Source organism: Eleutherodactylus coqui, chromosome 3 (assembly GCF_035609145.1).
Source record: "Eleutherodactylus coqui strain aEleCoq1 chromosome 3, aEleCoq1.hap1, whole genome shotgun sequence".
In the NCBI taxonomy this organism is placed as follows: domain Eukaryota; kingdom Metazoa; phylum Chordata; class Amphibia; order Anura; family Eleutherodactylidae; genus Eleutherodactylus; species Eleutherodactylus coqui.
Window position 1 is genome coordinate 31,523,824 of NC_089839.1, and position 123,277 is coordinate 31,647,100.

The window sequence follows — 123,277 nt, forward strand, 5'->3', positions numbered from 1 at the left end:
CCCCACACCGCCCTCCTCTCCTCACACAGGTTTTCCCCCACACCCCCCTCCTCTCCTCACACAGGTTTTCCCCCACACCGCCCTCCTCTCCTCACACAGGTTTTCCCCCACACCGCCCTCCTCTCCTCACACAGGTTTTTCCCCACACCGCCCTCCTCTCCTCACACAGGTTTTCCCCCAAACCGCCCTCCTCTCCTCACACAGGTTTTCCCCCACACCGCCCTCCTCTCCTCACACAGGTTATCCCCCACACCGCCCTCCTCTCCTCACACAGGTTTTCCCCCACACCGCCCTCCTCTCCTCACACAGGTTTTCCCCCACAACGCCCTCCTCTCCTCACACAGGTTTTCCCCCACACCCCCCTCCTCTCCTCACACAGGTTTTCCCCCACACCGCCCTCCTCTCCTCACACAAGTTTTCCCCCACACCCCCTCCTCTCCTCACACAGGTTTTCCCCCACATCCCCCTCCTCTCCCCACACAGGTTTTCCCCCACACCCCCCTCCTCTCCCCACACAGGTTTTCCCCCACACCCCCCTCCTCTCCCCACACAGGTTTTCCCCCACACCCCCCTCCTCTCCCCACACAGGTTTTCCCCCACACCCCCCTCCTCTCCCCACACAGGTTTTCCCCCACACCCCCCTCCTCTCCCCACACAGGTTTTCCCCCACACCCCCCTCCTCTCCCCACACAGGTTTTCCCCCACACCCCCCTCCTCTCCCCACACAGGTTTTCCCCCACACGCCCCTCCTCTCCCCACACAGGTTTTCCCCCACACGCCCCTCCTCTCCCCACACAGGCTTCCCCCCACAACCCCTTCCTCTCCTCACACAGGCTTCCTCCCACAACCCCCTCCTCTCCTCACACAGGCTTCCTCCCACATCCCCCTCCTCTCCTCACACAAGCTTCCTCCCACAACCCCCTCCTCTCCTCACACAGGCTTCCTCCCCACAACCCCCTCCTCTCCTCACACAGGCTTCCTCCCACAACCCCCTCCTCTCCTCACACAGGCTTCCTCCCACAACCCCCTCCTCTCCTCACACAGGCTTCTTCCCCCCACCCGTCTCCTCACCTCACACATGCTTACCCCCCTCCTCTCCTCACACAGGTTTTCCCCCACATCCCCCTCCTCTCCTCACACAGGCCTCCTCCCACAACCCCCTCCTCTCCTCACACAGGCTTCCTCCCACAACCCCCTCCTCTCCTCACACAGGCTTCCTCCCACAACCCCCTCCTCTCCTCACACAGGCTTCCTCCCACAACCCCCTCCTCTCCTCACACAGGCTTCTTCCCCCCACCCTTCTCCTTTCCTCACCTCACGCCACGCATGCTTACCCCCCTCCTCTCCTCACACAGGTTTTCCCCCACACCCCCCTCCTCTCCTCACAGGTTTTCCCCCACACCCCCCTCCTCTCCCCACACAGGCTTCCCCCCACACCCCCCCTCCTCTCCCCACACAGGCTTCCCCCCACACCCCCCTCCTCTCCCCACACAGGCTTCCCCCCTCCTCTCCCCACACAGGCTTCCCCCCACAACCCCCTCCTCTCCTCACACGGGCTTCCCCCCACAACCCCCTCCTCTCCGCACACGGGCTTCCCCCCACAACCCCCTCCTCTCTTCACACGGGCTTCCCCCACAACCCCCTCCTCTCCTCACACGGGCTTCCCCCCCACAACCCCCTCCTCTCCTCACACGGGCTTCCCCCCCACAACCCCCTCCTCTCCGCACACGGGCTTCCCCCCACAACCCCCTCCTCGCCTCACACGGGCTTCCCCCCACAACCCCCTCCTCGCCTCACACGGGCTTCCCCCCACAACCCCCTCCTCGCCTCACACGGGCTTCCCCCCACAACCCCCTCCTCGCCTCACACGGGCTTCCCCCCACAACCCCCTCCTCGCCTCACACGGGCTTCCCCCCACAACCCCCTCCTCGCCTCACAGGGGCTTCCCCCCACAACCCCCTCCTCTCCTCACACGGGCTTCCCCCCACAACCCCCTCCTCTATTCACACGGGCTTTCCCCCACAACCCCTTCCTTTCCTCACACAGGTTTCCCCCACACACACCCTTACACAGGCTTACCCTCCTCTCCTCACACAGGACCCCCCCTTCTCTTCTCCTCACACAGGCTTATCCCCCCTCCTTACACAGGCTTATCCCCCCAAACACCTCCCTCCTCTCCTCACAAAAGGCTTACCCCCCACACACCCATGGTGCCCCCACCAAGCGCAGGCTACACCCCGCGGGTCCCCTGTGTCCAGACTACATCCCCTTCTGAATCTCACTTTACCCCCAGAAACACCCTTTCTATCCCGCAGCCGCTACAGGCATCGTCGCCGGAGAGTCACGTGACATGACGATGTCACCTGACCCACTGACGTCAGGGTTCTCCCCAGCCTGTACGGCACTCTGATCCCGGAAGAGTCCGCTATGGCAGATTGCGGGTGTCCGGGGGCCCCTTGGCTGTTTGTCCGTTCTAGGGGCCCCCTGACCCCGCGGCGTCTCCTGCTCAGCTCTCCCCCGACCCTGGAGTGGGTGCTTTTGGGGGTGCCGAGCCGTAAGACGCCTACTCCCGGGGGACCCCTTCTTGTCCGCCGGGGTGAAGTGCTGCCGGAGACTGGGACTGTTGTATTAGACACTCGGCCCACCCTGCAGGGCATCCTGGGGCCAAACACCTGCATCAGCCGCATAGAAGTAAAGGGGGACTGCATGGGGCGCAGAGGGGGCCCCCAGCATAGTGAGGAGAAAGAAGGGGGCACTCAGGGGGGACCCCAACATAGTGAGAAAGAAGGGGGCACCCAGTGGGATCAGGGGGGACCCCAACAAAATGAGGAGGGGGACAACCGGAGGGATCAGGGGGGACCCCAACATAGTGAAAAGGAAGAGGGCACTCAGAGGGATCAGCGGGGACCCCAACATAGTGAGAAGGAAGGGGGCACCCAGAGGGATCAGGGGGGACCCCAACACAGTGAAAAGGAAGGGGGCACTCAGGAAGGGCAGAGAGAGGAAGAGGGGGAACCCCAGCAAGAGCAGGGAAACCAAAGGGATCAGCAGCGATCTCAGGAAGAGCAGAGAGATGAAGGGGCTATACAGGAAAGTGGGAGAGGGGGACCTCTGCAGGAGGAAGGTCTCTCCTGGGGAGGTCAGCTGGAGGGGGCACCCTCCTCAGACAGTCTGTTTGTGGGGAGTTTTCTAGATATCTCTGTGTTCCCCCCTGATTTTCATTCCCCATTGGTCTCCAGTTTTGCTCGGCCCGCACTTCCTTTGCGGCTCCGTGTAGCCCCCATTGACGCAGAGTCGTTGGTTCGGTCAGGGAGGCTGCAGGAAGTTGGGGGTCCCGTGGACCGGAGCTCTGCTTTGTGGGTGAGCAGGAAGCAGCTACGAGTGCTGGGCTTTTACCACCGCGAATGGGTGTGGGTGTCTCTACCGTTGGACAGGGGCAGCACGAGGAAGGCATCAGCGGCGTATGGTCATGGGGGGCGCCACTTGGCGATGATTTTGGCTGCGGAGCTTTGGTTGGGGCATCCACACAAATACAACCACCTGCTGAGCAGCCCATGCCTGGCGACGAGAGATGAGCCCACATATCCTGGAAGTGTGCCAGCTGGCACCGCCGTCATCTCGGCCACCCTCGCCTTCAATCTGACCTCTGGAGTCGGCTGTGTCAGTGAGGTCCTGATACAGGTGAGAGCAGGACCGCACCCAACACGTATGTGTATATCACGCGTCCCCAAAACTGTCTGTGCTGCCTTTAAAAATGGCGCCTCCAGCATCTGTATGCGAATCTGCTTTTTCACGAAGACAATGTGACATCCATAATGGCAGCAACCTCCCGCTTTGTCGCGTCTTCAAGGGCATCAATTATTCTTGGCTTAAGGGGCTTTTACATGGAGCAATTATTATTCGATAATTGGGACGGAAATCTCGCGGGACCTCATGGAAATTCTGCGAGATTTCAGCAGCGGCATGGCAGCTTTAAAACCCGTGTCAGGTTTGAAGTACTTGTCCAGCTGAATTCTGCTGCGGGAATCTCTCCCCATAGAGAGAAGTGAAGCCCGCCGCGGAAACAACGATACAATTGACATGTCGCGGATTTTAATTCCGCGCCGCATGTCCGCAGTGTGTGGATTTGCAAATCTCGTCCACTTTGCTGCTTAGGTTCGGGCTTTAGAATGCATGCGGAATTTTCGTGCGGAGAGTCCGCACGGAAATTCCGACCTGTGTGAACCCGGCCTTATTGCTGTACACACGACCCTTCAGTAAACCCCGCTAGACGACATCCGGTGGCGTCACGGCCGGCGATCTTGGCAGCCACAGATTTTTTCTAAGTTAGGGCTCGTTCACACGTCCGTGATTTCACGGTGTATCACCAGAATATGCGGTGAATGGCGTCGGAGAAAGTACATTTATTTTCATAGCTCCGCTCACATTAGCGCATGTTCATTGTGTGTAGATACGCGTACACGAACAGCCCTATTGTTCTCTATGGGTAGCGTATGCAACGCTGTTCATACACAATAAATTTCCGTGTAGGTGACGGATACGTGACGCTGCTATCAGACAGCGTGGGGAATTTTTAAAAAACGAAACAAGTCGCACTGCGCATGACCGCGTCCGTGCGTGAGATACGCTGTCACACGCAGTGCACTATTGCTGCCATACACAGCGATAGCTGTCTGCCAGTGCGGTAAAACACACATACCACCGTGCGAATGAGCTCCTATCGGTCATCGAAATAGCTTTCAGTTTCCATCCTGCCGGCATTCGCTGTGCGGCACATCCGCCATCTTGTTGAAGGGAAGCTTCTGTTCACTCGTCTCACCCATTTGCGACCTCAGGATTTTGTCGCTTCCTTCAGACTTTTCCCGAAATGTTTAAATAAACCCGTGCGCCAGAATTCACGACTAAACACCCGCTGTTCATCCGACTACATTTGTAGCGCATCGACTCAAAACGTCTGTTTGGCGGTCGCGTCTCAACGTCTGGGAATAGTCCGCTTCATGGAGAGGTGTGACGGTCCGATAGACACTCGTAACGCTGAGGTAAAGTGAAAGCTGCGCTGTGATTGGTTGCTAGGGGCAACAGATAGTTTGGGTGGTTTCAGAAATCTCCCCCAGACTGTCTGTTGCCCCTAGCAACCAATGACAGCGCAGCTTTCATTCCTCATAGCGCTGAGGTAAAGTGAACGCTGCGCTGTGATTGGTTGCTAGGGGCAACAGAGAGGTTTTCCTTTAGACAGTTTTCATATATCTGCTCCATAATCCTTTGCTCAGTCAGTCATCACAAGGAACCAGATAGAAATGACTAAATTATTGAATATTTGGGTTTCCTAGCAAGAGATTCGCTCGATGTAAAACGCCTGTTTGGTGGTCGTGTCTCGCCGCCCTCTTCGTGGAGACGCGCGACGGTTCTATAGACACACGAGGCGATTTATGAAACGGTTTACAACAAAACCCGCCTTTGTTGCCCCTAGCAACACATCACAGCGCAGCTTTCATTCCTCATAGCGCTGAGGTAAAGTGAAAGCTGATTTCTGATGGGTTGCTATGGGCAACAGATGTTTTTTTCTTTTAGACTGTTTTTATAAATATGCTCCATAATTTTTAGGTCAATTTTCATAGGAAACCAGACAGAAATAACAAAGTTAGGCTACATTCGCACAGACATATTTGCGCACGCAATACGCAGTGAATAGAACCCATTGATTTGCCAAAATACGGAAGTGTGAGTGAACCCTTTGACGTCAATGGGCTCTATTCTCTGCGTATTGCGCCCGCAAGTACGACCGTGTGCAGCCGCCTCACTCCACAGTGTGTGTTCATACACCTTACTGATTTCCCCTGTTATTTCCTTCACGGCAGCGTTTCAGCGCGGAGCCCACGCAGGAAGGTCGATCCGCCTTGCTGGAGCCTCCGGTCGCCACGTTGCTTCATATTGATGTGGTGAAGTCTCCGGCTTACAGCAGTGATGCCACCTTCCAGCAAGCGTTATATCAGCACTTCCAAACCCCGAGGTAAGCCCCTCACATGGCGGTGCACCCCCAGAATATCAGACCTGTACAGGCGGCTCGGTCACACTGCGTACATTCAGCGCATGTGGCTGTATCCGTGGAGCCACGTTGACATAACATTTACGCCAGTTTATGAGGGCTCATTCACACAGCGTATTTGTGTTCCATATTATGTGCATATTTTTTATGCATGTAATAAGGACAGCTTAAACGCCATTGGTTTATATGGGGGTGTTCACGCGTGAGTTTTTCACGTGCGGATGTTACGCAGGTGAAAAAAAAACATAGCCGTATTACAGACTGAAATTGCCCCTTAAAGTCAATGGGATCGCTTAAATACGCAACGAATGCGCATAATATATTTGTATTCACGCATGAAGGCAGGAAAAATTCACGGGACGTATTCAAATTTTTTTTTTAACACATGAAATTCACAGTATATATTTGCGCAAAAAAAAAAATGCAAGAAGGTTCAAATACGCAGTAAATGCGCACAGCTTCAGTCCATGAAACGCGGCATATTTCCCAAGCTAAAACTGCGTCCGCCCGTGTGATTAAGCCCTAAATGTAACTACTTTTTAACATGGCTATGGCGCTCCATGCACTATGATGGGTTTCTTCCCTACCACCTCTTTAGCATAGGGCTTTCTACCTTGGAGGGTGGCTAGGGTTTCCAGGTAGGGGGTCGGAGCTGCGCCGCCACCTGTGATTCGCTGAACAGAGTGGTGTGCTGGTGCGCGTTGGAGCTTAGAATCGAAGATTGCTTCCGCTCCCTGTGCTGGCGCTGTTCCCTCTGCCAAGGGCTGGCTGTATCCGCCAGAGAAGGTGGTAAGCTGGTCTTTCTGTATCCAGGACCATATAAAATGACGTCGTGGGCATCCCTGTAAAATGTTTATTTCCTCTTCTAATGGGTGTCCAGCAGTGAGGTACGGATATACAGGGACAATGCTGTAAACCGTGGAAGGACTTCCACATGGCTTACCTCCAATGTATTCTGCACACGCTACTTCACATGACTTTTTTTTTTTTTTTTTTACCTCCAGCGCCGGTTCCGTCTCAGGTTTTCGTCTTCTGTGCAGAAAATTGCATAGGGATGGAAGCCATGATGGAATCGTAGTGTTAAATGCGTGAAATGGAGACTACTTCGATCTCCGTCTCATACGGTTTCCGTCCCTCTCAGTCTTTTTAGCTGGATAGAAGAGTATCGTCCACTTCACTTATCTGTCCAGCTATAAGGACTGACGGATGGAAACCTTATGAGACATCGAATACTCTCCGTGGCATACTTTCTACTAACGTGTGATACACTTCAGCTGGTATTTCCCTCCATTCATCCTGCAAGTGTCTGGCAAGTTCTCTCAAAGAAGATGTATTGGCTCATATACAATGGTACAAGGAGTGTCAGCGATGGACGAATGTTCTGTGGAGTGATGAATCACGCTACCCCATCTTCAAATCAGATGGATATACCTAAGCGTGGAAGAGCCTGGGGAACACATTTTGCCTGAGTGTGTTGTGCCAACAGCTAAGTACGACAGCAGTTCCGTTATCGTCTCGGGATGTTTTACATGACAACGCGTCTTGTCACAAATGCAGCGCTGGTTTGAGGATATGGATGTTCCAGGATTGGACTGGCTGCACAGAGTCCCGGCCTGAACCTACTGAAAATCTTTGGGACGAACTGGAAGGTCGGGTCAGGAAATAAGAATAATGTTCATCGTATTTGAGAGAACTCGTTAGGTATTTGTAGGATGAATAGAGGGAAATACCAGCTGAAGTTAGTAGAACGTATGCCACGGAGAGTATCCGATGTCATTAGGGCCAGAAGAGGCTCCACTAAATGTTCTTGCTCAGGTGAGTGTATTTCTAGTCCAGGTCCCCTCCACTATCATGTATTGCATGCGTCATGTACTGATCTCTCTCTCTAGGGCCGTTCAGCTGGGGGACGTCCTGTGTGTCTCATCTCTCTCACATTCAGAATTTCAGCTCAACAAATCGCAGGTGCCAGTAAGGTTTGTAAATGTATGATGAGGGTATTTGATTCACACGTATGTGTTCAGATCTATGTAAGCCTGGGTCTCTGTGTATGTGCATCTGTTCATGTGTGTGTAAGTCTGTGTCTGTACGTGCACCACTTCACATGTAAATAAGTCTAGTTCTCTCATCACTAGTGCACATGTATGTAAATCTGATTCTTTCTTTCTGTGCGCTTGTTCACATGTATGTGAGCCTGGATCTCACTGTGTGTGCATCTGTTCACATGAATGTGAGCCTGGATCCCACTGTATGTACACCTGGCCACATGTATGCGAGCCTGGATCCCACTGTATGTACACCTGGCCACATGTATGCGAGCCTGGCTCTCACTGTATGTACACCTGGCTACATGTATGTGAGCCTGGATCTCACTGTGTGTGCATCTGTCCACATGTATGTGAGCCTGGATCACACTGTGTGTGCATCTGTCCACATCTTTGCAAGCCTGGATCATACTGTGTGTACACCTGTCCACATGTATGCAAGCCTGGATCACACTGTATGTACACCTGTCCACATGTATGCAAGCCTGGATCACACTGTGTGTACACCTGTCCACATGTATGCGAGCCTTGATCTCACTGTTTGTACACCTGTTCACATGTATACGAGCCTGGATCTCACTGTGTCTGAACCTGTCGACATGTATGCGAGCCTGGATCTCACTGTGTCTGAACCTGTCGACATGTATGCGAGCCTGGATCTCACTGTGTCTGAACCTGTCGACATGTATGCGAGCCTGGATCTCACTGTTTGTACACCTGTTCACATGTATGCGAGCCTGGATCTCACTTCATGTGCACCTGTTCACATGTATGTAAGCCTGGATCTCATAGCAATTATCATGTACTTCCCATGTTGTCCTCCAGGTGTCCAGACCTCTACTTTAAGGTGCGTAAAATCGAGGGAGAACAGGACAGTGAAGGCTACCTGGCCAACACAACCCATACCACACTCTATCAGGTTAGCATACACAGAACACGTTTGTAGTCTGTATGTATGATGAGCTATACCCTCACCATTACCTCTTTGTCCTATGACAGGTGGGCAGTGTCTGTAGCTTTGTCCCTTCCTTTCCATCCCGTGATGGTCACGTGTTTTGGAGCAGTTTGTTCCCAGCAGGCCTGTCATACGCAGTGGATGACATTTGTCGGATACTTCTGCCGCATCTGCAGAACACGTAAGTCCTCATCATGTGTGACGTCTTCCTTTGCTCTGGCGCCAGATTACCAGATGCTGTTTTCCCCTCACAGTAGTGATATTCTTGAGGCTGGAGGTCGCATTCTTCTCACTGGTCCTAAAGGCTGCGGTAAAATAACGGTGGTGCAAGCTGCTTGCAGCCGAATGAATCTACATCTGTATCAGGTGGGTGCCCCACACCTTTCTCCGGGACGGTCTGGAACGTACTCCGATCCTGCTCCTTGTGGGACTCGCCTTGCATTTTTTTTTCTTTTTAGGTTGAGTGTGCAAGACTATGTCGGGACAGCAGCGCCAGCACCATCTCACGTCTGCGCTCTGTCTTCTCTCGTGCCCAAGACTGTCAACCCTGCATCCTGCTGCTTTGTCACCTGGATCTCCTTGGGAAGGACAAAGACGGATCTGGAGAAGACGCAAGAGTCCTCTCTGCTCTGTGTAGTCTCCTGCTTGGGACCAGTCCTACAAACCGGTATCTATCTTCCCTGTCCTGCTACTAGTGGAGACCTCGTCCCAGTCTCTTGTCTTTCTCCCATTGATAGACTATGTGTTTACAGGGACCTACCTTTCCTCGTTGTGGCTACTACCTCCCGAGTACAGGAGGTCCCAGTGGATCTTCAGTCGTGCTTCCTACATGAGGTGTCCCTGAGTGCCCCCACGGAGGAGCAGCGTCTTTCTCTTCTCACTGCACTGACTTCTCCGCTCCCGCTCAGCAGAGATGTCGACCTCGCTCATCTGGCGCGCAGGACTGCGGTGAGGATATCCAAAATCACTTATATAGTCATTAGCGTATTTTACATGTTGGGGTGAACAGTGTGGAGTAGGTAGCTCGCCCGCCACACTGGGACTGTTGTGGATGGTGTCATACACACATGTAGAAGAGCCGAGTATGTCCTTTTTACCTTTTTATTAACCGCTATTTGGTTGTGGTAACGTGTACGGCTGAAAAAAAGTCATATGTCCATCTAGTTCAGCCTATTACCCCCAACCCCTACCCAGTGTTGATCGAGAAGAAGGCAAAAAAAAAACATGAGGTAGAAGTCAATTTTTACTCATTGCGCGGGGAAAAATTCCTTCCCCATTCCAATCAGAATAATCCCCGGATCACCGATCCTTCCGAAGTAATCAGTAACTATAGCATATAATATTGTATCGCTCAAGAAAGGCGTCCAGGACCCTCTTGTACTCTTTTAGCGAGTTGACGGTAGGAAGTTGGCTCTTCTGCATCTGTATGTATGTGCCGCTAGCTATAGGTGTTCTCCGTGACATTAGGAGAAGTTGCAATGTGACTGGCCCTTATGTTCTCTTCAGGGTTTTGTGGTTGGGGATCTCTGTGCTTTGCTGTCAAGGGCCGGACGCATCTCCTGCACCAGAATCCGCAATTCCTGGTTAGTTCCCTTCCCCGTATCCCTCATTTCTATTGCGTTTCATCAGCTTTTGTTTTTACTGCTGCTTTGTGCTCTTCTAGCTCCCTGTCCCCCCCCCCCCCCCCCCCCCCCAGCTTTTTGACTCCTGACTCCCCTCTTTTTTTCTTGGCTTCCCCGGCTCCCCCCTTTTTTTAGTTCCTCTGTTTTTTTTACTAGCCCCCCCCCCCCCCTCTCCCCCTTTTTTTTTTCAGCTCTTCCCCTTTTAGTTTGCTCCTCTGGTCCCCCCCCAATACACATTTTTGTTGACCCCTCCCTTGTTTTTTCTTTGGCCCCTTGTTTCTCTTGGTCTGGCTCGTCCCGATCCCCCCTCTTTTTGTTACTTTTCCTACTTTCCCTCTTTCTTCCCTTTTGTTGCGGTCTTGCTCCCATGTTATCACTCTGCTTGTCTTTGTAGTGCTCCTTCAGCGGAGGATGAAGAAGGCCTCTTGGCTGCGGGTTTCCCTGTCACATCTCAAGATTTAGATTGTGCACTTGCTGACCTGCAGGCGGCTCATTCTGAAGCCATTGGTGCCCCCAAGGTGAGTCAATCCCTCCAGGCATAGTCACACATAGGTGACCCTGAGGGAGTCTGGAGTGGTCTCGATGCCCCCCACTCTTCACCACGTGATAGATTGTCTTGCAGAATAGGATCAGGAGCAAATGTCTAGTACTGGGATTGAGGGGTCAGCTTCCTTATACATGATTAGTACAGAGAATGGGTAATGGAGGTATTGATAACCTACTAATATACCTTCTTCACAAGTTCTGCACTTTACACTTTGTTTTTATAGCTGTGCCGCTCTCATCTTGCAAATGACTGCTGATGGAGGTCTTTGTGATGTGACCCCGACCATCAGCACCTCCCGTAGAAATGCATTGTATATGGACCCGTTTACTTCCTGGACAAGAAGGAAAAGGGTGCAGAGCATTTCAATGGGAAGTGCTGATGGGGTTGCATCACATACCCCTCCATCAGTGGCCGTTTGAAGGATGGGAATGGTGAGGCTATCAAAGCCAAGTAAAAATGCAATGTAGCGAGGTCATAGTGCGATCTTTGGCTGCATGATGTGTGTAGCCCCAACATAAACTTGCCGTCCGAGTTTACAGGCTGTTTCTGATACTCGGAGTATATCGCACTCCAACGCTTTACAAAAAATGGGTGTAATATCAGATACAAACTGTCCCGAGAATTCAGAATAGCGCCTGGATATAGAGATACCTGTTTGATAAAAGGTTTTGAGGAACGGCGTCTCACCTCTCCCCATAGTATTTCAGACTTCTTTGTCTGGGACTTCTTGATGTATTGGGATATATAGACGTTTGGAGTTTAATAAGCTTATAGCAGCTAAGTGGTTAAATGCTAAACCTCCAGTCTATAGAGACCTGATCCATCGACTGGTCGTCCCCCTGCAAAGTACCAATGTACTACTAGGGTGTGATCTGCATGTTTCCACTGTATGCACATGTCCTCCTCTGTTCTCGCAGGTTCCCTGTGTGCGTTGGTCAGATGTGGGAGGACTAGAAGATGCTAAGCGTCAGCTCTTGGACACAGTCCAGTTTCCCCTAGAGCACCCTGAAATGCTAGCCTTAGGGCTCAGTAGGTCGGGGATTTTGCTTTATGGGCCTCCAGGAACGGGAAAAACCTTGCTGGCCAAAGCTGTTGCAACCGAATGTGCCATGACGTTCCTCAGGTAGGTGCGCTCTGTGAGCTTGTGGTGAACTCCAACATCTTCCTCTCTCCTCTCCTGGTTGTGGCTGTGGCTTATTACTGACACCTCGGCTTTCTTCATGGACAAGCCTTAGGGCTCATGCTCGCGAGTGACGCGAGATACGCCTGCGGATTTACGCTGTGGGGTACCGCGATTAAAAACAAAAAAGTGCCTGCGAGTGAGCGTGGATTTCTGCGGATTATTGCTATAATAATGGAGACCTCCCGTGGCGTAAATCCGCGGAAAATAGAACATGCCACGAGTTTTTTTCCCGCTGCGGAAATCCGCGGTACAATTCCTCATTCATATTTGTATTGGCAGGCAGAAAGCTATTAGATCCAATAAAACCTAATAGCTGCGAAATTCACACGCATTGTTCCGCAGCAAGAAACGCGTAGCGATTCCGTCCGTGGGCATTCACCCTTAAACAGAATTCGTCATCAGAAAATGAACTATTGATGTTGTTGGGTATAAATATGGTTTATGTTGCACGTATGTTTTTGCTTTTTTACATTTTTCATGTTGCTATGTATATTTAAAAAATATAAGTGTCATTTTCTAATTACAAAGTCCTTGTCCAATAGAATGTGGGCGCTCAGTTGGGGGGGGGGGAGGTTACAGGATTATCGTAAACCAGCAGGATCTTTTTTTTTCTCTTCGCAGCGTGAAGGGACCAGAATTAATTAATATGTATGTGGGGCAGAGTGAGGAGAATGTAAGAGAAGGTGAGTCAAACATCCAACTCCTCTGCTCTGCTGTTTCTCTTCTCATTCTCCCAGTGTGCTCTTCCCTGTGTCCTACACGATTGTCCGCTGTGTCTACGCTGTCCCTCCCCCTCCTTTGCCCCCATTGTCTACGCTCTCCCTCCCTGTCCCCTGCCCCCATTGTCTGTGCTGTCCCCGGGCCCCCATTGTCTGTGCTGTCCCCGGGCCCCCATTGTCTGTGCTGTCCCCGGGCCCCCATTGTCTGTGCTGTCCCCGGGCCCCCATTGTCTGTGCTGCCCCCTGGCCCCCATTGTCTGTGCTGCCCCCTGGCCCCATTGTCTGTGCTGTCCCCTGGCCCCCATTGTCTGTGCTGTCCCCGGGCCCCCATTGTCTTGTGCTGTCCCCGGGCCCCCATTGTCTTGTGCTGTCTCCGGGCCCCCATTGTCTTGTGCTGTCCCCAGGCCCCCATTGTCTTGTGCTGTCCCCAGGCCCCCATTGTCTTGTGCTGTCCCCGGGCCCCCATTGTCTTGTGCTGTCCCCGGGCCCCTATTGTCTTGTGCTGTCCCCAGGCCCCCATTGTCTTGTGCTGTCCCCAGGCCCCCATTGTCTTGTGCTGTCCCCGGGCCCCCATTGTCTGTGCTGGCCCCCATTGTCTGTGCTGTCACCTGGCCCCCATTGTCTGTGCTGGCCCCCATTGTCTGTGCTGTCACCTGGCTCCCATTGTCTACGCAGTCCCTCCCTGTCCCCTGCCCCCATAGTCTGTGCCGCCCCCCTGGCCCCCATTGTCTGTGCTGCCCCCTGGCCCCCATTGTCTGTGCTGCCCCCTTGCCCCCATTGTCTGTGCTGCCCCCTGGCCCCCATTGTCTGTGCTGGCCCCCATTGTCTGTGCTGGCCCCTATTGTCTGTGCTGGCCCCTGGCTCCCATTGTCTGTGCTGCCCCCTGGCCCCCATTGTCTGTGCTGGCCCCGGGCCCCCATTGTCTGTGCTGGCCCCGGGCCCCCATTGTCTGTGCTGTCACCTGGCCCCCATTGTCTACGCAGTCCCTCCCTGTCCCCTGCCCCCATTGTCTGTGCTGGCCCCTGGCCCCCATTGTCTGTGCTGGCCCCTGGCCCCCATTGTCTGTGCTGGCCCCTGGCCCCCATTGTCTGTGCTGGCCCCTGGCCCCCATTGTCTGTGCTGGCCCCCATTGTCTACGCAGTCCCTCCCTGTCCCCTGCCCCCTACGCTCTCCCTGCCTGCCCACTGTCCCTGTCATGTCCCTGCCCGCTGTCCCCTTTGCCTGCACTCGCCCATACTGATGTCTCTCCTCGTTTTCCTCTTTCTGCAGTCTTTTCCCGGGCTCAGGCAGCTTCCCCCTGCATTATATTTTTTGATGAGTTGGACTCGTTGGCCCCGAACCGTGGGAGGAGCGGGGACTCGGGAGGCGTCATGGACCGGTAAGAAGATATATATATCTGTGCATAATACATATAGACATTCACAGCCGCTGTTAATTGCTGCCTCACTTCTTATTTATTGATATCTCCATTGAAGCAATGTTTCATTTCATGACTCTCTACATAATATAAACCCAATGCGGAAGCACACTGCAGCGGGGACTGAGGTTCAGGGCCCGGGAGGGGCAATTGGCACAATATGGGCTACCGATGGACACTGTCTAGGGTTAACGTGTACCGCTACATAAATAATATCCTAAATGCTATTCTCCACATGGCTTAAAGTCACCACCTGGTACCTCTGGGCGTCATGCTGTGTGAATGACTATGTGCCCACCGGAGATCCCTGCTGTATGTGACCGTGACTCTGTCCTTAGGGTGGTGTCCCAGCTGCTGGCAGAGATGGACGGGCTGCACTCCTCTAGTGACGTGTTCGTGATTGGAGCCACTAATCGCCCTGATCTGCTGGATCCTGCTCTGCTGCGGCCTGGAAGGTAAGCCCATTGTATCTGTCTTCCATCAGGGACTATCCTCATCCTAGGGTTCTTCATGGAACTTGTGACCCAACATAAAAGGATATGACTGAGACTGCAGACTGCTGCTCCCTTCTGGTACTTGTCTCCTTTACAGTGTAGTAAAGGCATCCTATATGTAGGTGGCGCCTTCTCCTGAGCGCATCATTGCTGCAGCCGTGTCGTGCTTGCTCTGGGGTTGCCATGATAGTGTCAGCAGAATCAACGATTCTGCTGATTCCACCATGGCAACCCCAGAGCGAAGTCAGGATGTGATATGGGGAAGACTTCTGAGGATTGATGGCGGTTGGGTGGAAAGGCCTCATCTCACGCTACTACAGAGTATAAGACCCCCGCCCTTCAGAGCCTCCCCCCTGGGGCGAGGCATTGTCTGGAGTTACAATGGTATTATATCAGCATGAACTCCTCATCGGAAATAATGGACTCTGACCCCCAAATAGTGAGATAGGGGGAGGCGTCCTCGGAGTCCCTTTAATGGTTTATTAACCCGATGGGATGTTCCACCTCCTGTAGGTATGAGCTCGGACCGCTGACTGACGCCCCTCGTCTCCCGCCTATCCTGAATATCCATCACTTTCTTGTTTATGTGACTTTTGGCCGTAGCATATATTCTTTATGGACTAGCGAGATGCGAGGCCCGACGGCCCGACGGCTAGTACTGGAGTGTGGGGAGAATTATGTGATTCCCCGGCTGATATCCGTCATCCGTTTCTGCTTTCCATCCAGGTTTGACAGGTTGGTGTATGTTGGGTTAAACGAAGATCGCGAATCTCAACAGAAAGTCCTGGAAGCCATAACACGCAAGTAAGTAGTCCAGATCCTGTACTGGTAACATACACCAGGGGGCAGCAGTGCTCTGCTCGGAGCTATAGTGCTGGAAGAGAGGGACCCCTTACTTCACCAGCCGGGGGTTTGGGATCTGCTTTCTCACAAGTCTCTTTCTCTGGCAGATTCTCTCTACATCCGGCTGTGGATCTGTCCCATGTCTTACAATACTGCCCTGCAGCCCTGACTGGGGCTGACCTCTACGCTCTGTGCGCCAATGCAATGATGAGCTCCATTAAAGAGAAGGTTCAGCGCCTGCAAGAAGGTGAGAATGTGGTGGCCACATGGGGCCGGGGGTTGCAGGGACGGGGTCTGAGGTGTTCTGTGCAGGGACTCGGAGACATCTGTGGGACCACCACCTATGATATGACACATGTATGGCACCCCCAGCTTTGGCCCTCTTCCCCTTCTGTTTGTGAATGATCAATGAACCCTCCAGCTAATTTGGACGTCCCTGACTGGAAAACCCCCTTTAACCCCTTCCTGCTGCAGCCTCAACTTTCAAAATATCATACCCCTTTTTTTTCGGTTTCATAGCCCATGAGGGCTTGTTTTCTGCAGGACGACGTGTATTTTTCAATGGTCCCATTTGCTGGCAAACTTTAAAACAACTTTTTAAGTGTGTAGAAATGGGAAAAAAATGCAAATTTGTTTGTGGAAGTTTGCTTTTCCGACATTGTGCAGTAAAAATGACGTGTTATCTTTATTTTGAGGGTCGGTATGATTTAGACAATATCAAATTTATATAGTTTTTTTTTTTTTAATGTAGTAACCCCCATAATTTTTTTTTTGTCGATCCGGTTGTAGTTTTTATAAGATTTGGGGGACATAGAACTTTTTCATTGCTCATATTTTTGTCTGACGGGATTAATAATCTGATATTTTAATAATCTGGATTTTTGCGGACGCAGTGATACCAGAATTTATTTTAAATTTTTTTATGCGTTGGTTGGGAAAAGGATGTTTTTCTTACTTTCAATTGTTTGATTAACCATGAAGTATAGTGCAGTACAATAGTATTGCATTATATTGCGTTCTGACAGGCAGTCCATCAAGACGTGCCACAAGCGCGTCTTGATAGTCAATCATTCATGGCAGCCCTGTGGGGCATCAGAAGGCCACAGGCCGCCATAACTACTGAAATATCCTTTATTTATGCATCACATCAAGATCATAAAATATCCCAAAGACCGTGAGAAAATCGCTTATGTGTTTTAAACGCATTCCTCCTACTAAATCGTAACCATATCTCAATTCGAAGCTCTATTTATTTGACAATCCTCCAATAGAAAACCATAAAAGAGATCACATGACCATCTGTAAATGTCAGTTTGCATATCTCAAAATCTCCAGCATGAGTGATCACATGACCATCTATGGGATGGACCCGCCGCCACGTATGGCCGAAAATCTCCAGGTGAGACGATCAATCACGCTGCTAGAGATAACATTTTTTCTCATCGACATAGCCGTCTGAGGGCTTTTTTTTTTTGCGGAACGAGTTGTATTTTCTTTTAATGGTACGATGTAAATCGCCAAATAAAGTATTAGAAAAACTTTTTTTTCTTTTTATTCTTAACCCCTTAATGACACGGCCTATTTTGGCGTTGAGGACCAAACAATTTTTGGTATATTTTCATCTCCATTTTTCAACAGCCATAAGTTTTTTTATTTTTCCGTCGGCGCGGCCGTATAAGGGCTTGTTTTTTGCGTGGCGAACTGTAGTTTTTATTGGTACCATTTTTGGGTACATAAGACTACCGTATATTGTAAAAATGTTAGTATTTTTTTTATGATCGCAGGGAGAGAAAACGCATCAATTCTGCCATAGATTTTTTTGGAGGTTTTTTTTTACAGCGTTAATCATGCAGCATAAATGACACAACACGTTTTTTCTGCGAGCCGGTACGGTTATAACGATACCAAAATTCCTATATTTCTTTTAGGTATTTCCACTTTTCTACAATAAAAGCCCTTTTTTTGGAATTTATTATTTTTTTCTAAACTCACTGCATTTAAAGTCCTGTAACTTTTTTTATTTTTCCATGGGCGGAGCTCTGTGAGGGCTTATTTTTTGCGAGACGAGCTGTAGTTTTTATTGGTACCATTTTGGGGTACATACGTTTTTTGTATCACTTTATTGCGTTTTTTTTGGGAGGCAAAATGCTTTTTGCCGTGCAGGATAAAAGACATGTTCAATTTATTGTACGCGTCATTATGGACGCGTCGATACCAAATATGTGGGTTTTTTCTTTTATGCTAATATAAGAAAAAGCATTAAAAAAAGGGGTTTTTAACTTTTTTTTTTTTTACATTTTTATTTTTTGTACTGTATTTTTCTCTTCTTTTTACACCATCTGTGTCCCTCTGAGGGACTTACACTGCAGCACTAATGATCACTACGATAAGGCATGGCAGGACTTCTCTCCTGCCATGCCTTATCGCTTACTACAGCGATCTTAGGCAATGGCAATACAGGACGCCGGTATCTGGCGTCATGTTGCCATAGCAACCAGCCGGGCTCTCGCGATGTTATCTACTTAGATTGCGGCAGGGAAGGGGTTAACAGCTAGTGGGCGCCGATGCCCCCGCTGTCGCAGCGGGGGGGCCGACTATCACTGACAGCCAGCTCCCGCTGCGGGATAGCGCGAGATCTGCTTTGATCTCACGCTATCCCTATGACGTAAGGGTACGTCATTTTGCGGGAAGTACCCCGCTCCCATGACGTACCCTTACGTCATGCGGAGTGAAGGGGTTAATGGGGGTGCAATGGAAAAAATGCAAATGCGCCATTTTTCCAGAGGATTTGCTTTTGTGGCATTCATAATGCAGCAAAAATGACACATTCATTCTGTGGGTCAGCACCGCCATGATTGTACCACGTTTATAGATTTTTTTACATTTGTTTTACTGCTTTCCAAAATTTAAAAACCCCTTTGTCGTCATATTCAGAGTGCCAAATGTTTTTATTTTTCCATTGATGAGAATGCGTAAGAACGAAAAAATCGTTTTTTAGGGGGAAAACTGTAGTTTTTATTTCCATCATATTTGCATACACACGAGTTTTTGATCACATTTTAATTCAATTTTTATTAGGAGACGGGTGACAAAAAAATGCAATTCTGACATTGTTGTTTTTTTTTACCATGTTCACTATGTGAGATAAATAATGCAATACTTGAATAGTTTCGGCTTTTTTGTGCACAGCAATGGCAGTTATGTTTGTTTTATCGTTTTGATCATTTTGTGGGAAAAGGGTCTTTTTTTGAAATTTTGAGCTTGTGATCATTTGATCGCTTCAGTAATATACACTGCAATACATCAGTACTGCAGTATGTTGTATTTTTCACATTCACATCTTAAAGGGAAGCTGTTATGACTTATGGGGTACCGTGTTTGATAACAGGCGCCCCATTACTGTGCAGTGTCCCCACAAACTTCGTGCGTGCACACAGCACGACTCTTCTCAGCCCGCTCCACGCGCATGCTCTTCCATTCATCTCTACTGCAGAACGTATGCACATAGTGAGTTGAGAAGAGTCGCTGTGTGTGTGTATGCAGTTCAGGAATGGGGGGCTTGGTGACTATGAAACACGTAGTCAGTGGGGCTCAAAGGTCATGGACAGGTTCCTGTTAAGCCCCGTCATAGGTAGGACTTAATATGGTTAAATACACGGCAGCCCTTCAGAGCTACCCAGGCAGCCATCAGCACCCCCTAATCACATCACTGGGGAGTTTTTATATGAATATTTATATAAGATAAGGCTTACTCTAATAGTATGTGGTGTCATTCATAGGCTGTAAGCCTGCGTGGTGCACTACACGTATCTGTGTGTCTGGCATATTCCACAAATGTATGGTAGGCTTATGAGTGGTTGTTCATCAGCATTTTGCATCTGTACCCCTCCTTCATATAGTATTTTGGCTATTCTGCATGCTGCTGAGAAGTGGTTTGTACCTGCCCTTGTATCTGTATATCAGTATACCAGTAAGTGTGCCTTTAGAGTGCAAGGTGATCGCTCAGACGTTGAGTGATCACCTTGCGCTCCGGGGCCGCTTGTCTTCTGCATCCAGCTGTTCTCTGCTCGGAGCACTCAGCTGCTATACAGCCGAGCACTCTGAGCAGGGTGTGCAGAACACAGCTGGAGTGCTGTGTTCTTCATACCCCAGCTGTTCACAGAGCACTCAGCTGGCATACAGGTGTGCGCTCTGTGTGGAGTATGAAGAACAGAGCTGGACCGCTGTGTTCTTCATACCCTGCCTGTGTTCAGGGAGCGGGATACAGCTGATACAGTGGTTTGTTTGTAATGTTAGTGTAGGGACGGCGAGGACCCTTGACGTGGGTGGCGAGCTTGTATATTTTGGCCAAAATATTAAAGCAACCCTCCTGTTATTTAATAAAGTTCTGTCCTGGGGCGGGGGTATATCACCTGCGGTCATTGTTCTCCACCCCTTTTGAATAGCTGGCTTTGGGCCCCGTTTTTGGCCTTCCAAGATGGCTGCAGCAGTTTTCTGACTACCTAATGCACGCTGCGCACTGCTCTCTGATTGGCCAGTGCTGATCACATGAGCAGCTCTAGCCAAAAGGAGAGCAGGTATAGCGCACTGTAGGGATTAGGTTGAGGATTGCGTCGGACATCTTGGATGGCTGAACAGATGACCCGAAACTGGTGGGTCGAAGGGACAGCCGAGAAGAACAAGTGGTCCATTTATAAGGTTCCGGACCATCCACCAGATCTAATAGCATGGTTGTCGCGAATAGGCTGACTGGCACCCTTTGTATGCCATAACTACGTGCAAGTATAATGGTAAGCAGCCCGTTTATGGTTGGCATGTGGTGCGGGCTTCGCCATGTATAGCATCTTGCCTGTTCTGCATCTTGACATGATTCTTATATATAAGGGATATTTCTGATGTTCCTGTAAGCTGGGTACGTACCTTCTGATATTTTCAAAAAGTGGCAGCGCCCAGCGTAAACCTTCAAAATGTCACAATTTTCGAACTCGTGCCAAAATTGTAAGTTTTGCCACCAGATATCTGGAGCAAGAGGGTTAAAACTTATGCCGTATTGTGCTTCAACTCATCACCAATGGTTTTGTCACAATGTGTCAACAATCTTTTATCTGCTCTGTGGAACCTCAGCTGCTAGCTTCTCTCTGCACTGATACATAGTAACAAAGCCTCAGCTGTGCGAGCAGGACTAGGTCTAGATGAATGTTCAGCTTCCGGGGGCCTGCAGCGGGAAACCGACCCTGTCTGCGGCCGAGGACTCTGCTTACCCATCCGGGTCGTCTTTTTTCTCTACTGCGGATCTGTGTGGAAGCGCCGGGCCAGCGCACATGCGCAGTAGAGGGTTTTTTTCAATCTTCTGTTTTCCTGTGGAATCCGTGGCCCGTAGCATGCGGACGGGCCGCGGATCAGACGGCTTCCATTGACTTCAATGGAAGCCATCTGTGCGGGAACCGCACTGAAATGGAGCATGCTGCGATTTGATTTCCATACCCAAAGGTGCGCAAATCTAATCCGCATGCTGTAATTCAGTTGTGGATGCCCATGTTTTCCTATGGGCGGCTTGAACTGCAGATCATCACCCGCACGGATTCTGCAATTCAAATCCGCCCGTGGACATTAAAGCCTTAGGCTGAGGTGACGCTGCATGTACACATGGGGCCTCACATCTCGCTCTGTTGTCCCTCTAGGTGCGGATGAACCGGTAACTGAGCTCGTCCTTCGTCTGGAGCATTTGGTGCAAGCAGCCCAGCATCTTCAGCCGTCTGTGTCACCGCAAGAGCTGCAGCGATACGAGAGGATCCATAGGCAGTTCTCAATGACAAGTGATGATGTATAATATACAGTATGTATCCCCTCCCCCCACCTCCCCTCCCACCCCGTCACCATGTGAAATATTCTTGGTGCTGTGTACCAGGAGAGAAATAAAGATGGCGGCGCAGTGTGCTCATTACTTCTCCATCTTTGTGTGGGCCGCAATCAGAAATCTTGCATACACTTTTCTTATCTTGTCCTGAACCATAAGTGAAAATCATGTCTTCCACTCCAGTCACATCCAAAGCAGCAGTCACAATTCTGTTGAATCATATTTTATGGATATACACAGCTGGATTCATAACTCTGCAGTGACGTTGTGTGCATTACCCTAGTTACATCAAGAGCTGCAGTCAAAATTCTGTTGCTTCATATTTTATGCTCCAGTCACATACACAGCTGTAGTCACAGTTCCAGTCATTTTGTCTGCAATACCCTAGTCACATCCTGAGTTGCAGTCACAATTCCGTTGCGTCATATTTTATGCTCGTCACATCCCCCATCTCGTGCTACATAATGTCTAATACTCCAGTCTCAGCCAGAGCTGCAATCCGAATTCTGTTGCATCATGTTTTATATGCCAGTGACAACCAGAGCTGCAGTCACATATTTTACCCATCTGGATTCACTATTACTCTAGTCACATCCAGAGCTGCAATTATATCCACAGCTGGCTTCACTATTTTGCAGTCATGTTGTGTCGTAAGACAATAGTGGCTGCAGCTCTAGATGTGACTAGTGTATGTTTGCTTAGAGTGGTATTATGCAGACTCTTTCTTTGAGTAAGGCCACCTGCACACGAAACGGATTTGCATTGCGGGATCCGCAGTCAGCGTCCGCATTGAGGATCCGCTGCAAATGTTAATGTTCCTTACATTCTATGGAAAAGCGCTTCTTCCTGCACACTCACAGAATCGAATTGCGAGTTCCGCCAGCGGAGGAAAAATCGCAGCATGTTCCATTTTAGTGCGGATTCCGCATGGACTGCTTCCGTTGAGGTCAATGTAAGCCATCCTAACCGCGGTCCGTTCCGCAATTGACATTGGGGAAAGGTCCCAGATTCCGCATCATCGCCTAGCGACGGCGTGGGAAATAAAAAAAAAAATCTGTACTACGCATGTCTGACGGCGGAACGCCATAGCCAACCGCAGTACAGATAAAAGAAGAGAAATGACAGGTACGAGAGGACACTGGCAGCGGTCAGGGTCAGATTCCGCTGCGGGCTCCTGCATGCGGAATCTGACCCGTTCGTGTGCATGTGGCCTAAAGCAATCACTTTTTGATTCCCCCTCCCACCAGGGCATCTTTCCCCTGAGGCCCCTCCCAGCAGGGCATCCTCCCCTGAAGCCCCCCCCCCCCACCATGGCATTCTCCCCCTGAGGCCCCTCCCACCAGATCATGCCGTTCATGGGCTCAGTAATGACTCAGGCTGAGTATACATACAATAAGACTGTATTATAGGTGTAGACATAGGCTGGTCACTTATAATAGTCCAGACTGCAGGTTGCCTCGTCCAGATTCCCTTAGTCTTCTCGTCTTCGTGACTGGTGCCAGCTCCAGACATCTCCCCTTTGCCTGGTCAGCACTTCCTCTGGAAAATGGGGGGATCGGGCACTTACTCTGCAAAGACATAAGGCACTCTGAGAGCGTACACAAGGTAACGTCACATCCCACCACTCATAAGTCATAGTCGCTCTCTATAAAGCCCCGTTCACACTACGGAATCCGCAAGCCAAAACCAGGAGCCGATCCTACAGGTGGGGGTAGAAAGAGAAGATTTGCGCATTTTCTGTATTTTGGACCCACTCCTGGTTTTGGCTTTCAAATACTGATTGGGGCCTCAGTAGGTTTTCAAATAAAATTGCCATGCCCCAACTGGTGTGGTTTTGGGGCATGGCTTAGTCCGCCATGTGCTTTTACCGCATGGAAATGTACACTATGTTGACAAAAGTATTGGGACGCACGGAGAAGGTTTCATCCACCTTTTTCAATACAGTGTTGGGCCACCTTTGGCCTCAATGGATGCAGTAACCCTCCTTGGCCGCTTTCCACCAAATTCCAATTGATGTGTGCAGGGATTTGTCTCCATTGCTCAAGGAGAGCTCCAGATAGTGATGCGGGGGATGATGGGCGCACACGGATACAACGTTCTCGTTCCAACCAAAGATGCTCAATAGGACTGAGATCCAGACTTTGGGTTGGCTAATGAAGTTGGCAGATGTTCTCCTCAAACCAAGCCTCAACACTGTGTGCCGTATGGCATGGGGCTCGGTCATGTTGGTAGAGACACGGAGCTGTACTAAAGTATTGCCACAGGGTAGGCGATGCCATATGGTCCGGAATGGCTCTGTCCCCAGTGGTGTGGAAGGTAGATTTCACTACGACCAATGGCCCTACCGTGTTTCCCTGAAAGTAACACCTACCCCTAAAATAGTCCCTACCCTGATTTTCAGGGGGGAAGGGGGGCTTGGAATATAAGCTCTACCTTGAAAATAAGCCTTAGATTACACTACGTTAAAAAGAAAAAAAAAGAAATACTTACCTAGCAGGCGCCGTCTAGGTCCCTCCCGTTGCTTTCCGTCAAGTTTGCTTGCAGTTCTCAGTGCTCACAGAACATCGCTTGCTGCTAATGAATGACTGTGATTGGCTGAGCCGTGGTGCTCAACAACCAATCAGACCAATCGCTTGCTGGAGGCGGGGTTTACAAACCCTGTTACCAGCAAGCAATGTTCTGTCGGCGCTGAGAACTGCAAGTAAACCTCCTGGAACGCCGGAGAGTAGCAGGAGGGACCTGGACGCTTATTTTCAGGGAAACACAGTAGTTATTCTCAGCAGAACCCCCCACGCCATAACAGAACCTTCTCCAAACTTCACTCCTGAGACTATGCAGTCGCTTAGAAACGCTCCCCAGCCAACCACGCCATCTATGTGCGGCCACCCGATCGGAAGATGAAGTATTGTGATTCAGCTGTCCACAACACTTGTTTCCATTCATTGACAGTCCAAGAACAACTTTCGAAGCCCCATCGCAGGCGCCGCTGTACATTTACTGCTGTGATGATGTGTGCAGTTCATGGTGACCCTTCACATGCAGTTCCCTACTGATGGTTCTGGTGTTGATGGATGTTCCAATGACCTGTGAGACCTCTTGAGCGAGGGCATACGATGTGTGTGATGCCTTCACAGCTCGTACAAGGTTGCGTTGTCCACGTTCTGTTTATCAGGTCTCCCTAAAGGTGGCTGCACCACACACACCGGATGATCTCCATCTCCGAATAACATGGCCAACAATGGACTGGAAGATCCAAAAGCTCTGCTATGTCCCGTACTGATTATGTGCTTTGTGCTATCCCACAACCATACCCCATTCTCTGTCAACTCTACATCAGGTGGTTTCTGTACTGGGATATGCCTGTGTGATTCTCTCATTTATACCTAATGCTCACACATCTGATTTGCTTACCCCCTTCACCTGACAGCAGAGAATTGGTGGGAGTCAAATACTTTTGTCAACATAATGCATGGCCCCGCTAGCAAAAGCAGTCTCCCATATTTTAGCGCCAGCCATTAACCCCTTCATAAAAATGCATGGGTTGTTCAAGGGCTACTTATGATCTACTATGGTCAGGGGCATACATAGCACTTATGGGAGTCCACAGCAACACTCAGCATTGGCCTTCCTCCCCTACAAAAAAAACTATTTTTAACAGTGGCCCCCCTGTGGCACCATTTAATGATAGTGCCCCTCTATAGCTCCATTTCGCAATAATGCACCCATCTGTGGCCCCACTTAGTAATAATGCTCCTATTTGACCCTGGCTTTGTAATACTATTTGCCCTCCTCCGGCCGTACTGAACAGCCCCGTCCCACCACCACCTAGCCAGGTCTCGCTCTTGTTTGTCTGGCTGGGTAGAGTTAACAAGCAGATATCAGTCACACAAATACACGCTCTAGGAGCTCTATATAGTGGATCATCTGACTCTTCCCCTGTATACTGCAGGTTAGACCAGGAGACTGTTAGAGCGTTCGACTGGGATCTGTTGTTCTACATGGTTTGCCAGCAGCTCAGCTTTACCCAGCCAATCCCCCAGGTCTGCTGCTCATATATACCAGCTCCTCTGCTGTGGCTGATGGTCTTTCCTCTGTTTGTTCAGTGTGAACAGTGTTATGTTCCTTCATGTCTGTGCGTGTGTCAGGACATAAGGTGTGAGCGGACATGTTCAGTGTATGTTTTGATTATGATCAGTGTCATGTTCTTGCATGTCTGTGCAGTTTGCCTTTTGTGTAGTGTGAACTGTGACCTGCTGTGGATTATTCATCATCTAAGACAAGGTAGGTCCTTAGGTTCCAGCACAGGGGAATCCCTGTCTGGACGATCGCCCAGCATGCAGACAGGTTTCCTGGTGTTAATTGTTTTGTTGGAGTAGGGACCTGTGAGACAATGAGTACCCTTGAAGTGGGCTCACGGGCTTAAGTATCTTGGCCAAAATACGAACGAATACCTTGTACATGCTCTAGTTATTCCATCTGGCTAGGTATGCAGGTGAGTGTTTTTTTGTGCTTGGCAGTCTTTGGTTTATGTCCATGAGTATGTAGTCCTCTCTGTCCTGCAGTTCTGTCTGAGTTCGCCTGTACGTGAGTATTAAAGTCTGTCTGTCAAGGCATCAATGGATTGAATGTACAGAAGAGATGCAAATCTTTCCATGATACTTTCTCGTTGTAGCGTCCATTCTTGGTTTCGGCTCATGCTACCGAGAACACGGCCATATGAAAAGGGAAGGGTTACTCTAAAATTACTCAGCTCTAAAATTTGATGATGATAAAAGATTCCCATCATCGTTCAGGCCGAATAAAAATGACTTACAATCTAATAACAAGCTAGCAGGCTCTGAACAGACACGCATGATACTTAGGGTAGGTAGCTCTCTATATCGATCTACATCACCTCTAAAAACATCGGGTCTCTGCTGCATCACTTTGTGTGTCTGGCATTCTGGGGACATTTTTACCTGTCTTCATAGTTGTCTGGGTTGACTTTTTTGCCCCTTCGCCTATGACAACTCTCCTGGAGAGGATGTCCCACCACTGAACAGGAAACCTGAGAAGGAGTAGTACACAACTCTCCACAATTTTGTCAATGGGATCTGGCTGGAGGGCTCCTAAGAAGATTAAAAGATACACCTGTCTTGGACTGTCGTTCCCCTTATTTACTGTAAATTCCTTCTCAGAGGCTTAATTCTCTTTAATCTGATGTCGGGTCTCTGGTAATAGTGTAGTATGCCTCCACCAAAAGACATGGGTTGGCCGAGCTGAGCTACAGGTAACGCCCAGGTCACGCCCACAGCTGCTGACTGGCTCCCGCGCACACACCTTCACAGATTACCATGTAGTGCATCTCGTACGTCTCCCCATTCACACGTACCAGTTATCCCGCTGACAGCTCGTACATCTCCGCTTCCCCGCCGGCCCCGCAATCACCTTCCATGCCGCACACCCCCACCCTCTCCATGCTGTAGTCTTCTTTCTCCCCGTGTACCGGGCCATCCCGCTGACAGCTTACACATCTACGCTCCCCTGCTGGCCCCGCTCTTGCCATCCAAGCCGCCCCCCCCCCCCCTCGCCCCTTTCCAGGCTGTAGTCTCCTATCCCTCTCACACAGATGTCCTGTCCACGGGGAATGCTCTGCAGATCACACTGGTCCTAGGGGGAGATGCTCAGCTCACTCGGACATGGGTGGGAGTGGGAATCTGTGAATGTGTGTAGGAGCCAATCGGCAGCTGTGAGCATGACCTGGGCATTACCTGTAGCTCAGCCTGACCAACCCATGTCTTCTGGTGGAGACATACTACACTAGTACCGGGGTGTCCTCCTTAGCCATGGCTTCACTTTCCCTCTTTGAGTTGGAACTGAACTGGAGTGCCCTTGGGGAAGAGAGATCTTCATGCCTTGTGTCTTTTCCACAAAGATGAACATTGTTGCAGCCCTGGGAAAGTGTGTAGAACACACCTGGTCCCATAATATGGTCAATGTATGATGTGGATATCTCAGGAAGCAATGGCCGATGTGCCACATGGCTTCAGAGCATCGATCAGCCCTAGAGCCTCCACCAGTCAGGCCACAGTCTATTTAGACTGGAAGTATCAGCTTCTCTCTCCCTGGCTTTCCATCTATTTGAACATTATGTCAGAAACAGAAGTGGGACATATGAATAAAGGTGACTCTTGATCTTCCAGTCCTGGCACTTCTTGGGGGTGATGATTATTTGTCAGGTAGGACATATTATATATTATCCTATTGCATTGCAGAGAGGTTTTAAAAGAAGGCCACCTCTTAAGTCCAAAGGCTGTGCAATCTGTAAAGCGATCACCTTCTCACCCCAAGTCCTTATGTCCTACAAACATGATGACAACAGAAGTCACCTATTGAGTAGAAAGTATTAAATAGTCATAGAAGAAGTTAAAAGCCTTGAAAAAAAATAAGGGTCCAAGCAACCTTCTCTAGGTAAACAGGGTTAGCGGGTTCCTCTAGTAAAGCTGAGGCCTCTGAAGAAGTGGGTGAACTCTATTTCCTGGATGATGCGTCCTCTGATGAAGATGATGTGGGGGGAAATCGTTTTTTCTAGCTGAAAATGCTGACCCTTTGGTTGAGTCTGTAGGAGCAATATGAACTTTGAGGAACCTAAAGAACTTTGGTGGCTCAGAGCTGGCCTTAAATCTGACCAAGGACAACACCTGGATGAAGTTTGTATGCTTTTATCGTGGTTTTCCAGTTTTCTACCACACTCCAAAAACATAAGTAATTTGGAATTTAGATTGTAATCCTAACAATCTCTGTACAGCATTGTGGAATATTTATGTGCTACAAATAAGCAAAATACATAAACCTATATCTATACAGTATTCTGTGCTTGAGGGTTTAGGTCGTAGGAGTCTTAAGAACATTTCCTATTCATAAGAACGTTAGGAGCCTTCGTGGAGGAATCCACATAGGAAAGTATTGCTTTGAAGAGTAAAGTCTAAAACCTGGGATATGGCTCCTCAGGCAGATGTTCCCGTAGCTGAAATGTTAAGAAGTAATGCCCTGCCCTTTGAAGATTTGGGTTTTCTTCCAGATCCCATGGATTGTAGAACTCATCTTCTGAGAGGGACATGGGAGACATCCACAGCTGTTTTCAAGCTGGGTTTTGCTGCTACACGTGTAGCCATTTCTCTTAGGGTGGCTTTATACGTGGCAACTAGAGATGAGCGAGTATACTCTCTAAGGCACATTACTCGAGCGAGTAGTGCCTTAGCCGAGTATCTCCCCGCTCATCTCTAAAGATTTGGGGGCCGCCGCGGGTGACAGGTAAGTTGCGGCAGGAAGCAGGAGAGAGGGAGAGGGAGATCTCCCCTCCGTTCCTCCCAGTTCTCCCCTGCCGGCCCCCGAATCTTTAGAGACGAGCGGGGAGATACTCGACTAAGGCACTACCTGATCGAGTAATGTGCCTTAGCGAGTATACTCACTTATGTCTAGTGGCAACTATCATCCAAATAGTCGCTCAATAGAGTGAATGCAAGTGACGATTGTTCTATGTATACATGGTGACCAGTTGGGTGATGAGCAAGAATCCGTTCACTAGTCACTTTGTCTCAGCTCACCTAAAAACAGTTACTGGTTGATTATCGTTTAGTGTAAACTGGCAAGTGTCTCTCAACGACTAGCCAACAACTTTGCAGAGAGGTGTGCTGCTGTTCAGCATACGACTCCCACGGAATGCTGATTGCACCCGCCTTTTTTGAACATTTTTTTCTTCTGCTTGACACTCGTTGGTTTCCAAAAACACAAATAGGTGTGAGTGATCCTCAACTGAATAGTCCCTGCTGGTCTTCAAAAGAACACTGGCTGTTAGGTCTCTGGCTGGTTTTGGTTTACGAAGATACACGTACTGTTGCAGTCTCAATGGTTTGGCCTTCGATGGAATACTCCATGCTGGTGCCTCTTGTTGCAGGGAGTGTTCACTTGATTACTGCTCATGTGTTAATGTGCATTCAGTGGATTGGACAACCACTGAGGAGAGAGGTCAGAATTTCAAATACATGCTCGCCAAGGGGACTTGATGTCTTTCTGGAGAGGAAGGATATTATAGGTTATAAATCTAAGGTTAATTAATAATCCGGGTATACAGGCAGGTAGGAACTATTAGGGGTTGATCCAGGGAACAGTCTGATTGCCATTAGGGAGTCGGGAAGGAATTTTTTCCCCCAAAAGGGCTAATTGGCTTCTGCTCTTGGGGTTTTTTGCCTTCCTCTGGATCAACAATACAGGAGGATAAACAGGCTGGACTAGATGAAAATTGTCTTCATTCGGCCTTACGAACTATGTTACTATGTTACATCCCTTAACTAGTTGACGAATCATATTGCAGTCCATGTACATGCTCCTAACAATTAGTTTAGTAATTGCAAAATTGAACAAGAGAACAATAATTGTACGCTTTTTCAACTATTTCGAGTGACTATTTAGACGATAGTTGTCCCATGTAAAGCCACCCTTCGAGTCTGATTTACTAAGTTAAGAGAATCACATTAAAGATAAGACTCTCAGAGAGTAGATATTATCCTACTTTCCCACCGGCTGTGAAGATCCTGATTTTGAAGCGGATGTTTCAGTTAATTCAGTTAGGCTTTCTGCTAGAACTACTGATCTCTTCAACAATGCCTGAAGGATGCTGCGGTCAAAAACATGGAATGTGGGGATGTTGCATCTAAAAGCAGACTATGTGCTGTTCCCTGCTTGGGGGATTGTCCGTTTGATCTGGAGGAGCCCCCTGAAAAAGTTTCTGACAAAAAGAAGGCCTTTTCCCCCCACAAGGGTAGGCAATCAAGTGAAGTCCTTTCATCTACTTAGACTTAACAGGAATAGGAAAAAAGGAATTCACATTTCAGAAAATGTAAATTCACCAAAAAATGTTTTCTGCTTTAGCCTTCAGAAATAAGTGGTCTCAGCAATGATGCCAAAGTTTTAGTAGGAGCCAATTGTCTCTATATTTTCAGGCCTGAGAAAACATCTCATCAAACGCTTGGATCCTAAACACCATAAGAGATGGTTAAGGCCGGTTTCACATGGCCAAGAATCTCGCATGAATATGAACCCCATTATTTTGAATGGGGTCATACACATGAGCGATTTCTTTTTTTCCCTGCATCGCAAAAAAATGTGGCATGCCCTATCATTGGGCGTGCCCTCGCATTGCATCACCTATTGTGTTCAATGGGGCCGCAAAGTATCGCACTGTGTGCTATTAGCTGCACCGGAGGATCTCTTATTTCCCCGAAGTGATGCGACACATTTTTGATACAAAACGTCTGGAACCTGCAGGGAAATCGCATGTTGGCGAGTGCGATATTGGCTCGCCCGTGTGGAATTAGCTTTATAACTAGAATGTTTCTCTCTACCAGATTCTTAAAAGAGTCTACCAAACAAGAGGCCATGGAATCAGAAGTCTTGTACCTCATCCAGAAATCTTTACTGGTTCAGGTACCACTAAAGGAAAGTGAGAGAGAATTTTATTCTCCTTTCTTTCTCGTAAAGTAAACCAAATGATATTTTCACGGATAGTACAAAACGTAAAAAAAGTTGAACCACTTTTTGAAGTTCCAGATGGAGAGAATCTCCTCCATAGTCAGTCAGCTCTTTTCCAATTGTTTGATGGTGTCCGTAATTTTGGAGGAAGCCCATTACCAATACACCCTTCTCATCAAAAAGTTAAGAGTCACTCTAACTATTCACAATTCCCGAGTCCATCTTCAGTACAGAGTTCTGTCCTTTGGAATATCCCAAAGAAGGCGCAAAGAATCTTGTGACGGAAATGTCTTCGTTCATCAGAACAAGGAATATTCTTTCAAGACCATGTTTAGATGACTTTCTGATCATCTTGGAATCAGCGGATCTACTAGTTCTTCATTAACAAATGGTCTGTTTAGTTGTATCCTCCCTGAGGTAGAACATAAGCCACAAAATATCCAATTTGATACCTTCCAGTGTCTTTTTTTTCTGAGCACTCTTCTGGATTCTCCCATCCAGATGTCCTCTCTACCTTGGGTGAAGCAAGATCAAATAAGGCAGCAAGCGATGGATCTTTTCTTTTCCACACCATCTCCTTTAGGAAGGCAATGTCAGTCCTAGCAGTCTTAACTATGTGCCTCCCATCAGTAAAATGGTCTCAACTTATATCTCAACCCCTTCAGTGGGACATTCTTCAAAGATGGAACAGACACAAATCCGCTATCGATCACTCATTTGTCTTCTCCCCCAATGCCAGGTTCTCCATTCTGTGGTGGTACAACACGGTCAATCTCAAAAAGGTCACTTCTCCGTCAGAAAACATTAACATTGATGCAAGTCTGTGGTGATCACTTATGTTAATATGATCGCCAATGTGCCAACTAACAAAAGTGTAAATCACTTTTTTTTTACCTGAAATATCATTTTATTGAAAAAAAACTTTCATTTGCTGCCCACTGGCTGTGGTCAAGTAAAGTCCGTCTCAAAAGACAGAGATACCACAGTATGCAGAAATTGAAGGAGTGTGGTGATGACTTATGCTGCCTATAGAAGTCCATGGAGAAGAGAGGCTACAGAGAGATTGACACAGACATAGCTGCTACAACTAACTTGTAAGTCATTTGCAGTTATTGAAATCCCATTTATAAGGCTCAGTACTTCTTTGGTGTACTCTATGCTGATGTTATTCCTCTGTATATGAGTAAAGTGTTAGGAAGCAGAATCTGCCGTTTTCTCAATGTACAATGTATAGAAGACATCATAGCAGCAGTCTACACCCACCGCCTCAGAGTTACAGAAACAAACATCCTGTTCCTCTATGTGCTGAGTGTATAGAGACATCAAAGCAGCAGTCTACACCCACCAGCTCAGAGACAGAGAAGAAATCCTAATCTCCTATGTGTACAGTGTATGGAGACCTCATAGCAGCAGTCTACACCTACCAGCTGAGAGAGAAGTAGAGATCCTGCTCTCCTATGTGTGGAGACCTCATACACTCACCAGCAGAGGATGTAAAATATATATAAAAAACTAACTTTTAGTAGAGATTTTTTAACATGTTCCAGAATGTAGCCATGGTAACCACAATTAAAAAGCACCATTCTTTACACTGCGGGCTGCAGCAAATGGAAATAGTGTGATTTCATTTAAACTATTAGAACCACCAAGAAAACCAAGACCGCAAAGACCCACTGGATGATTAGGATGCATATGTATAGGACCACAAGGGACCTACTGGACTACCAGGAAGGATATGTACAACGACCCACTGGACTACCACAAATTTATTAGAAAACCCAAAGGACCCAGTGGACCACTAGGAAGTGTATTACAAGATCCCCAAGGACCCAGTGGACCACCAGGAAGCATATGTACAAGACCCTGAGGACCTACTGGATCACCAGAAACCTTTTGTACAAGACCCCAAGAATCATATAGGGCCCCCCATTATTGACTGCCCTGGTTATTGATATAACACAAATACTAGGGTGGTGTACTGGATATATACTACTCCTTGGCGAGTGTGGGCAGTTATGTGGTTGATAACAAAGAATAATTACTAAGTTGGTGGCATTGTGGGAACAGAGTCGTAGCTTCACGTGTCTGTTCATCCTTGATCACCAATTTTTATGGTCTAAACAAATCCAACATTTTGGATCCCATAACAGATTACTACAGGGGTGTGGGGTCTCATCTTTCTGAAAAGAATCCAGATCTACTGCTGGGGGATAAGAGGACTGTTATAGCATGAAGGTCAGCGTATGATCTGGATTCTGTCTGCCCCCCATCCCAAACTGATGTGGTATTCATCAGTGCTGAACGATGGAGCTGATGTGAACCACACGATATTCTGCGTTAGTTCTGGTCCTGTAAGAACCTGATAAAAATTGGTGGAGATGCTTTGATGTGTCCGCTGTTTCTCCCCCAGACTCTCATCCCCCCCTTTACTCTATTTACCGCTTACGTGGCCTTTGCAACTTTGGTGCGTTTCATCCTCTTCCTCCTCATAAGGGTGACATGAGGTCTTTTTAAGCCAGCAATGAAGAGAAGAAGCCGGGGACGGGATTTGGTGAGCCAGCTCCTTAGGAGAGTCCCTTTAGGTAACCTAAGAAATGGAAATGACAATGAAACACTGGAGATAATTATGACTATATAAGGACCCTTAAAGTGGCAGAGACAAAGCCCCCTTGCTGACCATGGCCATGGCTGGTATTGCAGCCCAGCTTCTTTTGGATGAACATCAGCCACATGGACAGGAGAGGCTCACTTTTAATCCTCCCCCCCCTCATCTTCCCTCCTCTAGTCCTCTTCCCATTTGATCCCCATCCTTCCCACATCTCCTTTGCCCCCCCCCCCCACACCTCCTCAAGTTCACTCGCATCATCCTGATTTCCTAGTCACCAAGCAGTTTTGATCCCTTACACCTCTTCTAGTCTCTCTCTCCCCTTGTGTCACTAGTTACCTCACTGCAATATTTAACCCCTTTCTTTCTCCTGGTATCTTTATCTTTTTGTTAAAGGGGCGTCCAACACTAAACTAATGGTGACCTATCTCCAGGACCAGATTCTTAATATTGTTTATTGGCCACTGAAATGTGGCAACCATTTGAGTGCTCTGAGCGTCTTGAGACATTTAAGACTTTAGATTTTAAATACTTAATTTTAAAGTTATAAGTCTAAAAAATCTGTAGGATAAAAAGCCTGTAGCAGGAATTATAGAAGGTCAAGAACAGTTATATTGTCACTGTCTGAAACTATATTACCAGAGTGGATCTTGATTACATAGATGAATGATAGGTCTTGGCTCTTTCTGAGGAGAGCGGACATAACCTTGGAGCTCATATCACTGTGAGTGTAAGCTTAAAGGGGTTGTCTGTTTTTAAACTATTGATGGCCTATCCTCAGGATATGTTGTCAGTAGCAGATTGACAGAGGTGTGTTGCATGAGTTCCTTGCTGATCAGCTGTTTGCTGGGCTGCTGCACTCAGGTTCTGAACTGAATTCTGAAGGAAGCAGACAGCTCCATTCTTTTTTTTTAATTCTTTATTTTATCATTTTCAATTTCCATACAACAACATTTTACTGCATTTCTGCAGCAACAACGTACATACTGTAATATTTCCAGTATCTGTTCCACAAGTAAAGCAATTCCATAAATAACTAAAGAACCCTGAAAAGTTAAAACATTTCTGACCAGAAGACATCAAATTTTTCGTTATCTCCCATGTCTATACTCTCTACATCTTAACGCTTAAACATATTCTTTCCTGCATCAGATCACTGGACTGGAACTCAGCGCACAGACATTCGGACTTTTTCACATAAACACATGACACAAGGGAAAAAACACATATGGAAGACTACGTATAGCAGGGGAAGAAACAATACAAAGCTCAGGAACTATATAGTATCTTGTACTCTTCAGAGTTCTAAAATTCTATCCAGTAGTACCAGGTTTTTAGAAATTTTAGATAGCTCCATTCTTACTGTAGTAAGTCAAGTAGTGTAGCCAAGTTCCTGTTGAAATGAATGAACTTTGCCTGCAGCATCAAGTTTAGCCACTACAGTAGGAATGGAGCTGTCTGCTTCCTACATAAATCAGTTCAGTAGCAAACAGCTGATCAGCAGAGGGTCCCAGGCAATAGACCTCTGCCAATCTACTAATTTTCCGGGGGATAGGCCATTAACGGTTTACAACCAGACAACCCCTTTAAAGGGGCTAATTTGGTAGAGTTTTACAGATTTGATGTTGAAGAAAGTGTCATTTCTACTCACCTTAAATTCTCTTCCCTTTAGTCCAAGCAGCACCAATGGAGATTTCATCCTCCTGGAAAGCAGGACAGATAGTGTCAATTAACTAATTAGGCCCCATGTCAGCCAGTCACATTGTGTACTATCAAGTAATAGACAAGACTCGGGGTCTGCTGAACTAAAAACACATTTGGGAGGAAAAGCTGTGCTGCTGCTTGGACTAAAGGAAAGAAAATTTATGATGAGCAGAAATTAAACTTTCCTTGACGTCCATAGCAACAGCACCAATGGGGATTTGGCAATTAACCTTGGCAAGGTGAGTTACTAGTAACCGCAGATTCTAATAAGGCTTGACCAAACATGGCCTCTCGAGCTCTTCTGATGTCTAGTCTGTAATGGTTAACAAATAAAGGAGGTGTAATCTATGGAAGGGTCCTGCAGATTTTGTCAAGTGGAACGTGTTTTTTTTCAGCTCGAGATGTGGCAAGTGGAATGGACTTCAGTAGGCTGCGGGGTCTGAAGACTTGCTTGGGTATCACAGGTGGTAATCTCTTCACTTAGATATTTGGACAGAGTTGCCTTAGAGTCCTTCTGACCTCTACTTCTCCCATGATGAGAAAGAAAAAATGCTTCAATCTCCTAAATTCCTTAGTGTGTTCCACATGGACCTCCAAAGCTCTACCACCATCCAAGGCATGAAGTCTTATTTCGACTAATGCAGAGGAATCTGGGTAGAAAACAGGCAGCTGAATGTGCTGGTTTATGTTTTGTAGTGAAGACACTTTATGGATAAAACCTGAAAGAAAACGATCCTGAAGGCTCAAAAGGCCCCCAATGCTTGGATCTCACCAATACACCTTAGTGAAGTTACAGCTGCTAGGAAGCAGACCTTGAGTGATGGCTGCGTAAGGTCAACCTCCTACAAGAAAGGACGGGGGGGGGGGGGGGGGGGGGGGTAACATGGCCAGTCTAGAACACCACAAAGATCCAATTTTGGGATTGGGTCAGAGATAGTAAACCTTTGTATCAAAAGTTCTTCACCAGAAAGTAAGAGAAAAAACTCTTCCCAGCACAATGTGACTGACTGATATGCTATACAGGGGGTCTAATAACTTAGTTAATTGATACTGTCCAGGAGGATGAAATCCCTATTGGTGTTGCTGCTGTGGACGTCCAGGAGATACAAATACAGAAAGCAGTTAAAGAGCATAAATTAATATTTATTAACAATGGTGAGGGTTCTGACAAGGCTCTGGGGCCAACCACAGTATACAGGCCCCTATTGTTGCCAGCCAGCTGCCCCTGACCACCCCTCCTAGAGCTGCTGATGGCTGGAATTCCGGAGCTACATAGATGCTTGTGAACCTTCAAGTGTCAGCCAATCACAGAGGTGCTCAGAAGGCAGAGTCTGTCTGTGATTGGCTGACAGAAGACGGTACACAGACGTCCCCTTCCCTGTTCAGCTGAGTTTGGTGAGTGATGTTACATAACGAAGGCAGGAGGGATTACTTGCGGCAAGATGAGCAATTCATCAGTGGCCGGTGAAGGCCCCTGTGTAGTTGCTGTAACTAAATGGCACAGAAGCAAACTAATTGAGCTTCTTTTAACAGTCTCTGGTGCAGGCCCCTCACTCCCCCAGTGTATTTGCTACCCTCTGACTCCTCCCCTATCTCCTGCACACACTATACTCAGCGCAGGAGACAGAAAGGAGTTGGGATAAGCTGTGCACAGAGCATCTGGTGACCAGAACCTCTCCATGAGTAAAAGTAAATGCTTGTAACAGTGCTGCCCATTTGGTCCTGTGCCCTACTGCAGTTCAAATGATTTTTTTTATCACCAGTCAACTAAGTTGGTCTTCCTCCTCCTCTAGACCACTGTGAAGTTTGTATGTCCACCCCTGTGTGAACCACCATATTAATAGACCCCAGTAATTACTTCTTGGTGCTGGCTGTATAATATAGTCGACATCCTGATCTAACATCTGGGATTGGAGATAACTACAAGCCTGGCTGTTTAACCTCTCAAGTGCTGTGGTCAATTGCAACCACAGCACCTAAGGAGTTTGACAGAGCAGGGGGCTAATAGATTTCCTCTCAATGTAACTATTGGGCAATAATGCTTTGGATTACTAAGTATTCCAAATCCTTATATAAGCTATCAAATCACTATGTAGCAGATTTAGAAGTGGATTTCAACCACAGATTTCACTCATTGCATTGCAATAAATGAACTATGCAGTGAAAATATGCTGCTTTCAGCAACACCGAGAACATTCAATAGCATTGGAAATCTACAACATTACTTGGTTCTGCTGCGGATTCCACTGTAAGTGAATACAGTTTGTTAAAGGGGTTCTGTCATTAAAAAAGAAAAATGCTATACTTATCTATTCCTCCCCCATCATTCTACTTACCAGATCTTCACCTCCCTTATATTCTCCTGTCTCCTGCAGTCCAAGGGGTCACATCACCTCCAGCTGCCTGATTCTTCTCCTTCCTGTGAGGTTACATACATTTGGTTGGCAGTCTTCCAATGTACATTATGTGACAGCTCACAGGTCGGCAGGAGGACTGCCTATCTTCTTCAGAGATTGCTCATGTGAGCTGTCTCTGAAATAGATTACAATTCCTTCCTAGGCAGTGAAGCTACAGCACCGGGATGTGACCTTCACTGACCCAGTAGGAAGGAGTTTGTGATGAGCAGCCTTCATAACAAGCTGGGCCCAGCCTGCAGTGAGCTGACCTGGGGCAGTGGAGAAGCTCGACCAGAAGAAGATGTGATAAAGAGACAGGCAGGGAAGGAATAGGTAAGTTTAGATAATTTTGTTTTTTAATGACCAAACCCCTTTAAGCCTTCGCTTACATTGCACTTTTGATTAAAGAAAACATACTTTTTTACGCTCTTTGTCAAAAAACTTCCGCCCCTGGAAAAAAGGTGTTGTTTTGCTGCAAAACTTCGCATACAGTTACATCCAAGGGCTCTTCCACACTTGCGGTTTTCTCGCGCATTGTTTTTCATGCGAATGTCAATGGGACTTTCTAATGTTAAAAAACGCATCGCCCAAAAATCGCAAAGCACAAACTTGGGGTTTTTGTGCGATGCAGTTTTAACATTAGAAAATCCCATTGACATTTGCGTTAAAAAACACGCAAAGATATCACATAAAAAAAACGCGCAAGAAAAACACAAGTGTGCAAGAGCCCTAAGGCAGATATGTAAATGATTAGAGTTGTGGTGATTAGATGAACGGTCTTGTCATCTGAGGCCCTAATAGTGGTTCCCCCCTTGGCCTAAAAAAGGCTCTCGGAGGCTCCTTGTGTGTAGTGACCTCTTCTTCCTCTAGTGTAGAGCTTGTTGACCACTGGATGCCTCTACGACACAGAGAAAAGATTTCGCCCCGTTACCAGAGTCTGAGAGAAGGCTGTAGAGTGGAGCCGGGTCGTCTTCAGTAATGAATCCAGGTTTAGTTTGGTCGTTGACGACTGCTGTGTTCGTGTCTGGAGACCTCGGGGAGAGCGCCTCACTCCTGCCTTTGCTGTGGGGCGGCACACTGCCCCCTGCTGGTAGGATAATCTGGGGGCCATCACATACAACAGTCGGTCATCCCTACTAGTGGTACGAGGGACAATGACAGCTCAGTGATATGGTCAGGACATCCTGCAGCCACATGTGTTGGCTTCCAGCAGGATAATGCCCGGCCGCACACACAAGACCCCACAACATTGTCACACTTCCATGGCCTGCCTGGTGGCCAGATGTATCACCAATAGAGCATGTATGGGACAATCTAGGACACTAACTTCCACTGCCTATGAATTTGCATGATCCAGAGGCTCAGTTACAGCAAATGTGGAGCGATATGCCGCAGGATGTCATACAGAAGCTGCATGCCTCCATGCCTGCCCCTATCACATCTTGTATCAAAGGTAGAGGTGGCCCAACAGAATATTAGAGCCTCCATGCCCGCCAGTATCACATCTTATATCCAAGCTAGAAATGGTACAACAGTGTAATAGAGTCTCCATGCCCGCCCGTATCAAATCTTGTATCCAAGCTAGAGGCGGTACAACACGGTACTAGAGCTTCCATGCCCACCTGTATCACATCTTGTATCCAAAGTAGAGGTGGCGCAACAGGGTTCTAGAGGCTCCATGCCCACCAGTATCACATCCTGTATCCAAGCTAGAGGGGGCCCAACAGGGTACTAGAGCTTCCATGCCCACCCGTATCACATCTTGTGTCCAAGTTAGAGGTGGCCCAACAGGGTACTAGAGCTTCCATGTCCGCCTGTATCACATCTTGTATCCAAGCTAGAGGCGGTCCAACAGGGTACTAGAGCCTCCATGCCCACCCATATCACATCTTGTATCCAAGCTAGAGGTGGTACAACACGGTACTAGAGCTTCCATGTCCGCCTGTATCACATCTTGTATCCAAAGTAGAGGTGGCGCAAGAGGGTTCTAGAGCTTCCATGCCCACCGGTATCACATCCTGTATCCAAGCTAGAGGGGGCCCAACAGGGTACTAGAGCTTCCATGCCCACCCGTATCACCTCTTGTATCCAAAGTAGAGGTGGCGCAACAGGGTTCTAGAGGCTCCATGCCCACCAGTATCACATCCTGTATCCAAGCTAGAGGGGGCCCAACAGGGTACTAGAGCATCCATGATTGCCCATATCACGTCTTGTATCCAAGCTAGAGGTGGTAATTCAGGGTACTAGAGCCTCCATGCCCATCCGTATCACATCTTGTATCCAAGCTAGGTAGTACAACATGGTACTAAAGCCTCCATGCCCACCCGTATCACATGTTGTATCCAAGATAGAGGCAATACAACAGGCTACTAGAGCATCCATGATTACCTGTATCACATCTTGTATCCAAGCTAGAGGTGGTAAAACAGGGTACTAGAGCCTCCATACCCGATTATATCACATCTTGTATCCAAGCTAGGTGGTACAACAGGCTACTAGAGCATCCATGATTACCTGTATCACATCTTCTATTCAAGCTAGAGGTGGTACAACAGGGTAAAAGAGCCTCCATGCCTGCCTGTATCACATCTTGTATCCAAGTTAGAGGTGGTACAACAGGGTACTAAAGTCTCCATGCCCTCCCGTATTACATCTTGTATCCAAGCTAGAGGTGGTACAACAGGGTACTAGAGCCTCCATGCCCACCTTATCACATCTTGTATCCAAGCTAGAGGCGGCCCAGCAGGGTACTAGAGCATCCATGATTGCCCATATCAGATCTTGTATCCAAGCTAGAGGTGGTACAACAAGGTACTAGAGCCTCCATGCCTGCCTGTATCACATCTTGTATCCAAGCTAGAGGTGGGACAACAGGGTACTGGAGCTTCCATACCCGATTATATCACATCTTGTATTCAAGCTAGAGGCGGTACAACAGGGTACTAGAGCCTCCATGCCCATCCTCATCACATATTATATGCAAGCTAGAGGCGGTAAAACAGAGTACTAGAGCCTCCATGCTCGCCTGTATCACATCTTGTATCCAAGCTAGAGGCGGTACAATAGGGTACTAAAGCCTCCATGCCTGCCTGTATCACATCTTGTATCCAAGCTAGAGGTGGCTCAACAGGGTTCTAGAGCCTCCATGCCCACTCGTATCACATCTTGTATCTAAGCTAAAGGCGGTACAACAGGGTACTAGAGCCTTCATGCCCTCCCGTATCATATCTTGTATCCAAGCTAGAGGCGGTACAACAGGGTATTAGAGGCTTCATGCGCGCCTGTATCACATCTTGTATCCAAGCTAGAGGTGGTACAACAGGGTACTAGAGCCTCCATGCCCACCCGTATCACATCTTGTATCTAAGCTAAAGGCGGTACAACAGGGTACTAGAGCCTTCATGCCCTCCCGTATCACATCTTGTATCCAAGCTAGAGGCGGTACAACAGGGTACTAGAGGCTTCATGCATGCCTGTATCACATCTTGTATCCAAGCTAGAGGCGGTACAACAGGGTACTAGAGCCTCCATGCCCGCCTGTATTACACCTTGTACACAAGCTAGAGGTGGTACAAAAAGGTACTAGAGCCTCCATGCCCACCCGTATTACATCTTGTATCCAAGCTAGATGTGGTACAACAGGCCACTAGAGCATCCATGATTACCTGTATCACATCTTGTATCCAAGCTAGAAGTTGTACAACAGTCAACTAGAGCCTCCATGCCTGCCTGTATCCTATCTTGTATCCAAGCTAGAGGCAGTACAACAGGGTACTAGAGCGTCAATGCCACCCATATCACATCTTGTATCCAAGCTAGAGGTGGTACAACAAGGTACTAGAGCCTCCATGCCCACCCGTATTACATCTTGTACCCAAGCTAGAGGCAATACAACAGGCCACCAGAGTATCCATGATTACCTTATCACAACTGTTGTACAACAGGGTACTAGAGCTTCCTTACCCGATTCTATCACATCTTGAATGCAAGCTAGAGGCAGCCCAACAGGGTACTAGAGCCTCCATGCCTGCCAGTATCACATCTTGTATCCAAGCTAGAGGTGGTACAACAAGGTACTAGAGCCTCAATGCCCACCCATATCACATCTTGTATCCAAGCTAGGGTTGGTACAACAAGGTACTAGAGCCTCCGTGCCCTCCCATATCACATCTTGTATCCAAGCTAGGGTTGGTACAACAAGGTACTAGAGCCTCCGTGCCCTCCCATATCACATCTTGTATCCAAGCTAGAGGCGGTACAACAGGTTGCTAGAGCCTCCATGCCCTCCCGTATCACATCTTGTATCCAAGCTAGAGGTGGCCCAACAGGGTACTAGAGCCTCCCTACAAGGGGTCAGTTCTCCACAATAAGGCTGGGGTCACACTAGGCGGATTCCCGCCGTAAATCCCGTGGTTTGGCCGCAGCAAAAACCGCAAGATTTCCGCCGGGAGAACTCGCTCTTCCGCTGCGGCTGGCGCTCCCATAGAGAAGAGCGCGGCCGCAGCGGAAAGAAAAAAAAAATAGACATGCTGCATATTCTGGAGCTGCGGCTGCGGCGACCGCAGCCGCGGTTCCAGCCTGACTTACCGCAGCGGATTGGCTGTCCACATGGCTGGCTAATCGTGAGATTAGCGGCCGCAGGCGGATTTGCCGCGGCGAAGTTCCGCGCGGAATTTCTGCGGCAAATCCGCCCTGTGTGAACCCAGCCTAAATTTCGCTTTTGCTCTGATATTATAACCACTTATATCAGCCTTACAATCACACGGAGAAGGTTTTGTTCTGTTCTAACAAACTTCTACTAGGGGAGGGATTGCTTTGACATATTTGTTACCCATAGAACAAAAGTAATTTAGTACTTACATTGTATAGCATTTTCCTACTATAAAACTAGTGCGTATTGCGCAAAAGCTGAAAAAATAAGCACCAAACCACGCACCTGAAGCTATTGAAATGACCTGTAGTATGGAGCTATAACGATATTTATACCATACGCTCATGCCATATATAAAAGCGTCAGAAAGCTATAACAGATTGCTATTTCCTGCATATTGTGCGCGCAAATTTTGTGGGCGTAAATACACCCCCGTGAAGGAGCCCTAAGACCGCCTTCACAAGGCAGTAAATGGTGCGGCATGTCCGCTAGAGGAGTCACTGTGGGAATTCCGAGCATTTATAGTACGAGCCACGTGGAGGGGGATTTAGAAATCCTTTTCATATGGAACAAAAATGTGCTGCGATGTATCCATAATGTTTTTTAAAAACCGCTGCGGATTCTAAATCTGCAGAATGCCAAAATGATGCTGCAGAATTCAACCTTTGAAATACAACTGTTGAATTCTGCAGCTATTCCACAATTAAAAATGTGGCCAAATCTGCACTATTTCGGCCACCGCGGATTTACTGCGGAATTGCTGTGGGTCTCCCGTTGCAGAATGCCCACAGCAATTCTGCCCTGTGAGAAAGTACTGAAAAGATTACTTTACATAGAGCAATTATCGGGCAAATAGTCACTGGGAACAGCAAATTTGGGTGAGTATACCTATATAGATGCGGACGGGGACAGGACACTGTAGTGAATGGAGTCGGGTGGCTAGAAGAGATTTCTAGCCACCCCTGCTGCGCTTCAAATTACAGAACAACCATCGCCCCTGTGTGAAAGCACAGCAGCGGTAGTTTGTGGGGCGGCTTTTGGGCGCTTCTGCTCCTGACATTCATCCCACAAAAAGGTACCTTTATACCTGCTGTGCTGCGCATCTACATCCCGCCTGACAGTCAGGGTGCCGGAGACACTCTATGCCATGCCCTGATTTATTAATACAGGCAGGGGCGTAACTAAAGACTCAGGGACCCTGATGCAAAACGTGAGCTGGGCCCCACTTTATCTGTTTCTGTACCCGTACCCATACCTAAACCATGCTGCACAGATATATAACTTGAAGCTTCTGGGCCCCAATGCAAAACCTGTAACAGGGCCCCCAACTGTAATGCTTTATTCATAGTTCTGGGCTCCTTATATGGAGAAGAGAGGCCTTATGGGCCCCCTGAGGCTCCTGGGCCCGGGTGCAACCGCATCCCCTTCACCCTCTATAGTTATGCCCCTGACTACAGGTAGAGACCATACAAGTTGTCTCCCCACTAGAGACCTCAATACAGACCTTATTATAGAGGGAAGCTGCACATCCAAGGGACACTGAGGCTCGGTTCACACGGGGCAGATTCCCGGTGGAAATCTTGCGGTTTGGCCGCAGCAAAAAAACGTGAGATTTGCGCCGGGAGGAGGGCTGCTTCAAATCCCGCGGCACTTAGCCGCACGTTTTGAAGTGGCCTGGCCACTCGCTCTTCTGCTGCGGCCGGCGCTCCCATAGAGGAGAGCGCGGCTGCAGCGGAAGAAGAAAAAAAATGAACATGCTGCGGTCGGCGAATCCGCGCCACAGCGTCGGCTTCCGCTGGCTTTGCCGCGGCGGATTTGCCGTCCCGTGTGGACGAGATTTCTGAGAAATCTTGTCCACATGGCTGACTAATACCAAGATTAGCGTCCGCAGGCGCATTTGCCGCGGCGAAATTCCAGACGGAATTTCCGCGGCAAATCCGCACCATGTGAACCCAGCCTGACAATCCAGAGCTTTATCGCCCTTGGGGTCATTAACATAGTAAGATAGTCTGGCAAAATGAAAAATAGACATATGTCCATCCAGTTCAGCTATTAACCCCCAATGTAGATCAAGAGGAAGGGAAAAAAAACAAACAAGCCAATTATTCTCATCTCAGGGAAAAGAAATTCCTTTCCGACTCCAATCTGGCAATCTGAATAATCCCCGGATCGCCGACCCTTCTGAAGTAATTATTGACTATAACATGTAATATTGAAACGCTCAAGAAAGGCGTCCAGGCTGTTCTTGTACTCTTGTAGTGAGTTCGCTATCACCACATCCTCAGGCAGAGTTCCATAGCCTCACTGCTCTTACAGTAAAGAACCCTTCCTATGTCGGTGTAGAAACCTTCTTTCCTCTAGACGTAGAGGGCACCCCCTTGTTACAGTCACAGTCCTGGGTATAAATAGATGATGGGAGAGATCTGCCCATTGCAGTTATTACTGTACTTGCTTCTTTTGGACCCACTAAAACTCCCACATTTGCGCACACTCCATAGGCTCCTATGGGGACCTTTGGTGCGCAAGTGCACGCAAAAATAGAGCAGTTCCTGTTTCTTGCGTGCACCAAAAAAGGAAATGTGAATGAATCCATTGAAATCAATGGGTTCTATTCTATGTGTGTTGTGCACGAATATTACGCAATTATGCCCATTTGAAGGAGCCCTAAAATCCGCATAGTTTCATGCAGATTTTGATGTGGAATGAGAATGGCTTAAATCAGCCCGCAATTCTGCATCAAAATCAGAAGTTATCCCTGCGGATTTTGATGCGAAATTCCTGGTGGAGATATTCCGCCCATGTGAAAGGTGCTTTAAAGAGCCCCTCCAGGGAAACATACAGTTCATATTAGATCAGTTAATATGCTTATCTACTACAACATTGTTTAAACACCAATCCGGTCGGCTCCCGTTACCCCGTGTGGCCTTCGCTGCAGCAGACCAGAAATCACTATCTCTATTCATTCCTATAAGGCCGGGAACACACCACCGTATTTCGGCTCAGTGTTTGCGTCCGTAATACGGATGTGCCCCCCGTCTGACCGCGGTCTCCTGACCCCAACTACGAGCATCATAGTGCTGCTATAAGGCTTGGAGTTTGAGTCAGGAGACTCACGAAAGACTCACATTGAAGAGAGACAGTAACTCGAGGTCCACACAGCAGATGTTGTAGGCTTTGGCTCGTCGCAGAAGGTGTCACTTGGGGCATCGGACTAGAATAGGTCTCTCATTGATAAAGCAGTGGCTACATAGATTAGCGGCCCTAATATGCGCCGTATGGCAACTGCACCTCCGGGAAACGATAAAACGTCTCCCTGGAATGGATCTTTAGGCATCATTCACACGAGCGTTTGCACGCGGGCTGAAAATCGCGACCATCTGAGGTATTGGATTCTAATGCATTTTTGCGCCACGAACAATTGCCCGGCGGGGAAAAATAGCCGATTTTGGTGGGCGTTTTTATGCAGGGCTGGAAAAGATAGTTCTGGTTCTATCTTGTGGACGTAATACGCCAGCGGCTCCTATATACTCCTATGGCAGCTGGAAAAACAGGGAGGGGGAGTCAGTTTAGCAACATCCAACACAGGGAAAAACGCATACGTTCACGTAAAGAAGCCCTTAAGGTGTAATAATGCGTGTTGGTGATGTTTCCTCATCAGTCACTCTGCTAATTGTATAATAAGCCAACAAACCAATCACATGAATTATCACTGATTATTACACCCTGATGTATAACATGGATTGTTATCACATTATTACACCCTGATGTATAACTGATTATTAAACTTTCTATACACACTATGGATTGTCACTTATTATAACATTCTGATATATAACAGAATATTATTACTGATTATTGCAACCCAATATATAATGGTTGATTATTACAATCTCTGTATATAATGTGAATCATGACTAATTAACCCCTTAGTGACGAAGCCTGTTTGCGCCTTAGTGACGGAGCCAAATTTTGGAAATCTCACTTTAACATAGAATAACTCTGTAAAGGTTTTGCATATCCAAGTGATTCTGACATTTTTTTTCGCCACATGTTGATCTTCATTTATTTACCAATAGAATTTGTGTATATTTATTAAAAGCGCCAAAATTGGGAACATTTTGGAAAAAATGTAATTTTGTTTTCCACATTTTCAACTGTAATATCTCAAATATGTGCAAACATGCTGTAAAAGTTTTTGCTAAGATTTATATTTCCATCTGTTTACTTTATTCTGGACGCACATTTGAAAAGCTTTGTGTTTTTTTTAACCATTTAGGAGACTGACAAATTTAACATTAATTATCAACATTTTGAGGAACACTTTGTTTTCCTGCACCAAGCCAAGTTTGTAAAGGCTCATAGGTGTCAGAATGATAGATACCCCCACAAATGACCCCATTTTAAAAAATACACCCCTTAGTGTATTCACTGAGGGGGGTCAGGAGTATTTTGACCCCACAGTTTCCTTTAAGGAATTAATGCAATTTAGAGGAGAAAAAAAATAAAATGTCATATTTTTGCAAATATGTCATTTTAAAGACATATTTTTTTTCTATAGTGCATGTAAAAATGAGGATTAACACCCCAAAATCGATACCCTTGTTTGTCCTGTGTTCAGAAACATACCTATTGAGGCCCTAATCTTATGTCTGTATGCACAATGGGGCCCAAACCGAAAGGAGCAACTGGTGGCTTTCAGAACAGACATTTTGCATGAAGGTGTTTAAGGCCCCATTGCCCACTTGTAGAGCCCTTGAGCGGCCAAAACGATGAAGAACCCCCACAAATGACCCCAATCTTGAAACTAGACCCCTTAATGAATCCATCTAGGGGTGTACTGCGTGTTTTGACCCCACAGTTTTTGAATTTATCTAAGCAAAACAGAAGGAAAAAATTACGATTTTCAATTTTTTGGCAATTATGTCCTTTTAAAAACAGGTGTTTTTTGTACAGCACACATATGAATGAGGACTTACACCCCAAAATGGATCCCCCGGTTTGTCCCATATTAAGAAATTGTGGCCATAATATTATGTCCATCTGCACAACGGGGCCCAAACCAGAAAGAGCATTGAAGTTCAACTGTTTTTAACTTTTACGTGATTGCCATTATCCATTGGATAGCAGCGATCACGTGACCGGGGCTCACCGCGGCCCTCGGTCACTGCTCCAGGCTCTCGGCTACCTTTAGTAGCCAGGAGCAAGGAGATTTTTAAATTTCACAGACCCTCCTCTCTGTGCTTGTATCCACCATTTTTGCACCGAAGTTGGGAAAATGTCAGCGGATAAAGATCCCGTCGGGGGGCATCACCGGAGGCCTTAGGTAAGTAATTTTACCTCCCTTCATGGATCGGATCCGTGACGGGAGGTGAAATTTTAACTTCTTTCTACTTTTACATGATCGCCATTATCCATTGGATAGCAGTGATCATGTGACCAGGGACCGCGTACCATGGCCCCCCGTGAAATCTCCAGGCTCTCAACTATGTTTGGTAGCCAAGAGCAGGGAAATATTAAAGTACCTGGCCAATCTGCAGTTTGTGCGCATGCATCTACCACTTTAGCGACGGGCAAATGCGCATTAGCCGGGGTAAGGTTCGCTGGTTCCCCACGGCTCCCCATGACTGCTCCATGTTCTCGGCTACCTCCGGGAACCAACAGCATGGAGCTGTCATGTCCACAGCCCACGGGTCTTTAATCTTCAGGGGATGCATGTTTTTATGTTCCTGAGGATTAAAGCCCACTTAGCTAGGACGTAAAAACAGTATGGAGCCGTCACTAAGAAATTATTACACCCCAAAATATATCATGGATTATCACAGATTATTGCACCCCAATACACAGTGTTTCACAAAAGTTTTAGGCGGGCGTGTAAAAAATGTTGCAATATAAGAATGCTTTCAAAAATAGACGTGTTAATAGTTAATTTTTTTCAATTAACAAGATACAAAGTGAACAAAAGAGAAATATAAATCCCACTAATATTTGCTGTGCCCGCCCTCTGCCTTCACAACAGCAGCAGTTCTTCCAGGTACACTTATACTCAATTTTTGAAGTAACTCGACACGGAGGTTGTTTCAACTATCTTAGAGAACTAAGCACAGATCTTCTGTGGATGTGGCTCGCTCAAATCCTTCCGTCTCTTCATGTAATCCCAGACAGACTGGATGATGATGAGATCAGAGCTCTGTGAGGCCAGATCATCACTTCCCAGACTCCTTGTTCTTCTATACACTAAGATAGTTCTTAATGACATTGGCTGGATGTTTGGGGTTAATGTCCTGCTAAAGAATAATTTGGAGCCAATCAGACGCCTCCCTGATAATACTCTATGATGGATAAGTTTCTGCCTGTATCTTTCAGCATTGAAGACACCATTAATCCAAATCAAATCCCCAACTCCATTTGCTAAAATGTAGCCCCAAAGTAGCAAGGAGCCTCCACCATGCTTCACTGCTGTCTGCAGACACTCATTATTGTTCCGCTCTCCACCATGCTTCACTGCTGCCTGCAGACACTCATTATTGTACCACTCTCCACTATGCTCTCCACCATGCTTCACTGCTGCCTGCAGACACTCATTATTGTACTGCCCTTCCCCATGCTTCACTGCTGCCTGCAGACACTCATTATTGTACCACTCTCCACCATGCTCTCCACCATGCTTCACTGCTGCCTGCAGACACTCATTATTGTACTGCTCTTCCCCATGCTTCACTGCTGCCTGCAGACACTCATTATTGTACCGCTTTCGACCATGCTTCACTGCTGCCTGAAGACACTGGTTATTGTACTGCTCTCCATTATGCTTCACTGCTGGCCGCAGACACTCATTGTACTACTCTCCACCATGCTTCATTGCTGCCTGCAGACACTCATTATTGTACCGCTCTCCTCCATGCTTCACTGCTGCCTGCAGACACTCATTATTGTATCGCTCTCCAGCCCTTTGAACAACAAACTGCCTTATGTTACAACCAAATATTTCACATTTTGACTTCTAGGTCCATAGCACCTGCTGCCATTTTTCTGCACCCCAGTTCCTATGTTTTCGTACATACTAGAGTCACTTGGCTTTGTTTCTACATCAAAGCTATGCCTTTTTGCTCATAATTCTCCCATGGCCAGACTTCTCCAAACAGTAGAAGGGTGTACCTGGGTCCCACTGGCTTCTGTCAGTTCTGAGCTGATGGCATTGCTGGACATCTTCTGATTTTGAAGGGCAAGTAAGCAAGCATGCGTCTACGGTCTTAAATATTGCCCATTTCTTTGTGCTTCTTCAAAAGAGCTTGAACAACACAACTTGAAACCCCAGTCTGCTTTAAAGTCTTTGTCTGGAAGAGACCTTGCTGATGAAGTATATAACTACCTTGTGTCTTGTTGCTGTGCTAACTGTCTTCCACACCCTCACCTTTTTAGCATAGTTTGGCAGCTCCTCTCCCAGTTTTAGGCCTCGTGTCCACTAGCTAAATGGAATTGCGGAATCGCAGCGGATTTTGCCCATAGGGAATCATTGGCCATCCGCGGTCCATTAAATTGATTTATGCACCCGCAGATGGCATTTTAAAAGAATTGCGGGAGAAAAAATGCGGCATGCTCCATTCTGCCGTGGATTCCGCGCGGATCGGCAACATTGCTATCACATTGATAGCAATGTGTGCGGATATCTGCATGCAAAAAAAATACCATTTAAAGCAAATCCGCGCGGAATCCGCCGATTCTGCGCGGATTATATTTTTCTAGTGGACATGAGGCCTTAAGCCTCTGACACAGCTGTTTTAGTTAATGACTATATTTCAGCCTGAACATGATGACCATTATCCCCCTTATGGTATAACTGGTTAATCATACACTTGACTATAATCCTATAAAATCCCTTGATTTTGCGCAACTGTACCTAGAAGAACTGATGCTGTTTTGCAGGTAAAGGTCGCACCAAATATTCATCTGATTTAGATTTCTCCTTTGTTCATTCACTTCACATTTTGTAAATTGACAAAAATAAACTAATAACGCTTCTATTTTTGAAAGCATTCTTACATTGCAGCATTTTTTCCGCACCTGCCTAAGACATTTGCACAGTACTGTATAATGAATTATTATCAATGATTAATACACTCTGTATATAACATAGATTATCACTATTTATTACACCCCAGTATATAATATGGATTATTATCACGGATTATTAAATGGATTAATATCACTAATATCCCTGATATATTACAATGAATTATAACAACTGAGTATTACACCCTGAAATACTGATAGATAATGTGGATTATTAGCACTGTTTATTAAGCCCAGGCATACAGGGATTATTATCACTGATTGTTACACCACAATATATAATGGTTTATTAGAACTGATTATTACTTTCTCTGTATATAACACTGATTATTACACTCTGATATACTGATATATAACATGAATTACTATCACTGACATTTATACTCTGATATATACCATGGATTATCATCGTTGACCAATACACCCTGATAAATAACCTATTTTAATATAACATGGGATATTATCACACCCTGTAATATAACATGTAGCATTGTCTTATCAGGCCTGATTAGTATGTGCCCCCCTGGGCCTTGTAGTGCCACTCACCAGTTGGATCCACACATTGGGTTCCTGTTGCTGCTCCCGGCTGTCTCTGAGCCTCATCTCTCAGTTCTGTCACTAGAAGCTTCAGCCGGACAATGACAACCAGGTCAGGACCTCAACCGGCCTGTCCACTCAGCACAAGCTCACACCCATCCCTGGGCCAAGCTCTCCTCCATGTGTACAGTGTATACTGCCCCATGTCCTGTATATTGTGTATCCGGGGAGGTATATAGAGATCTCCTCCATGTGTACAGTATATACAGCTTCATGTACTGTAAATTATGTATCCAGGGAGGTATATAGAGATCTCCTTCATGTATATAGCCCATGTCCTGTATATTGTGTATCCGGGGAGGTATATAGAGATCTTCTTCATGTGTACAGTATATACAGCTTCATATCCTGTATATTATGTATCCGGGGAGGTATATAGAGATCTCCATGTGTACAGTATATACAGCTTCATGTACTGTAAATTATGTATCCGGGGAGGTATATAGAGTCCATGTCCTGTATATCGTGTATGTGGGAAGTATATAGAGATCTCCATGTATACAGTATATACAGGCCCATGTCCTGTATATTGTGTATACGGGGAGGTATATAGAGATCTCTTCCTTCTATACAGTATATACAGCTTCATGTCCTGTATATTGTGTATACGGGGAGGTATATAGAGATCTCCTCCATGTATATAGCCCATGTCCTGTATATCGTGTATGTGGGAAGTATATAGAGATCTCCATGTATACAGTATATACAGCCCCATGTCCTGTATATTGTGTATACGGGGAGATATATAGATTTCTCCTCTATGTATACAGCCCATGTCCTGTATATTGCGTATCTGGGAGGTATATAGAGATCTCCTCTGTGTATAAAGTATATACAGCCACCATGTCCTGTAGATTGTGTATCTGGGGAGGTATATAGAGATCACTCCATGTATACAGTGTATATAGCCCATGTCCTATATATTGTGTAACTGGGAGGTATATAGAGATCTCCTCCATGTATACAGTGTATACAGCCCTCATCTCCTGTATATTGCATATCTGGGGAGGTATATAGAGATCTCCTCCGTGTATACAGCGTATACAGCCCCCATCTCCAGTATATTGTGTATCCGGGATGGTATATAGAGATTTCTGTGTATACAGTCGCCATGTCCTGTATATTGTGTATCTGGAAGGTATATAGAGATCTCCTCCATGTATACAGCATATACAAGCCGCCATCTCCTGTATATTGTGTATCTGGGAGGTATATAGAGACCTCCTCCATGTATACAGCAACCATCTCCTGTATATTGTGTATCCGGGATGGTATATAGAGATTTCCGTGTATACAGTCGCCATTTCCTGTATATTGTGTATCTGGAAGGTATATAGAGATCTCCTCCATGTATACAGTCAATACAGCCCCCATCTCCTGTACATTGTGTATCTGGGGTGGTATATAGAGATCTCCCCCATGGATGCAGTCCCCATGTCTTGTATATTCTGTGTCCGAGAATATTGTTAGGTTCTACGGCCATTGTGCCGACCCTACGGCCATAGTGCCGGTCTTATGGCGATTGTGCCTGCTTAGCAGCGATCGTGCGCTCTTCACTCTGACTCTCATTCCCTACCTCTCAACACTTTTAAAATTATCTAGTGCGACACAGATCTGGGGAGAGGAACAAAAACTCCACTTTACTTCATTCAGGGCTCTTGTTTCAGTGTAGATTACCCTCATGTCCTGTATATTGTATATCTAGGGATGTATATAGAGATCTCCTCCACGTATACAGTGCATACGGTTTCCATGTCCTGTATATTATGTATCTGGGGAGGTATTTAGAGATTCCATCCGTGTATACAGTGTCTACTGCCCTGGGGTCCTGTATATTGTGTATCTGGGGAGGTATATAGAGATTTCCTCCATGTATACAGTGTATACTGCCCTCATGTCCGATATATTATGTAACTGGGGAGGTATATAGAGATTTCCTCCATATATACAGTGTATACAGCTATTTCCAAGATATTGTGTATCTGGGGAGGTATATAGAGATCTCCTCCATGTATACAGTGTATACAACCCTTATGTCCTGTATATTGTGTATCTGTGTAGGTATTTAGAGATCTTATCCATGTATACTGCCACCATGTCCTGTATAGTGTGTATCTGGTGAGGTATATAGAGATTTCCTCCATGTATACAGTGTATACAGCCCTTATGTCCTGTATATTGTGTATCTGGGGTGGTATATAGAGATCTCCTCCTTGTATACAGTGTATACTGTCCTCATATCCTGTATATTGTGTATCTTGGAGGTATATAGAGATCTCCTTCTTGTATCCAGTATATACAGCCCTTATGTCCTGTATATTGTGTATGTGGGGTGGTATATAGAGATCTCCTCCTTGTATACAGTGTATACTGTCCTCATGTCCTGTATATTGTGTATCTTGGAGGTATATAGAGATTTCCTCCATGTATACAGTGTATACTGCCCTCATGTCCGATATATTATGTAACTGGGGAGGTATATAGAGATTTCCTCCATATATACAGTATATACAGCTATTTCCAAGATATTGTGTATCTGGGGAGGTATATAGAGATCTCCTCCATGTATACAGTGTATACAACCCTTATGTCCTGTATATTGTGTATCTGTGTAGGTATTTAGAGATCTCATCCATGTATACAGCCACCATGTCCTGTATAGTGTGTATCTGGTGAGGTATATAGAGATTTCCTCCATGTATACAGTGTATACAGCCCTTATGTCCTGTATATTGTGTATCTGGGGTGGTATATAGAGATCTCCTCCTTGTATACAGTGTATACTGTCCTCATATCCTGTATATTGTGTATCTTGGAGGTATATAGAGATCTCCTTCTTGTATCCAGTGTATACAGCCCTTATGTCCTGTATATTGTGTATGTGGGGTGGTATATAGAGATCTCCTCCTTGTATACAGTGTATACTGTCCTCATGTCCTGTATATTGTGTATCTTGGAGGAATATAGAGATTTCCTCCATGTATACAGTTTATATAGCCCCCATGTCCTGTATATTGTGTATCTGTGGTGGTGTACATCAGCCTCCTCCATGAATATATAGCCATACTGTCCTATATACTGTGTGTCTGTGGTAGCCACAGCACAGGTTATATAGAGGACTGGCTTATGCCATCTGTAAGTGGACATCTGACAATACAAATACCCTGGTGATTCGCACCTGTGCTCCAGTTACATGTGATGGTGCAACATGCGACAAGCAGTTAGAGGCCTTCACTCTCTGTTTCTAACAAGTGGCTGAGGAGCCGTGTCATGGTGGCCGTGAGTGCAGCACACTCTTTGTAACCCTGCACACAATTGAAGGTATACAACAGGATCTGGACGACTAATGGAATTAGGTGACCGTGACGCCAGTGCCTGGATTAAAAGCGCTTGGCAGCAAAATACGACTAACTCACATATGTAAGTAAACAACAGGCACATGGCTGTCTGCATATTAGGCACCAGAAATTGCATATACAACTTGTATATACACAGCTTAGCACTTTATACACGGATAAACAAACGTTGAGCTAAGGGAGAGTTATAGAGAGAGAACTGACGAGAAAATACCCTTTTCTTCTGACTAAATTGCGCACCATGAAACACTGTGGTCAAGTTTTCTTTAGTACTCACAAGATTCCTATGAAGATTCTCTACTGCTTGTCTGAAGCTTTGTGTCTGTCTTGCTGTCAGGTAGAACGCAGAGCTGGCTTGAACGGACTTCAGGTTTGGGAAAACAGTTTCTTGTCTGGGTCATTTATTAGCTACTGCACACAACAGCAGGATAGAGGAGAAGGAAGCCTAGCTGTGGCCATTTCTTCCCCCTGCTTTTCGCTGTCCATCTCTATCCACCCCGACTGACCTCTTCACTGACTCACCCTTATTTTTCCCCTTGACTTCTGTCTCCCCAGACTTATAATTCCTCACTGTGCACCACGAAATGAGCTGGAAACCCCCACCTTTATTTCCTCACTCCAGGGCTTGTCACAGCTCAGCTACAACTAACTGATTGATGACGGTGCCTAAAAAACATTAACTCTTTAATTTCATGACTCCCTCTTCTTATTAAATGAAGTCTATCACAACTACCCTTTGTTAAATGAACTGGTAGTTAGAAGAGTTGCTCTTAACTTGCAGATAAAGTACTTCTATTCTGTAATGCCAGGCAAGGTAATTACAATGGCAACATCAGTATATGTTGTGTGCTACAATCGCTGGGTAGTCAGAACAGGGGTAAATAGTTATGTGTAAAACATCCCATCATATGGAATTTTCCTGTGATTCAGTTCTGAGCATTGGCGGGCTGGGTAGGAAGACAGATGCCCCATTGGCCAGGCTCCTAGCAGATGTTTGGGGCCGCTCGTCGTACTCAATTCTGCTGCAACCACTTTCCTCAGAGTTGCATGAGGAATTGTGCTGCAGCCACTCAGACGAAAGCAGCCACTACTACAGATTAGTCACATGGGGACACAATTACTAAGTGGAGGCCACTATTACCACACAGGGGACATAATTAATATTAAGAGGGCACTTGGAGGTACTAGTACTACTAAGGTGACATATAGAGACATAATAACTATTAAGGGGCACTTTTACTTCTAAGAAGACACTCAAGAGCATTATTATTATTCAGGGGCACTATTACTATTTAGGAGGCACTTAGAGGTACTATTACTATTTTGAGGGCACTATTACAATTAAGGAGGCACTTGACACTATTACTATTTAGAATCTCAAGCAAAATATTAACGACTACCTGTCCGTGAGTGAGTTACATGCTACATAAAACATGCAGAGCCTGACAGCAGCCATGTGCTTACAGAACCTGTGATCATCAGTCACCTGGACTCTGACCTCCGCCCCTGATCACATGATGGTGACGTCATCACAGATCTTCCGCTTTATTAAAAACCTGCAGAGCTGGACAGCAACCGTGTGCTTACAGGATTTGTGATGATGTCACCGTTGTGTGATCAGGCACCCGTGTGGGAGGAGTCCAGGGTCACATGACCGGGGTGTGATCAGTGTGTGCAGGACTCTGCTGTGCCAGTTGTGAACCCTGTTGTATGGGATGAAGAATGCATGTAGCAGAGCTGTATGTGATGTACATGTACAAGAGCTGCGTGCATGTGACGTACATGTAGTAGAGCTGTGTGCATGTGACGTACATGTAGTAGAGCTGTGTGTGTGACATGCATGTATCCAAACTGTGTGTGATGTGCATGTAGCCGAGCTGTGTGTGTATGTGATATGCATGTAGAAAAGCTGTGTGTGTGTGTGATATTCATGTAGCAGAGCTGTGTGTGTGTCGTGCATGTAGCAGAACTGTGTGTGTGACACAGTGTGTACTTCACTGAATAAACTAGTATTTATTTATGTAATCTTTTGACCAGTTTTCCACTGTGTCTACAGTCCTTAAATACGCACAGTCCTTCTGCCCTACATTTGACTGTTTTCTGGTGCTACTATTTTTATTGGGACACTCTGAGCACATGGGGCTTCTTTCTTTCTTTTTTCCTCTACATTTATGGTATGAGCTAGGTTTGGTGCAAAATATATATACACTGATATTAATTCTGGCTGGCTGTACACTGCCAACCTATGCCCACCTGCGGTGGCCCCTGGCTTCACAACTTTGGCAGGAATTTGTGCTGCCATTGGCCGCAGCAGCTGAGTATGGTTGGGCTGGCTGCGTGTAGTCGTCCACAACACGTGTTTTCACTTTTAGGGTGGACCTCTACTCATAGGCCAGTGCTGCGTGCTCGCCCCCCATACTAAAATTTACCAGCTAGACCCACTGAGGGGGGTGGAGTATTTTGCTGTGCATCAGCATGTGTCCACTCCAAAGTGGTAATTACTTATCTATCTGATTAATGCTAGAACTAATGCCGTGGTATGAATGGTACGAGGTGAACTGGTGACTACTTATACACGGCAGACAATGGCGTACGTCGTCTCCCACAGGTGAAAGAAAAAAATGATGGAAGGATATATAGATAATGTAGCAGCTGATTTAATCTTTTAACAGTGTCTCCGATCCCAACACAAGATACAATTGACATCATGTAGCCGGCGGTCCAGTTCAGATGAGGCCACTTCTGCTCATGTGGTCCTCCTTGTCACATGTATGAAGTAACAGGGGTCCTGCGCTTGACCTGGGGTATATGGTTGGAAATCTCCGTACACCATGTGCTTACAGTTACCTCCGAACGCCTCGACCAGCATAGCTTTGAAAGACTCCAGACGATGGGGGTAGTAAGACAGGCGGAACTTGCTGTGGAAAGAAGAGTTGATGTCAGTGAGTACGTTTTCTTTAGGCTGGTGTCACACAGCGTAAGCGCATTTACACCCCCATTTGCACCACATAAATGCATGCAAGTGCGTGTTTTAGGCCTGATTCACAAGAGCGTGTATGCTTTTATGCGCGCACTTGTTCTGCGTTTTTGTGTTGCGTGCACAAAAATGGAAAGTTTATATGAACCCATTGATATCAATGTGTTCTAATCTCGGGGTATTGGACACGCAAATTTTGTACATACAAATACGTTCGTGTGAAGGAAGTCTTGGGAGACAGATGTAATGCGGAATCGTCATGGATTCTGTTTCAAATCTGTCATGTGAACACGGCTTAACCCATAACCTTGACATACTAGGCCTGACCTTGTATTATGTATCCCCACGCTACAAACCCTGACCCCAGAACAATGGATAGATTAATGCCAGCATTCTAAGTCTAAGATAGTGGAAGGTTAATAGTAACATCCCTGGGATCTTAGCTAGTGAAAGGGTTAATACCAACATCCTTAGTAGTCTTGGGTATTTTAGGCCTTACTGGCAACTTCTCTTGTTGTCTAGGGTAGTGTGGAGTCAAGGGTTAGGCCTGTGGCACTGCCAATATTTCTGGTGGTCTAGGATAGTGAAGTGGTCTTTGGTTGACTTCCCTGGTTATCTAGAAGACGTTAATGTACAAATATTAGCAAGTCTAGGGCAATGAAGGTGTTAAATGTCAGCATCCCTGGAGGTCAAGGGGTGTGAAGGGGTTTATAGTAAAATCCCTGGTTATCTAGAGCACTGAAGAGACTTACAGGTATAACGTAGTGAAAAGCTTAATAGCAGTGGATGGGATTAATGATAACATCTTTGGTGGTCTAGAACAGTGAAGAGGTTTATGGTAACATGACTGCTCATCCAGGGCAGTACCATCCCGTGAGATCTAATGCAATGGAGAAGTAAATGAAAGCATCTCCACTGGTCTAGGTCAGTGACAGGGTTTAATAATAACATCCCTAATGGTCTGGGGCAGTAGAGGGATTCATACCAGTAGTATGATTCCTGGTGGTCTAGAGCAGTGGAAGGGGTTAATGGTAACATTACTTGTGGTCCAGGGCTGTGGAGGAGTGAAGGGGGGTAATGGTAAAGATGCCTTGGATGGGTCGAAACATCGCTGGTTATTTTATGGAGGAATAAACAGTTTATTTTTTATTGCATCTTATGCTGCCTGGACCATACACTTTATGAGGAAATTAGCTATAACATCCCTGGTGGTCTAGGACAGTGGAAGAAGTGAATAATATATTTTGTGATAGTGTAGAGCAATGGACGGGGTTCATGGCAGCATCCCAGGTGGTCTAGGGCAGTGGAGGGGTATGTGTATGGAGGGTGGTGCCACTGTAATTGACCAGTTCTCTCTATGATCAAGCAGAGCACTTTATGTTCAATCATACAGTGGGGGCTCATGGAGACTGTGTGGGGGAGTTTTTATACTTCCCAATAGAAGTGGCTATTTTACATCTTACATCTTGTCATTCACTTGGCCTAATAATGGAGAGGATAGGTTGTACCTCAGTTCTAGTTGCGACTCCCCAGGTAATGGCACTTGGACAGTATAATCCAAAGTCACCATGTGTGGTTTATTATTCACCCACAGGATGGAGGTGCTAATGTCCTGGGTCAGATCACTCTGTGGAGACATAAGGAGACGTTAGCATTTGCAAGTGACTGGGGACAACTCTGCTCAGAAATGTTCTCACCTTGTAGTAAATGTTCTTGCCTTGAGGGGCACAACCAGTGTTCAGGATGTAGTCATAGTTTCTGTGGTCAATGATCAGGATTCCTCCTGGTCTGACCATCCCTGCAATGTTCCGAAGGGCCAATCGCTGGTCACTCTGATCTCCTGATAGGAGAGAAATGGCGGCGGTGGTCATTACTACAACTCGACAGGCTTCTAACAAAGTCTTTACCACAAAGTCTTTTTTTATCCGACAGCAAAATCTATATATATATATATAAAGACGAAAGCCCTCACTGACTGACTGACTGACTGACTCGCTACTAATTCTCCAACTTCCCAATGTCGTAGAAACATTAAATTTAGCACAAGCATAGATTATGTCCAAAATAGGAAAAGTAAAGGGGTCCCAACTCGATTATTCAATTCTAGCGCAAAAGAATTAGCGTCCAAATTTTACGTACGTAATCTAATTCTCTCAGTTCCTGATGTCATTTTATATAAAGGAAACGTCGCATGGTTACCTCCACGTGGTGTTTCCTGGGTAACGCAAAGAACCATGCAAATCGGTGAACGTATTTTTTTCCTCTGTATCTCTAAAGTAAGCACGACTTCATAAGATTTTCCGTGTGAACACCAGATAAACACCAGTACCAAATTAACTCCGGCGAAGCCGGGAATATCAGCTAGTACTATATATTCATGTTACTGGACTCGTGATTAGAATTATGTAACTAGGGGCTTGGGACCCCCTTTCCTGAGGATAGGTGATAAATGTCCATTGTGGAACAACCCCTTTTAAGACTTACAGAAATAACCAAGGAGCATCAAAGTATAGTAGAACGATAGCAGTTGTGGTGGTCAAACATCAAGGTGATAAGGGAATATAGAGGTAACGAGCAGAGCCTGCGTGGTCCAGCCACTAGCTTGTAAGAGGGTAAGGGGGGTACACCAGGCAGATGTAGGCTGGGGGTGATCGCTCCCCTTAGGTCTGTCTGACCAAATGATCATCTTCCTGCGTTCGGAAGCATCTTGTGGAACTACCTAAATCCCCCTCCTGGCTCTGTCTAATCCCCTCTAACGTTCTTAGAGCTTGGTTCTGATGCTATATATGTGTACTGAGCTTGGTTCTGGTACAGTATTTATTCCCTAACTGTTATAGTACAGTATTTTGTCCTGAGCTTAATTCTGATGCTGTATTTATCTTATGAGCTTCGTTGTGGTGATACAAAATTATACAAGATAATGAATACAATGGAGGACAATGTACGGCTACAAAAGGACGTAAACTGGGAGCTTTGGTAGAAAAATGGCAAATGAAGTTCAATGTTGATAAATGTAAGGTTATGCACATGGGCAGGAAAAACGGATGACACCAATATACAGTAAATGGGGTACTGATAGGGAAAAGTGATATGGAAAAAGACCTGGGGGTACTAGTGGATTGTAGACTAAACTGGAGTAACCAATGCCAGTCAGCTGCTGCAAAAGCAAATAAAGTCTTAGGGTGCATTAAAAGAGGTATAGGGGCGAAGGATGAGAACATTATCCTCCCACTATATAAGGCACTTGTCAGGCCTCACATGGAATACTGCGCACAGTTCTGGTCACCGGTGCTCAGGAAAGATGTTACAGTACTGGAGGGGGTTCAAAGAAGGGCAACTAAACTAATACATGGAATGAGGGGACTGGAATACCCAGAGAGGCATCAAAATTGGGATTACTCACCCAGGAAAAAAGACGGCTAAGAGGTGATCAAATAACCATGTATAAATACATGAGGGGACGATACAAGGATCTCTCCCATCATCTGTTTATGCTTTTGAATGTGGAAATGCTGCGTAATTTGCTGCAGACATTTGCGCTGCGGACATTTTGCAGTATCTCTACCACATGTAAACATACCCTACGTAAGATAGAGGTACGCTGCCACATGCAGTGTGGCCTCAGTAGTGATAGTGTCCCCTATATCATCCCCAGTAGTAATAGTGACCCCCACAGTAGCCCCAGTAGTAATAGTGCCCTCTGTAGCAGCCCCAGCAGTAATAGTGACCCCTATATTAGCCGCAGTAGTGTCCCCACTTACTACTGGAGCTGATATAGGGGACACTATTGCTAATAGTCTCCCATATACCAACCCCAGTAGTAACAGTGATCCCCACAGTAGTTTCAATACTAATAGAGCCCCCCCATGAAACTCATATATTTACCCTCCCCTCCTGGTCTTCAGCTACAGCACACCGATTAAAAATCACTTTAATGGTGACCCTGCGTCCCGAAATCGGGACAAATGGCTGTCCCTCTTGGGACCCTGGGGAAAGCAGGACACAGGGTCCCAAAGCGGTACTGTTCTGCCTAAATCGGGACATCTGGTCAACTTAATCAATTAGATGGATAAGAAATTATTATATAATGGTTTAGTATTCACCACTGTCCAACGACTGAACTGTCCCCTGGGGCCACACTCCCAGGATTCCATAACTGACTTCTTACCTATTTTAAGAAGGTGAACTAGCATGTTCTGTCGGGTGCAAAGTCTTAGGGACTGAGCCTTTATGCTCCTAACAGCAACCTCTGGACAAGGATATAAAGGAAAGTGAAGGTGCTGCGAATGGGGTTAACTTGTAAACTATTGATGGTCTGCCCTCAATATGGGTCATCAATAGAAGATCGGCCGGGGTGTATTACCAGGGAACTCCAACGATCAGCTGGGCCAGCCTGCCTGTGCACTGAGCTGATTTAGGAAAGAAGCTCCATTCCCACGGCAGTGGTCAGACTTAGCATTACTTTGAAATAAATAGGAACTTGGCTGCAATACCAAGCATGTCCACTGCAGTGGGAATGGAGCTGTGTGCTTCCTTTAAGAGCTGAAGGGTGCCGCCTGAGGCATTCTCCTGGAGGATGTTCCCCTGCAGGTAGATAGTAGGTATGAGCTGTGTCCCACTGTGGTGACAATGTGATGTAAACTGCCAGCTGTCACATTGTAGGAACCATATCTCCATTACTCTCTATACAGTCAGGGTGAAACAACTCTGTGGTTAGGGAGGTACCTTTAAAATCCGGTAGATGTGCAAAAGAGTTTCCTAGGCAGATCACAGCATCAAATCCCATCCCAGGGCGAGAGATATCCTGATCCAGAGAGAGCCAGTTACCTTCCTCAATAACTGCAAAGTTGATTTTGTGAAAATAGATTAGTCCCTTACAGTCACACCCATGTTACATGCTAGAAAAGAGCATACAGGGCACAAACCTATAACATTCTCCTTCATCATCACTCATCCATACATTCACTATTCTTCTCTATCATCAATCATCCATGCAAGTAGCATTCTCCTTTATCAGCAATCATCCACATATATTACTTTCTTCTCCTCCATCAAGAGTCATCCATATATAGAACATTGTCTTCTATTATCAATCATCCATATGTAGAACTTTCTCTCTTCCATCATGAGAAATGTTAATCATCCCTATTACAAATGTTCTCTGTGAGCTTTTTCACAAAAACAGTCCACTTATTTCTCTACTACTGGTGGTCTCCCAGAACATTTCCCTTTGTTATGAGTTTTTTTTGTTACTTGATGAATCATCCATACATATACCATTCTCTTCTATTATCAATCATCCATAAATTGAAAATTATCCTCTATTATCATTCATCCATATGTAGAATATTCTCCTCCACCATGCATCAACGATACATATAACATTCTTCTCCATCATCAACCATCCATGCGTATACCATTCTCCTCTATTATTAATCATCCTTACATATACCATTAATCATCTACAAATATACTCTTCTTTATTATCAATCATCCATAGATGGGATATTTGATCCTATAATCAATCATCTATATGTAGAATATTGTCCTCCATCATGCGTCATCAATACATATAACATTTTCCTCCATCATCAACCATACATTCATATACCATTCTTCCCTATTAGCAACCATCCGTACATAGAACATTCTCCTCTATAACCAATCATCTATATGTAGAATATTGTCCTCCATCGTGAGTCATCGAAACATATAACATTTTCCTCCATCATCAACCATCCATACATATACCATTCTCCCCTATTATCAACCATCCATACATAGACAGTACTATTCTCCTTTTTTTTATCAATCATCCATACATAAAACATTCTCCTATCATCAAACATGCATATATAGAATATTCTCCTCCATCATTGGTCATTGATAAATATAACATTCTCCTCCATCGTCATCCATCCATCCAACATTCTCCTCTATTATCAATCATCCATCCATATACCATTCTCCTCCATTATAATCATTCATACGTAAAACATTCTCCTCCATTATCAAACATTCGTACATATGCCATTCTCCCCTATTATCAGCCATCCATATGTATACAGTACCATTCCCCTTTATTATCAATCATCCATATGTAAAACATTCTCCTACTATCAGTCATTCAGATATAGAATATTCTCCAACATCATTGGTCATCGATAAATATAACATTCTCCTCCATCATCAACCATCCATACATACAACATTCTTCTCTATATCAATCATCCATACATAGAACTTTCTCCTGCATTCATAAAAACGTTACGCCCATCTCTATGCTACTACACATAGTGTATCTACTTGTTTAAGCTAATCATACTCCATTCAGAAGTGTAAGTATAGGGGGTGCAGAAGGTGCGGTCGCACATGGGCCCAGAATCCCTAGGGGGTACATAAATTCTCTCTTCCCGGTATTGCAAACCAATACTATCAATGAAGCTTTAGAGTTGAGGGCCCAGCACTTCATGTTACGCCTCTACTCCATATCGATACCCCTCATACGCTAAACCTCATGTCCTTATATCATACCCTCCATGACCAACAGTACCATCACTATTGATCCATAAGTAGCTAGAGAGAAGAGTCCCTCACCCCACTTGTCAAATGCAGGTTCCTTTCTTCTGTTCCAACGGGTCTTCAAGGCATACTTCAGCATCTTATCACTGGCATCAACACTGACCACAGAAAATCCTTCTTCCACCAACATCTCTGAGTCCACCCTGAAAAAGAGTAGAAGACCATGAGCGACTACTTCCTGGTTATGTGTATGCTGACAACTTACTGACAGATATCCTAGCATACAAGGGCAAACTTAAAGAGTAACTGCACTTCTAAGAAACTTTTGACATAGAGCAAAATATTAAAAGTTTTCATCAGTGAGGGTACGGGTGCTGAGACCCCAGCTGATCCCTAAAATGAAGGGGTTCCCCATTTGACGGTCATCATTGCCTGTGGACTCCCTCGGCTGCTGAAGAATAGATGTCTATATAAGTCTATGTATCCATCTTGAGCTGCCGAGAGGACCTAGGAGACATCAATGATAGCCAATGGGGCATAGCATGCGGGTGAGCATTGTAGTCCCTTCATTCAGTGATCAGCGGGGGTTTCAGCACCTGAACCCTCACTGATCAAAACTTTTGACAGATCACTCTAACATGTCAAAAGTTTTTACAAGTGCAGTTGCTCTTTAAAGGGGTTGTCCAAATAGTTTTTTTTTTCACTTTGTTTCTCGGTCTGCAGTTCACTCCGTTTGTGCATCATGTGGCCCATGAAGTCACCACTGACATCTGTTCCAGTGTCGAGCTGATAGTCCTAGCCATGGATATAGGATATAGATCACTGATGGTGATCATTTGGGGCGGGCATTTAGTAGGACGTTGGCTGCAGTGGTCACATGCACTATTTTGTCCTGCGTTTCTAAGACAGATCTGGACCAAAGGCCCCAAATACAGCCTTCGAAACAGATGTGCTGATAGTACGGGGGATATAGAGCAGTGCAGTACTGGTAGTCCTGGGGGACAGAGCAGTGTATTACTGATAGTACGGGGGGGGGGGGCAGTGCTGTGATAGTACACTGGGGGGGGGGCAGCAGTGTATCACTGTTAGTATGGGGGGACAGAGCAGTGTATCAGTAACAATACATGGGGGCGGCAGAGCGGTGTATAGCACACAGGTAGGGAGAGAGCAGTGTATGACTGATAGTACATAGGGGGGGCAGAGCAGTGTATCACTGATCGTACAAAGGGGGACAGAGCAATGTATCACTAATAGCACAGGGAGGAGAACAGAGTAGTGTACCACTGATAGTATGGGGGACAAAGCAATGTATTACTAATAGTACAGGGGGGACAGAGCAGTGTATCACTGATAGTATAGGGGGGACAGAGCAGTGTATCACTGACAGTACATGGGGCAGAGTGATGTATTACTGATAGTATACGGGGGACTACCGCTGATAGTATGGGGGGGGGGGGGCAGAGCAATGTATTACTAATAGTACAGAAGGGACAGAGCAGTGTATCACTGATAGTATAGGGGGGACAGAGCAGTGTATCACTGACAGTACATGGGGGGGCAGAGTGATGTATTACTGATAGTATAGGGGGGACAGAGCAGTGTATCAGTAACAATACATGGGGGGGCAGAGCGGTGTATAGCACACAGGTAGGGAGAGAGCAGTGTATCACTGATCGTACACGGGGGGACAGAGCAGTGTATCACTAATAGCACAGGGAGGAGGACAGAGCAGTGTACCACTGATAGTATGGGGGGGACAGAGCAATGTATTACTAATAGTACAGGGGGGACAGAGCAGTGTATCACTGACAGTACATGGGGGGAAGAGTGATGTATTACTGATAGTATACGGGGGACAGAGCAGTGTACCACTGATAGTATGGGGGGGACAGAGCAAGGTATTACTAATAGTACAGGGGGGACAGAGCAGTGTATCACTGATAGTATAGGGGGGACAGAGCAGTGTATCACTGACAGTACATGGGGGCAGAGTGATGTATTACTGATAGTATACGGGGGACAGAGCAGTGTACTGCTGATAGTATGGGGGGGGGGGGACGACAGAGCAATGTATTACTAATAGTACAGGAGGGACAGAGCAGTGTATCACTGATAGTATAGGGGGGACAGAGCAGTGTATCACTGACAGTACATGGGGGGCAGAGTGATGTATTACTGATAGTATAGGGGGGACAGAGCAGTGTATCAGTAACAATACATGGGGGGGCAGAGCGGTGTATAGCACACAGGTAGGGAGAGAGCAGTGTATGACTGATAGTACATAGGGAGGGGGCAGAGCAGTGTATCACTGATCGTACACGGGGGGACAGAGCAGTGTATCACTAATAGCACAGGGAGGAGGACAGAGCAGTGTACCACTGATAGTATGGGGGGGACAGAGCAATGTATTACTAATAGTACAGGAGGGACAGAGCAGTGCATCACTAATAGTATAGGGGGGGGACAGAGCAGTGTATCACTGACAGTATATGGGGGGCAGAGTGATGTATTACTGATAGTATAGGGGGGACAGAGCAGTGTATCACTGATACTCCTGGGGGGGGGGGGGGGATGGGCAGAGCAGTGTATCACTGATAGTACTGGGGAGGACAGAGCAGTGTGTCACTGATAGTACATGGAGGGGGGAGGACAGAGCCGTGTATGGCCTCCTGCAGACGGATGCCAGCCGTGGCCCTGCAGTGACCACTGTGGCTCACCTGCTCTGCCGACTCCTCCGCTCTGCTATGTGACGGCACATGCGCTGAACGAAGCTGGTGCGTCACTAGTGACATTTCTGTGCGGGCCTCTGCGAGGCTGGCAAACAGAAATAGGACATGCCACGATTTGTTCACCGTGCAAGATTTCACGCGGTCAAATCGCGGCTGTGTGCATAGGATTGCATCATCTAATGCAATCCTATGGCAGCGGGCACGGCTGGAAATTCTGCAGGAAATCCCGCCGCGGAAATTCCACCCGTGTGCATTTGACTTACGACTGATAGTACAGGGGGGGTAGAGCAGTGTATCACTGATAGTACAGGGGGGGTAGAGCAGTGTATCACTGATAGTACAGGGGGGGTAGAGCAGTGTATCACTAATAGTACAGGGGGGGTAGAGCAGTGTATCACTGATAGTACAGGGGGTCACTGATAGTACAGGGAGGGGGTAGAGCAGTGTATCACTGATAGTACAGGGGGGGTAGAGCAGTGTATCACTGATAGTACAGGGGGTCACTGATAGTACTGGGAAAAGGACACAGCAGCCTATCACTGATAGTACATGTAATAATTAGCCTGTGTGTCTTGTATGTCAAGCAGGTCCCATGTTCTCACCGTGCTCACCCAGTGCCACAGGCGACATCCAGCACCGTCCGGCAGTCATGGTCGTGTAGCAGCGAGAGGATCCAGGTGCGATATTCATCAGTGCGGGCTCTCTTGTCTCCAATGTAGTAATGCCAGACGCGTGCGGCTCGCCCATCAGCGTACTGATCCGGGAGGCCTTCTGCTGCCACTCCTAGCGAGCGCGTCCGATATACGCTGTCCACCATCGTGGTAACCTGAGATGCAAGTGATACGTTATTCCTGCGGGATCATATAACAGCAGCTGTCACCATTACGTGGCTGAAGTCTCTGCTTCTGCAATGTCAGCACAGACTGATTACACAGAGAAAAGACACAGTGCCAGAGCCAATCCCCGCACGGACATGTCCGACACCCCCATTCATACAGCTGCACAACTTCCCAGAATGTACAGAACACAGTGTCACACCTCCCCCGCAGCCAATCACAAGTCACACTGACAGGGGCGGATGAGGAACAGCCAGTGAGAGTGGAGGAGCTGCGGGGAACGTCCCCGGACTTGTCCCCTGTCACCCCTCATCCCATCACAAGCCTCTGTTTGCTTAATGGATTTCATCCTGCAGTGAAGCTTCAGTGATTTTTCTGACTGCACTGAGAGATGATGGAGGACGGCCGACAGCAGCTCCCGGGGGGCTCTCTGATGGACAGTCTCAGTTCACTGTACAGCAGTTCAGTTTGCATTCAATGCAATTAAGGAGGATGGAACAATACCTCTGCAGCGCCACCTATTGGATGGCAGCATTCCTGCACATCAATGTCCGACTCTTTAACAAGTCTGTAAAACAATGATTGGGAAGGTACTGGTGTAATATGCCTCCACCAGAATAATGGGTGGAGACAAGGGTTGGCAGTCTTGAGTTCAAGGAAACGCCCCCAGCTGCTGATTGGCTGCCGCGATATGCCGACGGCCGCTACTGGTCCTGGCATCCAGCTGCTGGGTGCCTTATAAGTGGCTCTGGCCGTCCTCTACCTGCTGCTGGCTGGCAAGCTTGTGGAAGCGGCACTGCGGCTGCGAGAGCTCCAGCTGCTACCAGGGCAGCTCCTCTAAACGGTTCTGGCCGCTAAGCAACTGGAAGCCGCTCTGGCAGTGGTGCTGCGGCAGGTTCTGCTCCTGCCAGTGGCTCCGGCTGCCCTTCAGGGAGGGGAAGGAGCGCTGAGCCAGCTGTTGTGGACCTCTCCTCCAGCCAATAGTAAACCAAGCGAGAATCCATACACAGACAGCTGTTTCAGGGTGTTTGTCCCTCATCAGTGTGCAGTAGGTTTCTGGCTTGGCTGGCTGCACACTGATGAGGGGCAAACACCCCGAAACAGCTGTCTGTGTATGGATTCTGGCTTGGTTTACTATTCACAATCATTGTTTTACAGGCTTGTCGTACATTGATTTAAAGGAACGCTGCCATCCAATAGGTTCCATCTTCCTTATTTGCATACATTACCCAGAGGAGCATGCATGGTTTTATAAGTCTCCTCACTCACCTCTTAAGTGTCTTCACACCCCTCCTGGGTGCTCTCCTTGGGGAGAGACAATGCCTCCCCCGACCCACTCACCCCCTAGGTATCTCCACACACTTTCTTGGTGCTCTCCTTAAGGAGAGACAACACCCCTCTTGACCCAGTTTGCATCAAGACATTGCTATAGAGAGACGTGACTGTATAAAAGAAGAGGTTTATGGGGTGTTTTAAGACAATATAGGGGAGTGGAGATATCCCATTTCTCCTATCTAAACCCTCTTTTTATTTACATTTAGCCATCAACTCTAAGGAACATTTTACATGGGGTGGAATATTCCGTCCCTTTCTATGGATTAGAATGGCAATTTAACGCCAAATTAAGGCAGCTGTCTTTTTTTCCTGTGTCATGCAGGGAAACCCCCTCCCCCTCCTTTTTTAAATCTGCCATAGACTTCTTTGGCAACTTTCTTCGTAACAAGGACAAAGATAGAGCAAGACCTATCTTTTCTAACACGTAGAATTTTGCTTGAGAACCACGCTTGTGACAACAAATCCATTGAAAACAATGGCTTCGCTTTGTCGCGTGATTCGGGCGAGATTTGTACGCGCGCAAAAACATGCGCAAAGACGTTCATCTGTTTAAGCCTTTAGATGTGGAACTGCCGGTCAGATCCTGCTATTTTCAATTCCGCAGGAGGGCATATTCCGCCCCATTGTTGTGGAATATTCTGCCCCTTGTGGCCGGTTCTGATTGGTCGTGTTCTAGGATGACTGTATTTCCTGATAGAATGCTCTTCTATACATCGAAATAACGAACTTGAACGCTGTTTCTGGCATTTATGACTGTCCCCGAGCCATCACCAACAGCCGGGATGTGGATCCTTGAGTCCACGAAGGAACTGATAAAACTAGTCAACAGTTTTAAACTTTATTAATAACATGGGGTGAAATACTTCTTACTAATTTTGGGGGGCCGAATACAAATATGACTGCAAAAATGAAAAATCAAGCACAGATTTGTTAATGTTAACAATTGCTATATTTTTATATATATATATATATATATATATATATATATATATATATATATATATATATATATAAAGAATGCAGTATTTATACATATTTGATTTGGAAGTAAATGTAATATTTTATTAAATTCCAAGCCAAAGCTGAGCTTAAAAATGTAATTAACAATTTTTTTCTTTTTGGCTAGAGGATTTATAGTGTTAAAGGACCACATTTTTCCATCCCTCACCCCTCACTTGATTGCCAGCTACTCTCCTCTGTGTATTACAGTTACTTCCCTGCAATGCAGCTGCCTGTCTGATGCTTATCAGGCAGCATCTTGCTGGTGAAATTTTTTTTCTTTTCGTTTCACATGTATCCGTGGATACATCAGCACTGCATTAGTTGATGATATACCTTTTTGCCTGCTGGGCGGATAGTTTTGCTATCATTACCTTCTATATTCATTAAATAAGCTACAGCTCATAAGTATACAGTCAGGAGGATGAGCTGTGATCTCCTTTAATATAACTGTGTGATAGAAGCTGTGGGATCATCAGTAGTAACCATGACAGGAAGGCCTGTGTCCCCCTCTAGGCAGTTTCTATGGTAGGGATCATGTAACAGCATCACACAGACTGTGAAATTGGCTGGAATATGGACACATAAACCCAAATAGATCTGAGCTGGTTAGAACTGAGATCACATGACCATCTGAGGAAAGCGGCCAGGAGGTTCAGACAGAAAGAAATAATTAACCAAGGTAACACTAGCTGACTACATACTGGGGAATAGCTACATAACGGATGAATAAAACAAATACCTGAGTGGCCCTTTAACCCCTTAACACCACAGGGTGTAAGTGTAGATCCTGGCTGCGGGGTACTTAATAGAACAGGACATACACTTATGGCCTGTGGGTAGTGGGAGATCAGAAGAGATCCCACGCCATCCGGCAGTGGGAGCCAGCTGTTACCGATAGCCGGCCTCCCGCTGCAACAGCGGGGGTGCATGAGGGCAGCGTCCCCAACTGTTAACCCCCTACATGCCACAATCTATGTAGATCGCGGCATGTTATAGGTTCACAGAGGAAGGTCGCTGTCTCTGTGACATAATCGAACGCCCATGATGTAATCGTGGAGGGCCGACGGGCTGACATGGCAACAGGACGCCAGATACAGGCATCCTGCTTTGTCATTACCTATGATTGCTATTACTAGCCAGAAGTCCTGCAGTACTTTATCATAGCGATCATAGCTGTAATGGTACAAGTTCCCTACAGGGATAAAAAAAAGTTTTTAAAAAAGATAAAAATAGTGTAAAAAACAAAATGTAAAAAAACGTTTTGGTGCTTTTTCCCTATTACTATAAAAAAAAAATGTAAAAAAATAAAAAATCGCACATATTTGGTATCACCATATCCGTAACGACTCGTACAATAAATTGAACGAATTATCCTGCACATCAAATAGCGTTTAAAAAAAAAAAAAAAAAAAACACATAAAAAGCTAAGGCAAAATGTTTTTTTTTTTTCCTTTTTACCTCCCAAAAAACGCAATAAAAGTGATCAAAAAAAGCCACATACCCATAAAAACTGCAGCTCGTCACGCAAAAAAACAAGCCCTCACAGAGCTCCGTTCATGGAAAAATACAAAAGTTATAGCACTTTGAAGGCAGCAATTTAGAAGAAAATAGTTTCCAAATAAAAGGGTTTTTATTGTAGTAAAAGCTGAAGAAAAAAAAAAAAGAATTTTGGTATTGCTGTAATCTTACCAACCCGCAGAAAAAAAATGTATTGTGTCATGTATTTTGGATGATTAAGGCCTCATGCCCACGGCCCAGTCGGATTCCGCCTTGTGTGAAATCTTACAGCGGAATCACACCCGGTGCCCCCCAGAGACCCCATATCACCTCTCTGGATCTGCTGCGAGCCTCTCGGCCGGCAAGCCATCGCATATGCGCAGTGCAGGGCATGACACGCCGGTGCTGGGCGGTAACGCAATTTCCCACGATACTTCCACTGTGCTCACAGCGCAGAGTATCGTGGGACAGACGGCTTCCATTGACTGCAATGGCAGAATTGATGCGTTTCCTCTAACTGCTACAATATAGCCTATGTACCCACCCATAAACACTACAGTTTGCCACGCAAAAATAAGCCCTCATACGGCAGTGTCTATAAAAAAAAATATATATATATATAAAATCGCTTTTGAAAAATAGAGGAGATGAAAATTCCCCAAAAATCATTGCATTCTTATGCTCAAAATAGGCCATGTCCTTAAGGGGTTAAAGAGGATAAATACAACATTCCTATATTACAGCCTGAGTCAGCAAAACAAACAAAAAGACACAGTAGTTCATTTTTCTTCTCTTATGTGATCTGTTGTCCTCCTTCTGCAAAACCCATCAGTAATGGCAACATCGAAGGATCCCGCCTGCCTCGACATCTCCCCATAGTTTGGATATCTGGGTGGCACTTGGTCATTGCCGGCTGCTCCTAGTTTGTCAGGAAACAAATCCAGATAAGACACCAGGAATGTGTATGTTTATTTAAGGACATTCGGCAAGGAGTTTAGAGTTCTTGAGAAAGTCTTGAAGGAGCGGTTGGTAATTTTCCTCTTTGTGGTTCCCCAGAAATCCTTTGATCGCTGATGTGAACGATTGCGGCGACTTCCTTGCCGTTTCAGCTTTTCTATTAAACCAGAATCACTCAGTATTTTCCTTATTTCAGGACAAATAAAGATTTGTTCTTTTAGTTTTGCATCACTTATTTTTGGAATTTTTTCCTTCAAATACCTATAGCAAATGCACACAAAACTTACTGTATGTATGGCCGGAGGCCTAGTCCTTGTCACGGTGACGCCACACTCTAATTGGAGACTCTGGATGATATCCGCAGAAGAGTGAGCATATTTACTAACTTTGGTATTTGCAACAACCGGGTAACTTCACAATTCTATGTAGACATATATATTGCAGGTATACAATGATGCAGTACTAAGCAGGCAAGATACAGCAGTATTGATTGGATGATACTCTGACTTCAACGCTCTCTTATTTTCCCGAAGATTGATCTACTGGACTTTTCTTCTCTAGTTTTCTCTGCTTCGGGATGACAAGGGAGTGGGTTGATCACCAAACTCTACCTTGGGTAATGATAGCTCGCTGAACTACTCCTCTCCAACCACGGAATTGCAACCACTCCTGACTGAGTCTAACTGCTCTGCGTCACTTCCTTTTATAACCGCTCTCTCTTTGCGCACTCTTGCATAGGGACCTATATCTTTGCTTCCCACCCTTGGGCTCTGCACCAGTAAGATTAAACCTGACTGTTAGCCAATGAGAGACCAGCTGACATCAGGGCTGAGCTCTATGCTTAGAGCAGAAGGAGAGACTCGGTCTCTCCCACAGACGGCACCTTCTGTATCCATGGATGGCATACAGACAGGACAAGTGTACCGTGTGTTCTGTAGGACCCGCTGGGCCACTACACATGTATGCGCAAATACACATACGCTTGTGTGACACCAGACCTTAGGCTAGTCTTCCTTTTGTAGTGCCAAAAAAATATTGCCAGGCAGGCAGATGTGGATCTACTTTGGTTACGCACCAGTTTGTCTGTGGGCTATAGGAAGCAGCACCTGGGGAACCCCAGTTTTCATGCTTAAATGGGTTTTCCAGTTAAATACTATTGATGTCCTATCATCAGGATAGGTCAGAAATAGTTGATTTGCCAGGGTCCGTCGCTCAGGACCCGACCGATCAGCTGGGCGGGAGCACGCTGTCAGTGCCGTAATAACAGAATTCCGCAGCATGAAATTACCCGCAGCTTGTCCTATTTGCTGCAGGTATACGCGCGGCCAGCTTCCATTGTAGTCAATGGAAGTTGCCCGTCACGCTATAGCGCGACTACAGCCGGCCGCGTCAGATGACTCTGTACTGCGCGCCAGAGCGTCATGGGGGGCTTCGGGCAGCGGATCCGGAGGCAAGTATAAGGGCTTTGGGGGGGGGGGGCCTGATGGACTCCGCTGCGGTATTCCGCTTGCGGAGACAGTCACGGCCATGTGCATAAGGCCTTAAGGACATTGCCCTTTCCTCATTTTCATCCCCCCCTCCCTTTTAAAAAAAAAATCATAAGTTTTATTTATCCATCGATATAGATATGAGGGCTTGTTTTTTTGCACGGCGAGCTGTATTTTTCAATGGCCCTGCATAATGTACTGAAATCTTTATTTTTTCATTCTTAGTGGAGCAAAGAAGAAAAAAAAGATGAAAATTCCACTGTCTTGGTTCTACGGGATACAGGCTCAACAAAAATGACATAACCACGCTCTATGGGTCAGTGCAATTACTACAATACCACGTTTATATAGTTTATTTTTGCTGTACTACATTTTTTTTCCAAAGATGTAATTTTTAGATTTTCTGCCGCCATTTGACAGCCATAACTTTAATTTTTCCGTTGACATAGTGGTGCAAGGACTCTTTTGTGAAATAGTCCTGTAGTTTCTATAGGTATACCCAACAGGCATTACGGTTGTCATGGGCGACGCCACCATTCCGGCACCCACTGGCATGAACATCGGCGGGGAAATAAGTGAGCCACAGACAGTGATCTAGTACCTCAGGTCCCCGGGAATGGTCAGAGCCTGGAATAACTTACTTGAAAAATAACTTCAGCAATACACAAAGCACAGGAATTATAAACTGAGAAATGTGCAGGCAATAGATAAGTTAGAGTACCTCCACACGACAGGCACAGACTTATGGGCGCCGGTGTGTGATGAATTAAAGACGCATACTTGCACTCAGCCTTCAGGACGCTGGAGTGTGAACAATGAGATTGTAGTACCTCCACCTCGGCAGTCCCAGACTTCAGGACGCTCGGGTGCGAAAAACAATGAGAATAGATTAGTGCCTCTGCCCTAGGCCTTGGAATGAAACCACTCACTCTTTTGGGGCTCACTGTCTTCATAAATGCAGGCACACAGGAAGTCTCTCCTCTTCCATCTTCAACACATAAGGGCTGAAGGTGCCCTCATAGGTCTGTGTCTTACCCTCCATGATGGAACTCAACTCCTTTCCTGTTCTCAAGCACTCCCATTTGTAGCCTCCCTCATACTACGTGGCAGGACCTACATTGATACATTTACCAGAGAGTCAGCTCACACTTTGCAGACATTAACCTCTCATTTGCTGCAGCTGTGCAATACACATAACAGAATGACAAGACAGTTTTGCACAGAGCATCTACACAAGACATTACATATATGACATTATGAAGGGGGCCAGGAAAGCATGTATACAACGGCGCTCTATGCTGGCCAAAAGCCAGTACTGCATGAGGCGACACGTTGGATAGGCTCCCACAGCAGAGAGGCTGGCAACATACAGTAAGAGAACCCCAACGGACGTCTTCCAACATCAGAGCTGTACAGCCTTAAATCATAATGTCTTCAGAGGTCAGACAGTGGATTGGAAAGGGTTAAGGGATTTAATTCCAGCACTATTCTCATTATAGTCCTGTTCTTTCCTCTGATGACATCCAATTAGGAAGAGCATGCCAGGGGGCTAGTCGTAACATTTTAGCTCAGGACTTTACTGCTGCTCTCTATATACATGTGGAGGATTGTGGTTGGTGTTCAATCCATCCATAGTCTAGCATGATAGGAGGCAGCTCGGTGACCTCCCAATTTTCACACCATTATGGCACGAAATATAACCAATGAATCCTTTGGTTTATAGAAGCTAAAAGGCTCTTGTAGACTTCAATATCTTCATAGGCATTTTATTTCACTTAACCTTTTTAATTATCTAGGTTTTACATTGTTGGGATCATAACCAACCGGCTTTTGGTTGCCCTGCGGCAACTTTGTCTATTAGGTTAATATAGCCTGGTGTATCTGCACAGACGACTCTAAAATTAAAGGGGTTTCCAGGCAGCTCCCACTGATCGGGATCAGAGTGGAAGCACTGCTGTGACCCGTGTAGTGAAATCAATGGGACCCCAGCCTGCAATCCCAACAAGAGCGGTGACTGCAATTATCAGTACCGGCCACTACAGGGGTCGGAGCAGCGCTTCCGCTTTGACCCTGGTGTATCTAGGTAGGCGCTGCCTAGATAACCCCTTTAACCTCCTGTGCAAGTGGTATACACACCCCTCAAAAAAAAAAATAAATAAATACCCACATTTGTGAATTAAACGTTTTGTGAAAACTTTAATAAATTTAAGATAACAGAACCAAAATACTGGGGATAAGAGAAAACATACAGATCTGCAAGATGTGGTAGTAATCCCAACGGTGAGAGCAGGTCACCTGCGAAGGACTTGTTAGCCTCGGGACGTGGATGCGCCTGTTATTATCCAGGTTGGGAGCGGTCCGGTTGGATGACTCCTCCTATAACGTTGGCAGCGGTCTAAGAACGCAAAAAGTTCAGACGGATCATTTGGAGGGGTGCAGGCCTCTATGATAGTGAGGATGGCAGATTGAACAAGAGCAACATATTCCAGCGGCACCAACTGCAGCCTGGAGGCTATAGTTTTGGCAAATATGTCTGCCCAGTCCTCCTCTTGACATGCACTTAAGGAATTGAGGACCTGGCTGTTCTTCTCTGCAGCAGATGGTGCTCCCCCCTGCTCTCTGCTGGCCGGCTCTGAAGGGCTTCTGACAACTGCTCTTTGTGGCACACCCTGAGATGTCCCTGCTTGGTCTTCTCCAAGTTCAGATCCCTCAGGTGTACTGGTGGCTGGAGTGGTGGATTCCACCGCCTCATCCTCCATATTGTCAATCAGGCTTTAAAAAAAAAAAAAAAAAAAAAGAAAGTTTGGCTAGGGTTAGATACAGATATAGGGGGGCATATACTTACAGTTCTATTACACTTTATAAATACATGAGCTCTATATATTCATGTATATAGGGCTTTTTGGACACATACTGTCAAAGAACAAATGTTTAAGTAGAGGTGTGGCCACTTCAGTATATCAAGAAAAAAACAAGGGACTAGAAGATTTAGAAATACTGAAGAATTAGAATTATAAGCATTTCAAAATTTTTTACACTTGACAAATATATCAAATTCAGGGCTATTTCAGACGACCGTACATTGGCTCGGTTTGCACGCCGAGCCGATATACGGTGTCCTTGTCTGCAGGGGGAAGAGGATGGAAGAGCCAGGAGCAGGAACTGAGCTCCCACCCCTCTCAACTATTTGCAATAGGAGGGGGCGAGACAGGGCGGAGCCAAGTACCAGCACTCCGCCTACACCCATTGCAAATAGTGGCAAGGGGCGGGAGCTCAGTTTTTGCTCCTGGCTCTTCCATCCTCCCCCTCCTACAGACAAGGACACCGTATATCGGTTTGGCATGAAAACCGAGCCGATATACGGACGTCTAAATAAGCCCTTAGGCCCAATGCACACGGGCATATTTGCTTTGCGGAATTCGGAGCGCGCGGCCGTCTCCGGATTCTGCAGCAAATACTGCCCATAGACAAGCTATGGAAAAAAAAAAAAAAATTAAAAAAAAAAAAAAAAATCACTTTTCCCGTCCACAAATTTAAATCAAGTGCGATTTTCCGCTTGTGGAGGGAAAATTGCAGCGTGTTCTATTTCAGCGCAAACGGGCTGCGGAATCTAGGCCATCCTCTGAGCATTGACATGCTCGCCCGTGTGGAAGAAGCCAAATTGTGATCAACTCCACCCCATTCGGAGAAATGGGTTGTCAGCAGTCAGGTTTTCGGCCAGAAGCCGATACCCAGCATTCCAGGGTGAAGGGCAAAAGTCTTTGGAGGAAAAAGGAAAAAAAAAAAAAAAAAAGTCACCCCAGCGGATGTAACGCTATGTCCTGTGTGATTAAGGGGTTAAACAAGATCTATGTTTACAAGGGCAAGTTTATGAAAACTGTCTAGCAACTAGCCACAGCTTTCATTTCTTCTGGTGCTCTTGAAAATGGAACTCTGAGGTTGGTTGCTACGGGCAACAAAGACCAGTTTCCTTTTAAACAGTTTCACATGCCCACCCCTCTAAAGAGTTTGACAGAAGTTCGGAGACTGAAACAGATCAGAGAGGAGATAGAGTTACCTACCGTGAATCAAACAAGCAGCGGTTAAAATGAAGGACCAGCACAGAGACAATCAGAAACTGCAGAAATAAGATATATGTACCCGTAACTGGCTGCATTCACACGTGGCAGTTTTGTCACTGTTCTCAGATGCAATTAGAAACCACATACTGTTTAATATGCAGTTTTTAATTGTAGAAAAAAAAAAATTGCCATGCGTGAACACAGCCCGAGGCTAGCGCGACATGGCGATCTGGGTCGCAGGACAAGATGATCCTAGTGTCATAATGCAATTTAATGCACTTAATGATGGTCAGTGGGATTGCATTGTGACCCAAGACAACTGACAGTCACAGAACCAAGTCTGTTGTAAGTTTGGTCACAAGTTTGTACTTACGAGCCACTGTCAGAGGTCTGGGCAGGACAGAGGAATCCAAAGCGGTTCCCAGCTAATGCAGATCATCTACAGATCCATCCTTCCTTCCACCTCCCCCCCAAGTCACCATACTGCTTGTAGAAAGCAGAGACAGGAGAGAGGACAGATCAGAATTCCCTCAGACATTCCCAGTCACGGCTCAGCAGGAGACCCTCCTGTCACCCAAGGAGAGAGACATTCTGGAAGGCATCTTCACCCTATAGGGCTGGGTTCACACAGGGTGGACATTCTGTGCGGAATTTCACTGAGGCAAATCCGCCTGCGGCCCCTAATCCCGGGGTAAGCCAGCCATGCGACCACGCTTTCCTCTATGGGAAAGCCAGCCGCAAGGGAAAAGCGTGCGCCAAGCCATTCCAAAACCCACGGCAAAGAGCCGCAGGATTTGAAGCAGCACTTCCCTGCGGAAGTCTTGTGGCTTTTTGCTGCGGCCAAACCACAAGATCTCCGGAGGGATTCCGCTCTGTGGGAACCCAGGCTTAGGGCGCATTCAGACGACCGTATATTGGCTGGGTTTTCACGCCGGTTGATATACGGTGAGATCATCTGCAGGGGGGGGGGGGCTGGAAGATCCGGGAACAGTGCACTGAGCTCCCGCCCCCTCTCAACTATTTGCAATGGGAGGGGGGGGGGGGGGGGGAGGGGGTGGAGCTAAGTTCTACAGCATAGCTCCACCCCCATCCCAACCCTTCCCATTACAAATAGTGGTGAGGGGCAGGAGCTCAGAGCACTGCTCCTGGCTCTTCCAGGCTCCCCCTCCCCCCAGCAGAGAGAGACGCCGTATATCGGCCGGTGCGAAAACCCAGCCGATATACGGTCGTCTGAATGCAGCCTTAGACATACTGAAGGTTTTATTTTTAGCTAAAAAAAATGCTTCTTAAGGGCTAATTCACATGAACATTTTGTGCAGAAAAATAAAATATATGCTGCTGGCTCTTCCATCCCCCTCCCCCCCCCCCCCCCCGCAGATGAGGACACCGTATATCGGCCGGGCGCGAAAACCGAGCCGATATACGTTCGTGGGAATGCAGCCTTGAACACGCACAGGCGCATGCAAATGCTCTTCCGCCTGTGTGAAGTCAGCCGGCCAGAGTCACTAGTGCATGCACACCTCAGCACAATTTTTGCAGAGTATCGGCACCTGTCTCTGTACTTTTGTTTATTCCCAAGCATCAGAGATGCAACAATTAGGATGGCCAATTCATCTAATGATTTCCAGAACTACACACAATATTACACGTCTCCTCGCACATTTGCTCACCACCATTGACTTCTATGGGGAGCTTTGCTGCAGAAATTAATAGGGAAATAGGAACATGCTGCGGATTTCATTTTTTTCACATTGAAAGGTTCGTGCAAAATCCAGAAGTGTGAACAAACCCATTGAAATCAGCGGGTTCTGTTCTCTGCATACTACAGGCACAAGTCCTCCCTGAGCAACAATCCAGCCCACACATCAGTACAAACTACCAGCCCAGTAGCCAGGCTTACCTTACAGCAGCCATAGCACCTCTAGGCTAGTGTAGAGCTCTCTGGCTGTAGGGGGCGCAGCAACACCTTTACAGCTCACTAATGAGCCGACCTCCAACACCTGCACTGATTGGGGGCTACAGGGAAACTCTGTACCGGACCGCACTGGAATGGGAGACCCCTTCCCCCCCCCTGCCTACACCCACCTGCCATCACTCCAGAGAATCCAAGCCTGAAAATACAACTCGCTGAGGGCTCCTGTTACCGCAGATGTCAATGGGACTTCCTAATGTTAAAAACACACAAAAATCACATTAGAAAGTCCCATTGACATTCACATTAAAAACCGTGTGTGTGCGCGCCCGTACACCTATAGCAGTGCTACTAGGCCGAGACCAAGAAATACCAGACAGTCAGTCAGAGCTTGTATATACTGTATATACTGTATGGCCAGTGAGAGCTTCCTCTATATACTGTATATACTGTATGGCCAGTGAGAGCTTCCTCTATATACTGTATGGCCGGTCAGAGCTTCCTCTATATACTGTATATACTGTATGGCCAGTGAGAGCTTCCTCTATATACTGTATATACTGTATGGCCAGTGAGAGCTTCCTCTATATACTGTATATACTGTATGGCCGGTCAGTGCTTTCTCTATATACTGTATGGCCAGTGAGAGCTTCCTCTATATACTGTATATACTGTATGGCCAGTGAGAGCTTCCTCTATATACTGTATATACTGTATGGCCGGTCAGAGCTTCCTCTATATACTGTATATACTGTATGGGCAGTGAGAGCTTCCTCTATATACTGTATATACTGTATGGCCAGTGAGAGCTTCCTCTATATACTGTATGTACTGTATGGCCGGTCAGAGCTTCCTCTATATACTGTATGTACTGTATGGCCAGTGAGAGCTTCCTCTATATACTGTATGTACTGTATGGCCGGTCAGAGCTTCCTCTATATACTGTATATACTGTATGGCCAGTGAGAGCTTCCTCTATATACTGTATGTACTGTATGGCCGGTCAGAGCTTCCTCTATATACTGTATATACTGTATGGCCAGTGAGAGCTTCCTCTATATACTGTATATACTGTATGGCCGGTCAGAGCTTTCTCTATATACTGTATGGCCAGTGAGAGCTTCCTCTATATACTGTATGTACTGTATGGCCGGTCAGAGCTTCCTCTATATACTGTATGTACTGTATGGCCGGTCAGAGCTTCCTCTATATACTGTATATACTGTATGGCCAGTGAGAGCTTCCTCTATATACTGTATATACTGTATGGCCGGTCAGAGCTTTCTCTATATACTGTATGGCCAGTGAGAGCTTCCTCTATATACTGTATATACTGTATGGCCGGTCAGAGCTTTCTCTATATACTGTATGGCCAGTGAGAGCTTCCTCTATATACTGTATATACTGTATGGGCAGTGAGAGCTTCCTCTATATACTGTATATACTGTATGGCCGGTCAGAGCTTCCTCTATATACTGTATATACTGTATGGCCAGTGAGAGCTTCCTCTATATACTGTATATACTGTATGGCCAGTGAGAGCTTCCTCTATATACTGTATATACTGTATGGCCAGTGAGAGCTTCCTCTATATACTGTATATACTGTATGGCCGGTCAGAGCTTTCTCTATATACTGTATGGCCAGTGAGAGCTTCCTCTATATACTGTATATACTGTATGGGCAGTGAGAGCTTCCTCTATATACTGTATATACTGTATGGCCGGTCAGAGCTTTCTCTATATACTGTATGGCCAGTGAGAGCTTCCTCTATATACTGTATGGCCGGTCAGAGCTTCCTCTATATACTGTACGGCCAGTGAAAGCTTCCTCTATATACTGTACGGCCGGTCAGAGATTCCTCTATATACTGTATGGCCGGTCAGAGCTTCCTCTATATACTGTATGGCCGGTCAGAGCTTCCTCTATATACTGTATGGCCAGTGAGAGCTTCCTCTATATACTGTATGGCCGGTCAGAGCTTCCTCTATATACTGTATGGTCAGTGAGAGCTTTCTCTATATACTGTATGGCCGGTCAGAGCTTCCTCTATATACTGTATATACTGTATGGCCGGTCAGAGCTTCCTCTATATACTGTATGGCCAGTGAGAGCTTCCTCTATATACTGTATGGCCGGTCAGAGCTTCCTCTATATACTGTATATACTGTATGGCCGGTCAGAGCTTCCTCTATATACTGTATGGTCAGTGAGAGCTTTTTCTATATACTGTATGGCTGGTCAGAGCTTTCTCTATATACTGTATATACGATACGGACGGTCAGAGCTTCTATATACGGTAGGGCCAGTGAGAGCTTCATCTATATACTGTATATTCTATACGGCCGCTCAGAGCTTACTCCATATACTGTATATACTATATGGCTGGTCAGAGCTTATATGTACTATATAGCAGTTTAGAGCTTTCTATATATACAATACAGCTGGTCAGAGCTTCCTCTATATACTGTTTATACTATACGGCCGCTCAGAGCTTTCTCTATATACTCTATGGCCAGTCAGAGCTTTTATATTTTGTATATAGTATATGGCCTGTCAGAGCTTTCGCTATATACTGTACAGCTGGTCAGGGCTTCCTCTATATACTGTATATACTATATGGCTGGTCAGAACTCTCTCTATACACTGTATGGCGAGTCAGAGCTTTCTCTATATACTGTATATACTATACAGCCGGTCAGAGCTTTCTCTATATACTGTATATACTATACAGCCGGTCAGAGCTTTCTCTATATACTGTATATACTATACAGCCGGTCAGAGCTTTCTCTATATATTGTATATACTCGTTTTTTGCACAGCGCTATAAGGCCTCATGTCCACGGGCAAAATATGAATTTAGATCCGCAGCGGATCACCCGCACGCGGATCCGCACCCCATAGGGATGCATTGACCACCCGCGGGTAGATAAATACCCGCGGATGGTCAATAAAACTGAATTTTAAAAAAAAAGGAGCATGAAAAAAAAACGTGACATGCTCCATTTAGGTGCGGGTCTCCCGTGGGGACGGCTCCCGCAGGCTTCTATTGAAGCCTATGGAAGCCGTCCGGATCCACGGGAGACCTAAAATAAGAATAACTTACCCGCAGCGGACTGGGCAGATCTTCTCTTCTTCACTGCCGGATCTTCTTTCTTCGGCCCGGCGGATGTGCCCGGCGCATGAGCGCGGCACGCCATCGGCGTGCCGAGTACGTCCGCCAGCCGAAGAAAGAAGATCCGGCCGTGCAGAGGAGAAGATCTGCCCAGTCCGCTGCGGGTAAGTTATTCTTATTTTTAGAGCTCATGTCCGCGGGGCAGGAGGGAGAATCCGTAGCGGGCCTGATTTTCCCCGTGGACATGAGGCCTAAGCGCAGGGATTGGTTACAGAAAGTTGGGCTCTCAAAAAGATTTTATGAACGTCAGTCCTGGAATATACAAAGGGGGCCACAAAAATGAGCCGCGCACCGCACTGTTATGGAAGCTGTGCAAAAGAAAATCTGTGTTGCCCATAGCAACCAATCACAGCGCAGCTTTCACTTTACCTCAGCAATATAAGAAATAACCAATCACTGCGCAGCTTTCATTTTACCTCCGCAGTATAAGACATGAAAGCTGAGCTGTGATTGGTTGCTACTGGCAAAAAAAATTACAGGGGAAGTCGGTGAATTTTCGATTTTTAATGACTTCATACCTTCACTGATTAGTGACACAGACAGGCAGGGGACTCAGAGCACAAAAATTCAAAATCTACAATAATAAAGTGACCTTTTTGGGAAGGCTTTCCCAATTTTAACATGACAGTAGCGGGGGTAAAGCGACTCTCCCGGTTTTGGGATAAAATGCGGTCCTGGGACCGGAGGATGGGGGCGTCCTACCTGTCCTTGAACATCTCTGCTGCCCCTCTGTTCTGCTGGTTTGATGCTTTGTGTTCGAGTGACCAGATGGCCGCTGCTTGTTTCTGGCTATGTAATAGATATTGTGAATGGTGCTGTGGTTGGACAGCGCTGATCATGTGAGCAGTACCGGCCAATCACAGAGCAGCTACAGCGCCCTGGTGGTCCTAACACTACCAATGTATTATGGTTGCTCTGGTAATCCAAAGATGGCAACAGCAAACTTTTTTTATTTAACCCCTTAACGCCACAGGATGTACATGTACATCCTGGCAGAGGGGTACCTAACCCAACAGGGCGTACACTTACGTCCTGTGGATGACGCAAGATCATAAGCGATTGCGTGTTTTCCGGCAGTGAGAGCTGATAGACGGCCTCCCGCAACAATAGCGGAGGTGCATCAGCACAACGACCCCCGCTGTTAACCCCTTACATGCCATGATCTATGTAGATCGCGACATGTAAATTGTTCACAGAGGGAGCGCTCTCCCTCTGTGACATCATTGGGCTCTTGCAATGTAATCGCAGAGAGCCTGACGGGTTTCCATGGCAACAGGACGCCAGCTATAGGCGTCCTGCATTGTCAGTGCCTACGATCGCTATAACAAGCGATAAGGCATTGCAGGACAGAAGTTCTACAATGCCTTATCATAGCGATCATAGGTGCTATGGTGCAAGTCCCCTACAGGGACATAAAAAGTGTAAAAAATAACAAAACAAAAAAACAACACATTTTTTGTGCTTCTTCCCACATTAGCATAATATTTTTTTTTAATTAAAATCCCACATATTTGGTATTGGCGTATCCGTAATAACGCGTACAATAAATTGAAAACACTTTTTCCTGCACAGCAAAAAGCATTATAAAAAAAAAAAACTAAAAAAAAACGGAGGCAAAATGTATATTTTTTTATTTTGCTAAAAAATGCAATAAATCAAAAAAGCCGTATGTACCCCAAAATGGCATCAATAAAAACTAAAGGTCGTCTCGCAAAAAGTAACCCCTCACAGAGCTCCGTCCATGGAAAAATAAAAGTTATAAGACTTTAAATGCAGCGATTTAGAAAAAAAAATTAATTCCAAAAAAAAGGGGTTTTATTCCGGAAAAGCAGAAAAACCTAAAAAAAAAAAAAAAAAAAAAAAAAGGTATTGTGTCATTAAGGGTGCATTCAGACGACCGTATAGCGCTGGGTTTTCATGCCCAGCCGATATACGGCGTCCCTCTCTGTAGGGGGAGGAGGCTGGAAGAGCCGGGAGCAGGAACTGAGCTCCCGCCCCTCTGCACTATTTGCAATGGGAGGGGATGGGGCGGGGCTGTGCCCAGGAACTTAGCTCCACCCCTGCCCCACCCTTCCCATTGCAAATAGTGGCGAGGGGCGGAGAGGGGGCGGGAGCTCAGAGCACTGCTCCCGGCTCTTCCCTCCTCCTCCCCCTGCAGAGAGGGACACGGTATATCGGCTGGGTGTGAAAACCCAGCCGATATATGATTGTTTGAATGCGCCCTAAAGTTGGCGGAGCGTTTTGTTTTAAACTTCAGTCACTTGTCCTGCCTGATCGAAGATGGGGTCTTCACAGTGGGCTCTCCTTGATTTCAACTGGCAATGAAGTTTAATATGGGCGGGAAAGATATGCACATGGGGACAAACCCATTGAAATGAATGGGTTCTATTCACTGTATATTATGCGCCCAGGATTAGAGTATGTAATATGCTGCACAAATTGGCCCGTGTGATCCCAGCCTTTCACACGGGTGTGAGTGCATTTTAATGTGCTTGTCCTAGCATGTTTGTGTGCGTTTTTTGCACATACAATTATATATATATCGCAAGCATGCTCCCATTGGGGCAATTAATTTCAATTAGTTTCATATATGCTATTTTATGGAATAGGCACGAAAATAGAACATGCTTTTGCAAATGAGAACGAACCCATTGAAATCAATGGGTTCTATTGAATGCGCAAATTCGCCCGTGTGAACCCAACCCCACCCTTGCTGATACTTGTATGTATAATATTACTAAGGACACAGAAGTTGCAATATACATTACATGAAGATACGACATATTACATAGGAGGATATAGCACACACAGTCTTGCCTGCCCTGGCTACCAAGCTAATTTTCTGCTCTGTTGCTTTGCATTTATACACGCCGCCCGTACACAATGTAATCAATCGCGTAAGGGCAGCATTGATTACGCACCCATAGAGAACAATGGGCTCTCGCACACGTAATACGCCGCAAAATAGAACATACTGCGTTCTTTGTTGCACTCACATATTATGCAATTCCTACGTGCAAAAATAAGTGGAACTGCCTATGGCAATGTATTTGATTGCCTGCCAATGACCGCGTAGCGCACGCAGTAATCATACGCTCGTATCAGCCTGGCCTAAAGAGCATAAATCATCTCCTTTCCCACCAGCACGTGCATCACACAGAATCTGCAGACTCACATGGAAATAGTTTCACAAAATACGGTACATGGATGCATATGAACTGATCATGTGACCAGTCACATGACTATTACGTCACCACAGGACCTGTATACACTGAGTTGATTATGTAAATCCAAACAACTAATCAGGTTGTGAATGGTGTGGCTTTGGGGTGGCATATTTCTGTTTTCAGCCGTACTTAAGCAGCGCTGCTGATTAGAGCCACCTGATTGGCTCTTCGGCACCACGTGACTACACAGCGTGCACGCGGATTGCCTTCAGCAGCCGTGCACTACACACTACGGTTAAGCAGACGTGCGCTACACACTACACTTAAGTAGCACGGGGTTAAGGTTTAGGGTTAGGGTTACCTAAACCTAACCCTAAACACTAAGCCTAAACCTAACCCTAAACACTAAGCCTAAACCTAACCCTAACCCCAACCCTAAACCTAAACACTAAGCCTAAACCTAACCCTAAACACTAAGCCTAAACCTAACCCTAACCCCAACCCTAAACCTAAACACTAAGCCTAAACCTAACCCTAAACCCCAACCCTAAACCTAACCCTAAACACAACCCTAAACCCTAACCCCAACCCTAAACACTAAGCCTAAACCTAACCCTAAACACTAAGCCTAAACCTAACCCTAAACCCCAACCCTAACCCTAACCCCAACCCTAAACACTAAGCCTAAACCTAACCCTAAACCCCAACCCTAAACACAACCCTAAACCCTAACCCCAACCCTAAACACTAAGCCTAAACCTAAACCTAACCCCAACCCTAAACACTAAACCTAACCCCAACCCTAAACCTAACCCCAACCCTAAACACTAAGCCTAAACCGAACCCTAAACACTAAGCCTAAACCGAACCCTAACCCCAACCCTAAACCTAAACACTAAGCCTAAACCTAACCCTACCCCAACCCTAAACCTAAACACTAAGCCTAAACCTAACCCTAACCCCAACCCTAAACCTAAACACTAAGCCTAAACCTAACCCTAACCCCAACCCTAAACACTAAGCCTAAACCTAACCCTAAACCCCAACCCTAAACCTAACCCTAAACACAACCCTAAACCCTAACCCCAACCCTAAACACTAAACACTAAGCCTAAACCTAACCCTAACCCCAACCCTAAACACTAAGCCTAAACCTAACCCTAAACCTAACCCTAAACCCCAACCCTAAACCTAACCCTAAACACAACCCTAAACACTAACCCTAACCCTATACCTAACCCTAAACCCTAACCTTAAACCGTAACCCTAAACCCTAACCCCGTGCTGCTTAACCGTAGTGTGTAGTGCACGGCTGCTGAAGGCAATCCGCGTGCACGCTGTGTAGTCACGTGGTGCCGAAGAGCCAATCAGGTGGCTCTAATCAACAGCGCTGCTTAAGTGCGGCTGAAAACAGAAATATGCACACGGGGAGTAGATTATACGACCCCTCCTCCTCTTACCCATGTGACTAGTCACATGACGTCACCACAGGTCCTGTAAGACCCCGGCTGATGCAGGTACGTACAATGTCCGGCTCCTGTGATGTGCGCGGCGAGCGGGGGCGGAGCTAAGGCTGGGTGTGTAATGTCAGGCAGGGTTTTATATGATGGGGGGGTCCCAAGATCTGGTCACCCCCCCCCCACCACCTCTCTTCAACAGTAATAATTCCCCCTGTCTCCCCTCCACAACACAATGGTTCTTTCCGCTCCCCAGTAATGAGCCCCACTAATATTACGCGTGTAATATGCGGCGGATAGAACCGGTTGATTTCAGCTGCTTCATACGAGAGTATCATTTCACGCGATCATGTGACAGCGAACGCGGCACGACCTGCCTTGGTGCCACCGCAGGAGCCCGCTGACATCATGTAAACACCTGCGTGTTCGCTGCACGGTGCGGTTGTGTGTGAACAGCAGGTACATTTGAGCATAGAAATAACACGTATTTATGTGTGCAAAAAGAAACCCCGCAGCAGCCGGACGGTGACGGAGATCCTGTTACCTTCGAGAAAATTGCGGCAAAATCCACGCTTTGTTCAGGTGATTTTTGAGCGTCGGCGAAAATCTCAAGTTTGTGTGTTGCGATAAGACGGAGGCTCCGTGGGGAGAGCGGCGCCATTTTACCAAGTCCGTGGACATGAGGCCTTAAGGCTGTATGCACAGAGCGCTGTCACGCAGTTTTACTACTATGGCGCCGGGGTACTGCCGCGTATGGCAGCGATTTTGTACTGCGCACGACCGCGTATCTCATGCCCGCTGTCATGCACAGCCTTCCTGCTTTCTTTTTTTGTTTAAATTTGGCGCTGTCACAACGGCGCGTTTAAATGACACCCATACCTAGTGTAATTGCGCTCACTGCTGGGCTGCACCTGTACTGGCAATTACTGGTACTTAACAGGTGCTACCGTGTTTCCCCGATAATAACCCCTACCCTGGTTTTCGGGGAGGATGGGGGGGGTTGAAATATAAGGCCTCCCCCCAAAATAAGCCCTATCTACACTACATATAAAAAAAAAAAGAAAAACCAATACTCACCTAGCAGCCGGCGTTCGAGTCATTGCGCTGGGCTGCTGCGGGCTGCCGTGCCTCCTGCATGCCAACAGAGCTGTTCTTCCTGATAGCGGTGCTTGAATACCCCGCCTCCAGCAAGCTAATGATCTGATTGGTTAATAGAGCGCTGCGTCAACAATGAAAGCTGCCGCTCGGTTAACCAATCACAGCCATTCAATGATGTCCTTCAATGAATGGCTGTGATTGGTTAGTCAAGCGCTGCCTCTCATTGGCTGAAGCGGGACCTGAACGCCGGCTGCTAAGTAAGTATTACAAGACACCCCTTTTTGAGGCAAAAATCAAGTCTTGACCGTAGAGCGGATGCTGTCTGCCTCCAGATTAGCCTCTTAGATATGGGTACCCATAGACGACACAAATGGACAACCACATGCTGGATGAGTTGTCAGAGTGAAGTGCGTTTATTCAGAGTATTACAGAAGTTATAGGGAAAAGTTTGCTGACGTATGATTTGATTACTGCGCATGCCCAAGGTTACATAGCATCTGTAGATTTTAATTAGCATTACACGTCTTTTAGAGAAGTCTCCTACATAAACAATATATATCAATGTCCGGTGACACCTGTAACAAAAACAAAACATTCCTGGGCGCTTCTGAGAGAAAGGAGTGAACTTTCTCAAGGGAAAGAATGCATGTGAGAGAGGAAGCTGATAAGGATTCGAAATCATTATTATAATTGGGTCTAACATTCTTCTAGTTCAAAAGTGAAAGATTGTACAAATACATGTGTTTAGCAAAAGCAAAGAATACAAAATGGAGTCGCTGTAGTCAATAAGGCATAAACGTGAATTTACCCCTCACATTCCCCCGTTTTGGACATGGGGTCAAGACAAGTATGACTCCTAGTCCATAAACACGTGATTCATATCGGCGAAAAGAAAGCTTTTTCAGTACATTTAGAAATACATGAAATTATAACCTTAATTGCTCTATAAATGCATAATAAAATCATCACAACTTGTAATATACTTTGTAGGATCCCCATAAACCAACCTCCTAAACCAGAAAACCAATTGGCAGGGTTCAAAGAACTAAATGTGTTACCCCACCAGCTATCTCTGGTTTCTGAGTTTTCATTTGTCCATGCAAACAGTTCTTTTGACGGAACAGGAACAGCCAAGAAAGGAAAACCAGTGGCACCAGGTGTGTGTACAAGTCCAACAGTACTTGGTGGTGCCTAACAAGGTGGTTTTGGGCATTGTCCCTTTGCACCCTCTCACAAGGGCGAAGCATGGAGTGAAGAGTCCAAAAGTCCATCAATAAACAAAATGTCCTTCATTTTTCCTTCTCATGGGGGGGGAACAAAGGTAGGGCGTGAAAAGTCCATTAGTCCTAAAACAAACAACAGTTCTTTACAACTTTACTTAAAGTAGGTGTGATCAGCAGGACTTGACAGGGCCCTTTGACTCTGGGCCCTAGGGATTTCCGGACACGTCTCTTTGCGACCACCCAATCTCCAGGTAGTAGGGAATAAGATCCCTCTAGGTTGTCTGGGCCTGGAATGGGAGAAAAAGACTAGATTCTGGGTTACCATTAGTTGGTCACACAGGTGCTTTACATATCCGGCTACTATGTCATAGCCCTGCTGCAGGGCTTGTGGATGATACAGTCCCAATCTTGGCATAAAGCCAAACAACACTTTCTTTAACTTAAGCGTACCATTTAGTCTGTTAACTTTGTCTAAACTCTGCAGGTGTGAAGTGTGTACCTTTGTTTGAGTCAATCACTTCCGGTACCTCGTATCTGCGGATTACCTCATTCATCAGCTCCTGTACGATTACCTGCTTATTTACCTTGATAACAGGGTAGGTCTCCAACCTGGAAAGACATCAACAACAACAAGCACGTGGTCATACTTCCCAATAAGTGGGAGCTGAGTGTAGTCAAATTGCAATCCCTGAAATGGGTAGAGTGGTCTAGGCAAGTGTTATGTGGCAAATTTACTTCTGCCCTGTTGCTTACGGCAAAGGTCATGCAAAATTGGACAAGTGATGATGCAGCAACTACAGGAAACCCAGGAGCCACCCGTCCGTGTTCAAGCGTCGATCTCATTGCTGCTTGGAACGGAGTGCTGGATGAGGCAAGCATCGCCACCATGCTGAAGGAGGTGCTAGAAGGCCTGGAGTACCTGCATAAGAACGGCCAGATCCTCAGGGATGTTAAGGCTGGAAACATCCTTCTGGGTGAAGACGGCTCCGTGCAGATCGCAGATTTCGGCGTCAGTGCGTTTCTAGCCACAGGAGGCAACATTGTCAGGAATAAAGTCAGAAAGACCCTTGTGGGCACGTCATGCCGGACGGCACCGGAGGCGACGAAGCAGGCCAGAGGACACGACCTCAAGGCGGACATCTGGACCCCCGGTAGGTGTGTCTTTCCGTGCATTTGCTGGGCCATCAGGGGGCACAGGGACCTTGGTGGGCAAGTTCTGTTGGCTGTTCGCCATCCACCGTCCCATTTCTGCTGCTTGTAACTGTAAAGTCTTTTAGCATACCAAAGTCCAATGTTTGTATCAAAGTAATTCAAAGTCCAAGTTCATATTGAAAGTCCAAAATTATTGTTAAATTCTTCTTTTCTTCTTTTCTTCCACGGCTTAAGGGCCGCTGCCTTTGCTGTGTGATCTGTGATGGCGTTGCCTCTTGTTTCTCTGCTGTAGGAATTGGTGTGAGCTTTCCACTTTGTCACCGCTGCACCATTCTTAACAAGCTGTCTGGCCTTCCATGTTAGGCCGTAGTCATGAGCTTATGCCAAATGCATACTGGGAGTCAGTGTAAATGTTTGCCGTCTTACCTTTTACCACTCCACACGCCTCAGCGAGGGCCTGTAACTCCGCTTCCTGTCCTGGGACATGCGGAGGCATTCTGCTTTTAGGACATCTTGTTGCGTGATCATTGCATATCCAGCGTGGAGTCGTCAATTACCCTGGTACCATCTACAAAAACAACTCAGAATATACATTATTAACAAAAACTTTCAGTTGACATAAAGAGGAGACAGTGTCTACAATTGCATCTTCCTGGACATGTGCCAGGGGGTACTGACGGACCAAGGGGGCTAAGAGCTTGTTCCTCTGCGTACGTAAGAGTGAGGACGGGTAGAGGTGTCGCTTGGTCTGCTGCCATCCGACATAAGGTCGGGTGACTTTCAGACCCGGGGTGTATACAAGCCTCACCGGACAGGTGAAGTTTGATACAACCTCCCAGAGGTCCCATCACGTCAGTTCTCAATATGCTTTCAGGACTTTCCAGCATAAGGAAGCGAGTGAGGTATCGTGACCCTTTAAACATTACCTCAAGCGGTTCAGTTTCTGCCAGCTGAATTGGCACTTCTGAAGCCCCTTGCATCGATTACCGCTAGACAATCAGGCTGGTATTCTATTTCAAATAGATCATAACCTTGTTGTAAAAAGGAAAAAGAAAAAAATTAAAAATTTAAAAATAGCTTTAAAAATAGCTGACCTGCAATACCTAGATCACCTATATCTTCTCTCCCCCCCTTTTGAACTAGGGTACTTAATTGGAAGGGTAACCGAGTTCAAAGTAGTAGAAGAATGACAAGAGCACATTGTAGCTGGATTTGACGGGCCAGAAATAAGTGTTTGGGCTGCACTTGCGTGTATATGCTCCGGGTGTCATGGGGGGGTGAGGACCACTAGGGGGAGTTGGTTCAAGACCAACTCCGAAGATTTGTTAACCATTGCCTGTACTGCTGCCACCGCACAAACACATGAGGGAGCTCCTCGAGCCACTGGATTCTGAGTAGCATCCAGGTGGCCGTGGTCGTCCCCTGTGCTTTTGTGTCGATACTGTCACCTGGTCAGAAAATTCAGTACAGAAAAGAATAACGGATGAAGTATAAAAGGATGAGAATGAGCTTCAGGGGTGAGAGAAAAGAATGAGTAGTTGTATAAGAGCGAAAACAAAGTGGACCAATGGGGGCAGTATGAAAACAAGGCCCAGAAAGGTGCGGAATTTGGCAGCAGGTGTAAGTACAGGTTTGGCCGTCCGTACGTTTCTTCTATAGAGCATTCTCAGAAACAGTATAATTATGACTTGTTGGCAGGCTGCCAAATTATCAGCACACATCACCTCCATCACACACATTAACTCTCATCCGTTCATGCAGTCAAGTCTCATTCAAATATTAGTAAGAGTTCACACAGGACGTATCGCGTATGATTCAACTGTAACACACATTTAGCAATTATGCACACGTCCGACCAGTGACAGGACTGACATTTACACAAAGAACAGCAAAAAACAGCAAAATTCACTGGATTCATTACGGGTTTCATTCTATTCAAGCAAGCAGGGTTACTCGTTCAGTGTTCTCCGTTCTAATCTTTTTGGCCTTGAGAGGCACTCTATCTCTGTAAACTCTCGCTATACCCCCCCTCCTCTTGGAGACAAGGGGTGGGGGCGACTTGCAGCTGCGGCATAAGAAACACACATTAACCCTCTATCTCTCTCTCTGGAACAGAACTAAGATTTTTGGAAAACAGCCAGAATATCCAGGCTCCAAACCACACCAATCAAACCTGGACGGCAGAGGAATAGTTAAACGCTCACACAAAAAAAAAAAAAGGACAAAAGACTAAACGTATGACAAAAAATTAGATTACATAACATGAAGACACACAATATTGGTTATTTGACACATAATTATTCACAGATTCTGCATGAACTTGCTTTATGTCCCTAGGGACACAAACTATAAAAGAATTCTCTTTCTCTGATAACTACCGTATCTACACGTATCTTACTCCTTCTATCAACATACTTTCACCAATTTTTGCTTATCTCTGAATCTGTGAGACTTTGTGGGTCTCGGATCCCCAAAATTGTAACTTGCTTTTTCATATAGGCATACTCTTTGCCTTAAACATTTCTACTATTTCACATGAATTTTTGAGACAGGATTTGTAGCCCCAGTGTCTATAAGGAAGGGCACTTCCTTACTTCATATGGAAACAGGCTCGAGAGTCTGAGTGCCTCTATCCTCTGTTTCCACGGTAGGGATACTGGGGCTGGATCGCCGGGACTTCATTGGGACGGATTCGGGCGACGCGGCGTTGTCGCTGGGAGTGGCGCCCTGATCCGTCTTCTGGTTACAAGGTTTCTTGGGACAGCGGCAATGCTTGGCCAGGTGGCCTACCTTGCCGCAGTTGTAACACTTGCGTGTTTCTCTGTGGGGTCTGTCCCAGAGTTGGACTTTCCCCTCCTGGTAGCTATAATATTTAACCACCACTGCAGGGCGCTTCTCATCCATAGCAAACCCTACTGCCTTTTTATACAAGTCTCTGGGCTTGGCTTGTTGCCAATCAGGGGTGCATGCTTTTATTTTATTTGCCAATGATGGGCCAATGCCTTGCATGAACGCTTCACACATCATTGAGTAGTACACTTCATCTGTACGGGGGGTGAGACCCATGTCTCTAGCCTTTGTTTCTAATCTGCCAAAATAGCATTCAACGGTTTCATTCTTTTCCTGTTTACACATAGTTAAAGCTGTTTTTTTGTAAAGGGTGTCGTTGTCCGCATCTGGGACAATGCCAATAAGGTTTTTTTTTTTTCTCTTTGGGGCTCTTGTGGTGGAGCTGCAGCGGTACAACTCTGATACTCAGGAAGAATTTCAGAGCTGCTTGCGGTTGGTAAAATCGGGTGCATTCTGGTCGGATCACGCACCGGGGGTGCATACACAAGTATGCCCTCAAACACCGGCTCACAATCCCACCGTTCTACGTTTGCCTTTCTACTATATTTGATTATGGCCTCTACTCCTTTATCTAGATTGGCGTCTTTGATAGCTTTCTTGTGTTTTGTTCTGTACTGCCGCCAGAACTCATAGTTGAAAGTTCCTGCCTTTTTTTAAGCCCTATCAGCTGGTAAACTTTACGGGCTTGTTTATAACTGTCCTCCCCCTCTCTCTCCCTAATTATCTCAATAGGGGTCAAGAAAGTCTGAGACCCCATACTAATAATTGGACTTGCCATTTTTGATTTACCCAATCACGGAGTAGTGAGGATGTACAAAACGTCCTCTGGGTAAATCTGGCGGTCGCGATGACCTTTTAAGTCCCTTCTGCCAGGTCGCGGCTGGCAGGACACAAATGTGTACTATGTGCAGGACACAAATGTGTATTATGGACTTTGATGTCCGCTGTCTCTACCTCAGTCCTTCGGGTAGATCAGGACAGTCCCTTCTGCCAAGCCTACGGCTGGCAGGGTATGAATGTTTTAATATTCACTTATTAGTATTATGGACTTGGTGTCCGCTGTCTCTACCTCAGTCCGTCGGGTAGATCAGGACACAGTCCCTTCTGCCAAGCCTACGGCTGGCAGGGTACGGATGTTTACTAGTAGACTTTTTATGGAGAGAGAGGAAACCACCTCTCACCTTTATACGTGGCCTCTGTGATCTTATAACAAATGACAGCTAGGAAAATGAGTGCGGCAGTCAGAGTACAACAGAAAGTTATCAATTCAATGGTTCCAGCAGACAGCATGGCAATATACACATGTGGGTTCTTTCCGTCTAACACGGTTACTAAGAACACCGTAAGTTACACAGGCAGAAGTATCCTATAAACATGCAGCAACAAACCTTTCTGTCGACACGTGGCTTTTGGAGACAGGGGGGCTCAGATCTTTGAGTGATAAGTCAATGGCTTACCTTACACCGGTGTTTTGTAGATCTGAGGTCCCGTGTCCCCTAGTCCGGATGGTCGGCAGGCAGGGTTGTCAGATATTGGCTGCAGGTAAGGAGTTAAATTCTGGCCCTCGTTGGTTGCGCCAAGTAATGTGGGGGGTCAATCAAGTCTTGACCGTAGAGCGGATGCTGTCTGCCTCCAGATTAGCCTCTTAGATATGGGTACCCATAGACGACACAAATGGACAACCACATGCTGGATGAGTTGTCAGAGTGAAGTGCGTTTATTCAGAGTATTACAGAAGTTATAGGGAAAAGTTTGCTGACGTATGATTTGATTACTGCGCATGCCCAAGGTTACATAGCATCTGCAGATTTTAATTAGCATTACACGTCTTTTAGAGAAGTCTCCTACATAAACAATATATATCAATGTCCGGTGACACCTGTAACAAAACAAAACATTCCTGGGCGCTTCTGAGAGAAAGGAGTGAACTTTCTCAAGGGAAAGAATGCATGTGAGAGAGGAAGCTGATAAGGATTCGAAAACATTATTATAATTGGGTCTAACATTCTTCTAGTTCAAAAGTGAAAGATTGTACAAATACATGTGTTTAGCAAAAGCAAAGAATACAAAATGGAGTCGCTGTAGTCAATAAGGCATAAACGTGAATTTACCCCTCACAACAGTGTCTTATTTTTAGGGAAACACTGTAAATGGCTTTTGCCCACTACAGGTATTCATGACCGTAAGGGCTCCTTCACATTGGCGTGAAAACGCATGTTTATGAAACCAATGATTTTCAATGGTTACATTCTCATTTGCGATGTTTTCACTCCTGCGATGCTGCGTGAAAACAAAATCGCGGTATTCCATACTTTTTGCGATATCGCCCATTGTCTCTAATGGAGCTGCCGCCAGCCCCATTAGAGACAATGGGAGAAGATTGCGATCGCCTGTCTCTGCTGGGACAGCAGCAGTAGGGGTTTCCTTCATCCCCGTAGGGAGTCCCCTCATCACTGAACACTGTAACTGCAGCGGCAAGGGGATTCCTTGATCCCCGTGGGGAGTCCCCTCATCACTGAACACTGTGACAGCAGCAGCAGGGGATTCCTCTCATTAACACTGGACACTGCGACAGCAGGGTGTTCAGTGATGAGGGGACTCCCTGCAGTGATGAAGGAATCCCCTGCAGCTGCTGTCCCAGTGTTCAGTGATGAGGGGACTCCCTGCAGTGATGAAGGAATCCCCTGCTGCTGCTGTCCCAGTGTTCAGTGATGAGGGGACTCCCTGCAGTGATGAAGGAATCCCCTGCAGCTGCTGTCCCAGTGTTTAGTGATGAGGGGACTCCCTGCAGTGATGAAGGAATCCCCTGCTGCTGCTGTCCCAGTGTTCAGTGATGAGGGGACTCCCTGCAGTGATGATGGAATCCCCTGCCGCTGCTGTCCCAGAGTTCAGTGATGAGGGGACTCCCGGCAGGGATGAAGGAATCTCCTGTCAGAGCTGTGGCAGGAGATACCGTAGCAATGTTCTTCCATTGCTTTGAATGGGAGCTAAAAAAAAAAAGCAAAACACAAAAAATTGCAGAAGTGAAAACATCGCAAATGGGAATGAAACCACTGAAAAACATTGGTTTCATCACTCTGCGTTTTCATTATCTTATCCCTCAAAAAGCGCGCAAATTTTATCGCCAGTGTGAAGAAGCCCTTAGTTATTATCCATCAACATTGATCTCTTGCGCTGTGACTTCGCTCTGCACACTCGGGTTCTAGTTAGTGAGACTTTGGATGTAGGTCTCCTCGTCGATTCGCCATCAGATAGATTTCGTATAGCCCCATCCAGATCTGATCATTTACATACCCGCCTCCTAGCTATGTTCTGTCCCAATTGGAATGCCCCATAGATTAAAGTTACCTGTAGGGCCGGGCTCGCACAAGTGTGCAGTAAAACACTCCGTGTAGAACGCGGCGTTTTACCGCTGTGAGCCGGCGTACCACCGCGCAAGGCAGCAATTTTGTCCTGCGCCTGGCAGCGTATCTCACGCACAGTAATGCGCAGTCTGACTTGTTTCTTTTTTTTCACCCTGTCATCTAGTGACGTTGCGTGTAGACAGCGCACATACGCAATGTAATATATATATATATACGTACAGCGTTTATTACGCACCCATTAGGGTTCTATCGCACGTAATACGCAGTTAAATAGATCATGCTGCGTTCTCTTTTTATATGCAAGTTTGAATGGATCAATTATTTAAATCGATGGATTCCATTCACAGCTTATTATGCGCACGTGATACGCTATTACGTTACGCTCATGTCAGTCTGCCCTTAAAGGGAACCTCCTTGGCTGTTCTGTGACCACAGCATCCTTGGAACTGGTGAAAATAAGTGTCCCGCCCCCATGTGAACATACCCTGCGTGCGCAAAAAGTACACTAAAATACGCCATTATCCACGCAAATGCATTCTGTTCCCCGCGCTAACGTGTTGTGCAAAAACATAAGGAGCCCTACATTTCTGCAATCCCACATATTGCGCATGCAGTATTCCGCTCTCAGCCTTCCTGGCTCTTTAGCTGCAGCATATCACTCTCCTCCGTGGAGACCAGCACGTTCCACTCATCACACCAGGCCTTTCAGAACACCATGGAAATGTTGGACGCCATTTTCTTGCCCGCATCCGAAACACCGTATGTGACAACTTCAGTTTTTTCCGCTCATCAGATTGTCCTCTTTCCTCCACCAGATGGTCGGTCGCACCTCAGTAAACCACGTCCGGGCGAGAAGTTCAGTAAAAACGTAGTAAATCTGTCCCTTGGCACAGCCTAAAGTCCATCACCTCATTCCCATCTAGGGTGCCAGTCTGGGGACGTCCACCCTTGTCAAACTCTTGGTTCTCCCAGGTAGCACCAGAACAGACCCCGAGCTCAGAAACTCATGAGCTGTTCTGCCCTTCTGCTCCACGGGACCTTTCTGTCCTCCATGAGCTCGCCAGGTGGTGGCTGATTAATTAGGGAAAAACCCCTTAGGTGCTGGAGATCTTCCGCCCAAAACCTGTTCTCAAGCCCCCTATAGGCCACCTCTGGTCCTGCATTCCTACAACATGTATTGGTCGCAGCAGTGATGCCAGTAGGTACGGCGTCATTGCTGCGGCCAATGACTAACTGTAGCGTTCATGTGCCGCTCTGACATGGAGGAACCGTCTCGCCAAACTAATCAACTCATAAAGCTATATACAGAGAGAATATAACATCTACACTTTAGTTTTTCCTCAAAGGTTTCTCCTTATTATCTTCACTAACGGTAGTTTTTTTTTCTGTTTTTACGTGGGATTTTTTGTGTTTTTCACATTCATTCATCTTCTTTCCATTCAGGTTCCGGCATCCCAGTATCGTCTGTTGGGGACTTCGAGATAATTTTTCTGATGACCCTGCCAAGGATGGAGAGGAAGAGGGAGGAGACGGCGGAGAGTCTATTACATCTCACCCTAGAGATCCTCTATCAGCTTACTGGGGAGGTGAGAGGTTCTGATAATTACCTGTTATCTATATTAATAGGAGATGGCTATGACTGTTAGATGGCACTCTGTGTGGCATTTTTGGGGCCACCCCCAGTTATAGAAAAAAAGGATATATATATTGTACTGATAGGTCATCTGCCTGTATTCAGCTTGTACAAAAAGCAGCAAAATAGAAGCATATCAACACCAGAACAGCTTAGCAAATAAATACTGTACCAGAACCACACTCATAACATAAATACAACACCAAAACCAAGCTCATAACATTAAATACAGCAGCAGAATCGCACTCGGTGCATAAATACCGCACCAGAACCATACTCGTAACATAAATACGGCACCAGAGTCAAGCTCGTAACATAAATACGGCACCAGAGTCAAGCTCGTAACATAAATACGGCACCAGAGTCAAGCTCGTAACATAAATACGGCACCAGAGTCAAGCTCATAACATAAATGCCGCACCAGAACCAAATCCTAACCTAAATACAGCAGCACAACAAAGCTCACTACATAAATACAGCACCAGAACGGGGCTTATAATGTAAATATAGCAGTAGATCCAAGTTCAGTACATAGACATAATAGCAAAACCAAACTCCAGACATAATTACAGTAGCAGAATAAAGCACTTATTCTGATGGGCTGACTGGTACCTTGGAACAACAGAGAGAAAGGAGGCAGAGCCAGGAGGAGGATGATTTATGTAGCTCTACAAGACGTTGCCGTACGGTGGAAGATCATTTTACCAGGAGTGGGGTGATTGCCCCTAGCCTACATCCACCTTGTGGCCCCTACAAGCTGGTGGTTTGTATGAATGCTCATAGTGAGGGCCGGCCATGCTGGAGAGGTGAGAGATTCTGATGATCACATTATTCTTATATAATAACAGATGGACATGACTAAAAAGGTGAGGGACTCTACAAATGTACAGTAATACCATCTATTAGTACTTCTCTCTCATCAGGATTATACTGTAGTGAAGAAGACCTCTAGTGAGCGCTGGCAGAACTTTGTGTCTGAAGGTTGTGGAAGAACCCTGAGCCGAATCATGGGGCCTTCAACTCACTACCCGATACATGAGGACTTCAATGGACAGAAGATCCTGGAACATGTCCTCAAGATGACGGAGCTGCTGACTGGAGAGGTGACGCTGCGGGCAATGGGGGACATTATACAGTAACAGGAGGGCTGTGGAGGATGACGGTATATTGTGTTGTCAGGTTCCTATAAGGTGTCAGGACGTCACTGTCCATTTCTCCATGGAGGAGTGGGAGTATTTAGAAGGACACAAGGATCTGTACAAGGAGGTCATGATGGAGGATCAGCAGCCCCTCACATCACAAGGTAATAGACATATATAAGTACATATGTCCTTTACAGAGTCCCTGCACTCTCACTTCGGAGCGCTTTTGCTCTGTCGGCCGGGCTCGGCTCAAGATAACCCCGTATAGCCCTATATGGGGGAGTCTTTAGCTGCCAGAAAGACGTAAAAACAGCCAACGGAGCACCAAGTAAAAGTGCAGGTACTCTTAGATATTTGAAGAAGGAGTCCAGTGACTGTATGTGTGTCTTACAGATAGATCCGGTAACAGTACATCCCCAGAGAGCTGCCCCGATCCTCTTCATCCACAGGATTATCCGGTACGTGGAGAAATTCCCTATGATCTGTAGCAGACTGTGAAGGTTTTGTGTTCAGTCTTTTTTATCTAACAGTATTATATGTTTATACCGCTTTAAAAGCTATGGGTGCCTTCACTGACTTTTTTTTAACTCCTTGAGGACACGGACACTTTTTGATTTTTTTTTTTTTTCACTTTCAAGACCATCAATGTGAAGAAGCCTAAGGTCTCATGCACATGGGCAGATTTTTGCTGCAGAATCTGGAGCGTCCGCCTCCGGGTTCTGCAGCAATAACCCTGCCTAGCATTCTATGGAAAAATGATTCTTCATGCACACGAGCGGAAACCAATTGCGGATGGGCCGTGGATTCCGCAGTAAAGCCAGAGTGGATCATCCACAGTACAGAAAAGAGCGGTCCGCACGGACGCAGATGAAGAAGGCCGCCTGCACATTCAGGTACGCAGGGTCACCCACCGCGGTCAGGGCCGGATTCCTTGCTGGATTTCGCAGGCGGAATCTGGACCTGCTGTGTGCATGAGGCCTAAGGCTACTTTCACGCTGTCTTTGCTGTGCAGATTTGCCACATGCACTGAGGAAGGTAACAGAAGTCATTGTCAGCCAAGGACTTCTCAGGCTTCATTGGTATGCAAAAACCACCCACAGCTGCTGGCAATAACAGCAGTGATTGGTACTTCTAACATTCGTTCCAGATTCCTGCATGGGACAGGTTGTGTATTAACCCTTTCCAATCCAATTTGTATCCTGTTTTTCCTAGGGGGTTTACTCTTTTTCTGCTGTTACACAACAGTGCTATCTGCTGGTTAAAGCCAGTACTGCATGAGGTGACACGTTGGATAGGCTCCGACAGCAGAGAGGCTGGCAATATACAGTAAGAGAACCCCGATGGCCGTCTTCCAATATCAGAGCTGTACAGCCTTAAATCATAATGTCTTCAGACGTCAGATGGTGGATTGGAAAGGGTTAACTATTGGGTCTAAAAAAGGGGGTCTATATTAATGGAATTGACCAAACGTTAAAAAAAAATACCAGTTATTTCCCCCGCTGTATGAAATGTCTCTGGCAGAAGTTTTTCTCTGCACTGAAACAACTTCCTGCCCATCTAGCTATGCTGAATGTACATTTGTATAAGAGTCTTGAGGTTGTCATTGAGCCGCCATCTAATGTCTAGGAGACCTGCAGCTGGTTCCCTCATATATAATGACTGCTGTCCTGTCATTATTGGTCATCATGCTAATTAATGATCTTTTCCGCTCATCTAACACGTTCCTTGTCTGACTTTTATAGTATTTGTTTCCCAGCTTTTCAGCCAGGGTGATGATCTGAAGAATATTGATGCTACAGCCATAGTGGTAAAAGAAGAGGTAAATGTGCGGGGTGATGAGCGATGTAAGGAGGAGATTCCCACAGGTAACCGTCCAGGTGAGCAGTAACCACTGAGTAATGCAAAGAACAGTCACAACTTCTACTCTTTCATCATCTGCAACTTTTTTGTGCTACACTTTTGTGCTCCGTGTTCTGTCAGATCTTTCAGCAGCGTATTCCCCCTTTTATCTGAAACACAAATTAAGTGTGGATGAAAATGTGATAACGCTACAGAAGATGACACATGTGGAGTATTTAAATATAGATAGAAAGATACATGTTACATCTGTGCAACACCAGGCTCCAAGCCTCAGTACAGATGCAAGATGGCGTTCACACAAACACCATAAGCACACACACAATGCACACTGAACACCAAAGGTTGGACTGCGAACTGGTCTCACGGGCAGACATGCATATCCCTACTCTAACGGGACAACCACCACCACGTGAAAACCTGCCTGCAAGCAGGGCAATCGTTCCGATAAGGACGACACTGCGCTGGAATCTAGGGACTTACCTATCGCTGGATGGCAAACAATCCACAGCAGGACAGGACGCAGCTCACACCAACTCACAAAACAGGACTGTTTACATGTGATGTCTTGAAACCTACACAGCTACATGTCACGGTTCCCACCAACATCCCAAGGACTTGCACGTAAGATAGAACAGGACTGCTCATATACCTTGTCTGGTACTTGCACAGACCCAATGACCACAACACTGTTCACACACATGGCTGGCCACCTGCACAGACACACACAACACATCATGCATAAACACAAAACCCTAGGGTGACAGAGAAACCCAACACAGAAACCCCACTCAAAGCTCACATGCATACAGATAAACCATTGCTAGCGCAAGCGTCTTCACACCAAGGGGAAAGAGTCAGACACCGTACTGACATACAGGGGACAGTGTCAGGCATCACCCATCTGACACACTCATAAGACCTCATATGTCTGGAGGCAACACCTGTAAAAGGGAAGGGAAGAGGGAGTCTGCATATGATGCAGACAGGGAGTACAGGTGTCCAGAGCGTCCTCAGGGAAGGTGAGAAGATCTACAGACTAGACATGCATAACACAGCTCAGAGTGGGATTACCACACAATGCATAAACAAGATAAAATTACCAGCATTCTCTGGCAAGAGAAGCTGGTATTTATGTGCAGTAGACCAAGGAAATTGGCTAGCGAATAACACACCTAGCCAGCTCAATTAACCCTCCCCTGTGAAGGGGCGCTCATGGAAACCTGTAGAACGGCAGGTCCCAGCCGCACAACCTAACAATACGGCAGGAATATAACCATGAAAGAAGCCGCCGTGAGTGAGGTCTATTTTTTCATCATCTGCTGTTAATACTGAGGAGGGGAAAATATTTCCCCATTTTTGGACTAAACAACCATTAGCTCCTTAGTAGAGTCCTATCAAATTTACGTATGCTAAGGGTCCGTTTCCACCAAACAGTTTGTCGTTTGAACGAGCAAATGATGTCAGAGTTGCTCGGCAGCCTGTGCATCATTGCCTCGTTCACATGAGAAGTTGTTCAGTCGTTCACGTTCACTGCATAAGAAAGTGGGACGGACTAAACAATCAGTACTTAAAACAAGCGATTAGTGAACGAGCCAACAATGATTTTATAGTCCTGCATAAAATGAATGATGAATGAAAAGTAAAGGATTTACTGTTCGTCATTTGATCGTTGGCTGCATTTACACTGAAAGATTATCCTTCATTTTTGCTCGTTTGCACGAATCGTTCGGTGTAAAAGGGCCTTAACGGATTTCTGAACATACAGACATAGGGCTTATTTACACGAGCGTATATTGGCTGGCGTTTTCACGGCCGGACGATACACGCTTCCATCTGAGCAATCCCCCCCCTTCCCTCCCCCTCACCGTCTCTCTGCCTCTCTCCTCCCCTCCGAGTGGTTTTCAATGGGAGTGGGCGGAGCTAAGCTCCCACTCCTTGTCCATAGCCAGAGTGGGAGTGGGCGGGACAGAGCGGAGCTTAGCTCTGCCCCCTCCCATTACAAACGCCGGAGTGGAGGAGAAAGGCAGAGAGCTGCTTGATGGTTGCTCCAGTTAAGCTTACAATTAACTAAAATCCCCACATCCTTCTCCATGTCAGTGTTTCCTAGCGATTTCCCATTTAGTGTGTAATGGTGACATGTTTTTCTTCTGCCCAGGTGCAGAACCTTACATTTATTTATCAATGCTACCTTTCTGCCGAAGCCCCCAACGTATCTAGCAACCGCCCTGTGTCATCTGAAAATATTGATATTTTACTGTGCAATCCTTCTACCAGGTCATTAATAAATCTATTAAAAAGAATAGGGCCCAAAACCGACCCCTGTGGTACCCCAGTAGTAACTATGACCCCTCTAATACTGCCCCCTGTGGTACCCCTATTAGTAATCAGAGTAGATACCATTTATAACCTTCCATCACTGACCAGTTACTTACCTACTTATACACATTCTCACCCAAATCAAGCATTCTCATTTTATATACCAACCTTTTATGCGGCACAGGATCACACGGTTTGGAAAAGTACAGGTACACAAGATCCAGTGACTCTGCCCGATCCAGTCGAGAACTTACCTCCTCATAGAAGCTGATCAGGTTGGTTTGACAGGAGCGATCTCTCATAAACCCATGCTGATATGGAGTTATACAGCTACTTTCCTTGAGGTCCTCTAGGATAGTATCTCTTAGAGACCCTTCACACATGATTGGTCAGTGGATCAGGCCAGCCACTCCATGACCTCGATCCTGTTTGTAACCAAGATGATGTTCGCTTATTATCATTATCATGTTAAAGCTCCCGTATCAAGGGCATTTCTGCTTCGGGACAGGGGCATCATGATCTAGATGATTTGCTATTCTTCGATCCTTCCATATCTTTCAGGTTTGGGTTGCCACTTCATGGCATCTGAGACCATTTTACCTGACCAGCCTATAATCTGCTGCACTTCTCTATATGTTTTCACTCTCCAATCAACTTTTTAATCAAAGTTCGTCCTTCATCAGAACATGTCTGGAACGACCCATTTTCACTAGTATCTCAGAAGGACATGCACTTTAACTAACATGTTTTTACATTTGCCGCCCTTCTACCCTAAATAAAGGTGGAAATAAACCCCTGTTCTCCTACAGAATTAATGACTTCACCAGTTTAACTCCTCACTGCTATTATTTTCAAAGCTCCCCTTTCAATTAATGATTCTCGGTCTCGGACAGTTTTGTTTGTGATCTTGGTGGTCTAAGGAATTCGTATGAGTTTTCTCCAGAACCAAAGGCACCAATCTACCTCCAGTCCCTTTTCTTCAATGTCCAACTTTCGCAGCTGTAAGTTGTGATTGGGAAGATGATTGCGTTAACTATCCGGCATTTCGTTGCAATGCTTATGTCTTTCTCCAGATCTTATCCCTTCTTAACATTGTACTGGGACCCAGCGCAATTCGTCATTTTATTTCGGGCCCTGATTCTCTATTATGGTCAACTTTCGATCCGAGGCAGAAGAAGTCTTGAACTGCTTTGATTTCTTTATGGTTCATTTTGATTTTTCCCCAACGGTTACGGCTGCTGCCATGATCTTAGTTTTCTTGATATTTAAGTATAGACCCGCCTGCTTTATCACTTCCTTCTTTAACTTTTAGTGTCAGTTGTTCAAGATCTTACCCACTTTCTGCCAACAAGGTCATGTCATCTGCATATTTGAGATGGTTGACTTTTCTTCCATCCATTTTGACTCTAATGTTGGATTAGTCTAGATTTCATTGCCTCAAGATCACCTCTGCATACAGTTTGAACAAGGCAGAGATAAGATGTGGCCTTGGCGAACACCTTTCCCGATTCTCAACCATTCTGTGTTACCATTAGAGGTCCTGACTGTAGCCTTTTCATTCACATATAATGACTGTATGAGTTGTTTCAGATGTCCCGGTACTCTCATTAGTCTTGGCATGGCCACAGCCTGTAATCTTCAGTGGAATTGAAGGCTTTACTGTAATCGATAAAGCATATACACCTCCTTCTGGTATTCCCACGCTATTGGAGATTTGCAATTTGGCCTTTTGTCCATCTTGTATTGGGAAAACCGGCTTGTGCATCAGGGAGTTCCCGTTCCACTACCGCCGTCATGCGTTTTTGTATAATAACAGAATCCACATTGTGGAGACATGGACCCAGATAACAGAATCCACATTGTGGAGACATGGACCCAGATAACAGGATCAACATCAGAACATCATAGAGACCTGGACCTTGATGCTTGTCATTAAAGACATTATGGAGACATAGACTCAGGTGATAGAATCCACAATGTGAAGACTTTTAGACAGAACAAGAATCTTACGATTCTCGTTTGCCCGAGCGAACGAACTTATCGTTGAGTTGCTGAAAACAATCACATATGCACTAATTCACATGGTCATGTTACTTTCTATGGCTCAGTGTGCATAAACCATTGTGCTGGAGTCGGTGACGTGAACGCTAGTTTTTGTATTGTGGCAGGTTTAATCTGTTTCAAACAGTTGGCGCCTACCGGGAAAGTGGTGGGCTCCACTCCGGAGCTTGCTTCATACCCAACTTGCATCTCTATGACGTACATGTACATCACAGAGGGGGGAAGGAGTTAATTATTGAAATTTGCTACATTCCTTACAATTGTGTATAGAAATGTTATATAAAATGTTATATATTTGTTATATATTTGAAACATCTTCTGAAGAAGTTGGCATGTCATAAGTATGTATGTTATAAGTGTGTATAAATATCCATGCCTCTTCAGATCCAATCCATTAGCCGGAAAAAGTACCCTGCGTTGGTACGAAAGCTCGCTATTATTACATCATGTATTTTTGTTAGCCATTAAAAGGTATCATATCTACAAGACTACGTCGTTTCTCTTACTGAGAACAATCACATAAAATGTTATAAAATATCACATTTATAATTTCTATTGAAAAATAATGAACATTGTTGTTTTTGACAGATGCCGGTACCAGGATCTCCAAGCAGTGTCTGATAGCTTCAGATTTTAAAGCAGAAGATTGCTGTATCACACTAGATACATTAGAAGAGCCCACTATTATCCTAGATATACCCTCAGCCCTTCACAGCATCGATCTATCATATGAACCTTTTAAACAGGAGCTGTCTTCTGATACGTTACAGACTTTTAAGCAAAATAACAGTCACAGAAGTGATGTTGAACATCAAAAAGCTCCCACAGCAGAGAAGCCATTTTTAAGTTCAGAAAGTGGAAGCCGTTTTACAAATAAATCAGATCTTGTTCCACATGAGAGAAACCACACAGGGTCGAAGCCATTTTCATGTTCAGAATGTGCTCAGTCTTTTACTCAGAAATCAACACTTACTGTACATCAAAGAATTCACACAGGAGAAAAACCATATTCATGTTCAGAATGTGGGAAATGTTTTAGCAAAAAATCATATCTCGTGGAACATCTGAGAACTCACACAGGGGAGAAACCATTTTCATGTTTAGAATGTGGAAAATGCTTTAAGCAGAAATCAGTTCTTCTTAGACATCAGAGAATTCACACAGGAGAGAAGCCATTTTCATGCCCTGAATGTGGGAAATGTTTTACGCTGAAAATAGATCTTGTTCGGCATCAAAGGACTCACACGGGAGAGAAGCCATTTCCATGTCGTCAGTGTGGGAAATGTTTTACTATGAAATCAAGTCTCGTTGCACATGAGAGAAGTCACACAGGAGAGAAGTCGTATATTTATATTCAGAATGTGGGAAATGTTTTACCCGGAAGTAATTTCTTATTAGACATTGGGGAGCTCACACAGGGGAGCCATTTTCATGTTCTGAATGTGGGAAATGCTTTACTTTGAAATCAAATCTTGATTAACATCACAAATGTCACATGGGAGAAGTCATTTTCGGTTTCAGAATGTGGGAAGGTTACAGCATTAAATTACCTCTTGTTAAACATTAAAGATGTCACACCAGATTAACCATTTTCATTCCTACAACACCGAAGATGTTTTTTTTTTATTGCTCTTCTAGAAACAGAGAAAAGAAACAATTTTAGGTTCAGAATGTGGGAAGTTTTTTAACCAGAATTCATACCGGTAGCTAATTAAACATCAGAGGTCTCATAGACGGGTGGAGCTATATTCATATACCAATATGTGGAAAGTGCTTCACTACATGTCCACATAGCTTGGATATGAGTGCATCAATTCAATTTACTGTTTGAACTCATCAAAATTTTTTTTTATACCAGAACTATATCATGGCAGTAGAAGGCCCTTTTACATGGGCCAAAGAAGGTGGTTTCACACCTATGTCGGAACCTCCGGACGAAGGTTCCATTGCAGATTCGGCTGCAAATATCGTAAGAAAAAGCGCTGCATGCAGCGCTTTTTCTTCCATCTCAAAACCGGGCAGCTAGTTGAAAGCAGGCAGACCCCATTATAGTCAATTGGGGGCGGCCGGTGCTGTTCGGTTCCGTTGTGAGGATTCCACTTTCTTGCTCCCTGAATGGAGCAGGAAAGCAGAATCTCCAGCTCAGGTGTGAAACCACCCTTATCATTCAGATTCTTGCATCCAGCTGTAATCTGAATGGTTATCATTAAGTGTTTATGCATGCCGGACTGAATGACGAACGAGAATGTGTTCGCTTCTTGTTTGTCGTATAGTTTCTGCATGCAGGGAATTGAACGACCTTTCATGTATGAACAATGGATTTTTGTAGTGTAAATGGAAGTGGGCGGCCGAAGGAATCCCTGGCCCACTCCGCTCTACTGAGCAATGCTTGCTCCTGTGTAAATGCACAGGAATGATTATCTCTGGGACGACCTTATGTCTGATAGATCGTTCCATGTAAAAGGGCCTTTACACTGTGCACTTGTGTTAGGGTGGGTTTATGCGGGGCAACATTTGTTTAAATAGTCACTGAAAATATGGAAATAGTTACTACAGCCAGTCTAGCGTACAAACTATTCTTTTTCAGTTTTTTTTGGCTCGATGTTAAAAGACAAATGATTACCTGTATCCACCAGATGATAATCAGCCAGCGACTATTTTTAAAACAATGGGACTAGTGAACATAGGCTTGGCAGTTGAAACCAGGCCAATCGCCACAATGGCAGCTGGGGCTGACATTGCTGGGCTTCCACCCATTCTACAGCATGTATAGCACAACCCAACGCCTCCCATCTCCTGATTCTTCAAATACTGTATGAGTACCAGAGGGCCAGGAGACAGGAGGAGTAGTCAGACTGCGTTATGCACGCTATACCGCCTTTCACCTGGCAGCATGAGTAAGTAGCAATAAAAGTTTATTCGCTGATTACTGGAGAGTTTCACGGGCATAGGGGGATTTTATGGGATTGTGGGGGGGCACAAAGATGGGGGTTTTCTGAGATTTTGGGGCCACAGAGGGAGCTATATGTGGGTGCAGAGGTGGTTCTATGAGAATGAGGGATCTCAGATGTGAGGAATGTGTTGGTATAAAGGGGATCTTATTAGAATGTGGAGTTGTAGAGGTGGCTATATTAAAATGTGTGGCTGCAGGAGGGAGCCCTAGTTGTGGTGGCACAAAGTGGGCATTACTTTGTGGGGGTTGAAACAGAAAACTATCACTGAAGGGTACAAACAAGGCATTATTTTTTGTAGTAGTCACTAGGAGGAAATTATTACTTTTTGTCGGGCACAAAAAAGGAGCACTAGTACTGTATAGGGCACAAAATGGGCACTATTACTATGAGGCATTGAAGATGGCTGCAGTATGAGACTTCTTTTACCATTCTGACTATCCTGACAGCATACATGGAGGTTGCCCTCTGACCCCTACGGGGACAGGAAGAGGAGAGTTTAAAAGGCCACCTCCTACCACCATTTCCCAGTGTTTTCCCTGTCCCTACGGACACAGAGGTGCTCCCCCATGTATTGAAGGAGGACGGAATGGTCACTTACCATTCAGCACAGCGTTCGACAAAGCACAGGGTTCTGCACCCACTCAGCCGAGCGGAGGTGGTCTTCGGATCACCAGATCTATCTTCATATGCATAGCATCCCTGCGTATGGGCCTGTAGTGGAGATGCAACACGGCATCCAGCGTAAGTGCACTAGGTAATGAGGTGCCGCATTGCTCTCCAATGATGTCAGATGCACACTCCGGCGGCATTGGCCCCACCAAAATTCAAGAAGGTGGTGGCTCCAATTCTCTGTGCACCCTCGCCTGCTTGATTAAGGCTCAGGTTCACCTTGAAAACTCTAAGGATAACATGGAAGGTGATGGGAAACCCACAAACCATGAGTAGTCCACTTGAACAAAAAAGCTCATATGCAGGCTTTGTTTGGTATAATGGCTTCTCCTGTTATTGCAGGATGAAACTCCAAAGCCTAATAAAATGCAAAGAAACTAATTTACGTTGATTGTACAGCAAAGATAGTCAGAGTATTCCTAATACATAATCTATGCCAGATGGTCAGAGAGGAGGTTCAAGCACTAAAAGTGGAACCGGTCTCACAGCCCCTGCCTGTTCCTTCTAGACTAGCAAAAAGGCCCTGTACTCTGGGCTATATTTCCTCTACATCCAAATAATCGAATATGGAATTATCTGCGGGCGAGCCCTCTGAATAAACAGCCCCCCCATTGTCGAAGACGATAAAAAATATTACTCTTCTACCAGTAATACCGACGAACTGCTAAAAGGCGTTTGAGACACTATGGAAGTAATAGACGTCCAACAATCGCGATCGGTCTGGGACGAATTGTTCAGGGGCTTAAGGACACGCCGCAAAATAGGCTTTTGGTAAGTGAAATGCTAAAGCACCTTGTAACAGATGTATGGAATAATGCACGAAAAGGCCACCTCACGAGAATTTAACCCTTTCCAGTCCTTTTATTTTTTCTCACCCATTCTCCCCAGCTCCAAATAAATTGGAGTTGGGGAGAATGGGTGAGAAAAAATACATTTTCCCTGCACCCTCCTGAACTGACAGAGTTCAGGAGGGTGCAGGGGGGGACCTGCTTACCTGTCCAGCGTCTTCCGCATTCTCCTTCTGCCTCCCGGCTCCGCGATCATGTGACCGCTGGGGTCAGGTGGCACCTGGCGGTCACATGATCGCCGGTCCGGGAGGCAGAAGGAGAATGCGCAAGACATCGGTCAGGTAAGCAGGTCCTCCCACGGTGCAGGCTCCCGGCTCTGCGTTCATGTGACCGCTGGGGGGTCAGGTAACACCGGCGGTCACATGATCGCCGGCCGGAATCTCTATGCATTACATAGCGCTAATTGAGGGCTATGTAATGTGTAAAGGAGCAGGCAGAAAGGGTTAAAAACCCTTTCTGCCTTCTCCTCGGGGGTCCTCGATGAGGACCAGTGCAGGAGTGCATCTGCACCCGATGTGTCTGATGATCGGGTGTAGATGCACTCCTGCACTGCAGTGTCGGGCCTGTCCCGACATCGGAGCTGTGGAGGAAAATGATGATGTCGGGGCAGGCCTGACACTGGATTGGAAAAGGTTAAGGATAGGATTTTATTTGTGCCAGAAGATAGAAAGCTCTGGAGCGAAGTACCCAAAGTAGACATACAAGTGGCAAAATTGATGAAGAAAACCTCCTTGCAATTCGAGGACTCCTCCCTGCTGAAGGACCCCATGGATAAAAAGGCTGACCTTCCCCCTTAATAATTACAGGAGACTACATCCAGTCTTTTGGAAACAAATATAGCAGCCACTTCTGTATCGGTCAATGTACCTGTGGCTCTTGGAACTAGACAACCACACGAAGCAGAGGACCCCTACGGAAGAAATCAGATGCAAGCCATTGCTTAAAATGCCAACCGGGTTCCTGGCAGACACCTCAGTAGACTCTATACGTTTCTCAGCCAAAAGAACTATCTTTTTACCCAACATATAATCGGCGGCACGTATTTTGGTCGCGTACGTTTAATTTTTTTTACAATGCATTGTTTTTATGCACTATATATTCACCCGTGTGAACAAATGCATTGTAAACCAATGCCTCAGATGGTCGCGTATATTGGTCAGGCGTGAAAACGCGGCGTATATACACTCATGTGAATAAAGCCTTTGACAACCCAAACTCATTTCGTACATCCAAGAAAGACTTCATGTGATTTGGTGTATAAAAAATCCTAATATTGGTCACCTCCTGCGAGACACCCAGCCATCTAGAGAAAGATTCAGAAGAGTATAAAGAAACCCTAGAGGTAGATTTTTTAAATTAAGACATTCTCTAATTGGTATAGTTGTGATATATACTGTTTCTAAAGTCTAATTGCAATAATATTAGGAGACCGAGATCTTGAAGGATTTGGCGGATTAGTACCCATAAGTGAGAAAAGGAGCAAAACGTGATTGTTCTCAGTAGAAGAAACCAAGTCATCTTGTAGATATGATACCTTTTAATGACTAACAAAAATACATGATGTTATAGCGAGCTTTAAAACCTACTTACTGATCTTCCTCAAGCTTAATGGAATAGATCCAAAGAAATATACATAATTAGAGTCTCTAAACTGGTATTAGGGGGTTACCAGGCCAGCGTGTTATCACTGTTATCGATTTCTCATATTCTTCAATGTTGTGTGATGTTTATGAGATGTTTATGAGATGTTTATGCCTCTCTTGAGAGTGTTAAAGATGGTTATAAACTTGTACTCCCAAATTCTTCTAACGTTTCCACCATGTCTAAACATACTCTGAGTCAGCCAGAGGCATGCTGCCACATGCAGAGTGGCCTCAGTAGTAATAGTGTCCCCCACAGGGGCCTCAGTAGTAACAGTGTCCCCTACAGTGGCCTCAATAGTAATAGTGTCCCCCCACAGTGGCCTCAATAGTAATAGTGTCCCCCACAGTGGCCTCAGTAGTAATAGTGTCCCCTATATCAGTCCCAGTAGTAACAGTGTCCCCTACAGTGGCCTCAATAGTAATAGTGTCCCCCCACAGTGGCCTTAGTAGTAATAGTGTACTAAGGGTGCACTGTGTAGTCATGTCTGGTCTCCTATATATTAGGACAAGTACTAAGGGTGCACTGCGTAGCCATGTCTGGTCCCCTATATATTAGGACAAGTACTAAGGGTGTCCTGAGTAGTCATGTCTAGTCCCCTATATATTAGGACAAGTACGAAGGGTGCCCTGTGTAGCCATGTCTGGGTCACTATATATTAGGACAAGTACTAAGGGTGCACTGTGTAGCCATATCTGGGCCCCTATATATTAGGACAAGTACTAAGGGTGCATTGTGTAGTCATGTCTGGTCTCCTATATATTAGGACAAGTACTAAGGGTGCATTGTGCAGTCATGTCTGGGAACCCTATATATTAGGACAAGTACTAAGGGTGCACTGTGTAGCCATGTCTGGTCTCCTATATATTAGGACAAGTACTAAGGGTACACTGTGTAGCCATGTCTGGCCCCCTATATATTAGGACAAGTACTAAGGGTGCACTGTGTAGCCATGTCTGGCCCCCTATATATTAGGACAAGTACTAAGGGTGCACTGTGTAGTCATGTCTGGGCCCCTATATATTAGGACAAGTACTAAGGGAGCACTGTGTAGTCATGTCTGGTCTCCTATATATTAGGACAAGTACTAAGGGTGCACTGTGTAGCCATGTCTGGTACCCCTATATATTAGGACAAGTACTAAGGGTGCACTGTGTAGTCATGTCTGGGCCCCTATATATTAGGACAAGTACTAAGGGTGCACTGTGTAGTCATGTCTGGTCTCCTATATATTAGGACAAGTACTAAGGGTGCACTGTGCAGTCATGTCTGGGCCCCTATATATTAGGACAAGTACCAAGGGTGCACTGTGTAGTCATGTCTGGTTCCCCTATATATTAGGACAAGTACTAAGGGTGCATTGTGTAGTCATGTCTGGTCTCCTATATATTAGGACAAGTACTAGTGGTGCACTGTGTAGTCATGTCTGGTCTCCTATATATTAGGACAAGTACTAAGGGTGCTCTGTGTAGCCATATCTGGTCTCCTATATATTAGGACAAGTACTAAGGGTGCTCTGTGTAGCCATATCTGGTCTCCTATAGATTTGGACAAGTACTAAGGGTGCACTGTGTAGCCATGTCTGGCCCCCTATATATTAGGACAAGTACCAAGGGTGCACTGTGTAGTCATGTCTGGTTCCCCTATATATTAGGACAAGTACTAAGGGTGCATTGTGTAGTCATGTCTGGTCTCCTATATATTAGGACAAGTACTAGTGGTGCACTGTGTAGCCATGTCTGGGTTCCCTATATATTAGGACAAGTACCAAGGGTGCACAGTGTAGACATGTCTGGTCTCCTATATATTAGGACAAGTACTAAGGGTGCATTGTCTAGTCATGTCTGGTCTCCTATATATTAGGACAAGCACTAAGGGTGCACTGTGTAGTCATGTCTGGTCTCCTATATATTAGGACAAGTACTAAGGGTGCTCTGAGTAGACACGTCTGGTCTCCTATATATTAGGACAAGTACTAAGGGTGCACTGCGTAGCCATGTCTGGTCCCCTATATATTAGGACAAGTACTAAGGGTGTCCTAATTAGTCATGTCTAGTCCCCTATATATTAGGACAAGTACTAAGGGTGCACTGTGTAGCCATGTTTGGTCTCCTATATATTAGGACAAGTACTAAGGGTGCACTGTGTAGCCATGTCTAGTCTCCTATATATTAGGACAAGTACTAAGGGTGCACTGTGTAGCCATGTCTGGCCCCCTATATATTAGGACAAGTACTAAGGGTCCCCTATATATTAGGACAAGTACTAAGGATGCACTGTGTAGTCATGTCTGGTCCCTATATATTAGGACAAATACTAAGGGTGCACTGTGTAGCCATGTCTGGGTCCCCTATGTATTAGGACAAGTACTAAGGATGCACTGTGTAGTCATGTCTGGGTCCCCTATATATTAGGACAAGTACTAAGGGTGCACTGTGTAGCCATGTCTGGTCCCTATATATTAGGACAAGTACTAAGGGTGCCCTGTGTAGCCATGTCTGGTTTCCTATATATTAGGACAAGTACTAAGGGTGCACTGTGTAGCCATGTCTGGGTCCCTATATATTAGGACAAGTACTAAGGGTGCACTGTGTAGTCATGTCTGGTCCCTATATATTAGGACAAGTACTAAGGGTGCACTGTGTAGTCATGTCTGGTCCCCTATATATTAGGACAAGTACTAAGGGTGCACTGTGTAGTCATGTCTGGGCCCCTATATATTAGGACAAGTACTAAGGGTGCACTGTGTAGTCATGTCTGGGCCCCTATATATTAGGACAAGTACTAAGGGAGCACTGTGTAGTCATGTCTGGGCCCCTATATATTAGGACAAGTACTAAGGGTGCACTGTGTAGCCATGTCTGGTCTCCTATATATTAGGACAAGTACTAAGGGTGCCCTGTGTAGCCATGTCTGGTCCCTATATATTAGGACAAGTACTAAGGGTGCCCTGTGTAGCCATGTCTGGTTTCCTATATATTAGGACAAGTACTAAGGGTGCACTGTGTAGCCATGTCTGGGTCCCTATATATTAGGACAAGTACTAAGGGTGCACTGTGTAGTCATGTCTGGGCCCCTATATATTAGGACAAGTACTAAGGGTGCACTGTGTAGTCATGTCTGGGCCCCTATATATTAGGACAAGTACTAAGGGAGCACTGTGTAGTCATGTCTGGGCCCCTATATATTAGGACAAGTACTAAGGGAGCACTGTGTAGCCATGTCTGGTCTCCTATATATTAGGACAAGTACTAAGGGTGCATTGTGTAGTCACATCTGGGTTGCCTATACAATATATTAGGACTAGTGATTATTAGAAAATTATGGGATCAGTGTTTCTGGTGGTGCAATGCATCACACAGCTCTGCCACATGTACATCACACACACACTGCACTGCTACATGTACATCACATACAGCTCTGCTGTGTTGCTTTTGAATACGAACTGCATATTTACAAGATTACTTGGTTCCTCTGAGAACAATCACATATATATTACACACATTTTTATTTAGTCTACAGTAAAACTGGTTGTGTCATATTTCCATTTGGCAGTAAAGTTGCTGAAATCGTCATAACATTTGATTGCAGAATTAATGTACTTTCACTAAACTCCACGGTTTGTCCCCTTCCCACTCCGATACCCCCACTGCTCTAGCAACGCTGGCCTTTTAATTATATTTATGCTACTAGAGATCTCTCTCTTTTCCTCACTCCCCCGCCGCCCCCCTCCCCGAGCACGCTCGGACAAGAATGCAGTTATTCGAGAAGAGCGAGGTTCACTCGAGTAACTGGCTTATCCGAGCATGCTCGCTCATCTCTACTAATAACTAGAGATGAGCGAGCACCCAAATGCTCGGGTCCTCATTAGTCGAGTCGAGCTTTTCGTAAAATTTGAGAGTTCTATTCGAGTAACGAACCCCATTGATGACAATGGAAGACTCGAGCATTTTTGTATGTGGGACGCCGGGTGCAGAGCTTTTTTTTTCTTCTTCTTGGTTCTCTCTCTTTCTCACCCCCTCCCCCTTCCCCTTCCTGCCAGACAAAAAATTTTCAAATGACACGCGCTGATTGAGGGTTTTGTTATGCATTAGACAGAATAGTGGTCCAATACTTACACATAAAAAAATATTTTTTTGCTTTTTACAGATAGACATAATGTTTGTGGATACTTCTCAAGTACACTGGAATTCAGTTTTATTGCATTTCTTTATTAAAAATATTTTTGGTGAACACAATAAACACCATTATGTAAATTAAATAATTTTAGTGAGTAATGATTTTGTACACTGTGAGTCATTAATGATGGGATACTGTGCATCGGCTTAGATTGAGGATACCTTCTACTTACCATTCTGCTTCATATTTAGATTACAGTATAGTTTGCACCCTATTTACTTGATTCCTTAGCCGTTATTCACAGCAATCAAGTTGCGGTATATTAATGCGTTAACATCCATGCGCTACACCGTGGACGTCTACGGACATCATGACAATCTCAATTAAGGGGCGCGTTCATCCAATGTTATGGTTAATGACGGGTCTGTGGTACACATCTGACAGCGCATGCTCTGTGGTTATTCCCTGTTGATTTACGCCAGCACAGACTGATGGCACGACGTAGTGCCGTTGATACGTCGACTACACGCGTGACGTCATGACGTACACACGCGCGGTACGTGACGACGCGAGTGCTGCATGCGTCACTAGGCGTATGCGCTATGGACACGGCCATAATGTGATGATGGCGATGACGCGCTTGGCGTGATGACGTGGTTACGCCTTGTGGCGAAGCGCGCATGCGCTATAACCACTATCACTGAAATTCAATCAACACTTTGGTGTTTAAACTATACCCTGTGGGTTATTAACAGCTTAGGGCGGAAACTTCTTTTAGAGTTAGAGGGGAATGGTTATTCTAATTTTTGACAGGGTTTCTCATTAGCCCCGATAGTTACATCAGTGAGGGGGCAGGCTTTACACAGGACCATATCAGGCCATTACTATTTAAGCAGCCATGGTTACACTGGGTGGACATCCGGAACATGGACGCTATGTCTGGTTTCAGTTGCTAGTGATATGTATTATCTTATTTTTTAACATCCCTTTCTGATCAGGAGTTGTTTTTAATTAACATGCATGTTTACGTATTTATTTATGTTATATGTCTGGTTTTGTCAGCTTGAAAAAGACCCAATAAGGTCGAAACGTTGCCTATTTTAAACAATGAAACAATAAAAGACTGCCACTTCCTCTTTATTTTCAATGGATTGCAAGATGGGTTTATGTCCATGACCCTAAAGTTGGCTTTGTATACTCTTAATGAATGTGAGCTTTTGGAAATTGATCTCCCTCCCCGAACAAGAGTATTAGGGGATTATGTGAGTGCTGTGCTATAACTAGAGTTTGACTAAACTTAAAGGGGTTGTCCCGCGAAACAAAGTGGGGTTATACACTTCTGTATGGCCATATTAATGCACTTTGTAATATACATCGTGCATTAAATATGAGCCATACAGAAGTTATTCACTTACCTGCTCCGTTGCTAGCGTCCCCGTCTCCATGGTGCCGTCTAATTTTCAGCGTCTAATCGCCCGATTAGACGCGCTTGCGCAGTCCAGTCTTCTCCGTGTTGAATGGGGCCGCTCGTGCTGGAGAGCGCTCCTCGTAGCTCCGCCCCGTCACATGTGCCGATTCCAGCCAATCAGGAGGCTGGAATCGGCAATGGACCGCACAGAAGACCTGTGGTCAAACGAGGGTGAAGATCCCGGCGGCCATCTTCGCAAGGTAAGTAAGAAGTCACCGGAGCGCGGGGATTCGGGTAAGTACTATCCGTTTTTTTTTCTTCAACACATGCATCGGGTTTGTCTCGCGCCGAACGGGGGGCTATTGAAAAAAAAAAAAAAAACGTTTCGGCGCGGAACAACCCCTTTAATGTAACATTGTGCTGGTAGAGTATTTAAGTGTCAGGGTCCCATTTTTAGTTTTGCTCAGCGGCCCACTTTGTCTAATACCGGCCCTGATAAACACTGTGTAGATGGAGCTACTTTGAAATTTCTTATTAATTTAGCCCATGGCTGTCTTTGCTCATATGCTTCACAAATCACAGTAAAAGGGGACATACAAAAAATAAATAAAAATCACAGAAAACATCACCGATACACGAATGCAAAAACAAAAAGAACAGGTAGACGCACCACATCCCCCAGCATGCAGCCAACCAATCAGATACGGAGTCTATTTTGTCAGGGAGCTCCCTGAATATTTCCTATTTTGTTTGAATAATTGGCCATGTTTTTGTCCTGGTGTATATATAATATCTATATCTATCTATCTATCTATCTAAACAGGTGAAAGCCCTCACTGACTGACTCACCACTAATTCTCTAACTTCCTGTTGCCGTACAACCATGAAATTTGGCACGACCATTCTTTAGGTCCTAAATAGGAAATGTAGAGGGGTCACAACTTGATTATTCAATGCCAATTACAAAACTATTAGTGCCCCTATGTAATGTACATAATCTAATTCTCTAACTACCCAGTGTCGTACAAACATAAAATTTGGAAGGAGCATTTTTAGGTCCTAAATAGGAAAAGTAAAGGGGGTCACAACTCAATTATTCAATGCTAAGTACAAAAGAAAGTGCACTCCTATCTTATATAACTTCCCGATGTCCTACAAGAGTGAAATTTGGCACAAATATTCTTTAAGTCCTAAATAGGAAAAGTAAAGGGGGTCACAACTTAATTGTTCAATTCTAAGTGCAAAAGTAAGTGACCCCTATGTAATGTAACTAATAACACACATCTGAACCTCACAAACATGAAATTTGCCACATCCATTCTTTACATCCTAAATAAGAAAAGTGAAGGGATCACAACTTCAATAAGTTCAAAGCATGAAATAATCCACAATAAATGACAGTCTTTTTCTTAGACACCTTAAAGCCTAAGGAAATGATTTGTATACTGAGAAGAATCTACCTCACCTCTACATGTATATATGGAGGACAATCTAACGCTCCTGTATGTGTATATACTAAAAAAAATCTAAGTCACCTCAGTGTGCATTTACTGAGCAGAAGAAAGCGGCCATGCACTGCAGGGATGGAGCATGCCTTCAAGGCTAAGAAAGGGCTGCAACCTCCAGTCTGGGGATAAATTTGAATAAAAAGGGACATAACCTTTAAGGGTAAAAAGTGAGGAGAGTGTGAGGGGTGGCACATTCTGCAGAGGGACATTGGTACATGCAGTCTGAGGAGAATCTAACACTCCTCTATGTGTATACATATTTTATTCCTCGGCTCCTCTGAAGTAAAAACTTCATAAAATTTTCTGTATGAACAACACGTAAACACCTGTACTATATTAACTCGGGTGAAGTTGGGTGTATCAGCTAGTAAAATATAAACGGTTTCATGGGTGTGCACACTCTTTATTGTGTGGCTTTTCTCTTTTGCATTTTGACATGATTGATGCAAAAGATTCAACAAAAAAAGGATCCTGTGAATGTAAATGGCTTGAAAGAGTCTGAGGAGGATGTCAAGAATCATTTTGACAGGCACAGCAGAGTCTAAAATATTGCAGTCAAATACAAAGCTAATGCTCTGTGTGAATAGTTAGATGTCCCACAAGACTTTTTTTTTTTTTTCTAATGTGCGGATATGATTTATTAAGTCCACGCGGATTTCCTGCACGGGAGATTTACAGCTCTAGCCGCCCATAGGAAACAATGGGGCGTTAGCAACCAAATTGAACCCTGCGGATTTGATTTCTAGTGCTTTGCGGATTTTCTGTGTGGTTCTAAAATCGCAGCGTGCATTTTGTCGAGGATGTGGCTCCATTAATCTCTTTGGTTTCTAAGATCCACAGTGATCCGCAAATACATTTAAACACACTTTTGAAGATGATCCGCTGCAGATATCCACATTGAAAATCTGCATGTGCCGTGGCCATTGGGCCTTAAAAAGGCTTCTTCACTGTGTGAGTTCTCTGATGCTTAACAGGATCTGATTTTTGGATAAACCATTTGCCACATTCTTAACATGAAAATGGCTTCTCTCCTGTGTGACTTCTTAGATGTTCCACCAAATTTTATTTTCAGCTAAAACGTTTCCAACATTCAGGACATGAAAACTGCTTCTTCCCCGAGTGAACACTTAAATTGAAAAACTGTATAGAAACACTCTGGGGACATGCCCTCGATTGGCTGTTCTTGGAATTGTATAAAGAGAATAAGATGGCCCCTAGAGGCCTGAGACTGGGTATACACCCAGCTTTCCCCAATGACGAGACTTTTGTGGGTGAATGGAAACTGATGTTGGTAATGTTTTCTGATTTAATTTTGGAAAAAAATTTGGTTAAACGTAAATCATTAGGTTTGAAAAGCTTGGAACATTTATATACCTTAGCTACACATTGCAATGAAGATGATTTTGAATTTGCACTGAAATTTACTAATAATATGGAGAACAGGATATTGTCACCCAAGATTGACAAATTTAAGAGAGATATACTCGATTTCTCCTCTGAGAAGACTTTCCCCTGGGAATATAAGAGGGTGAAACCCAACAATAATAGACAGGAAAAGGAGGTAGTAATGAATAATTATGGAGAACCCAGGAGGAAAATATATAGACACCCCCGACAAATGTGGCACCAACAGGGAACACGGCATTCTAACCCACAAAGGCCCTCCGATACCAATCTCCAATTCCGACCTAGGACATTGTACAACAATAGAATGTACACTAATAATAATAATAGAATGAATCCCGAACATTATAACTCTAGACCACCAAGAGGCCCCTATATCGATGGTCCCGTATACTATGAAAAAAACTATGAAAAAAATAGAAACTACTATGATGGATATAATTACACCCATAGACAGAGAATGTACAATGATTGGACCACCAATAGAGCACTATATAGATTTCAGAGGAATTATAGAGTCCTCCCTCGCTCCGTGAAGACCCTCCTGGCCCCCTAAATATTCATCGGGGTACTAACAGGAGTGTACATTGGACCCTCAGACCATCTCTCATGAGCCTAATATAATTCTTAAATTAAATTCCACTAGGAATAAGGGAGGAATTACTCCCTCAGCAACTGGTTGTAAAGACACTGAATGCCCAATAATTTCTCCGCTGACCCTTGAAAATAACTTACTAGGGTCCCCAACAGGATCTACTCCACCGTCTTTTTTTGGGCGGGGACCAGCGGCTCCCCGGGACCCCCAAACAACCAATTTAGACCCGCCAATAACATTGGAGGGCGTTTGCCAGAGACAGGAAGGGCGAGAAAGAAATGTGACATCAATAGAAGAGTTAAAACAAGTAGAGACAGTCTCTACAATGGAACAGAGACTGGAAAATATGGTCCCGAAAATAACCTCCAAGGATATCTCGAAACATTCGAGTTCAATGATGACACGGAGTATAACCTCCAAGACCATGAAACCCATTTTGGTCCCAAGAACAAGGATTACACAGTTTTACCAAACAACTCGAACCCCACAGGACAACCTGAGAAGACAGTCAAAAGGAGAAGGGGCAGGAGAGGAGGCAAAAAACAGCGCAAAAAAAAAAATCAAGAACGGGCATCCTGACCAGAAAGTGACCACAGAAGAGGAAGAAGCGAAGGGGATTTTCAATATTTCTAAATATTAAATTGACAAGGAGAGAATTGGAAGTTTTAGCTAAAGTTCTTTCATTCAGTCCCATAACGAATGCTAGGTTATTTGATCTTTTTGTAGACCTCAACCAATTCATCAAAAAAAAAAAAAAACTTACTATTGCCCGTCATTTTAAAATAAAGAAATTTGATCATATAGATGACACCACCCATCCCACTGAACCAATAGACCTCATCCAAATTAGTTTCAGACCAAAAAGCAGTTTTTACCCTACTGCCAGTAAAGGCAACTTTTTAGAAACTTATTATCACAAAGTTTAAGGATTTCACAGATACATGTGAACCCAAGGTTAAATCCCATTTCCAAGATAAAAAAATTGATCAGTTCTCTAAATGAATTGGCCAGTAACAATGATATTATTAAAAACGCGGATAAGAGGGGCTCTATAGTTATCATGGACCGAGATTACTATGAAATGGAGGCAACCCGCATTTTAAGTGACGAGAGGTATTACCGAATACATAGACCATATACTACAAAGAATAGTGATCTCGTTACCTGCTTATCTGAAAGATACAGGGGATTTTTTGAGGAAATTGAAAAATATTAATTGGAAGTCAGAATACCCTATATGCACCTTAGATGTCACATCTCTGTACTTAAATATACAACACGAGGAGGGCTTAGCAGCCATTGATTTATTCCTCACTAGAGATGATTTTATGCCCAGAAGACAGAAAGATTTCATTCTAGAAGGCATTAAATTCATTCTTGATCACAAGTATTTTACGTACAATGGCCAATTTTTTATTCAGAAAAAGGGAACCGCCATGGGTGCTAAATTTACGCCGGCGTATGCCAATTTATGGGTGCCTTCGAAGGAAAAAAAAAATAGATGAACAGTCCATAGTTTTTTTTATCAACGCTTCATAGACGACATTTTTTAATATGGGAGGGTGATGAATCCGGTCTAGTGAATTTTTATTGATAAACTTAACACCAATAATTGTGGCCTACATTTTACAGGGAATTTTAGCAGATCCTCTGCGACCTTTTTAGACATAGATATTTCGATTATTGATGACTGCATTCATACC

The 123,277-nt window shown here is 45.8% G+C and overlaps 3 protein-coding genes and 1 long non-coding RNA gene across 5 annotated transcripts in view; 2 read left to right on the forward strand and 2 right to left on the reverse strand.

Annotated features, from left to right (window-relative positions):
- The first annotated feature begins 2,388 nt into the window (after positions 1–2,388).
- PEX6 (peroxisomal biogenesis factor 6) lies at positions 2,389–21,818 on the forward strand. The gene is made up of 17 exons (XM_066595458.1): positions 2,389–3,681; positions 5,859–6,010; positions 7,936–8,019; positions 8,914–9,007; positions 9,088–9,224; positions 9,298–9,409; positions 9,502–9,710; positions 9,796–9,991; positions 10,550–10,626; positions 11,060–11,183; positions 12,130–12,335; positions 13,017–13,078; positions 14,384–14,492; positions 14,870–14,986; positions 15,752–15,829; positions 15,976–16,115; positions 21,550–21,818. The coding sequence occupies exons 1-17, from the start codon at positions 2,428–2,430 to the stop codon at positions 21,696–21,698; spliced, it is 3,300 nt and encodes a 1,099-aa protein (XP_066451555.1). The 5' UTR covers positions 2,389–2,427; the 3' UTR covers positions 21,699–21,818.
- A 1,291-nt stretch (positions 21,819–23,109) lies between these two features.
- On the reverse strand, positions 23,110–51,509 carry LOC136619714 (uncharacterized). The gene is made up of 3 exons (XR_010791006.1): positions 51,208–51,509; positions 33,675–33,822; positions 23,110–23,293 (listed from the first exon to the last, which is right to left on the reverse strand). It is a non-coding gene; the product is annotated as an uncharacterized lncRNA (long non-coding RNA).
- Positions 51,510–57,249: 5,740 nt separating this feature from the next.
- On the reverse strand, positions 57,250–67,870 carry GNMT (glycine N-methyltransferase). Of its 2 annotated transcripts, XM_066595459.1 has the most exons (7): positions 67,789–67,870; positions 67,454–67,668; positions 64,189–64,316; positions 62,317–62,430; positions 59,289–59,431; positions 59,100–59,218; positions 57,250–57,532 (listed from the first exon to the last, which is right to left on the reverse strand). In XM_066595459.1, the coding sequence occupies exons 1-7, from the start codon at positions 67,834–67,836 to the stop codon at positions 57,361–57,363; spliced, it is 939 nt and encodes a 312-aa protein (XP_066451556.1). In that variant the 5' UTR covers positions 67,837–67,870; the 3' UTR covers positions 57,250–57,360. The 2 variants fall into 2 exon arrangements, with proteins under 2 accessions (XP_066451556.1, XP_066451558.1); XM_066595461.1 differs by having other exon boundaries at positions 67,454–67,854.
- A 30,989-nt stretch (positions 67,871–98,859) lies between these two features.
- The window catches only part of LOC136620118 (zinc finger protein 420-like), a 401,871-nt gene continuing 377,453 nt past the window's right edge, over positions 98,860–123,277 (forward strand). The window contains exons 1-5 of the mRNA XM_066594838.1: positions 98,860–99,002; positions 99,973–100,152; positions 100,229–100,352; positions 100,585–100,649; positions 101,948–102,068. Coding sequence (XP_066450935.1) covers positions 98,910–99,002; positions 99,973–100,152; positions 100,229–100,352; positions 100,585–100,649; positions 101,948–102,068 — 583 coding nt within the window. The 5' untranslated portion in view covers positions 98,860–98,909. The remainder of the gene's footprint in view (positions 99,003–99,972; positions 100,153–100,228; positions 100,353–100,584; positions 100,650–101,947; positions 102,069–123,277) is intronic.

Bases quoted from the DNA above. Each gene is read 5' to 3' on its own strand.
- PEX6 (XM_066595458.1), top strand. From the start codon at position 2,428: ATGGCAGATTGCGGGTGTCCGGGGGCCCCTTGGCTGTTTGTCCGTTCT. The intron at 9,008-9,087 runs GTTAGCATACAC...GTCCTATGACAG, and splicing joins CCCATACCACACTCTATCAG to GTGGGCAGTGTCTGTAGCTT. The intron at 12,336-13,016 runs GTAGGTGCGCTC...TTCTCTTCGCAG, and splicing joins TGTGCCATGACGTTCCTCAG to CGTGAAGGGACCAGAATTAA.
- GNMT (XM_066595459.1), bottom strand. From the start codon at position 67,836: ATGAATGGGGGTGTCGGACATGTCCGTGCGGGGATTGGCTCTGGCACT. The intron at 67,669-67,788 runs GTGTCTTTTCTC...CTTGCATCTCAG, and splicing joins CGGGGATTGGCTCTGGCACT to GTTACCACGATGGTGGACAG. The intron at 59,219-59,288 runs GTGAGAACATTT...ATGTCTCCACAG, and splicing joins GCAAGAACATTTACTACAAG to AGTGATCTGACCCAGGACAT.